This window comes from Dryobates pubescens, chromosome 2 (assembly GCF_014839835.1).
Source record: "Dryobates pubescens isolate bDryPub1 chromosome 2, bDryPub1.pri, whole genome shotgun sequence".
NCBI classification, from domain to species: domain Eukaryota; kingdom Metazoa; phylum Chordata; class Aves; order Piciformes; family Picidae; genus Dryobates; species Dryobates pubescens.
Window position 1 is genome coordinate 28,898,836 of NC_071613.1, and position 119,057 is coordinate 29,017,892.

Below are 119,057 nucleotides of genomic sequence, written 5' to 3' on the forward strand. Positions count from 1 at the left end.
AAAATAATGCCTACAAAAGGATAGGGTATGTGGAGAAAGCTGTTATATAAGCAGAGAATAGAGAGTTCTGATTAGGCTTCTACTCTGGGCTACAAAATAAATAATCACAGAAAATTAAGATACAGGTGCCTATACCAGGACTGAATATGGGTCATGGTTTTGAGCACAAGCCCTATGAGGAGAGGCTGAGGGAGTTGGGATTGTTTAGCCTGGAAAAGGGGAGGCTCAGGGGTGACCTCATTGCTCTGTACAGCTACCTGAAAGGTGGTTGTAGCCAGGAAGGGGTTGGTCTCTTCTCTCTAGCAACCAGCACCAGAACAAGAGGACACAGTCTCAAGCTGTACCAGGGGAAGTTTGGGCTTGAGGCGAGGAGAAAGTTCTTCATGGAGAGAGAGTCGTTCGTCATTGGAATGGGCTGCCCAGGCAGGTGGTGGAGTCACCATCCCTGGAGGTGTTCAAGAGGGGATTGGACGTGGCACTTGGTGCCATGGTCTAGTCATGAGGTCTGTGGAGACAGGTTGGACTCGATGATCTTTGAGGTCTCTTCCAACCTTGGTGATACTGTGATACTGTGATGGGTTTGTTTCCTGGGCATTCATTTCCTGATCATACAGACACTGCCCTGAGACTCACAGATGACAGCAATCAAGCTGTGTAAGACCACTGTATACAGCACATACTACTGTGAGGGAGTGTATTGGAAACTGGCCTAGTAATTTTTAATGTGTGCTGCTCATTGCTAAACTCAAGCATCACATTTTCAAGAAAAGTCTTTGTATTAAGAGCAGGCCTCAAACCAAAATGCTGGATATGGATACCTCCTGTATGTGCACCAGGTTTGATTCAGGATCACTTTGGAGCAATGGACCCTGTATGCCAATGGTCCACCCAGATCATGAGGGTGACACCAATAAGAGCCCTCTGTCAGGAGAAGGGCACTGTGGCCCAGCTTGTGTCCTGCTTTTGGCAGAATAAAATGCTGGAAATTTAAGGAAACCTTGCAGACTGTGCCATTCTCTCCAGAGAAATTTCATAGGCAGGACCATGTAATCTGTGACTGTTTGAAGAAAACTGTTGCATACCTTCTTAAATTAGAATAGAATAGAATAGAATAGAATAGAATTAACCAGGTTGGAAGAGACCTTCGAGATCATCGTGTCCAACCTATCATCCGACACCACCTAATCAACTAAACCATGCAACCAAGCATCCTGTCAAGCCTCGCCCTGAACACCCCCAGCGTCGGCGACCCCACCACCTCCTCAGGCAGCCCATTCCAATGGGCAATCACTCTCTCTGTGTAAAACTTCCTCCTAACCTCCAGCCTAAACCTCCCCTGACGCAGCCTGAGACTGTGTCCTCTTGTTCTGGTACTGGTTGCCTGGGAGAAGAGACCAACCTCTGCCTCACTACAACCCCCCCTCAGGTAGTTGTAGAGAGCAATAAGGTCACCCCTGAGTCTCCTCTTCTCCAGACTAAGCAACCCCAGCTCCCTCAATCTCTCCTCATAGGGCTTGTGTTCCAAACCCCTCACCAACTTTGTTGCTCTTCTCTGGACTCGTTCCAGCAAGTCAACATCCTTCCTAAACTGAGGGGCCCAGAACTGGACACAGTACTCAAGGTGCGGCCTAACCAGTGCAGTGTACAGGGGCACAATGACCTCCCTGCTCCTGCTGGCCACACTGTTCCTGATGCAGGCCAGGATGCCACTGGCCCTCCTGGCTGCCTGGGTGCACTGCAGGCTCATGTTCAGTCTACCATCAACCAGCACCCCCAGGTCTCTCTCAGCCTGACTGCTCTCCAGCCACTCTGACCCCAGCTTGTAACTCTGCATGGGGTTGCTGCGGCCAATGTGCAGAACCCGGCACTTGGATGTGTTAAATCTCATGCCGTTGGACTCTGCCCATCTGTCCAGCCTGTCGAGGTCCCTCTGCAGAGCCTCTCTACCCTCCAGCAGATCAACTCCTGCCCCCAGCTTGGTGTCATCAGCAAATTTACTGATGATGGACTCGATGCCCTCGTCCAGATCATCAATAAAGATGTTAAAGAGCATGGGGCCCAGCACTGATCCTTGAGGCACACCACTGGTGACTGGCTGCCAGCTGGATGTGGCACCATTCACCACCACTCTCTGGGCTCGGCCCTCCAGCCAGTTCCTAACCCAATGCAGTGTGCTCCCATCCAAGCCATGGGCTGACAGCTTAGCCAGGAGTTTGCTGTGGGGGACGGTGTCAAAAGCTTTGCTGAGGTCCAGGTAGACTACATCCACAGCCTGCCCTGCATCCACCAGACGGGTCACCTGATCATAGAAGGAGATCAGGTTGGTCAGGCAGGACCTGCCCTTCCTAAACCCATGCTGGCTGGGCCTGATCCCTTGGCCATCCTCCAAGTTCTGTGCGACTGCACTCAAGATGACCTGTTCCATAATCTTGCCTGGCACTGAGGTCAGGCTGACAGGTCTATAATTCCCTGGCTCATCCAACCGGCCATTCTTGTGGATGGGCACCACGTTGGCCAGCTTCCAGTCATCTGGGATGTCTCCAGTGAGCCAGGACTGCTGAAAAATGATGGAGAGCGGCTTGGCCAGCACATCTGCCAGCTCTCTCAGCACCCTGGGATGGATCCCATCTGGTCCCATGGACTTGTGGGGATCCAAATGGCTAAGCAGATCACCAACTACCCCATTCTGGAACAGAGGAAGACTATGCTGCTCCCTAACTCCTTCTGCCAGCTCTGCAGGCCAGCTGTCTGGAAGACATTCTGTCCTGCTAGAAAAAATTGAGGCAAAGAAGTTATTAAGTAACTCTGCCTTCTCCTCATCCTTTGTTACAACATTCCCCTCCGTGTCCACCAAGGAGTGGAGGTTGTCCCTGCCCTTCTTCTTGCTATTAATGTATTTACAGAAGGACTTTTTGTTGTCCTTCACAGCAGAGGCCAGTCTAAGCTCCAAATGTGCTTTTGCCTCCCTAATTTTCTTCCTACAAGACCTAGCAACATCCTTAAACTTTTCATGGGTTGCCTCCCCTTTCTTCCAAAGATGATACACCCTCTTTTTTTCCCTTAGTTCTTTTAGAAGCTCATCACCCATCCAGGCTGGCCGTCTGCCCCGGCAGCTCCTCTTCCGGCGCATTGGCACAGCCTGATCCTGTGCCTTCAAGAGTTCCTCCTTGAAGTAGTCCCAACTCTCCTGGACCCCTTTGTTTCTAAGGGCTGTCTCCCAAGGAACCTTCTGAGTTAGTTCCTTGAGCAACCTGAAGTCCGCCCTCCGGCAGTCCAGAGTGGAGGTCTTCTTGCTGCCCCTCTTAACTTGACCAAATACTGAAAATTCAACTATCTCATGGTCACTGGCCCCTAAACAGCCTCCGACCACCACATCACCCACCAGCCCTTCCCTGCTGGTGAAGAGGAGGTCTAGCATAGCCTTACCCCTGGTAGGCTCACTCAGCACCTGGGATAATTACTTACAAGCACTTGGACTGCAGTAACATTATTGCTTTTGTTTTGGTAAATATGAAGCAGACTATCAATCCTTGAAAGAGCAAATATGGAAAAGAAGACATAAGTTCATCCATAGACTAATTTGCTCTTCAGCCCTACTAAGATGGCATACTTCCCTGGAGTCTATTTTCCTCAGATTTTATTTTTACCAGCCTAGTCAAACATCCTAATTAATAGATCTCAGTAGGAAAAAAACCAAAACAGCACACAAAAAACCAAACAAACCAACAACAAAATGAAACTAAAAAACCCCGACACAATTAAAAAAATATAAAATCTAACGATGATGGTGTAATGTGAAATGTCTTCCAGCTCTACTGTGTTAAATATGTCTCCCTACAGCATGTGGGGAGCCCTGAGAGCTTGGCTCCTGCAGGGGCAGTGTTGGCATAGGTGTGGGAAGATAATCTGTACAAAACCTCATCTGTGTGAGTCTCCCACATCTGGGGGGGGGGGTGTTTCTGTGTCACATGAAAGGTACTCAAGCCACCTTCTGAGAAAATACTGCCTCAAATCTTGGTCATTGGAACTAGGTATTCCAAATCCCCTACTTAGCCCTATAAATATTTTATTTCCATCTTGTAAAAACATTTAGAACCTTTATCTTAAAGATCATAAAAGACAAAACAGTGGCATACCTCCCTCCTCTGAAATTCTGTTGATATAAATTGAAGTAAGGTACTGGTCTGAAAGTGATTTAAAGGGGCAGGGGTAGAAAGGCAGAAGTTTTGCAGTTGCATCCAAGAGAGTTTGAAGTTTAGAAACTTTTGCTTTCAGATCTTGCAGTGGAATGTAGGAAGAGTGAAACAGGGCTGTAACCACAAACCCACCTTATCAGCCAGAAGGCTGCACTTACTGAAATTTAAATCTGGAAGAAGATAATGGATTTCCTTTTTTTTTTCTTTTTTTGCAGGGGGGGGGAACAGGGCAGGGGAGCAGAAAGAGGCAAATGTTCCAGTAATAGTTTAACTCTTTTCAACAAATACGAGCCTAGTAATTTTCCCAATGTCACCTGCCAGCAAGTGCCATAAACACCTTCAAGAACAAATACATTTAAAGGAACAAAACCCAAGCTTTTTGCTGGAAGATAGCATCAGTAGCACTGAGACATCTGAGGACATTTGATGAGCAGTGCTGCTGCTGGATTCATAATCCTTTCCAGATTACTCTTTGAAGAAAGAAAGCTTAACCCCATTTGACCTACACTTACTCAGGTTGTCTCTTCCACTTCACCAGCTTGAGCCACATACAAAGGACCTTGTTTTTGCAATGGTTTTGATAGATTTTCAGGGACACAAATGTGCCTGACTGTGAGGTTTATGCCTCTGGAAATTGACTAGCAGTTCATTAACCCTGGCTGCAGCTGTTGAAGTCTGGTGTGCCAAAATAATAAAATGCAACCCTGATTTCCTTTCTTTTGGGTCAGGTCTTGACAGCAAGTGACATTCTCAGCTCTGAGAGCATCTGGGATCATTGGCTCCTGGAGAATTAGAATAGGATAGGATAGGATAGGATAGGATAGGATAGGATAGGATAGGATAGGATAGGATAGAATAAAGCAGGATGGAAAAGACCTTCGAGATCATCAAGTACAACCTATCATCCAACACTATCTAATCAACTAAACCATGGCACTAAGTGCCCCATCAAGTCTCTTCTTAAACACCTCCAGTGATGGTGATTCTACCACCTCCCTGGGCAGCACATTCCAATGGCAAATCACTCTTTCTGTGAAGAACTTCTTCCTAACATCCAGCCTAAACCTCCCCTGGTGCAGCTTGAGACTGTGTCCTCTTGTTCTGGTGCTAGTTGCCTGGGAGAAGAGACAAACCCCTACCTGGCTACAACCTCCCTTCAGGTAGTTGTGGACAGCAATAAGGTCTCCCCTGAGCCTCCTCTTCCCCAGGCTAAGCAACCCCAGCTCCCTCAGCCTCTCCTCATGGGGCTTGTACTCCACACCCCTCACCAACTTTGTTGCCCTTCTCTGGATACGTTCCAGCAACTCAACATCTTTCCTAAACTGAGGGGCCCAGAACTGGACACAGGACTCAAGGTGTGGCCTAACCAGTGCTGAGTACAGGGGCACAATGACTTCCCTGCTCCTGCTGGCCACACTGTTCCTGATGCAGGCCAGGATGCCATTGGCCTTCTTGGCCACCTGGGCACACTGCTGGCTCATGTTTAGCCTACTATCAACCAGTACCCCCGGGTCCCTTTCTGCCTGGCTGCTCTCTGACCATTCTGACCCCAGCCTGTAGCTCTGCATGGGGTTGTTGTGGCCAATGTGCAGAACCCGGCACTTGGATGTGTTAAATCTCACACCGTTAGACTGCCCATCTGTCCAGCCTGTTAAGGTCCCTCTGCAGAGCTCTTCTACCCTCCAACAGATGAACACCTGCCCACAGCTTGGTGTTATCTGCAAATCTAATAATGATGGACTCAATGCCCTCATCCAGATCATCAAAAAAGATATTGAACAGGACTGGGCCCAGCACTGATCCCTGGGGGACACCACTAGTGACTGGCTGCCAGCTGGATGTGGCACCATTCACCACCACTCTCTGGGCTCAGCCCTCCAGCCAGTTCCTAACCCAGTGCAGAGTGCTCCTGTCCAAGCCACGGGCTGCCAGCTTGGCCAGGAGTTTGCTGTGGGGCACGGTGTCTTACTGAAGTCCAGATAGACCACATCCATGGCCTTCCCCACATCCACCAGGCAGGTCACCAGATCATAGAAGGAGATCAAGTTGGTCAGGCAGGGCCTGCCCTTCTATGGCTCTCTGTCTCCTATGGAAAGTTTTTGCTCTTATGTGGCTGTTGCTTTGATTTTCTAGTGGTGTGTGTTTTTATACATGTCTGTAGAAACAAACACGGTTTATCCTACTGTCACACAGATCCCTTGCAATGTTTCGTGAACAACATCCAGTCAGTGTTACACTCAAGACAAGGAATGACTCATTTTTTACAGTTGTGATCTTCTGAGAACATTTTAAAGGCTACAGTGGAAATGGTTTAATTGAGAAGTATTTCCTGCATCACCATCAGTGTCTTTTTTTACCCTGGCTTTCCATTTCCTTTTCTTTTCCAATGGTTTGGGTGTTCTATATTTAGCCAGTTCACTGAAGTCTGTGCGGAGAACTGAACCAAGAACTTGTACAAAAGATGTTACCCTGCTTCATAGTAGAACCCCCTGCAATTTGACTGTCTTGTCATTCCCATTCATTCTTGCTGAATGTAACTGTGTAAGATTTTAGCAGTGCACAGTGCATTTTTAATTCACCGTGTGCCGCTCCCTCAAATGAGAATTAGATGACATCTGCTGCCAGGGTGACTCAGCATGCGAAGAACTGCAATTGCAACCCAGCAGCCTAAGCTAAATAACCTGACCTGTTTACTTCAAAAGCCAGTCAAATCTAAATGCCTAATATTAGATTAAGGTGTGGGTGGGTGGGGATTGGAATGAGCCTAGGAGGGGTGAGGGAAGGGACAGACTGTGGCCCTGAACTACATAGGCAAGCACTGGAACAGGGAGCAATGTGGCAGTGGTGCTTGGACCCCAAGCCTGCAGCCCTGAACAGGGTGTTTGCTGACTTGTAGCCTGTGCAAACCAAAATGTCAGACAAAGGTGTTACTGCAGTTGGAGGGGGAGACAGAGATTTGCAGGGGCAGACCAGAGGAGCCTGTATGAACCTGCCTTCTGCTGCAGGAAGGATAAGAGAAGGCAAAATGACGAGTTTCACAGGTGGCTCAGGCAGGATGGCCTGCAGGCAGTAGAAGCTCTCAGGAAGCAGTAGCTCACTTTATCTCCAGCAGTATTTTGGGAGGGAGAATAGAGGGCACTATCCTTGCACAAGCTTTGGCATATGAACAAAAGACATTAGGTATCCAGCAGTTAATCCACTAGAAAGGTGTATTCCCTGCCTTCGTAACAATGGATTTTCATTTCCAAGTGGACAAGATCTTTGAAGATCCCTATTAATAATCTAATGCTTCTTGGTCTGACTCATCAAGGGTAATTTTACTGCAGCACTTTTAAGTGTCCAGGCTTGTTTTCCATAGGAATGTAATGTTTCTAGAAGGTCATGTTTGGTGACTGAGCCTCCATAGATCTTTTGTGTATGTATGAAGATATTACAGATTTTCATATCTTTACTGGGATTTGTTGACTGTTTACAAGCCTACAAGGGGGCAACTGGACTTAGAGTTGCTTTCTTCATGTACATGAAAACATTATCATATACTTGCCATATTTTCCTTCAGAGTAGAGGAAGCTTTCCATGGATCTCTAAACTAAGCCCCTCCCTGCAAAAAGGTTTTCTTATTCAGAGATGAGGAAACTAAACCAAGAAATTATTCAATAGTTTTCCTGAGTCCCCACAATGATTTAGAACCTATTTCATGTCTGTGAAGACAGATTTTGTGGCTGAACTTAATGGCAGGAGTCATTGACATTTCCTGTAACCCAGAAGTAACATTACACTATGTATTTCCATGTGCCCATCTTTTTGTTTAAAGAGATCAGAATGAGTTCTCAGTTTACAGTGACTGTGTTGGTAGGAATTAATGGCTGAGATGAAATGCCCAGGAGCTCCTGGAGGAGTGAAAGCATAAACAGTTTGTAGATTCTGCTCTTCAGGCATAAGGCTATTTTCTGCTCTTGTAATGTGACTCTGGTTTCAGGGGTCTCTTCTTTTGGGAGCAATAGATCCTTGATTACTTTCTCCTGAGATAATTTGTGGCACTCTCTCTGAATTGTAGTGGCTTTGACTGTGCAGCATTGCAATGTGTGAGTGAAAAGATGCGGAGGCAGCTGGCATTCATTCCAGAAATACATGGGCACTGGTGTCTGCCAGGGCCACGCCTGGGAATGTCTCAGCTCTTCCACTGCACAGATGCAGAAACACAGACTGTTTCTTCCTTACAGCTGGTTGGTTCAATTTGGCAATCTCACCTAACTACCTTCTTGGAAAACAGTTTTGTGCTTTAAATGTCCTTTCTCCTCAAAGGTGTCTGAGCCTTTGTGCAGAATCAGTCAGGGAATGCTCTGGAAAAGGCAGACTGTTGGCCGTGATGTACGTGACAAAAAGCCACAAAAAGGGTTTTAATTTCAAAATGCCACATTGCATGCATTATGAAATGATATAAAAAGCTACAGCTGCTCTGCTAATAATTCTCTACATGCCTCAAAATGAAACACTTCATGAACTTGCTATCTTTCTAAGACATCTTTTATCATGATCTCCTAGCAGCCGCAAGCTAGTTACATTACCATAACAATAAATGAAATGTCCACCTTTCTGTCTCTTCCACACAGATATCCTTTATGAACACTAATGGCCTCTCTGAAGTCAACTAAGCAATCTGCATGCATAAAAATGTTTGCAGTGAAATGTCAAGGGTCAGTCCCAGCCTTCATTTTGTTTGATTATTTTTCATAGATATACACATTCAGTCATTTCCCAATCCATATCTGGAAAGCATCCACCCCTCTAGTTACACAGGAAGGTGTGAAGAAAAAAGCACATTGCAACACACAGGTGCTTCAAAGGCAGGGAACAATGCTATCGGCAGAGAAACCCATACACACAGCCTGCTGACCATAAGGAACTGGACGAAAAGACTAAAGCAGCTCAGAGGGAAAATATAACACAGAGAAGGCCAGCTGTGTCTTGAGGCACAGTTTCAGTTGTCAAGTCTACTGTAGTATAGAAAATACACCTTATTCCATTAGTCATGCTGAGGATGAAGTGAAGCTGAGCTGCCAGACAGTGCCTTTTGGTGCTGAGCGCACTCTCCAAACATGGCATGTAAGGAATGCACTAAGCAGCTCTACCTGAATGGTGCAGCCATTCAAATCATGCAGTGTGGGTACTCTGTCCTCTCATTGCCTGCTCCAGTACAGCTCTGATGTCTGAACCTGTGTCACCAGGAACTGAAAGGGATGTTAGCTGCCACCCAGCCCTTCCAAATAGTATATAAGGAAGACTGAAGACAAGTGTGCCAGAGCTCTAAGCTGCCCATCAGTTCATTGAAACCTGAGACCTTGAAAGAAGAGCAGAGTGAAAACGCAATCTGCCTTAATTCAGTAGTATACCACAAAAACACTGAACGTGAGCTGAGTTTTAAGTAATCAATACTTAATGTTGCAATGAGTGCTTCTTGGTTTCAGAAATACTGTCTTAAAGGTACAAAGCACTCAAAGGATCAAAAATAACCTTTACATATCCTGCTAAGATAAAGAAGGATATTTACACTGGGTTGATTCTGTTCTGTTGCTCTGAGGCTATGCACAGAAGACAGTTCTCTATTGTCTTACACTTTAAAATGTTGTCTTTTCCCTCATCAGAACAGAAGTAATTATAATTTGAAATGGACACCCCAATATAATTTTAAGGGCAGGGGGAAGTGAGTCAGCCCACAGATCCTTTTCTTCAAATGGCAAATTCCTGTATTTATCTCTGAAGCTATCAGACGTGGTCGATCCACTGGGAAATAAACTGTAGAGCAGCACTAAAAAGCCAGTCATTAGGCACATAAGAACTGATCACATTAACGCATAATTAGCACATAATTTTCTGAAGATCCCATATGGCTCCAGACATATCATTACTAACAGCAGCACATCGTATCATCCAACAAGAGCAGGTCAAGCCCTGACCATTTTCTAGCATTCATATTCTGATAATATGCTAGATTTGTAGTGCTGTATATTTGATAATATTGCTAGATTTGTGGTGCAATTTATAACTGAGATTAGTCTTCTCTTAAGTGTGAATGTTCTCTTTGATGATCTTGGTGGTGGTGATGTCTGCTATCTTGCTGCCGTGCCTGACAATAACATAACAAAGCTGAGTAGATCATCAGCTCAGCCTAACAACTGAGTAAGACTCTGGCATCTTACCAGCTCAAATAGTGGTGCACTGGCTGCAGGGCCCGGGAAAAAAATGCAAATATTTCTGCTGTGTAGACAGCTATACAAATAGCAGAGCAGATGAGGCAATCTCATCTGGGGAGACAAAGGATAAATGTGATGACCTCCTTCATTCAAGTTAAACAAGTAAAATCTTACCTTGGCTCATTGTCACCAGTTGCCCTCCTCTGTGAATGTGCACAAAGGGCAATGCACTATATCTGCCATTTGGCTGCATGACAAGAGCCTGGAGAGAATGTTCTGTGGTCAGGTCTCACTGTGCCCTGTCTATGTGCCTGCTGTGTGTGGTCAAGGTGCCTGGGGCAGGCTGAGCACACAAGGCAGCAAATGCCAATTCAAGCAGCCACATTTTCTTGCCATTCTGTCTCTCCTCCTCCACCAATATCTTTTGTGTTGCCATTCCATATGTTTGCTCTGTCTCCCTGTGGTGCTCTGCTTTTCTTGCACTCTCACTTTTTCTTGAGAGAGCGCAGAGGCTTATCAGGAAAAGTGGAAGCTGCCTCCAACATTTTGGTCATTCTCCCTTTTCAGCATAGAAGTCTTGGATGTTGGGGTGCAACAGGCGTTTCCTTGCCCATTTCCATCTGTGCTATCTGACACAATGAGCAGTCTCAGCTAAGATGTTTTTCACTGTGTCCCAACATGCCATGCATTGTGCAATGTACTTGGCTTTGCTTCCTACCACAGAAATTAACAAAATCCACACCATGCTTCTTGTCTGTCAGGAAGCTATACTCTGCATTAATAGCTCTTTCAGGAGACAGGCTATGTGACAGAGATGATTAATCCTAGCTACAGGTAATGCTTCCTGTCTTAAAATAGTTTTGGTAGATAAATAATAGATAATGAAATGCTATCCCACAATGGAGGTTTGGTCCAAGCCAGGAACTTTTGAGTTTTAACTCTGGCTTTTAGACACAATAGCTTTGTGGATAAAGGTAACTAGAAGTCTGTTTTGTTTGTTTTTACAGAGATGGTACACTTTCAGCTTTTTTTCATGCTCCTCAGGAGTTCCAGCTTTTCAGCATCTACAAACACAACCCTACTTCTCTGGCCACTTCTTTTGCTGTAAGCTAGTCATAGAGTTTTCCATGCAGATGTGTCAAAAAGATAAATTACTCAATGTCATAAAGATATCTGAAGATGCAGGTCATAGCTTGAGGCAGATTAGAGTCACACACAGTGCTCAGAGATTGCTCTAGGGAGCCTGCATTGTCATTGTGGTCCCCGCCAGTACTCAGTCTTTACCTGGAAAATGCACCCAGCAGACCTCATTTTTGAATCTGGGTCACACATACATTCACTGCTGCTCATGGGTAAGCTCTGGTCCAAAGCTTATTAAAATCAGCAATAGTCTTTCCTATTTAAGTGGGTTGGAGTCAGGGCTTTGCAGGGTGTAGGAACCCCAGCCTTCCCCACTTGTGTATAGCACAGTGGTGATCTAACACAGTGCTACCTTCTGAGAGCATGTTTACACAGTTGAGGAAGTCTTGGCTTCTGGAAGATAAAGGACTTTCTACCATGGGCACTGTTCAAATGGCATTTAAAATAACATTCAAACTCCTACAATCTCTCTGCAGTACTTGCCATTTAAATATTTTTTTCAAACCACACAGAAATAGAGCATGCATTGCAGTGATTTTCATCTATTCCCTTCTACCAGACAAACCAGGGAAGAAGGAGCTGTGAACACCAAACAGAAAATGCTGTGTTCAGGAATCTCATCCTTGCCAGAACATTTAAAAATAAGGAGTAGTGATAAGATAAATTATCTGAAAAGTCCCTTGAAAGAGCTTGAATTAGTTTCAGCAACTTTTTCTTTTTGACCACGTAAAATAAACGTGCTACATGCTAGAAATACTGAAGATAGCTGTGCAGATGCAGAAGCATCACTGAGCCTCCAGAAATACTGTGATCGCAATTTTAGCTTTAAACCAGCTACAGAGGACAGTATCCATGTCCCCATAGCTGTGCTATTGCTGCTGCTAGGCCCTGAGCTAGCTATGCAGTGCTGTAGTGACTTGCCTGTGATTTTGCTGGTAACAACACCACCTTAAAAGGGGCCAAAGATTAGGATTCTGTGTCTGTAAAGGCTGGCAGCCATGACAGAGCAGCGTATGATGTTCTGATTAATGTTTGGAGTAATAACCCATTAGTCTTCCATAATGGTGAGAGAATGGACTCTAACATATGGTGGTGATTGGCAAAGTAGTGCTGTGGCTACCCAAACTCATTTAATGCACCATGTGTACAAAGAAAGATGAAGCCAGGTTCACCCTGGATTCACCCTGTTTCATAAATATTTTTTCCTTGTGCAATGCAGACATACAGTTCTCAAGGATTGAAGGGAAGTAGTCCTTGATGCTTTTTCAATGCAAAGTGAGAACTGAGACCTAGTACCTTGCTGGGGTGAACACAGTGACCAAGGATGAGGAAAAGGCTGAGCATGTGCTGGAAGAGAGGCCAGGTGGGATCCACCCAAAGGTACTGAGGTTACTGGCAGAAGTGCTCATCAAGTCACATTCAATCATTTATCAGCAGTCCTGGCTAACCAGGGAGATCCCAGTTGACTGGATGTTAGAAAATGTGACACCCATCTAGAGAAGAGTCAGAAGAATGATCTGGGCAACTATAGACCTGTCAGTCTGACCTCAGTGCTGGGCAAGATTATGGATTAGATCATCTTGAGTGCCATCACACAGCACATACAGGATAAGGCAATCAGGCCCAGTCAGCATGGCTTTATGAAAGGCAAGTCCTGCTTGATAAACCTGATCTCCTATGACAAGGTGACCTGCTTAGTGGATGAGGGAAAGGCTGTAGATGTTGCCGACCTGGACTTCAGTAAAACATTCAATAATATCTCCCACAGCATCCTCTTGGAGAAACTAGCTGCTCATGGCTTGAATGGATAGATGCTTCATTGGATTTAAAAAAAAAAAGGATGGTTGGGCCCAAAGAATTGTGGTGAATGGAGTTAAATGCAATTGGTGCCCAGTCACAAGTGGAGTTCCCCAGGGTTCAGTATTGAGGACAGTTCTGTTTAATATCTTCAGCAATGATCTGTGTGAGGCAGAATGGATTGAGTGTACTCTGGATTGAGTGCACTCAAGTAAGTGCAGGTGTCACCAAGTCAGATGGGTTTGTTGATCTTCTCAAAAGGAGGCTCTATGAAACCTTAGTTAACTGTAACCTATGTCATTGGATCAGATATAGGCATTAGATACTCTGGCTTAAGATTTTAACTCTAGGAGTTGAAATTTAAGCTCCAAATGTCGTATTTAAACTCCTAAATATAAGTGACCTGATTTTCCAAGGTGTTAAGCATATGCAATGCCTGTTGATTTCAATGATAAATGTGGGTGCCTACCAACCATTTTGTAAAACCAGGCCATTTTATTTAGTCACTGACACATAAATTCCTAACTTTAAGCAGCCAAGTTTGAGACCTTTTCTAGCTTCATGCCATTCTGCTTCAGATTTAGCAGAAAATTACTTCCATTAAGAAATACCCTTGGCCTACTCTCTTTCAGCACTATTTTGCATTCATTTAAGGCTGATCTTGCAGAAACAAATAAAACCATATCAGTTTAAAATACCCCCCCCCTTTTTTTAATGCAGAATAAATAATTTTATAAATGTTTTTAAAAAGAGAATGACCTCATTTTTACACAGCAATTACTACTTAGAAGGGAATTTGTGCTGTAGAGCTGTTCTCTTTAGTACAGATGACACATTTCAGTGGGAAAAGCAAAGATAAATACACACACTGGGTTCCAGTCATATATGGACTATATCACAAACTAAATAACACTAGAAAACACTAGAAAATTTAAAATGAGCTCTGCTTCTCAACTCCAGTCTAGATTTATTATGTTCACCCCATGTGATGCTTGATCAGAAAGGAATAGGAATGCATGTAACAGGAGACAATGCACCAGGTCTGTGCACAGACTGAAAGTGCCAACTGTTCAAACACAAAACCCTACTGGAGGGACAACTAACACAAAGGAAAGCAAATATGGTTTAACCCATATAGCTTTACACTAGTTCAGCATTAGTTACAGTGACCAAAATACTTTCCTCTTAGGACATGCTTGTATACATTAGAGCTATAAATTCTGCAAAATTTCCTTTCTCTGACTGATACTCATATAATGGCATGGGCTTTTAGTGGTCTTAGCCTTAATCTTAGACTTTCAGAGTGAATTAGCAGCATGTGTTTCTTGTGTACATCTCCTTGCCATCTGTGGATTCTTTAGGTTCGAGGGAGGCAACAAATACATCAACACTCAGGGAGCCATTTGGATCTTGAAATTTTAAAGTGGGAAGTATTGATGGAAATAGTCTGAATCTTCACACTGGAGAGGTTGTTGCAAACAAAGATGTCTCAACTCAGCCTTAAGAGAAACAGAAAATTAATTAGACGTACCATGCAGAGAGCAAGGATTAGGTGGAGAGGGGATAGGTGAAGTTAAGGGAGATTTTTGAGACCTAAGGATGCGCAGAGCAAAAAATTGTCTCTTTGAAGTCTATTGAAGAAGGACATTTGTTTCCAAGAGATAAGTCTGAGCTTCAATACATCTTACTTACATGGTTCTGCATACAACACTCTGACCAGCAGTGAGTCAGGCTCTGCGTGCATTCTCTTCTGGAAGAGAAGCTATGCCTTGGGGCTCCTGCAAGTCCTCTGCGACGTACCGAAAGGTGGATCTGCACAGGAACAGTGAAATAAGCAGGGAGCTGGTGACAACAGTCCTGTTTTCTGCTGGTTAACATGATGCACTACCAGGTTACTAACAGGAAGTCTGGGACTACAGAGATGTGGTCTTGGCATGCTGATGATCTGCTTGCAATTTGAGACTTGTATTTAGTGGCAGGACTTCTATTTAGCTAGCTAAAATTGTTTACAATGGTGTAAGAATAGCTCAGAACAGACCACACTCCCATTTTTTTGACTTTCCAGACACAACCATAATGTTTTAAATATAGGTGTTGGGCTCATGCTTCTGTCTTTGAGTGTACACAACAAATCCATGACATAGTCATAGCTGGATCCTAAGTAAAGCCATAGAATAAACATAACCAAGCAAATGAAAACCAAAAAACATATGGGATGTTGCTGGGGCCGCTTTCTGGTTGGTTGTGAAACAAAACCCAAAGTGAGCACAACTCATGAACTATTTAAAGGAAGCACAGCTGCAGTCACCAACGCTCACCCAGCTTGGCCCAGATGCAGAGACCCTGCCCACCACCAATTTTCCCCTCTGGCAGAGGAGAGCTTCTCAGAAAGAAGCCACTACATTAAAAGCATTGCCACATCCTACTGCAGCCTCAGAGGGGCTGACACTTCCCACCAAGCCATTTCTCATCAGTCCTAGCAGAGGACTGGGCAATGCAGGATACCTGCATGCTGCAGCATATGTGCAGCCCAGCTTAGATAGCCATGACCCGTACCACTACCACAACACAACCTGCCCTGGGGGCAGACCTGCAGCTGCAGCCTGGGCTCCCTTTCTGGAAAGACTGGAGCACAGCTGGTCACCTTGAATGTTCTTCAACACTTTTGTAAATTAGCAGTAGTAAGTTCCTGGAAAGACCAGGCTTCCTTTGTACCATTTATTGATTGTATTGTAATACAGGTTTTTGCACAGGAACCTGTGCAAAAATTTTGTCCTGATGGAAGAAGATGGATGGGACTATTTGTCTGGAACTACTGAAGCAGCCCTGCAGGAACTGTCATTCTAGCTAGGTAGCTTAATTCCTGGGCATCTCCAGTTGACCACTTTAACCAGACCAACTGTCCACTATGTCCAGTGCTTTCTTATGCCATGTATTGACACACAGGTAATATGGGATCTACATCTTATGAAAGAGCTGACAGTACAAAAAGTGGAAAAATATGCAGTGCAGGAAATGGGAAAGGAAGGACAAGAATATCAAAGATAAAACCAGGCAGTAACACACACACATTGATTTTGTGCACTGTAAGCATTTCCAGATTGCTGTTTTGAGACATTTATATTCTTACTGGCTGTTCTGGTAGTGTTATTAACTTCACAGATGTCAGAATGGAGTACATATGGAAGAGATTTGTAAGGGCCATGCAGTGGCTTCATAGGGAGGTGGTGGAGTCACCATCCCTGGAGGTGTTCAAGAGGGGACTGGACATGGCACTTGGTGCCATGGTTTAGTCATGAGGTCTGTGGTGGCAGGTTGGACTTGGTGATCTTTGAGGTCTCTTCCAACCTTGGTGATTCTGTGATTCTGTGATATATTTGTACAGGGAGTTTATTTTAGGACACAAGGAGAAGACACCTTGTACTTGCTGGAGAAAAGGACAACTGGTCAGTAGAAGAGGAAGAAATGGTTAGATTTTTATGAGTTTTACAAGGTTTTGAAAGTTATGTGAAGAGCATCTAATGGGCAAATTAGTTAACATGAATGGACCTTTGGGAGCATCTGGAGGAAGCAGCAAGATTGCAGAATAACCTAGCATATGTAGAGCTCCAGGAAGAGAAGTGTCATTAAGGAGACCTCCAAATTAGTCTAGAAGAACTCACTGAGGTTGCTGAACATGAATTGTTTACACTTTCTAGATGCACAGGCTTGCAGTTGCTGGGAGACAGTGGGCTCTGTCCTTTGAAGCTGTTTTCACACTGTGATATCCAATTTGCTCCTGGTTGGTATATACAATAGATGTTGCAGGTTTTAAAAATCTGGTCTAAGCCTCATTGTCAGGTAAATAATCAGGAAAATCATGAGTTTTAAATCTAATATCATAAATAAATTTTCAAAATAACTGTATTTTTTGTTTTTCAGGCTGAAAATCTGTCAGTTTAGGGTATGTTTATGAGACTAGTAAAGTCCAGTCTGTGGCTCAGTTGGTGGCACATAAGACCCTTAATGGGAAGGTCATGAGTTCAAGCCTGCAGTGGGCACTAGTGGCCTCCCTACTCTAGTCATGGGGTCTGTGGTGACAGGTTGGACTTGATGATCTTTGAGGTCTCTTCCAACCTTAGTGATACTGAATACTGACTTCCAGTCACATTTATAGAAAGGCATTTAATAAGAAGGCAGCATCCACTTACAAGTAAGTCTGACTTACAGAAAAACAACCTACTCATGCTGATGTGTCAAAAGAATCCAGTAGGTCCTATCTTTCTTTACATGTACATATTGACACAGTACAAATGAAAAATGTTTCAGGGTTCTGACAGAAGACAAAGTACCTTTTACCTAGACAGTTTAATTTTGCAGAATTTCCCTCATAACCAGTATTGACCTGGGGAACTTGGTGCCTGTCAATTTCTTCCTCAGAAACCTTGTCCACACAGACTCAGAAGTAATCCTCTAATAAGCAATGTAAGTGTGGCAGAGTAAGATGAAGGGGGATTTATTTCCATCTTTCTTAACACCATATGTTCACCTAATCCCACTCTTCATTTAGTTAAAGGTAATCCCTGAGTCCTTCAGTACAAATTACATGCAAAGATAAATTATGTGTATGGGTGTACCTGTGTAAAACACTGCACATGTGTCTCATGGACTAAGAGAGAGAGAACACACTGATAGAGCTAAGGGAGCTGAGTTTTCCTGACCAGATGCTCCCAAATCATCTTCCTCCAAAGCACACATTAAGATTCAAGAAGGAATTTTTTTTTTCTTAAAGAATTATTAATGAAGCTTGCTTGGATTCCTGCCCATCAAATCTTTAATAAAAATCTTAGAACTTATTCTGAAGTGCCATATAATTTTTCCTACTTCATAAGTAAAATTATTCAAAAATTCATGACTGCTGTCTTTGAGAAGTCCAGAAACATCACACAGACCATGTTAAGCATGCTAAAATATTTATTTTCCACTTCTGATTCCAGAATGAGAGCTTTTAAATAAACTAAGGCTTCAAAATACAATGAGAAAAACTCTGAAACTTACTGTTCAAAAAATCTACTGTCTATTCATCTGCAGCTGTTCAAGAAAAGAATCTGAAATTTCCTACAACTATTTTCAGTCGCTCACTAAAGAGCAACTGGACCAATGAAAACTACCTCTTTAAAACAATGTAACACATTCAACCAACGTCACGTAAGTGGTCAAGACAGAAATTCCAGTGAATCCCAATGTGTGATTTACAAGGCGTACGTCAAACATTTCACGTAAGAACAAAAATGACAAGAAAAGAGTAGTTCTGCTCTGTACATATTTGGTACGGTTAAATAACACAGAACTTCTAGAGAAAGCTGTAGTTTCTACCCAGTCTTGCAACTTCATTGGTGTCCACCAGCTCCTGAAATAAAGACAAAAACCCTGCACTTGAGCGAGTCACTATCCAGAATAGGATCTGAGGACAAAACAGACCTGAAGACAGCTGGGAAAAAATAGGTAACAGCAACTGGAAAAACAAACAGTGCTAGTGCTGAGTATACCAGAGATGCGGGTATCTCTATCTCGGCAGCTCAAGAAACTGTACTGCGCTGCTGCAGTACATCCACACAAAGCTTCCCACTGAAATTATGGCCAGTGCATGACTGCCTTTGACTAAATTTAAACTATTTCAGTCTATAAATAAAGGAAGCTAAATGTAGTACAGTAGATTTTCACAGTACAACAGGAGAAGCTCCAAAATTCTATTTCAGACAACAATGTCACTGATAAATATTTTATTGAACATTCATAAAATCAATATACTTTAATAATTATTAAATCAGATTTAGCAGGTAATTATTCTGTAATGAGGATTAGCTGCATATAAGGTATTTGGTCTTGAAGGAAAGACACTTTCAACATTTACATTAAAATGCTCTTTTTCTAACTCAGTAAGCAAAAGATATCACTCCTGAAGTGAGTGATAGAAACTTTTCAGCACAAAATGAGAAATTCTGCAATGGAGGGAGTAAAAACAGAAGGTCAAAAGTAATCTGAAAGGTAAATGATTCTTTGTTGGGTTTTTTTATGCCTTACTCTGTAATGGTAGCATGGATAACATGAACTTCCAAGACCTTCTGAGAAATTATTCCAGTCTGACCCAGAGAAGTGCCTAATCCTGACACTTGGCATATCCTGGGACTCTCGTAGTTTAATATCAAGCAGAGTCATTATGCCTAAAATGTCATAAAGCCAAGCCATGTCAAAAAGGTTATTGCAAGAGAACTTTTTGTCAGGATTACAAGACAAATCTGAGCTGCAAAGCAGAAACAGCAAGCAGAACCAAAGCTCATTTCCCACCTTACTCTGCCATTCACCTCACTCTACCACTCACCTCCCTTATTATTTTGAACAAATTGTGGACATGTTCTTTTTATGTAAACTAATGGTTCTCATAATTGCAAAACTTCTGGTATACTTTTGTCATTTCACTGTGGTGTTCATGACCAAACCCTTGCCATTATGCAACAGCAAATGGGATGTTCTGATGCTTTTGAAGCAATGCATAGTTTGCTCCTATGCTGAAAATTCTAGTGTGGTTAGAACAAGTGTATGGAAAAGAAGCGCTATTTGTATTTTAAGTGAATTACATGTCAGAAACTTCTAGTTCTTATGAAGGAATAACCACAGAATTTTCAGAGGCATCACTCAAAGAAAGCAAAGATGCTCCAAGCTATATTTATTTGCAGAGTTGTTTGCAATGCTGTTGCCATAGCTTTGGTGTCTTTTTTTAGACCATCCTTACCATGTAGTGACTTCTCCACAAACTGACCATGACAGAATCAATGTCCCTGGCCATTTCTTTACATCACCCTCCTTTGCTGTTGTTGGCACTTCATTCATGTTCATGTTGCCTTTTTTTCCCCCGTTGCTAATGGGCCTTTTCCAATTCATCTTCACCACTGAGATTTTTTTTTTCTCTTGGTTTTAACCATACAGTCAGAGAGAAAAGTATTGGCTCCTCCTGTCTCCAAGATAATGATGAAATCCCTTGTTTTATGAGTGGCCATTGCAACTACCATGATTGAGACCCACAGCTACATTCTTTTCCCTTGTAATCATATTAAGTCAGATGGAGGAAAAAGAGAGGCATCTAGGGAGTATTAACAGATCTTGGAGCTGTGATAGATCTTAAGGTATGCAACTGCACTACAGAAAGCCACTCATTTATCTGTCTCTAAGTAAGACTCTCTAGAAACAGGCACATTTTACAGTATAAGATATTAGAATAGAATAGAATAGAATAGAATAGAATAGAATAGAATAGAATAGAATAGAATAGAATAGACCAGGTTGGAAGAGACCTTTGAGAAATACATACATTCTGATTGTCCTTTGAAGAAGGAAAACTAATTAAGACAATTGAACCATTCCCCATTAGTGGAAACGCCCCACAGTTAACCTGCCTGGAGCACTTTCAGTATCACCAAATCCCTTGGGTGGGATTTTCCAAAGTGCCAGCATTAGCTCAGCCCTGCTCCCATTAAAATCAATTACTGACTTCACCCTGGGAGGAGAGTCCAGAGAGTCACTGCAGTGCCCTGTATGTTGCAAGATCCTAATTTTGTGCGCACTGTTGCTTCCCTATTTTTATATGCATGGATGCACAGGTGCCAGGATTTTCCTCAGAGCAACTAAAAAGGAACCAGAAAGTCAGATGTGTGGAATAAAATGTAATGGATGGTAATATAAATCCTGGAGGAAAAGGAGACTTTACATAATATGAAACTTCATCAAGTGTCTAGCAAAGTGAGTTAAATGCAGGCTCTATGCCCCAATTCACACAGCAAAACTTTCCAGAACACATTTTCACTATTACTTCACACAGTATATTTCCTGTCTATGGAATACAGTTACCATAGACAGTCATCAAGGCAAAGACGTTAGCAGAATTAAGAAAAAGGGATTTAGGAAACTTTGTGAGCAAAGACCACATTTGCAGCTGCATGTGCTAGATTACAACAATGCAGGGGGAAAAAATGCTTCCAGCTTCAGCAGCATAAGCTGATTGTGTTGAGGGTCAAAAAGAAATGTTTTCTTGCCTTGTGTTAGCCCTAGATTATTGTGATGTTTGATAGGATGGTTTGAGTTTTCACTGAAAGGAGTGATAATGACCATGAATGCAACAGGCAGATTACTTGCTAGTCTGTATTATAGTAATGATGGAAATTCCATAAAAAGAGTATCAGTCAATGAGTCTGTCATGAAGAGCAATCTCCCAAGCAAGGGTTTGGTTTGGTACTGACAAGCAGAATTCAGACCTTTGCTATGAATGAGACTTACTGTCTTACTGTAGTTTGCTCTCTCTGTGCTTTAAATCATCACCTGAGAAATGGGAAGAGAGTCCATCTCTAGTTCTCAGAAGTGGAATGGAGAGTGCATAAACAAAAGAGTGGTTATATTTTTATTCATAATTGTTCTGTGCTTTGGATTCAGAGCTGTCAACTCATTGTAAATCAGGAGTATTGTAGCTGGAATTAGTCAAGCTGATGAAATGAGTTCAGAAAATGATGTTTACATTCTGATGTTTATGGTGCTCCTCCTCTGTTTGAACTTGTTCCCATATGCAAATAGCAGCAGCCCTTCCTAAGAACAGTAGCCCTGAGAAAGCTTAGCAGCCTTAACCTAGAACATGAGTGGCTTCTACCATAGAATATGTACCATGCCAGCAGGCTTGAAACACCAGAAGCTCCTGCCCAAGTCTGCATTCCTGATACGGGCTACTGTTGTCATTACACCTGTTGCCTCAAGGTCAGATCTTCTTCAAGATATTCTTGCATACACTGAACAGTAGGTAAAGTCTCAGAGAAGGCATTTTTAATGTATAGGTTGGGCAAGCTGAATTATTTATGTTAATGGCTATGGGTGCTATACCTGTTGATAAGAAATAGCGTAATACTTCATCATAACTCCCATTTGGAAATACCATTATAGCTAGCAGAGCAGTTGAGCAAGCTATTGATGCACAGGAAAAGCTTTTAATGATTTTGTACCTTGAAGAGTTTGGTTGGCTAAAATTTGATAAAGAAGCAGGTGGAAACAGTCAGCTCTTCTTGTGAGAGCTGCCAGGGGTCACAGTGCTCCAAGTTCCATGACAGGAGAGCACATGTGTATATAGATGTACCTATTTATGCACATATATATATATATATATATATATACAGAGAGAGAGAGAGAGAGAGAGAAAGAGAGAGAGAGAGAGAGTTTTGACTGATAAAGTCTGGATAAGACCCAGATGGTCTTCACCAAAAGGTGAAATTTCTACTGCACAAGTCACTGAGCTTTTTTAGGTCCAACAGAACAACTAAAATGGGAGTTGTTGGGGTTTTTGATTTTGACCTCTCACATATCCAAACCTTGCCTGGTGTGTCCTTGATGGAAATTCCCCCAGCTATGTAAAGATCCAAAAGCCTACATAACCTTTGTTTATTTATTTTTTTCATATTCAGAATTATTTAAATACAGAAAATAAAACTTTTGAAAGATTCAAAGTTGAGCTCAGCTTCCAACAGTGCTTACCTGATACTTAAAATTGAGATTGGTAGATAACATTTAGGGAGAAGGAAGGATCAATAATCATGAAATTATTGCCCTGACTGAAAAACATTTTATCCTTGTTTATTTCAAAGCAGATATAGATTTAATCTGACCTTTTAACCTACTCAGAAGGCATAACTATTTTTATTATTTCATTAGCTGTTAATTTTATTGACAGATGTATGACTAAATCCACTGTAGTACTTTGAAAACCTTACCTGACATCTAATGCAGGTATGTACTATTTCCCTGGCCTGGGGGATGATTCTACAGTAGTAACTGATGTATGTAATTAGATGGTGGTTCTGTAGGATTCACACAGATTCAATCTGGTCTTCAAGCTTAAAATGGTCTGGCTCTGATCTCTATCCAGCATTAAATTAACTATGTTGTCTGTTGTCTGCGTAGGCTGAGGGCAATTTAACAAGTTTGATACAAAGGAGTAACATTTCCACATGCCAAAAGCAGAGTTTGCATTGAACAGCTACAACCTCTTTTTCCTTTCTTAGTTGAGTGATGAGGCTTTGCACACTTCATGGCCATGCAGTTCCTGAGCTGCTGTGGAGCTGAACGTGGCTTGGTAGTGCTTCTGTGCTGGGTTAGATATTGCTGGAGCTGCCATGGAGTTACAGAATGAACCTGGCCATATTGTACCCAAGCTGCAACTTGTATTGTCCCCCCGATGCACTCACTGCGCTTCCTCTGTGAAGCTCTGATCTGATTCTAAGGGAGGTGTTGTCATTCTTATCCCTTCAGTTCATTAAGAAAGTATGGTGGGATTAATACAACCTGGAGACAGTCTAAACCTGCTGATAACATCAGATTCAGGCTGGATGTTAGAAAAAAGTTCTATACAGAAAGAGTGATTGCCCATTGGAATGGGCTGCCTGGGGAGGTGGTGGAGTCGCCATCACTGGAGGTTTTTAGGAGAAGACTTGACGGGGTACTTGGTGCTGTGGGTTAGTTGGGCGGTGTTGGATTGGTTGATGGGTTGGACGCGATGATCTTGAAGGTCTCTTCCAACCTGGTTTATTCTATGTATTCTATGTATTCTATGTATTCACAGTCACTGCCAGCTCACTCTCACTGCTGATATTCAGGAAGTGCAGAATAGCACTGAAAATTTAAGTCACTAACACATTTGTGAAGTAAAGTGAGCTCAGACAATTATTTATTAATTATGGAGCATTTACACAAACTATGAAGCAGTGTAGCAGTATTGGTCTATTATTCTGAATGGCGCGATTATCTGCAACTGCAGGTTACTGTACTCTCTTACTGATGAACACATGTAGTTTTTCATAAAAGACATCCAGAGATGCAGTTGAAACAGTCTGATATTTCTGCATCCATAACTGCTTTTCTGGCATATTGTTGTCAACCTTTTATTATATTGTCCAAAATCTGAAGATTACATGCTAAGGCTATTTATATCACAAGGATTTTTTGCACTATATGTTAGAATGTATGTGTGAACTTTGTCTTTCAAATTACTTAATTGTATGTGCATATGAAAATAATATTCCTGTGTACTTGCCTGTATTTTAAGTTTCCTCTTCATGTAGCTCTTGACCTAGCTTATAACCTTGTTGGTAAATTAGTATTTACAGAAGTAGAACAATTAACATAATTTTGCATAATTGCTCTCATTTATGGAAAATACTGTGCTTTAGTTGACTGCAGCTTTCTCCTTGTCACACACCGACAGATAAAACCCGCTGTAAAACATGCCAGCGTCCCGGCACGATATGACAGCAGTTCTAGCAAAGGGAAGCACCACCCTCCCAGCCGAAGGCAGCATGAGCATCACCTCTCCGTGCCCCGGCTTGGAGCCCCAGCATACACTCATCTGCCCCCGCAATAAACTATACTTGGGCCAACCTCCTCTCGCACACATTGTTTGCAGCCGCACCTATAGCATTTCATCCCATTTGATGAAGAATTTACAAAATGGTGATTTCGTCACTTAAGCTGCGGTAGGATGAGAAACAGGGATCACCTCCCAGCCAGGGGAGTTTCTGGCCAAGGGGGCTCGGGGCGGCCGCTGCCGCCTCTGCGAGACACGGAGAGTTTGGGTTGGATTTCCAGGATTTTGTAATCTGCTGCCAGCAGAAACTCTGAGTGACTGCTGCGGGACGGGTAACACGCCCCAGAGCCTGTCGTTGCCTTACGAGCCGCAGCGCGCGTTCCGTACCGCAAGCCGCCTGGGGTACGGCCAGCGCCCGCCGCCAGCGCGCCGGCCGCCGCCAGGTCGGGCCAGACCTGTTCCGCGGGGCTCGGCGACGCGACCTCCCCCGGCCCAGCGCCAGCGGCGCTGGTCAGAGCTCCTCCATTCCTGCTGCAGCCGCCCACCGGCCACTCTGCCACGGCTGCGGGCCCCTCGCCGCCACTCGGGCGCTGGCGGCGCCCCCGACAGGGCGGAGCGAGGTGCGGCCTGCGCACCGGAAGTGAGCGGCGGGGGGAGCCCGGAGCGGCGGCGGGCGCTTAGGGTGGTAGCGGCGTGGAGAGAGCGGTGTCTCCGCTGCCGGGCAGGGACGTGCTCTGGCGGCCGGGCGGTTCCGCGCTTGACGGAAGCAAAAAACGGGAAAGGAAGGGAGCGGCAACGGGAGCCGGTATCGGCGGCCACCATTAGCGGCGGGAGGAAGAGCAGCAGCCGAGGGGGTCTGCAGGCGGAGCCGAGCCCGGGTGGTGCCGCCGCCGGCAGCGAGCGGGAGCGTGCCTGCCGCCTCGCGCCTCTGTATTGTGGGGAGTCGCCGCTGCCCGCCAGCCCGCCGGGGGGCTCCCCCGGAGCCGGGGCGAGGTGAGTGCTTGAGCCGCCTTCTTGTCCTTTCTTTTTTTGGGGTGGGGGCTGTGGTGGGCGAGCCGGTGGGCGTCTGCCTAGCCACGGCGACCGAGGGGCGGGCAGGCGGGGAGCGGCGCTTCCTGCCGATTCCCTTCCGACCGGCGGTGGGGCGGGGGCCGCTGAGGGACTACTGTGGCCCCGCTGTGGCCGGAGACTGGGCAGGGAGGACCGGGGTGAAGGAGTGTGAGAGGGGTGAGGTTTTTACGGCCCCCGGCCCGGGTCCTACGGCTCGAACATAAGCGGGTGATTTTTTTCAAAGCGGGCTTTGCGGTGCGGGTGGCTGCCGGAGAGCTGTGTATGTGCGATCCGCCCGTGCGGGGCTGGGCAGGGAGCTGGGGATGCGCGAGGGATGTGGTCTGTGGCATCCAGACAATGTCAGCTTGGGTGAGCCTCCACCCTGTAGAGCTGCAGGCAGGCCAGTCCCCAGTGCCACCCGGGCAACCCAACGCGCTTAAATCCTTTCTCCTGGTGCAGAAAGGAAAGATCGATTGGGATTGTTCATTACAATGTTTTGTCTTGTACAAAACCCAAAAGACCCGAAATCTTTTAAGCTTTTTAGGCATGCAACTTACTGAGGGTGGGCTGATTTGTGAAGAGCTTTCCAAGTGGTGTCTGCACTGGTTTTCATTAAGATGGGGAGAGTGGTTTATTATTTTAATTTAATGGGGGTTTTTGTATGGGGAAAAATCATTGCTGGTGGGAGGGGAGGGAGGAGTGTCTGTATACATGAGTGTCACATGATCCGTGGGCAATTCATATAGGTACACTCATATCTGCTGCGTTAATGTGAGGTGTAGGTTTTATATCTCTTGGATTTTTTATCTCATGTGGCAGAAAATAGTCATATGTGTGTTTGGGCAACTGTCTTGGCATTTTAGAATTTTTACTAGTATTTCAAGACTTAATGTTTTTTACCTGGTTATAGATACTCAGAAGGGGATGAACAGCAGTATATGAAGTGCAATTCCTCTTTTATTGGACGGGCACAGGTACACTTGGTTTGGCATAAGTGTGCTCTTTCATATGGCCATTCATGTGATGGAGGAGTGGGAAGCTACTGCTTCATGAGGCTATAGAATCACATCCACTCCATTTTAAACAAATAGCCTCTTTTCACCTGTTTCCCCTCAATCCCCTGTTCTACAGGCAGGAACACATTCACTTGTAAAGCACGTCTGAGCAGAAAATGTAGATATTTATTGGGAAAAAAATGTCCAAACCATCAAATCTTCCAGTTTTGCTGTTTAATCAGATTTTCTCTGCAGATACCCTTTCTAGATGGGTGTGGTGCCTAGTCGAATACAGAACTATTTTTCTGTACCTGTGTTAGTATGTGTTTTTTCATGTCAGCAAGTGACACTCAAATTACATGACAGAAATCCACATTAGAAAGAGGTTTTGCTTTCATAGAACAAAGAGGGAAGGGACGCTAAGGAATTTATTTATTGCCCTCCTACAGATTAAATTTTCAGTTAGATATTTGCTTAAAATGGCTTGATTTTTAGGCTCTTACAACATGCACTGTTTTTCAAACTCAGCATGGAATGACAGAGAGAAAAGTATTTGCTAAAAGATAAGCCACAGTTCTGGAAGGCAGCATTGTTTGCCAGCTGTTAATCTTGCAGAAGATTGTTAAAAAAGAATGTAAAAAAGGACACTGACAAATTTTCTATAATCTTCAGTCTGTTTTCCCAGCATAATATCTAGAGACCACTGCTTTCATGTTTGAATGTAAAGTAGTTTTTTCCCAGGGGAGGAGTGTATTATGTAAACTGTTTTGAACTTCCTGTATATTGCAGCTGATTCCTTTCTTAATAAGGTAATGCATGGTACAGAGAACACCTGTTGGCTTATAAAGGAGTGTGTGAGACTGCTGTGCTAACTTTTGTGGGTAATGGTTCAATATGATTGATTTTTAAGAGGGTGTCTGATCTGAGTGCCAGAATATGTGGGTATTGCTTTATTTCTTCCTTCCCTTAAACCACTGACTTTTGGGTTTTAATTATATTTTTAGCTGTAAAGTTATTGTGGTGCTTCTTTATTTGAATTTTGCAAGAATATGGACATGTCTTCCTTGTCTCTTCCTTCGTCATCAGAATTTTTAGTGAAGTCATCTAGTTTTTCTAGACACAAATGGTTATTTCTTTGTGCTCTTAGTTGAACGTCTTTATGCTATATTAATATAATTTGCTACTGGTTGTACAACATACCTTCCTTCCTCAAATGTCTTTCAGCCACTGGAGGGGAAAGAAAGTAAATCTATCAAACTGGGACAGAGTTAAATCTGAGTGACTAAGCCAGTTAGGCAAATACTAAGAAGAATAGTGCTGAAAATCCCAGCCGTTAAGTAATTTAGATTGCATTCCTAAGAGTAGGAAAATCTAAATCTCTTGTGTTACAAATTAAGCCAAAGGTTACAAAATTATCTGTTATGTTAAACAGTAATTTTATTTCTGAGTTCTCAAGTAGGACTGAAATAATGTGCCTTCATGGCTTCCCATTAACATCTGTTCAGAATGAAGACCCTACTGAATAAACCTAGAAGTTGTTACAAGCATTTAACAAAGCCAGAAATGTCCAACTTGCATTTCAGCCTCCAAAAATAAACTAAACACTGGTGGGTGCTCATTCTGTGGTGTTTCATTGGAGTTGCTGAATCAGACAATCTCAGATAAAAAAGCCTTATAAAAAGGGGCAATCCAGCAGACTGCTGACTTCTCATGTTTGGTGTGTTTCAATGTTAATTCTGTTGAAGGAAATGTAACTTACAAAAGCAAAGTTGTCATGTTGAGTAAGTTATTTTCAGGATTCAAAAACTATTGTAATTGGCAGTCACAGATTTTGAGTGAGTACACACGTTGAGTGCTCTCCACTTTTAGGAATGTCTACAAGGTTAAGGAATGCCAGTGAAGAAACTTGCGCTGTAATTGCCTGCTATAACTGTTCTTCAGACTGGCAAGGGATTTAAGTTTCTTCTTGTTAGTCTGCAGGCCTAATCATCACATGAAAACTGTGCTCCTTGAAAGTGGCATATTATCTTCCAGAGATTAATACTAGAAATTAGTAATAACTATCCAATAAAGCATGTTGGTCCAAGTGAGAGAGACAAGTAAAATTCCGTGATGATTTAGGTTGCCAATAATCATCCTCATAGTTGAAAATATTGTAAAGACTAAGGAAACTATTTGCAGCATAGTTTTAATGCAACTTGATCCAGATACAATTAATTTTTAAAAAATGGATTAATGAAAAGCACTCAATGTCGTCTTCTGTGAGCTACCATTCTCTTTGTTAGGAATGGTATGGAGAAAGATGGCATGCAGAAGAATTTGAAACTGGACTGAGGTTAAATATTAGGAAGAATAGTTTTTGTGGTCTCATTTTTAGAATGAGTTAGTTGAATTCTGTAGAGGCATCTGGGAAAGAGGAATTCCAGAGCTGCTATAAATACAGTTTTAAAACTTTTTGTCATAGAACATACTTTTTACCTGTTGCTGAATTACTGGTCTCAGAAATTTATCAGATTAATTTAAAATTGAAAAGCCATTGAATCTTCATTGTCTCAGGTACCTTTAAGAGAGCAATGTGTAAGGTACAAGTTTTTATACAAAAATATAGCAAGTCTGGTGAGGCATTTGCTACACACAGAAGCAAAACTGTTATGATATGTTTACTTTTCTTGAGTAAATATTGTTCTCATCTTGTGTGAAAATTATTTTATCTTACTGGAAGGCTAATGCTATATTCTAATTGTGTTTGACATCTGAAATGGTCTTGTACAGTGTAATACCTAAATATTTAAAATAGCAAGTTGTGTTCATATACTAAAAGGGTGTTCTTTCGCTTAAGTTGTGTTAAGAGCAAAACCACCTTACTGTTTCCTACTGTTTATTATATCATAGTAGCTAATTTCTAGCATATTAGGATTAGAAAGAAACAGGAGTAAGAAGTGACATAATTCTCCTGTTTTGTGACTCTGATCAGTTTATTTCTTGTGTCAGTATTGCAGCACTTTCATCTAAAAGTCTTGGAAACATTGGGTAGAAAATGCAATCATTTCTCTGAAGTACCTGTATGAAGTGGAAAAATATGTTAAATAAAATGTAGATACAGAAAAGTACTGGAGGGAGACTCAATGACAACCTTTATCCTCTCTGGTAACTTTACCCTTCAGAAAGCTTTAAGTGCAGCTTGGGGACTGGCAGAAACTTCTCATGTGATACGAAGTTGAAGTCAACTGCCTGTGGCGGCACAGGGTCCTTTGGTACTGCCAGTGCTGTGATTATCTCATTTTGTCCTTCCCTTTCCCCAGAGACTCAGCAGCTTGCACTGTTTGTAGGACCTGTAGTATTCCTGATGTGTTTTTGTCCATAATAGTGGGTTAAAGTAAAACAAAAACATAGCTGTGCTGTGCTTAGATTTGAGATGTGCAATCCAATTACTTGTAATTGGGCTTTTTTTGTTTGTTTTTTTTTTTCAACTGTTGCCTTCATGGCTCTTCTTGTAGTTTGTTCCCTAAAGAAAAACTCATAGAGTATGGCCTGTTGCATTCCAGTGATACATGAAAAGGCCTCATCTTGATGAAAATTCTGTCATTTTTTGCCTTTCTCTGCTTTAAGAATAGCCATCTTTAGCACAGAGAGGTGGTTCATGCTCTGTGATCATAGTCTTAATATCTGAACTGATACTGGTAAAAGTGCTGCCCTGTACTAAAACTGTTGTTGGGTAAATAGTTTCTGCTTCTACTATCCTACCATTGTCTCTAAGTGACTTGTAGATAACTGCAGGTTCTTAGAGGAAGTACTAAAAACTGTTCAAGGATACTCTGTTCAAAATCTTACTTTATTGTCTGAATTCCCCTTAGTCATTGTAAAAGGAAAAATATCATCAGAAGTATCTAAAAGACCTAATTGCTAGTCTTACTGAAACTGTAATTTGTAAACTTGTACCATCTACTTGTAAAATTGTATTTTGAAGGCTAAGTCATTAAATAATGTTCAAAGTGCAAATAATAAATGTGTATCAAGCACTGATGATAAAATAATCCAATCTTAGTCTGATAGAATTTCTGAAGTTTAAATCCTTTCAATATATGTCAGAAAATTGTCTGCTGAGTTATGTGCAACATTAGAAGTCTAGTGAGTTGCTGCATACTATGAAAAATGTTACCTTTAGAACACAGAATTTAGAGTTTTCTGGTCTGGAATTTCATTGTTCTTGGAATTTACAGATAGTGCTAAGACAGTTTTGCCCCAACCCTGTTGTTTCAGTCCATGATGAAAACAATTACTGTTGTTTTAGTGACTCTGGACTTCTTTAAAATGGTTTAATTGATGACAGTGATGATGAATTATCTGTCTAAAATGCATATTCAATTGGTTTAATCAGTGAGAAATTACACTGAGATTGTTTGACAGATTTTCCTCTCTGTCAAAGGGTGTGTAGATTTGTAGTGGTAGTTGTATGTTTAACTTGTTGAAGTTGCTGAATACACTATTGTGATACACTATTTCTGAAAAGGCAGTTGTTCAGAAAGAAACAGCTTGTGTACACACTTGCTATCTTTTCTTCTCTTTCCGTCTCTTCGTGACAAGATGTCACTGATACACTCTGTTGTAGATGCAATAGAAGACTGTGTTAGCAAACCAAACCTGCACCACCTTTGGAGCAGTAAAGCTGCTGCATGCATTGATTCTAAACTTCTTCCAGTCATTAATATCTGTAGAGATGCATTTACTATGCATGGAATAGCCACAGGTCTGCAGTTCTTCCTGCTTTCACCTCTGACCAGTGCTGAACCACTCTCAAGAATTGTATTCCACTCTCTTCTTTTAGTAGGTCCCTTAGTGAAATGGTATGAATAAGAGCGAAAGTGAAGCAATTGAGTGGTTATTTTTGTTTGTTTCATTCTTTTTTGTTTGTTTCATTGTTGTTTGGTTGTTGTTGTTGTTTTTTTAATTGTGCTTCTCCTGTCTGAAATATCCTTAGGTCTTCTTTAGTTTTAGTGACCACTAAACTGTTGCCTGTTAAAAATACTCAAAAGAACATATTAATGTGATCTACTTTACATCATGATCCACAGCATGCCAAACTGGTGAAGTTGAAGGGGTGATGAGTTGGGGTAAAATATTCTACTTTTGGGTAGCTGTTGAGAGAGTAAGAGAAGCCACATCCTTGTGTACATCTTCCTAGACCATGATTATGTAGTTTTGCAAAATTAAAGGTTCTTTTATCTATAGGATCTAAATGCATTCTTAAGAATAAAGACAACTCCTTTTCAAACAGCTGTTTGTGTCATATGGGTATTAAAAGACATCTCTTCAGGGTTTCAGAATCTATTGTAGGAAATACTTTGTACCACGACTTTGTAAATTAATTTGCTTTCATAGCTACATGACAAATGGTATCTATACTTATTTAGGCAAGCTGATTTATAGAACTGGATGGATTCTAGCTCAGTGTTGAAATTTGTAAGTTTTCAGAATGTTTCCAAACATCTCATGAATGAAACTGATTTTTGCAGCTTAATGATGGCCTTCCAAAGGTGAAAATGGCATAGGAAGCTCATTAGTTTAGCATAAATACTGTCTCTGTATACTAATAGACTTAAAATTAATCCTGTGTGGTTTTCCTACTTTGTTTCTGATCTTATTGCTTGTTACTGCTCTTCTTCATGGTTTACAAGTATTGAATTAGGAAGAGAAGTACTAACAAACTTGAAACCATTTCATTACAGCTGAGAATTGCCTCATGTTTTGTCATATCATTGCTGACAGTACACAAAGATAAGTTAAGATCCAAAGTTCTTAAATTTGTGTTAATTCTGAAACTCAGTCTGCAAGGATAAGACACTGTATGTGAAATAAATGGCATACCTACTCTAGCTCCCTTCAGGATCAAGGACAATGTTCACTGCCCAAGTAAGTGCCTCACTATTGTTCTATGGGAGGTACATTACCAGTGGATAAAGCCTCACTCTTTACTATTGCATGGTTGGCTATTCCTAGGTGTTCTGCTGCTCATGTATGGTAGTTTTTTTATTTCATCCTGACTTCCTTAGTTCATGCCTGCATAGTGATGAGGCATCTTGCATAGGGCTTTTGATTCCATGCCAGCAGCCAAGCATTCCAAGCTTTCTTTATTTATCCTTAGTAATTTTACTTCCTGCTTTTCTTCTTGCTAGAAGAATCATTGTGATCTTGTTGCACCATCTAAAACGAGTTAATCATTGTTGGAATCTGTTTTAATATACTAATGCAAGTTTGGACTTCCCAGGTGCCTGTAATCGTTCTCCACAGGTGACTAAAGGCCTTTTACACACATGTGTTTTATAGTGCATTTGAAAAAAAAATGTTAAAAATTGCCATACTGAAAAAACTCAAGTTGTTCTGAGCCTTTAAAGACAAATGCCTTACAGACCTCCGTTCTCCAAGGAAGTTGTCACTTGTCTCATGAATGCATGACATGTAGTTCTGAGCAGCTTTGATAGAAATATGGATGATTGCATGCCATTTCCTGAAAAACATTCTCAAGTTTGCTGCATGTTATCAGTGACCAACATCTCTAGTAGTCTGGATTTTAGTTAACAGGTTATGTCTGGGGGCTTAAGAAAAGCACTTGTATCTATTAAACAGTGGCATTTTATTTAGGGAGGGAAGGGGGGAAACCCAGTAGTTTTCATTCACCAGTAACTTTGCAAGGTAGCAATATTTCCTAAAGCTTGTGAATTCCTTTGTCCACCTCTGAGCACATTGTACAGATCAGGAGAGCAATGCTGTGAAGCTGTGTAACAGAAGATCACTTTTTCTTCTGCCTCTAGTCAAGTATGTCTATCAATAAGTAACTTAATGATATCTTCTGATCAGTTCTATGAAACTGAAAGCATATTTGTCAGAGAGATGTGAGTACAACTGTAGATTCCAGCCCAGAGAGGAAGGAAAGGAATTACTTGTTTTGGATTAGAGACCTTAGAAATTCTAAGAAGCATAGCGAAACCGAGAACTGTCATTTTCAGCAATTAGATGGAAGCAGAAGCAGGGGCCCATAGAAAAGTGTGAATATTGTCTTCCCCTCTGGCAGGTGGCAGAATAGGAAATTGAAGCAGTAAGAAAATGAAAGAAATCTTTGGGATGAACCACATATTCATGTCACACTTCTTAAAGCAAAACACAGAGTATGAAGACTGCTCTATGTTAACTCCACTTGAACTCCACTTGATAGTGTAGCATGCAGCTTAACCTCTTGTGTTTGGTATTTAAGCCAGTGAAAATCAGAGACTTGTTAAAATAGAAAATAATCCCCCCCAAAAAACCCTCGCATTCAAGTGCTTTTGAGTAACTTAAATGAAATTTTCTGGGTTGATACTTTGTATTCCTGTTTAGCTTGAATCCGTGCAAAAACTTTAGAATCTCCTCAAAACCAGTGATTTAAAGGTGTGGGGGGGGAACCCCAATAAAAATAAAAATTAAAAAACCTTGGAATTAGTTATTACTTCTTTGTAATGAAAAAAAATCTTATTAATCTTTTATAAACTGGAATGTAATATTCCTGGAACAAGTAGCCTGCGTTGTGGGGTCAAAAGTCCACTGTAGAGCAAACAAAAGTGTTTTCAGACTGCGCTTTCAACTTGGGTCGTGTTTCGTTTCTGAAATGTGATGACTTGGATGTCTCTCTTTTGAAAAAGAGGTGTTGCTTAATCTTTGCTGAAGTGAGGATAGTTGGTATATTCAGAGATTTCATATCGAAAGTAAGCTTGGATAGACTGTTATACCCAAGAGTTTGGAGAATGATTTTATGAGTCATCTTTTTTCCTTCTAGGCCCAGTGCCTTCAAAAGTATATTAGTTCGTTCCCTTTAAACTTAAATATTTGTGCACCCTTTAAACTTAAAATATATATAGTGTAGGACAGGAACATTGTCACTTTGCACAGATTACTTTGATTTAATACATGAACTGTCTGCTATCATTGTCACAAAAAGTTTTAGTTGATACGCTGCTGCTTGTTTTCTGGCCTAGTGACTGATCTTGAGTGCAGGATCTAAAGCATATTATTGTATCATCTCTGACTTTAAATTGTTCTTCATATGTCTGGCAGTAATTCTTATGAAGTACATACTGTATTTTGAATGTGACAAGATTAATTGTTACGTCACTCTGTGCCTCATGTCTTTGTAGACTGTAAAGTAAAAGGTTCACTAGCATTTGAGAAGTAATAAATGAACCCGAAAACAGGAATAAAACCACTACTGTGTGTGGGAATTAAAGGTCCAGTAAAAGAAGCCTTTAGTTTACATGATATTTATTTTCTAATCTTTCTGAATTCTGCTGGAATCTGTAGTGTGATTAGTAACATTTCAATGGGAATTGGGGGGTGGCAGCAGTCTGGTCATGTGTTCATCAAGAATTCTCTATCAAGATACAAAACATGGTTTGGGGGGGTATATTTCCACAATAATAAATAGTGATGACATTCTTATCATTAGGTGTGCATGCAGTAGCTTGGTATTTAATGGAATATAGTTGATAACTGTATAGGTTTAATATATTTGTTGCCACTGTACTTGGTGTATTTTATAGATCTTGTTGAGAAAATGTGTTTGTAACTAACTCTGTTCTTTTTCTTTCCAAAGGTGAGCAAGGTAAGCACTGAAATAATATCCATGACTCTGCATTCTGTTAAAAATTGATCTGTGTCCTCTGTGTATTGCTGATCTCTTACAGTGTCTTGAGGAATAGGACATTATTTAAAAAGAGGAAGTTAGGTCTACCACAGGGGAAGCATTATATTATGGATTAAATGCTGTCCTTAGCATTTTTGAACCACGCTTTTTCTGCTCTCCTGTTACGTGTATTTTTCTTTTATGCACTCTTCCAATTTTCTGATTCTGGAAGTTGTATGTGTAACTCTCTTACCCTCTTTTTTTTGGGTATTGGTCTTCTGAAACGAAGCTTGATTTGAAACTGGAAAAGTAGAAAAATTATTTTTTCTGTTCTCAGTTCCATTCTGTACTTAGGGTTATGTTTGTGTACGTGCTTTTAAGTTCTGTTGCCTACAATTGTCCCACAGGAGATTGGGAATGTCCGTTGTGAGCTGGACAGCATATTGTTCTTGGTATTCTCCACCTCAAAGTGCACGTGGGAGAGAGGTTGGATAGTATAATTAGATGTTAGTCCTGTGCTTTGTATATATTCTTCTCAGTTGGGAGAAGTTCTTGAGATGATGCACAAGAATTGAAAAGGGGGCTGAGAACTTGCTTGTTGTGACTTGATTGTATTTTAAAAAACAGAAACTGTCAGGAATAATAGAGCTGGAAGGAGATGATATTAGAATAGCACAGAGGCTGTGAATGATTCCACAGATGTATTGCTCTTCTTTAACTGTTTTCTTCTGAGAGAATACTGGGACATCAGATGAAAAGTTGAGACCAGGAATAAACAGATGGCATCCTTTTTTTTTTTATTATTTTTTAACAGGTTCTTCTTCACAAATGGTGTCATGAGTGCATGCTCTGGCTTGTGCTTGATTGCACCAGTGCTTGCACAGAATGGATAGACACAGTGACAGAAATAGTGCTAAGAGCTAGACATGATTTCCTGGTAGTCATTCTCAGCAGTATTGCCATGGGACCACAGCCAATGACTTCCCTTAATAAGTATGAAGGTCCATGGGCAGCTCTGACAGAACGGCTGCAACTGATGTTACAGCACACTGGCACCTACTTGTTGAGTCATTCACTGCTGGTTGTACAGTAAATAATGACTTAATTTCTCTACTAAAATTTCCACGTGCACCTTGGTGACCAATCTTTCAAAGAGTGGTTTTTACACTAACTTTGCATTGATTACAGTTTTGTCAGGCTTTTGCTGCAGTTGTGTATCCAGGCCATGTCAGCATGTGAGTTTAAGACTTTAGAATGCTGTTGAAAAATAAAACGAAAGCAAATCAACATGACTTCCTTATTTATTATATGAGATATATATATATAGATATATATATATATCTCATCCTTCAAAGTGTGTTGCAGGATTTCTGTCAAATGCAAAAGATCACTTTCCACAGAATGCCAAATCCAGCTGCATGAGAACAGTTGCTTCAGTTTCATCAGCACGATTTTAAACCTACCTTCTGTATGAGTAGTTTATTCCAAAACCCCCCGATGCAACCTCAAACCCTAACTGTGTGTTCTGTGTGGAAATGCTGTAAAGACCGATTCATTGACTCAAATATTTGAGGATTCTTGGTAATGGATTATGTTGGTAATCCTACCCATCTACCTACCTCTTGTCTGCTGTTTTTTATAAGTGTGTAAAAAGTGTAAAGGTGTAAATAGAAAGGAGAAAAAATAACTTTCTGACCTTTCTTATGCAGTCACAGCTAGAACGGGATAGCAGTGAGTACTAGGAATCCATCCTTGATCCATATGACCAGCAATGTTTAGCACTGCGGCAGCAGTGATGTTTGGAAATCTTAACCAGCTTTCTTCCACTAATTTTTGGGCTTTTTTTTTTTCCCTCCAGAAGGTGAGCTTTTCTCATTCGTTTTTCTTTACTTGAAAAGGAGTAGGATTCTCAGGGTTGGCTTTTTGTTGTTTGGGGTTTTGCACTGTTTTAGATTTATTTTTTTTTTAAAGAAAAAACTTTTTGAGGCTTTCCTTCTAGTCTTTGACTTGTAAAATTAGGTTTAAATGGCATACTGGTTTTCGTATGTGTATAATGATGTCAAATCCCAAACACACTACTGTAAGAATAGTGTTTGTTGACTTTCTTCTTTCTGCCATCGCTTCCTCTTGGAAAAAGAAGACCTAATTTGTTGTAGATGAATCAGAAGATTTATAGAGAGAAACTTGGATTTCCTGACTTTGCATATACAAATTGCTTGGATTATCTGCTGCACACTGCAGAAGTTTAGTCTCAACCTTTTCCTTAGAATGGGAAGGAGAGGTCTTCTGGCTCCTTCCAGTACTTGATTATGAGAGGGAGTGGCGATGTGTTTATATTTATGTGGGAGCTTTGCATCAAAAAATCTGCTGTACCATAATTAAGTGATTGGAATTAGTCACTTCAGCAGTTTTAAAGGCTTTTGCAGGACTTCACAATGGAAAAAAGGATAATTTATGAAAATTAATTGTATTAATAATAAAAAGTGGTGGAATGAAAAAAACTTTTATTAATATTTCATCTCATTCTTATACAGCATGACCTAAGAATTGAACTTGTGATTGACTTCTGTGGGGGGTTTTTGCATAATAATGTCCAACAAGCATAGGCAATTTTTCTGAATTTTTCTTTTGTCCTTCATGAAATGTTTGGATTGTCTTTGATCTGATGTGAAGTCTGACCTCTTTTTTGTTGTTGTTTTTTTTTTGGTCCCACCCCAACCTGCAAAATTAATTTGACAATCAACTTCTTCATGTTCCAGTTTATACAAAAGCGTATAGAAATTAAATAGCCCAGAAATGCTTGGGGATTGTTAAACATGGATGTATAGCTCAGATGGTGGTGGATTAATTTTTTTTTTAATGAAATGGTTTGTTATCCTTTGACCTGTTTAAAAACTGTTGCTTTGAATTATGTCAAATCCTTTCAGCCACTGAGTGACAAGGATCATAATTCTCTTCTAATGCATCTATGTCCTATGAAAATTCAAATGTATCTTAGTGTGGACTGTATTGTGTCCTCTATTACCTTATCTTAAAGGCCCCAAGTTAACTTCCCTCCTTTGTACTTAGGACCAACTAGCTTGTCTTTTAGCAGGTTTCAGTGTGAAAAGCTTTTTTTCCTCATGAAACATTTTCAGCTGAAATTGTGTGGTACAAGCCCTGCTACATTACATTGCTAGAAGTCTTCCTGAAAAGTCTTGATGAAAGCATTCTTGGATGCAAAGATTAAAATCAAAAAGCACTGATTTGTGTGGTACAAGCCCTGCTACATTACATTGCTAGAAGTCTTCCTGAAAAGTCTTGATGAAAGTATTCTTGCATGCAAAGATTAAAATCAAAAAGCACTGATCATGTTCTGAAAATGTTTTAAAGAATTAGACTTCCTGTTTTAAAATTAGATTTCATTATCTTGGTTTTACTGATGTGCCATACTGGAGTTGCACCTTGCTGTAATTTTCCAGCCTTTAAGAATTTCCATATTAATTTCTGTGATCAGGTCTACTTTTCTTGGTGTAAAAGAGAGCAGATTAATGTCAGGATACCTTGACAAAAGATCTGCATTTCTAACTACATAAACATGCTGTCTACTCGTTCCTTTGCACCATTCAGAGTTAGTCAAGTGAACTAACTGCTGTGAGTTCAAGAGGAGATTGGACATGGCACTTGGTGCCATGGTCTAGTCATGGGGTTTGTGGTGTCGGGTTGGACTTGATGATCCTTGAGGTCTCTTCCAACCTTGGCGATACTGTGATATAAGTGAAAGATGAGATGCTCTCACCTGTCTGAATGCATTTTAACATGCTTCTTGTGAATAAAAAGAAAAAAAAAAAGCAGAGATGGTGATTTAATAGTAAGACCTGTAATACCTCACCTTTGAGATCAAATTGACAGCTGATTCTGAAGGGTGAAGACAGATGCAGTCCATCACCTGTATAGATTTCAGGACCTCCAAAGAGGAAGCACCGTTTCATTCCAGTGTTCCCCTCCTGCTGGTGGAAAGTTATGTGGAATTATTTGTGATTCTGTCTGGTGCAGCATTTCTTTACATTCTGGTCTTGGTCCTTGGCAAAACTTATTCATAAATAAGCATACATAAGGAATTTGATTATGTATTTTCATAATTATAAGCTGCCTTTACTGCAAAGATATGGTGGGGTGCAGGAAGAACATGCAGAAAGCTCCCAGTGGAATGACATTTGTAGCTCAGCAAAAATAAATATTTTTTTTGACTTGCAAACCTCTTCTGATTTGTTACATGCTGATCCTAACAGCTGTAGCTCCTAACAGCAAAACTTTATAAATCCTTCAGAAAGACAATAGGAAGACGTTGCCAGCAGCACTTGAGTGTTTAGAGGTCTGAAGGTATGCTGCATCTGCATTGACTTATTCATAATGCAGTAAACAAACACAACTTGGAAATTACTTTGCTTTTAAATACTGAGGTTCTAATGAAATAAGACTTACTGTGGCATACCTTTCACTCTAGTCTCTGCCACCTACTTTAAAAATAACTACTTTTGTTGTTTTGTGGCTGGTTTTAGCTACAACAAATTAATGCATATTAGTTCTTTTTTGCTCACGCTTGCCCTGAACAAGACATGAATGTGGTCCAAGTAATTACCATTTCAAGTGTCACAAATTACATTCTTTATACAGTGTGGTGAAGTCATTACAGCTGCTTTAGCAGTAGAACTAGTCATTCTGATACACATTTCACTTTTAGTGTTGTATTCTGCAGTCTATTAATCTCGCTCAATCCTTAGAGACGCCTTTATATCAAAGAAGATATTTTTGAGGAAACAAAAATAATTGTTCTTTTGGGTTTATTCAGAAAAACAAAACTTCACTTGTGAGGCTTGCCAAATTCTTACACAGCTGTTAAGATGATATAATGGGGATTTTGTTTGACCAAGTTTGTAAATATGAACTTCTTTCCTCCTGCATTTGTAATTAATCTAGCTGTATGCAGAATTTGTGATAAATCTCTTCCAACTGTCTGTTGATGGAGAATACCTACAAAATGCTTGCAAACTTCAACATGCAGTTTCTATTTGCTTGTGAAATGGGTGACCTAATTTTCTGTGAACTAGATATTACCTCCTCTAGTCCTGCCAAAAGAATGTATGTCTGGAATAAGAGTTTGTCCTCATTTTATATAGCATAACAATATTAATCTGTGAAAATTCTTGACCAGAAAAGAATTCTTCATCCTAGGAGAAATTCCCTGTGGTTAAGTCACAATAGAGCTTACTTAGTCAGACTTCAAAAATGGGCTCAGGAGGAACAGTAGGTTCTGTATGTTTTCTGTATTTCAGGTATTCCTGCATTTGTTGTGAGCCCTGTTTCCTGCTGTTTTCCAAATTATGCTGAAGGAAATGACAGCACTGGCAATCAGCCTTGTGGACATAGGGAGAAGTATTTTGAAGAAGAGCTTTGGGTGACTGCAGCAGTACTGTAAACCTAGGTTGTGTTTTGCCTTGGGAAGGTCATGGTGCTTTGAACATGATGTGAATTCAGTATGTGTTATACTATAAGCTTGTTTCTAGCCCTGTTTTTCTAATTTTTAATCTTAGAAATTGCATGCAATTGTCTTCATATGAGGACATGAGTTTTATGGTCTGTAGGAAAAAAAATGAGATAGTGTGTGTAAATAATGGATTGAAAGTGCTTCTGTAAAAGCAGTATTGTAGTATCAATATGTCGGTGGGATTTTTTTTGTTATTGTTGTTTGGTTGTTTTTCTTTCTTTAAACATGATTATTGGTAGTATCACTACTTTTGTAATAGAGAAAGAAGAAGGAATTAAAATATCTGAGTAACTGTAAGAAATATTTTGTGAGTTAGTTTTCTTTCCATTTTCCCATTGAATTCAAGAAAAAATGAGCCTTCATATCAAAAAGAGGCAGGAATGTTTGTTTCTTGGCAAACTATTGATTACTTGAAGTTTTCTAAAGTTTGAGGGTTTGAGTCTTGATATTTTTTTTTTTCAATATCCTCTTTAGAGCCAGAAACTGGGAAGAAAGGCAAACACCCTGCTCTCAAGGGCAACAAGCTTTTTGCAGTGTATTGGGAGAAACTGTAGCCACAGCTGAGAATATAGATGTCTGGTATCCTTGTTTGAGTACTGAGCTATGGAAACCTGTTGAAACAAAAAATTTCTGAGATGTTATTTCAGTTAGGGAAGCCTCGAGAGTGTGCTAGTGACATGTCTGTGCTGGACAAGGACAATGGGAAGTGGTCATTCATTCTTCTTTCACTAGGAAACAGAATACAGGATCCCTCTTCATCTTTCCATAAGGGAAAGATAATTTCAAACACTATAAACCAAAAATTGTCTGTAGTTGCTGTTAAGGTTCTATTAAAAAACTTCAGGGATCTACAGCAGACTATTCTTGTAAGTACTCTTCACACTGACTAAAGGTCTATCAGAAGACATTTTTAAAGTGTCATTCTAAAGGAATTTTGCAGTCTTGAGTTTGGCAGTGTTGTGGGAGAAAGAGCAGAAAATTTTTACTTTGCCCCAGTTACTCCAGACTTAGCTTGGCCATTAGACAGAATTTTGTACACCCTTAGTATTCCTTGCTTGGAATAACAAGTGATTTTAAAAATTTTTAAATTTTTTTAAAGTATGCCCAAGTATTCTCATGAAAGCATTTGAATTCAGGTGTTTCTTGAAATACTGTGGCATGTTATTAAGCATTCATGCTCATATATGTATTGAGTTTTGACATAAAAATAACAAACCCCCCAGAGATGTAGTTACTAGCCTGTGGAGTTTATAGAGCAGGTATTGGAAGGCTGTGAAGGAATTTAGGAGTAATAGTGCTCCATCATCCACCTGAGACTGGTCAGTGCACTTCTCTTTCTCATTGTTTGCAGGGGCTGAAGGCAGTCAGCTGTGTGCTGGTGGTGCCACACATATATATACACCATATACTAACTTTGAATCAAATGTATATTTGTGTATCATGACTTACTTAATTTTTATATGAATACTACAGAATATTTCTTGTACTGGCAGAAGAGGTAACCGAGATCAACGAGTTAATGTATGCTTCAGCTAGGAAAAAGTTCTATACAGAAAGAGTGATTGCCCATTGGAATGGGCTGCCTGGGGAGGTGGTGGAATCGCCATCACTGGAGGTTTGGAGGTTTTCAGGAGAAGACTTGATGGGGTGCTTGGTGCCATGGGTTAGTTGTTTGGGTGGTGTTGGATTGGTTGATGGGTTGGACGCGATGATCTTGAAGGTCTCTTCCAACCTGGTTTATTCTATGTATTCTAATGTAAAATTGAAGTGACTTCAATGGAATTGAATTATAGTTGTACTCCAATAAGATATTCATAGAGTTGTAGAATATCTCAAGTTGGAATGTACCTTTAAGGGTCAGTGAGTCTAATTCTCTGCTTCTTGCAGGATCACCTTAAATTAAATCGTGTGACTTCAGAGTATCATGGACATGTTCCATGAGCTCTATGGGCTTGGTGCTGTGACTGCTTCCCTGGGAAGCCTGTTCCAATGACTGACCACTCTCTCAGTGAAGAAATTATTTTCTTTATGTCCAATCTGAACTTCCCCTGATGCAGCTTCATGCCATTTCTTCATACCATTTCATGTAACAAAGAAGTGCTTCCCTCTAAAGAAAGAATTTCTTATTTATTCCTGGTGATTTTGGAAAACTGTGCTACAAATAGAGGCCTGTTAAAGTGTAAGCCTTTGTTTAAAATGTTACATTTTGGTGGAATTTGCGTTGCACTAAGTATTCATTTGTAGCTTTGTGTCTTCGGTTCTGTGATGGATTTTAACAGAGCTGTGCCTTTGCTCATGCTGAAGTGAATGGTTCAGTGTTATTCACTAGTCTGTAAGATATATTTTTTTAAAATTTATTTATAAGTAACACATGTCAGGAGAGTTTTCTTATTCTATAAATAATATAAAGTTGCACACACATATATATATAAATAAAAATACATATTTACAAGTACAGACATGATTTTATGTCTTGCCTTCAGACTGGTTCTGAGACCACCAGTTCCACAGATATATGAAATGTCCTGAGCTTGTGAAGTAAGCTTTTAGCTTCCAGAAATGTCTGATGAAGGTTTGTAAACATTAAATGAAAAAGTACAACGGGGAAAACACTGTTTCTGTACTGAGCCTCTAATTTGAAAGCTCTCTGTAATGGCACGGCCATACATTTCCATGTTTTGTGCATCAGTGCTACGAAGTTGGAGCTGAAAGCTTTCTGAATTCACAACTCTTAATGTGTTTATGGGTGGTAATACTCTACATTTATTTGTTTATCTTTGAAAATGCTTCCAATTTATATTTAAATGTAATCTTCTCTAGCAAATAGCATGTTCCTGAGAATAGGTCAAATTAAAGATTTGGTATTGGAAGTACCTTAACATTTTGATGCTTGGATTCTTCATCATAGGAAAGGAGGAGGAGGAAGTGTATGCTGCAGCCTCTCCTTTTCCTGTGTGACTGGAACTGTTGGGTAAGCACAGCCCAATGTGTGTGTGTGTAGGTGCATTTCCTCCTGAAGGGGCAAGCACAAATGATCTAATACCTTCAGCATATCACACAACCTGCTCTGGGCTTTGCTTTTCCTGGGCAATTTGAATGTGGGCTCCATGGATTATTTTGAAAGTTTATCTAACTTGAGAAATAGATAAGCTGAGTTCACCTGTGGCTTTTTACTAAGTAGCATGTTCCAAATATATCCAGTGTGATGGAGGAGAGACTATGGCTGATGGAAGGATGGTGATCAAAGGGTAGTTATTATCAAAAGAAATAATCCTGTGTTTTTCTGCTGAGGTCCTGTGGGAAGGTGCTGTGTTGTGAAGCTCATAAGCAATCCTCTGAAGTACCATTCTTAATTTATTGAAAGCTACAGAGACTCTTGATGTTCATGATTCAGTTATGAGAGTATGAGAGGAGGATATCTGTTGCCCAGACTGATTAATGCCTTGGAGTATCTCATTCTTGTTCCTATCTACTTGTGTTTCTTAGCATGGAAATGAGACTACAGTATTTTTCAGTCAGTGTGGCCCTTGCTAAGAAGCCCTAGTGTTTAAAAAGTCTCATTCAGTTTTTGTGCTTTAAAAAAAAAAGGCATGGAAAACAGGTACCCATGTTACTTTTATATGACTTTAAAACTGGCCATAAATTATATCACAGCCTAATTTAATAAATGTGACTTTGCTTTAAACTTCAAAATTATTTAGCTACCCTTTTGTGTCTTTTTTCTCGTAAACTGAACGTCTCCTGTGTTACTTTATTGATGCTGACCACAGCACCAGACGTAGATGAAAGACCAAAAAAAAGTGTAATACTGAGTGACAGAACTTCCAAGAATGTTTATAAGCAAAATGTAATGTGAATTATAATGTACAGTGTCTCTGTGTATGTATGGTAGCTGCACTCAGCTACCTGCTTAGGATTATCCTTCACTGAATAAAAAAACTCATTACTTTAGAAGGAGGTTTAGTGTTAATCAAGAAACTTTGTGCAGATAATCTTGAAATCTGTATTAGTGAGTGGCATTATGGAGTTTGTTGATTCCCTTGATTTTTGTTCTCTTCACAGTTGCAGTAGCAAAGCATGCTGCTGTCTTTAGTTTTCACATGCAAGGAAAGTTCCATTTTTCAAAAAGCTACCAAAAGCGGTGACAGCAGACTTTACAGTAGTTGTTTATGTGACTCTTGGTGCTGAGCTGTTTAGACAAGGCCTCTGCATCTTAAGATCTGAACAGTGTTTCTTAGGAATGCTGGGCTAATCCCATGAATTTAAATCCTTCTGTTTAAAGTCCTTCTTTAACAAGACCCAGCTGCCAGCCCTGTCTTCCGTCATTGTTCTGCTGTATAGAAGTTTCATGTTTGCTTCCTCAGTGGCATGATTTATGCTTCCTTTTAATACTTTATGCTATGAAAGCAGATTTCCATACTTTTTCAGGATTCTGTGTTAAATATTTATATTTGGTCTTAGTCTGTACGGTTACATTCCAGATAAAGTTCTTTTGGTATGCACCAGTTGGTGCTTTACTGGATTTTAGACAGCTCTAATCTTTGACATAAAACTCTTTTGCTGAGGCTACTTTCTTGCTTTAAGTGCTTTTTGTCCAGGAAGTAGAGTCCAGAACTGGTGTTTCCCCCCACTGCTTCCCTCCCTTACTCTCTACTGCCAAGATTTATTTAGAAACTGAAGTGATGTAATTTTTTAGTACGAATACATATTTTTAGAGCACATCTGTCCTGGTGTAGAGCCAGACAGATCCTATGTTGCCCCAAGAGGGACAAAAGAATGGCACTCGCACAAATGGAATGGAGAGTGACGGAAATTTTAAATGGAAAAACAATTGGTGTTTTACCCAAACTACGAAGCATAGTGGCAAAGAAATCCCAAAGTGTACAGAGTCCCTTACACCACACCTAAAGGACTCCCAACACTTCCCTTCTCTCCACCTAAGTGTCTGCCAAAAAAACCCCAGTGCTCTTTCTTCCCCTCCTATTGCTAGGCTAGTCTCAAGCTGACCAGGTCTGAGACTGTCCCCACCGCCCCAACTCCTTTTGGCATTAGGCCTATACAGGCCTAAGAGGCCTTGAGATACTCCCCCACCATTACCTGATAGGGAGCATCTCCCACAGGAGCAGAGAGGGAAGAAAGAGGAAGAGAATGACTTGGCAGATGAATTTATAGGATGCAGGATTTATGGGTACAAATACGCTGTTTCCTGTGTCCACCTTACTGGGTTGGACACTCAGAACGCCGGAGGTGTAACTTATGTGGCAGTAACAGGAGGCACCCAGCCTAAACTGTCACAACATCTTAAGTACACAAAATTAATACAATTTTTAAAAAATAATTTCAGTGGGTTCATGAGCTAGAGATTAAGATCAGTGCTCAGTAAACAATGCATAGATTCCTGTTAGGAGTCTGTAACAAATTTCATGGCTTTATACCTCAAATTGTTGATGCTGTTTTGAATTATTGTGTGGACCTCTTGATTTAAGATAATTAAACTGTACTTAAAGAGAAATGACATTGAATTGACAGGAAAATCAAAATCCCAAGTGAATAAACTATTGAAAAGAAAAAATGCAGTGAGAAGTATTGTCAGTTTTCACTGGTTTTTTTTAGGAGCTTTAGAGCAAATTTTTCAGTGACGTTCTGATAAAACAGCAAGCAACAATTAAGTTGTATTTTCAGCCTCAATCAGTGATGACCTTGCCTTTCTATATCTGCTCACAGACTTTATCTTCTTCAGTGATTTGTGCAGGCTTTGCTAGAGAAATAGTGGTGGTGGAATTGTTACAGGTTTTGGCACGCTGTTCAACCAGATGTCTTACACAAGTTGTTTTGTGGATTGAGATCACTTCTGGAGTGGCTTTTTTTTGTATTTTTTGAGAAGAAAGAGCAAGTGCTGGGAAGAGTTGTCACAAGGGTAGGACTTTCTTCAAGGGTTTTGGTTTTTTTTAATTTTATTTTCTTGCCTGTTGGGGTTGTCAGTATACAACTTGGATTCTCCCAGTATCAACAAGGAAAATGGTGAGTTGCACTTTCTGCAGCAGGCAGTTTTCTTTCTGTCTTGTTCATGCATGTGAGGTTTATGGATGACTGAAATTGTGCCTGTTCACCTGCAAGACCCAAGGGAGATGTTGATGAAGTACTCTTTTGAATCGATGGATCCACTGCAGATGTGAGATTCATAAATGTGGTTTTCCATCTACATCCATATCATGCAGGACTTGTCTGTACTTTCTACTTTTCACGCTGCATAATTGCTCCCAAATTTCATTGTGGCAAGGGCCTCTTCAGACTGCGTTCCTCACATCGCTATCTAGTGAGCAGTGCTGATTTACTGCCAGAATATCAGGAGGAGATCATTTCCTGTCACAGAAAATTGTCCCATTCCTACTAACTTTCAGCCTTTCTTTTGAGTCTTGACTGCTTGACAGACTCAGCTCTGTCCAGTGCTGTGCATCAGTCTTTCTCCTAGACTCATGAGGCTCTTCTCTTGTAGTGCTTCCAGCCTCCCATGGAGAAAACCTCTCCTTGGGTAGTATTTGTTTCTTTTCTGGTAATGTTATGATGCAGTACCATACAGTATTTTCCCCCCACCCCATCACAGTGGCTGTCCTCATCTGTCACCTCAGTGCGGTCACATCCTTTTATGCATAAGCTGGTGATGTAAAAGAGTGATGGGGATAGAAAGGGATTTTATGTCCCTGATTGAAATTTGCAGTGAAGTTGGAGGATGGATGTTGACTGCCGATTCAAATACTTATATTTCAAGCCACTTGTAAGATCAAATTTAAAGTTAATTGAGCTAGAGTAGCCTGTTGTTTAGATCTGTTTACCTTTCATTTAAGCCAGTGTTGTTATTCTTTGACTCAGCTTGTTAGGAGTTTGTTTAAAGTAAATCAGATGTCTTCTAAATGGAATTTTCTTTTACCTTTTTCAATAATGTTTCGTCCAAAAGACTGTTTTCCTGCTTCTCCTCTAAACACTTTTTTGAAGTGATGTTTCTTAAGCTTATGCTGTTTTCTCATGGTGAACTATAAACAACAAAATGTGATGACTCAAATATTAAGAATTAAACACCTATGTGCTTGGGGTGTATCAATCATTGATTTATGGGGTTTTAAATTTTAAAAAAATTACCTCTTTTTTTAATTATTTAAACTGGAGATGGTAGTTCCAGGTATAGTGAAATGCAGCTCTTCACACTGTAATCTTAATTCTTACCAGAAATCTCAAATCATCTTCTGTCCTGTTGCAGCTGAGGTTAGTGTAGAGAATATATACCCCAAAACAAAATTTTATATAAAACAAATTGTAAAGAATGTTTATGTATCATAGCTAAAGCACTCCTCTTCCATTTTTTGAGCTATGGTTTAAAGGCTGTCACTAGGCCCTTGTTGAAAGGGATTTGGCAACTTCTGAGTCTAGATAGTACCCCCATCATACAGATTGTAAGTGTCTGGTGTAATATCTTAAGTGAGCATAATGATTATTTTTAACCTTTGAGAAGGTCCACTAAGCAAAAAATAGTTAACTGTACTGAAGCATAGAGTAGCTCAGAGTCTTGTGAGGAAATACTTTCACTTCCATAATTTTTTGACCTATATCTAAATTATTCTCTTACACTTACTTTCTCCTGGATGTTTTGATCCTTTATATATAATGTCTTCAGTAAGTGCTGCTTATTGCTAAACCATGCCCTTTAGCACAACATCTGTGCATCTTTTGAACACCTGCAAGGATGGCAATTCAGCTGCCTCCCTGGGGAGCTAATTCCAATGTTTGAGAACCCTTTCAATGAAGAATCTTATTCTAATATCCAATCTAAACCCTCCCTGGTGCAACTTGAGGCCATTTCCTCTTGTTCTATCACTTATTATTAGGGAGAAGAGACCAGGTCCCACCTCACTACAACCTCTTTTCAGGTAGTTGTAGAGAAATTTATTTGGGTATTTCCTGGGATGTATGCATAAGGCCAAATATAATAATAAAACTCATTGCTAGTCTTAGTCTGCTTATTGAGAAGAATAACTACATAATCTTTTCTGGAATGCATGAGGCTGCAAGAGGCAAGCAAGCTCATAAAAATTATGTTGTGACTTCCTGTACTTTTCTGGATTGAAGAGATCTACTGGGCAGTGTTGAAGATTAGGTACCTGTTGAGGTATCAGTCTGAGAGCAGAGAGAATGTAGTCTCACCTTCTTCAGTTGCATTATTAAATTAGTGCTTAGTTTAGTGTTGGCAGTAAAAGGATTTCCTTTAAATCCAACTAACAAGAAGTGTTTTTCAGTGCCCATTAAGTTTAACTGCAAATGTATACAAAGCTATTATTTCATGCTGTGTGTCTTCTAATGTATTGTTTGAGACACAGCCTCCTATGGAGTTCCACATCCTTTCATGCAGTTTGAGTCACCTGGTGATCCTGAATCAAGAAATTTCCTGTTCCCTAGGTTTCCTTACCAATGGCACTGACATAGAATAGAATAGAACAGAATAGATTCAGAGTTAGTTCCTTGAGTAACCTGAAGTCCACCCCCTGGAAGTCCAGAGTGGAGGTTTTCTTGCTGCCCCTGAGAAATATAGTAATAGTAGAGTATAGTAATAGAAGTAGTATAGTATAGTAATAGAAGTACCCATTTATGCATTGCCTGCAAAGGCAATAGTAAATATAACCTGCATTTTGAACAGCAAGGATAGGAAGGGAACTGTATACTGCCAAAGAGGGAAGAAAGTTGATCTGCATCACAAAAAAGTGTTTTGCTTATATCTTGGTTGAATCCTTCTGAAGACTCTTGTGAGGTCCTCCTATAGGATGAAACAGCCTTGGTTTTGTTGTATGTTACTGTTTGAGATTGACTGATTTATTTTCCATCTGTTTCATCGAGTGTAATTCAGTCAACATTAGCAGCTGTAGAGGAAAGAGAGGGCTAGATGGGACACATCAGAGTTAGGTACTGTTTTATTTGAAAAATGTGGTAGAACTTTTGTATCATAGCTTGGACTGTTGCTAGTAGTATGTCTGAAGTGTCCTCATTGCAAAATAGAATCCTTTAACTGATTATGCAAAATTCCATGCATGTTTCTGTGCTTTTTAATCAGATTTTGTGTCCTGTTGGTACCTGCAGAATGTTGTTCAATGTTGCAGAATGTTGGAGGTACAGCTGTGGATGTGGGCAGTTTTCCTTGTTCCATCTTCCCAATCCATGAGCATTTTACTTTGTGTTCCTTGTCTTGGTCCTTAGCTATAAAATGGAAATCTTTCTACCTTCTTTCTTCTAGTATGTGTGGTGTAGTTTTGCTGCTAAATGCATACAAAGATATTAGAGACTTGCATTTTCACTTGACACTTTAAAGTCACTGGGAAGTTTCAGTAAAAGTTCAGATGTGTAAGTTCTTAATTTTCATTTCTAAAAGCGGAGCTTCAGACTGACTGATCGATACATGTGAGTCTACCAGGTCATTGAGATGTACACTGCTAGATCTCTCATCCACTTCCTTTGTGTACTCTAGAGACAAAAGGATTACCTGTGTTGTCCTTAGTGTTCTATCTTTTGCAGCAATGCATTAGGATAGTAACTGTAATTGAATTATTAAACTACAGGACTGAAAAGTTTCCTGCTATGTCTTCTCCCTATGCTGCTGCACATTTCCTCCCTTCTTCCCCACTTCACAACAAATAAGATATTTTGGGGTGTTAGGTTTTCTGAAATAGAATTGGGAAAGCAGAGCAAGGAACCCCGTGGTCTGAAGTAAAGAATTCTCATTCTCAGATGCTTGTGTAGTCTGTCTTGCTGCATACTCAAACTACTGGTTAGAGCAGGCCAAAATGTGTTCCGCCTCTATCAGATCAAATTGGCAAGGAATGTCTGAAGGCTTTCCTTTTTTTCTAATCTGTATGGGCCAAGAATTACCTTTTAGAGGCTTCTGAAATTTATTTTGTTTAGCAGTTTTTCAGTTATTTTAGAGGCTCTATCAGCTTCAACCTGGGGGTTGGTTTGATGACCTGTGACACATAGGAAGTGTAATCTTGAGGATTTATAGGCAGATTCTTCTGAAAGAAAAATGAAGGGCTGAAATAGCAGAACTTATTGCAAGTCTCCTGTGGTTCTTCAGTGGTTAAGAGAGAGCTGCTTTGTAATGGTAATTTACTCTATCAAAATTTGCCATTTATTTAAATATCTGTAAGACAGATGAACCCGATTGTGTTTTTCTGTCCTCTTCTAATACTGTCATGAGCATGTTCCAAGCATATATTGTCTGGGGTCAAGTGTAAATAACACCCTTAAAGCTTTGAATTTGTACATTCTCAAATCGTGTAACAAAGCTCAGCTTGACTATGAAACATCTTTCAATATCTTGCTGCCTTTTATCAGAGTTGTAGCTGCTGCAAAATACTTGTGTTTCATTTATAATACAAAATGCATCTTCTGTCTACTTTGTAATATTTTTAAATAGTCATTACGTAAACCAGATATTTCCAGGCATGTACTTGTTGAAACTACAACATTAAACTTAATTCTGCCTCTCTCTCTCCATCGGCTTGTTAATATTTGTTATTCTTTTTGTGGATGTTGTTCCAAAGCTAAACCTGAATGGGAAGAGTTGCTACAATAGTGCTTGTGTTATAATAACTGCATAATGAAGATTCTGGAAAATTTGAGCTAATGTGTGTGTTTAAGTACATCTCTGCCTACTGAAGGTAGACTAATATAGCTTTTCCTAGCTTTCATAATCTCATACTGTTTTCACAGCAAAAATTCTCTAGGCTTAGCTAGTAAGACTAAGATGTTGGATTCTGTGACTACTGAAATGTCACTGTTTAGAGAGCACCTACATTTTATCCTCTTGAAAAATATTTTAGCTAACTAATAAGCAGTTCATTAGAGCTACCTTCAGGTTGTCTTCATAAAGAATCTGCTGTGAAACATGATGTCATCTAGGGTGCTCTTTTTATGGGAATTGTAATGCCCACTTGGGTTCTCTGGCTGGAATCTTGGTTCAGGAAATGGGACACAATGATTGCTAAAACCCCTTATTTTCAAGGCAACATCTGTTTGGCTAGATGTGAGACAGGCACTGAAATACACTGGAGGGAATAAAGGTTTTACTGTGTGCCTTCTCAGCAGCAGAAATTTCAGATGAAGTTAGCTTCTTCATTAGACATTTTGGTAATTTTGCTATGCCTCCTCTTAAAAGAAGAAAGATCTTTTCAACATGTTTTGACATACAAGGGGTCACTCTGTGGAGACCAATTTAAACTTTTAGGCTGTAATTCTGGAAAGTTACAGTCAATGTAAATAGTAATAATACTACTCAGGCAACTAAAATGATAATGAGAAACCAACCCTGTGAAACACATGGTAAACTTCTACTTGATCTGCTTGGCTTTTTACCTCTTTCTTCAAGCCTTGAAACAAAGGAGTGGGTGGGTATTTTGTGGGTGAGTTTGTGGCACATCCAAAGTATTTCCCTTTGTTTGTTAGAAATCAGGATCTTGAAGTAAATATTCCAGTATCTTCAGCTTGTTTTAGGAAATTGTGTGTGCTTGTGGCAACTAAAGTTAGAGGGGGGAGTGTACAATTTGATCAAAGGGAGTCAGCAGCAGTGGATGTGAATATAGAGAATTAAATTCTTCTGTTTTTACATGCTGCTAGTCAAAAAGAGCTTTATTCCTTCATATTTGTGCTGTCTGTGAAGAGTACTCTGTCATATCCCTGCTTAGCACACTTTGCTGCATTCTAAAGGCTTGGTGCTGAATCTGTGGAAGAGCAGGGGAGCAACTGTGGTATGTTTGACTTTCCTGATTAGAATCTCTGGAGGTAGCTGCTGAACAGCCTGTTGTAATCTGAAAGGTGTAAAAGTGCTCTCATGAGCAGTGCTGAGTTTTAGAAACCTGTATTTACTGTATACAACACTAGTGTATTTGAGGGAATTCCAGGAACAGTAAGACATCTTGCTTTGATGTTACCATCTGATGTCTAATTAAGACCTTTTTCTTCTTCCAGTTGCTTTAAAAAAAATTATTTCATTAGCAGTTGCTAAAAGTTACGTAAGTTACGTTGTTTGCTGGTATTACTGTAAAGATTTATATTACAAACTTACAGATAACCTAAAGAGAAATATTTTTAAGAGCTTAGTGAGAAGGTTGTTGTCTGACTGGACTTACTTAGAGCTGGAGGCAAAGGCAAATTCTTGTACAGGCATGTGCCTAATTTTAGGAGTAGCTTTAGAAAACGTGCTGTATGTGTTTGACTGAATAACTGCTACTTTCAGCAGCTTTTAATTGTTCTTCTATAAAGACTCTAGCCTGTTTGCAATTCAAAACATGCATTTCAGACACAGAGATTTCTTTTCCGCAGTTTCAAAGATACATCCCAGATCAGTGGGTTAAGGGAGAGGATATTTTGAGCTCTGAAGCTTTGCAGCTCTTGACAAAATCTGAGGAAAAGACCTTGCAGTGAGGCTGCATGGTTTTCATACTTGCTGGATTTCTGCAGTCCAAACCAGCTGCATGAAATAACATAAAACACTTGAAAATTAAATAGGCTAAAACTACTTTTTAAACTTTTTTGTATCATATTCTGAAAATTAAGTAAAGTTAATTTTACAAATTAATGCTTGCTTCCTTGATAGTTGGGATGCAGCTGAGATTCACAGTACAGATGTGACAGGTAATGTATTGATATAAATAAAACATCCTTAATGAGTTGAGAAGGGAGGGGAAAAAAGGGCAGAAACCAGGTAGTAGACTTGAATCAAAGTTTGTTACATTCCTTAATAATTCTGTAACCCAGTACTGGAATACATTAGTAACTATGAATGCTTTATATACCTTAGTTAGATCTTCAATCTATTGGTATGTGAGCAGGTGCAGCTACTTCTTTCTTGGATCTTGCATTAAGACAGGTAGCTACTGCTAACCAGGACCTCAAGGGGTCACCCACAGTACTTCTGATTATGTGAATCTCTTCATGTGTGCAAGGCCTAGATTCAGTATTTTTCAATGTTAGAGTGTTATTACATAAACAGGTTTACTTGTTTTACTGGTAAAAAAGAGTGCACAGGCACTATTTGGTTTTTGGAATGTGGCAAGAGATGATACCTTTGAACAGTGCATAAATGCATCATTTTAACTGCATGATTTCCAAAATGTGTGAGCTTTTTGCTTATAAAAGGTGTCTTTGGTTTTACTGAAGTGGCCAAAGCCTTCTTGTTTATCTGACACCCTTTGTGTTTTCACTATGTTTTGTGACTACAATTCTGGAAAATTATTGCCTAAAGCATGGGTTTTAAAAAAAAAAAAAAAAAAAAAAAAGGCAAACCTCAAAGTTTGCTCAAAAAGTATATTGAAGGCAGACTTCACTTGACATAAGATTTTTATTTGGGATATTTTGAAACTGAACTTTTGGCTGAGAGAGTTATCTTAGCTGTTGAATTTGGGAGGTGTTGAAATGGCTGTGTGCCATTGAGATCTACTCAGTACCTGTGGTATTGGCAGCTAGAAGAAAAAAAAATGCTCTTTTTTTTCAGGTTTTCATTTAGATTAATATTAATGTAAACTGGGTTATAGAACATTGGAAAATGCACAAAATATTTCCCAAGACTTTTTAATCCCTCTTCAAATATCTTCTTCAGGAGCAGTTTCTCTTCAGAAACATGTAAATATTAAAGCAAATAATCCACACTGTTGTTGTCTTAGGGTGCTGCAGTATGAAATTCAAAGGGGAAATGTTAGTTTCAGTTATGCCATAAGACTTTATTTTCTGCTGAAAAACATGCTGGATTTGATCCCTGTTATGTGGATAGAGTATTAATATGAAAAAATTAATTTCTATGCCCAATACACCTTTCATTATTTACCAGAACATCATGAAAGTGTGTAGAAATGTGAATGTGAGCTCTGGCGGTCAGTTTTATGAAAGCATTTATTTTTTTTCCCATGTAAGTAACCTGTATTTTTTTTAAGCAATTAAGTGAACGAGTATTAAAAGTAATAACCTGCTAGAATATCAGTGCTTTATTTGTGTGCACACTTTGTTTATGTGCTCATATGGTATTCTGCTGTAGCATTCTGTCAAACAGAACTTCTTAAACAGAAATAGATCCTGGCATGATGACATTCAAGGTCAAGCTTGATGGGGCCCTGAGCAACCTGATCTAGTTGGAGACGTCCCTGCTCACTGCAGGGGGGTTGAACAAGATGACCTTCAATGGTCCCTTCCAACCTGATGCATTCTGTAATTCTGTGACATATGATCACAAATGGAGGAACTCTGATTTCCAAAGCTGTTCCAAACAGAGTGTGTCTTCTGAGCCAGAATGTGGTGTATAATATTTGCTTTTGGTTCTCAAGGCTGGATTTTAAGTCTCAGAAATCCAGTTACTTGCTCAGATGGTGTTTTGAACATTTTTGTATTGTCTGCTTAATCCTTAGAGTAGATTTGTAGCAAATTCTGTAACTGTTTTTAGGAAGAGAATCCTTAGTCCAGTTACAAGCATGAGCTTGTGCAAGCTTGTGCTCAAATAGTAAGAGAAAGGTTGGGGGTGAAAACATGGTTTGTTTTCATTTTGGAGTTTTATGCTGTCAGTTGCCTTTGAACACACTGAAGCAACTCTAGTTCAAAATGCTTATTACAGTGCTTCTGAAATTACAGTAAATAAACATTCTTGTTTCTGACCCTGTAAGCTCATTGGCATTTCCAGTTGGACTTGGAATTCTATTTTTGTTTCCCTGATAATCTTTCCATCATTAAGTCTGGTGTAGACAGATATTTCAGTACGATTCTTTCACAACTACTTTGTTTTTATTTCAGAGCAGAATGTTTTCATTCTAAGGAAATAGTTTTTATATAGTAGAATTTCATATAGTTTTTAACTCAATTGATTTAAGGTAGGAACTTCTATTTCAAACTGCAATTATGCAGAAAGGAGTCTCAAGTGAAAGACACTTTAAATACACTTTTGATTGTAATTTACTTCCACCAAGGCTGTTGCTTTCTTCTATTTCAAGTAGCGTTCATGGGCTTTTCATCTCTCCTCATATGGTTTAATATTATGCTATCTCTTGCTTGTCCTAGAATAATAAAGGTTACAATAGCTTGTTTAAGAATCAGCCTGCAAGAGTAAATGTTTCTTCCCCCCCCCTTATTACCTTAAACATTAAATAAGTAGATCATGATTAAATGTTAATGGTGCTCATTAACTTCTAATGAAAGCTTCAGTAATTTTTGGTAAAATAATACTAGAATATTGTGTTTCATGCACATAAAGGTGAACAAATGTAGTGAAATGTTTTGGAAACTAGATAACTGACAGTAATTACATGTCTTCCTGTTTAAATAGCATTGCAAAGAGATGAAGTTGACTGATGCAGTCGATAGTGGATAATGCAGTAGTACATAGAACGTGCTTAAGTGCAGGAAGATTTAGTTTCATCTGGAAGACAATACCATGTTGGTACCGTATCTTTTCTACATATCCCTGAGTGATGCTGCTCATTTTCATCAAATTCTATTCTGGTATCACAGTATAACTAAGGTTGGAAGAGACTTCGAGGATCATCGAGTCCAACCTGTCTCCACAGACCTCATGACTATACACTTGAACAGAACAGAAAGTGAAGGGTTGAGAAATAACTTGCATTGTAAAATTATTGTGGCACCTCATCTGGTATGAGCCTAAGGAGAAGCAACACCTATTTAAACTCTGCTATTGTACAAATACTTCAGGCATCTAAGTACCTTACTTAATGGTGTTACAACAGAACAATTATTCCTGTTCTATTTCTTTGATCAAATTTAGTTCTAAATAGCTCAATTAAATGTCAAAACAGAGAACAAAACACACACAACCTCTAACCCTGAAATTTACACCTTTTTTCTTTCTTGTTTTAAATAAAAGTGACATATCCTTAGAAAGGTGTGATAACTCCCAGTGAAGTTATGATTGCTCATGTATGGTGCATATTTGCTGTGATCAACAAGAAGAAAATGGTTGTAAAAAATAAAATTTGAAGCTTTGTAATCGGAGCTTAAGTCAAAAAGCTCAGATACTGTTATCTGAACATTTTGTCTCTGCCTTAATTTATTGAATTACTCCTTTTATTAAAGTCCTTTGGGATGTCTCCTTGCAGTAGTGGAGCTTGTGCTCAGAGAGATCCCTTTTACAGAGCTAGCAAGTTAATATTAGCTGTTTCTTAAGTGAGACACTATCCTCTGTGTGCTTCTTGCAAGCAAACACTGACAGGCTCATAGGAAATGCAGCTGACGTTAGGAAGCTTGGGTGGGGACTACAAGGAGCTGGCAAATACTGCAGGGTTTAGTTGCCAGACTCACTGACACAACAGTACTTTACTTGTAGAAGTTTTCTTTAGGCTGCTAATTCTGTCTGTGGAGTAACTGGAACTAAAGCTGAGTCTCTGATGCCAAGCTAAAATAGCTAAATCAAGCAACAGTTTATGAGAAATTGAGAATGCTGTTTTCATTCCACAGCTTAGAACCTCCTAAATATTTGTAAGAAGAGCAAGCTCCTCTCTTAATGAAAGGATGAGTTATGAACAGTGCCATAGAATGCACTACAAAACAAGTCCCATCTAACTGTAGAGTGGCAAAAATAGCTCAGATGGAAAAGCTAGCAGTGTAAAGTATCTGTAAATATCAAGTTCTGTCTGTTTTACATCACAATTTCCATTTGATTTACCAGTTCACAGTCATGTTTCCTAAAGCATACTTTTACGAGCTTCCCTTAGTCTTCAAATAAAAATTCTTGACTTCAGGTGTATCCAGGCGTTGAGAAATGCTATGCTATCAAATTGACTTCAACCAGTTTGACCACATAATCTTAAATATAATGTTTTGTCTTTCATTCACAATGTTTCTGGTCTATGTTAAAACCTAAGGAGTAGTAAAGCAAAGCTTTGAAGGAGCATGAAAGTGGAATGCAGCTTCTGTTTGTTTTGCGGAACTTCAGGCAGTGATGAGGTGCTACTGTTCTCCTGTTTTCATTTCTATGTGAGAAGACTTTCAGGTGACTTCAAGGAGAGGAATCTTACAGGGGTAGGTGCACCATACTTACGGAACAGAAAAACTGGTGCAGCGTTGGTGGAAGGAAACATTTCTGTTACATAAACATTTTGGCATTTTTTTTAACTTCAGCATCACTCTTAGATTTTAGGTAGAGCTTCCTTCACTGGAGTGCTAGAAGTACTTAACAGAACTCAAAACAAGTGTTGGAAGAAATGAGATTCAGATGGTAAATTTAGTCTGTTTAGTCTTTGCTTAGTGTAGTATGCCACACCAGGCTAACTTTAATACTGTTGCCCCTTTAATGTAAGCACCTACACTGTGGTCTCCCACAAAAGTAAAATCTCAGGAGGAGATTGAAATGGCTTTGCCTGGAGCAACTGGATGACAGTATCTTGCATCTGTGGGAGGCGTTGGCATCTCAGAATTGTAGATCACCTCTGAAGTCTCCTGTTCCTGATTATTTCATCAAGGGAAAGTGAAATATAAACAATATATAAATAGAAGGAACATATAATTTTAAATTGTGGAGGTTTTTTGCATGAACTGTTACATAAAGTCAAACCCAGATTAAACATGTTTTCTCTTGAGATCACCTTTATCATATTTTGTAACATTTCTTATCAGTACAGTTATGCAACATCATGATGTCTTTCAGACCAAGATTTGACTTTTCTTGGACCCTAACATTTAGAAAACTTGTTTTTAAATCTGATGTGAAAACTGATGCTTTCTGAAAGCTATGTAACAAAATTACTGCATAGCCCATGACTTGACCAAATCAAGCTGTAGAGCACACCATGATTTTCTTGTATGTAGCTCTTGGTGGCAATTTGTTGTCATTTATTTCTGGAGATTCTGTAGTATATCCCTAGGATTTACTCTTCTGCAATGCCTGATCACTCCCAAATTGCTGCCTATGTCTTTCTTTCCCCTAGCATGTACATTTTTTTTCTGAACCAGATCATTGGTTTTAAGTGTGGATGTACCCAGGGAGGCATGTGTGTCAGGAGGCTTGGAGGACTTGTTTGAGGAAGAGAATAGAGGCTTGTTTATGAGAAGATTAATTTCCTTTGTTGTGATAACAGATAACCTTTGGAGAAGGTTAAGACTTTATCTTGGTCACTCAAATTTGTTGAATGTAGGAGGGTCTGATAGCTGTAAGATTCCAGGGAGGAGTTTCTTTGTTGGGTAAAAATTGTGCAGTTATCACTGAAGTAATCTGGACAGTGTCCAAGGTTTAAACGGTTTCATGGGACATGTTGCTGGCATTCTTTGTGGCCTGTTTAGCATTTCTCTTTGAAGATATGTAGAGTCAGCTATTTGCAGTGCAGTGAGACTGTACTTCCTCTGTATTGAATGGTGCTGCTTAACTGTGGTCAGCTGAATTCCTTGGACAAGCATTGAATTTTTGTAATGTAAAGTCCAGAGACTATGCTAACAATAGCTGGCAATCAGTGCATGTATTAAATATTGTGGACTCTTCATCTTTTTCTGCATGGTTCTGACAAAAGTGAGCTGCAAGACCAGGTTGGTAATTATCTATTTGTGCTGGGATGAAGTTTCCCCCAGCATTAACTTTAGTCAGACTAACTCAGTTAGAAGCAAATGAAGCTGTATTTACAAGCAAAACCTACACTCTACAATGGAATGCAATGAGTATGTACAAAATATATATATGGATATTTAAAATTAGCAAATAACATGGAAACCCCCCTGGTCCAAAAGACCAGGAAAGCTGCTCCACTGCCCCCCAAACCTCCCCCACCCTCTCTGTACCAGAGAGAGAAAAGAGAGGAGCTGGGAGAAAGCAGTCTTAGTTCTTATCTCAAGGTCAGCCAGAAGCATTGTTATCTCCCAGGTGAAGCAGAACAGTCAAGATCGAAGGAGAAGAGAAAAGGAGTGGGAATGGAAGTGAAATGTAAAGAATTGTTATGATACAGCTTCTCTTATCTCAGACTTTCATCCAATAAATTTGTTTAGAACAATCTTTTGTTTTCCTTTTTACACCCCATAGTGATTTATTTATATTTTTCTGCTTTTCTGCTCGAAATCTGTTGCTAGTTTTTAAAGGCATAGCCTAAAACTCCATACTATTGTAGGTTTCACACTAAGTCTTTACTTGTGAGTGGGAATAGTAAACTGCATGTATGCAATTTTTATAAAGGTTATGGACAGAGATGTGCTATGACTTCATAACACCTTTCCAGAAATTTAGTAGCTGATTCCAGTTTTCTTAGGCACTTCAACAATCTGAGTCTCTCTTCTTTTTTTTGTTTTTCTTTTTTTTCCAGATGGAGCAATTATCAGATGAAGAACTTGACCATGGAGCAGAAGAAGATAGTGATAAGGAAGATCAGGATCTGGACAAGATGTTTGGGGCCTGGCTGGGGGAACTGGACAAACTTACACAGGTTAGGGAAATTTCAATCATCTTACAGGATAATTTTTCATAACTATTGCACGTTTCTTTTTGGTTGGATGCTAACTACTTAGCACTGCCATTTGCAGTCTCAGGCTGCGCCAGGGGAGGTTCAGGCTGGATGTTAGAAAAAAGTTCTATACAGAAAGAGTGATTGCACATTGGAATGGGCTGCCTGGGGAGGTGGTGGAGTCGCCATCGCTGGAGGTTTTTAGGAGAAGACTTGACAGGGTGCTTGGTGCCATGGGTTAGTTGCTTGGGCGGTGTTGGATTGGTTGATGGGTTGGACGCGATGATCTTGAAGGTCTCTTCCAACCTGGTTTATTCTATGTATTCTATGTATTCTAAGATAGACTGTAGCATGTGACCAGCTCACTACTCTTTAAAGTTTCTGAATTGGCTTGTTTAATCTCAAAAGTCATTAAATTATTTTTCTGATAGTATGACCTTTCCCAAAGGGTGTGATTCCTTCTGACAATTATGGAATTGGTATTTTGTCTCATGTATAGAGAGAAGCACTGATTTTAGCTGGCTAGAGGTGGCCTTCATCTCCAAACACATGGTTGGACACTTATTTGTTCAGAAATTGCCACATGTTGACATATTTAGCTGACCTAACACACCCTAGAGAACTCACTGTTATGCTAGAGTATGCTTTCTGCATTGAGGCAGTTGATAGGACATCTTCTTTTGGCACCTCCTCCTTTGTGGTGCTTTTCCTTCAGAAGCAGATCTTGTTTTGCATGGTATGCCAGACTCACGGGGTGACAAGCCATTTTTCTGTGACTGCCTGCTATGTTTTATTCAGCTGTGTGAGCTTGCTGAATTAATCTTCTCCCTCTTTGTCATTTAGACTTAGGCAAAGGTATGATACCTTAAGTTCCAGTAAGATGGAGAAGAGACAGCTTTTCTCATCTTTATCTTACCCAAAGACTGATGGAAAATTGAGTCTGAATTTTAAGTTCTGTCACATGATTAGCTCATCTCTGTTACCTTTTTGTTAAATCTCAACCTGCAAGATACTAATGTAGATAGTACACTTGTGTATGCAGGACAATAATGAATGCTGCCTTTGGAGGTCAATGGAAGATCATGTGAAATCTGTATATTGTAATGCTTGTTGGGATTTGTAAGTTTGTATGAGAGGTTTTTATGGCAAGTGGGAGCCACTTCGAAGGCGTGGGCTCTGCCCATTTCTTTCAGATTTGAGTGGCCTAGATGTCCAAGCAGACTTGGGGCTTATAGCTACACTGCAGATATACAGGCTTCATGGTAATGTCTCAATTTGTGTGCTAATCCATGCAGATTTCTTCAAACCTACTAGCAGTTAAGGGGAGGACCCACATTTTTTCTTGCTTTCACATTGCTGTACAACATGGTTTGCAACACAGGCTGACAGCTGCCCTTCTGTCTTTTTAGACTACTGAAAAATGACATTTCTCCCAAAAGTTTGAATGACCTCGTATGGTTTTGTATAAACAAGTTAATGCAGTTAGCCGTGTCACAGTTCATTTGTTTGGAAAATAATCATGTCTTGATGCAGCTGTCCCAAATAAAGTCCCAATAGAGACAGGGCATTAGAGCTAATGACCTCCAAACTGCATTCTCCTGTAGTTTCAGCATTTGTTGCTGTTTATCAGCTGGCCTCTAAGAACAGTAGGAGAAAAGGGGTTTTTTTTATCCTTGAGTTCCTTGAACTTTAACTTCTTTTTTAGATTTCCTAAATGTTTATTTTGAGGGGATTGCAAGTAAGATCCAGATTCCTTTCTACATGGAAGTGCTTTTTAAAAGCTTTGTAACTTTTAAGATGTCCATGAGATCATGTGAATTCACTTTGCCCTCTTTCACTGCTGGTCTGACAAAAGCCTTATAAAATCTAGTCACAAATTTTGCAGCAGGCGTGCGCAGCGTTTGGCGATGATGCAGAGTGCATTAATGTTTATCCTGCTCTATGTACATGTTAAATGAAGGAAATGTTAACCGTGCTTCTCATAATCATAAACTTGTGGAGCTGTTGCAGTTTTCAGCTGTTCCCCAAACGGCTAGTTTAGCATCATATATTGTGGGAAATAATGTGTGCTCTGATAATAGTGAGAGGATATCACACTTGTTTCTAAGAATGTGAAATAATAATAACAATTACCATTTTTCAAGTAAAACGCATTATAGGTGTTTTTAACCAGAATATGTTTGCTTTACTGAAAAAACATCCTACACAAACTGTCTGGAGTTTACTTTAACAGTGCAACATGTTTTTATTCTAAAACCCCCGTAATCTGTTTAACATCTTTCCTCCACTGAATATCTGAAGATAAATCTCCCTAGCATGGTGTCATGTATCTTCAGTCTAAAGTTTGAAAAAAGAATTAATTTTTTTTATATGCCAGGAGTTTTTTAAAATATTATCTTAGTGAAAATTAATTTTCATTCATCTTGAAGACTCACTTGTTCAGTCAATCTTCATTCTGGGTTTTGTTGAGGTTTTTTTGTTTGGTTTTTTTTTCAGAGTTTAGATACAGACAAGCCTGTGGCACCAGTGAAGAGATCACCTCTCCGTCAGGAAACCAATCTTGCCAACTTCTCATATCGCTTCTCCATGTACAATTTGAATGGTTTGTGGAATTATTTTCCCTCTCAAATATTTAGGAATATGATCCAGTTACAAATTAGAAGAAATAAGAGCATCGAAATACACTTGTAGCCTAAGGGAGAAATGTTTCCAGAAGACATTGCTTTCTGATGGCACAGAATTTTGAGTATTGTAAAGCAGTGTCTTGTACAGCATCTGGTATCTGAGAATTGTAGTCTAGAGTCTATACAGAAGCCTACATTCTGGGATCTGGTCTCATGAAAGAAAGAATTGATGTTTATCTGTTAAATGGGGGGAGAGAGTGCATCTTACTTCATGGGACAGGATGCAGGAATATAGCTACAGAATTCTTTCGCATTAAACAAAAATCATGTTTTTCCTTGTCTAAAAATTTCCCCTGGTTGTAATACAGTAACCTTAATTTAAAAGCTTATGTGTGTGTATAGTATTTTGTGAATTTTCTGAAAGCAGTGTCACATTTCTTTCATTGCTGTAGGAGAAAACACTTAGCAAAACACCTACACTTCTTTGAGAAGCTGAGGCATGTTATTGTACAAATGTATTTTTAGATTCTATTCACAGGACAGCATTTTAAACTTGCCATAGATTTGTTCTGTTGGCAAATGTATTTAACCTAAATAGTTTTGATATTTAGGTAATTGGTTTTAGACTGGTCAAGGGTGGCAGTGCAAATACATTTCTGCTTAGCAGGGATTTTGCAGTATGGATGGGAAAAGAAAATGCAGCTTCCTTTGTTCCCTTACTCGGTTGTGTTTGATACAGAGTGAGAAGTTGCACAGACAAATGAAGTAACTGCGCATACTGAAAACTCTTGTTTGTTGCAGAAGCCCTGAATCAGGGGGAGACTGTGGATCTAGATGCCCTCATGGCTGATCTCTGTTCCATAGAGCAGGAGCTCAGCAGCATTGGGTCTCATTCAGCAAACAATGCTGCAGTGAAACGCCTTGCCACAGAATCCAAAGCTCAGAAACCACCTGCTAGCAGACCACCTACTAAGCACAGCAGCATGAAAGGATTATCTCCCTCTTCTGGTAAGATGACTAAACCATCACATGCCAACATATCTTTGGATGACATCACTGCACAGTTAGAGAAGGCCTCGTTGAGCATGGATGAGGCAGCCCAACAGTCTGTTGCAGAAGACACCAAACCAGTAGTTACTGCTCAGCACAGGAGGACAGCATCTGCTGGCACAGTGAGTGATGCTGAGGTGCGCTCAATCAGTAACTCCTCCCGTTCCAGCATAACCTCTGCAGCTTCCAGCATGGACTCCTTGGATATCGATAAGGTGACGAGACCTCAGGAACTGGACTTAACATCACAAGGGCAACCAATCACTGAGGTAGAGTGTTACTAATTCAAAATTTTGGTGGTTTTTCTTCAAACTTTTTTTGTTGTTCCTTTCCTCCATTCTAACAGTCTTAGCTCAACATGTGCAGTACAGCAGAATTGATGGAAGATTAAGATTGCTTTTGCATGGGCTGCACATGCTATGGGTACTCTCTTCTCTGTTTTTGTTTCTGTCTGCAAGGAATCTTTTTTAAGACTATGTACTTCCTTTTTTTTTTAAGGGCTTTCCTGATTGCCTCCCAAGTCAGTCAAGGATTTTAATGTTTTCTAGTTAGTTGTTTTTATTCTAACTATAACTCATATTGCTTTTTCTTTAAACCTGAGGAGCACACAGCTGTTGAAAAAGGAAGGTACAGCTGATCAGACTACACAAAGAAACAACTGGGCTGGAATACAGTAGACAGATACTCAATTGGTGCCTTGACGTGGCTTCATCAGAGAGGAAACTTTTTAGTAAAAACAGAGACAGTTTGGGGAATGCTGCAAGTACTGGTGACTTGCATGAGGAAATGGGGAAAATGTTTCAGAGAATTTAGAGAACATAAACTAGAAGCCGTCTTGTGCCACTGTTCTCTGAAACAGAAGTTTGGCCTGTTCAAAAGTCAGTTGTACCAGTATGCATGTTCTCTTTATGGGAGAAATCTGGAACAAGCTGATTTTATTCTAATCAATAATTAACACTAATCTGTGTGAGCTGTGCTGAAAGCATGCATCTCCCCATCTGCAGCAGAAGTTCAGCTGATGTAAAGAGTGAATGGTGCAGGCTTGTCAGTAATAATCGACTCATCAAGGTCACACTGACATATAAATCTTTATTTTAAATAGTGAGAAATTAACAAGTGGCAATTTAGGTAAATTTTCTTCTTGTATAAAACGTTGGTGTTCATTTTATTTTTATTGCCGATTCATACTGAGTGAAGCAAAACAGTGGTAGGCAGAAATGTGTCCTTTTCTCTTTGGAAATTATAATGCAAACCTTTGCATTATTGCTGGGGGCCTAAGTGTTGAAGCTAGCCTATGATAATCGTTGTTTTTTGTCAGTCATTTTCTTTCTGTAGCATGGCAAGGCATATTTTCGGGTTTTTAGGTTCTCTTATTGTTAGTTGCATCATTTTATCCTTTTTTTTGTTTAAATGTAGAAGCTTAGGCAGTATTGCATTTCTGTCTCTCCCTAGGCTGAAAAGATGATTTAAATTAATCGCTTCTGTAACTCACGTAGCACAAGAAAAGCTTGAATTTTGCATTTCTTAAAATTTAAAAAGGTAGGATGCTTTCTGCAGTTGATTTTGCAGATCTCCCTCTAGGTATCAGCCTCTCTTCAGAAGTTATATGCTTGAGACATTAGTAGGATTACCTTTCTTATCTTCCACTTTTTTCAGTTCTTTGATGGCTTGAGCAATCAAAAGACCACCTGCTGCATTTTAATAACTTGATGAATCAATAGACAGAGGTCAAGAAGTTGCTTTGTCTTCACAGGAAGCTAATCTGTATTGCTGAAAGTGTTGCATTTGCTTTCTCAGTTGCTGAGCTCTTAGCTGCTGACTGCAAGGCTCAAAATCACCCCCAAAAGCTTTTATTCCAAACATGTGAGAGATGCCTTTGAATATCCAGTTATTGCTTGTCATAAGAATGTCACTATTGTTTTGCTGCCCAGATAAGTTGATAATAATGATTCCTTTGATGGAGGTAACCAGAAAGTGTTGGTAATTTGAGAGCCAAATCCTGCTCTTCTCTTGAAAGCGGAAAGCTCTACACTCAGTGACAATGCTGCTTTGTTTTGTCTTGTTCCGTTCTTTATTTCAATAGCCCAAGGAAGGTGTTAAACTCTTGAGAAATTTTTCCTCAGGTTTACAGGATTGGTGTTCAGCAGTTCAGTATTAAAACTGTTAGGTAATGGGATGGGATGTTTGACTGTGGAGCAACTTTTTTTTTCCTCATCAGTAGTGAATAGAAAATGGGAAAATAACATCTGCTTGGAGATTGTAAGGGATTTTTAGATGAAATTCACCTTATAAACGGGCTGGAGCCCACGGTGCTAACAAGAGTTTGTTTTCTGTTTGATTCATTTAGCTGCTGAAAGCTACTCTTCAGGGGTTTAGTAATATTCATGGCTATGTTGTGAACCAAAACACCTTTTCCTAATAAAGTTGAATTCTACCCTTCCACACAACTGACTCAGTGGTGGTGTTTCTAATAGGGGACATCCCTCTGATGGAGGAGCCTTTGATGAAGTGCCCATATAGGGGAAAAAACAACACAGTTTTGATTAAAAAAGCGGGAGAAGCAATTACTTCATGGCCGTAGCAAATCTGTTTTGAGATTAGTTATTCTTATGTAGTGCTTCAAGTTAGCCCCTCTTTTTTTGCCTGTCTTCTTTGAGACTGACTGTAGTTGAGCTGACCTTTAAAACTTTTCTTTGCTGCTATGGCTCTTATGAAAGAGTTTAATGACTTGGCAGCTCTGCCCTTTTGACCAGTCTTTTCTGCCCTCCCCAGGCAGTTTAGGTACTTAAAAAAAAACAGTCATCTTTCCTTCTGCAGCTTAATGTTATGCTCTTCCTCTTGTGCTTCCAATAAAAGTAAAACAGAAGACTGTTTTGATAGGAGGAAATGCTTGTCTGAAAAAGGAAGTTGTGTTGCAGTTATTAACTTCAGTATTCTATCTTTAAAAATAATTCTGTCTATTTAGGAGGTCTTTGACCTGGAAATGTAGGGAAATCCTGTGCAAGAAGTGCCCTGCACTGGCCCACTGGAGGTATGTGTAATGTAGTGTACTATTCTGACTGCTAATAGTGACAGTTGTTACAGAAAGAGGCTGCCATTCCGCAGCCCCTAAAAATGAGAGGATACAACTTCCCTTTTCTCTCATCATTTCTTCCCTCATGCTCTTATTGACACTGTCTCATCTCCTCCCTTCTCCCGGCTTTGGCACTTACCGGTACTTAATATTCCAAAAGTTACCACTTCATTCTGGGCCTCATTCTGTGTTACTTGGGTGAGTGGAATAGGCTCAAAGGGGTCTGATGTGTGCTGGTGAGCAGCAGGGGGACTGGAGCCAAGACCTAGAGGCTGCATGGGAGAGCAGGCATGCATTGGTGCTAAAGGAGTAATCAAATCTTCCCTGAGCAATTGGACAAGCACCTTAGTGATGTTGTCACTCTTTCTCCTAGCAGTCTGTGCTGCAGGAACTTCCGGGGGCTGAAGATATATTGGCACCATGACATGATAATTCTTGGGGGTCTTATTATCCAGGACCATCTTGTTTGTTCTTAGTCTGCCACTTTCTGGAGACTGACTGGAATTTCCTGGGTTGTTTAAATCATGGCTTAATTAGTTGTCATCATGATTTGTTTATTGTTCTCCTTTTCATAACAAGTCTTAGCACTGTCTCTTTGGATTCTCTGAATATTAATGTCATCAAAGACTTGAGATCTTGTCATGGTGATAGTATTATCAGTTATGTTCTTGTCTTCAGTCTTCTGTAAGCATTGCTGAACAAGAAAAGTTGCTTCCACCCCTGCCCCCCCATAATTTTTGCTAAATTGAACTTCCCAAGTCCCTGCTTGAACATTGTGCTTCCATAAATTGGTAGGCTACATTTTGTCTTCATGCTTTAGTTGTAATGAGTGGCATACACTTTAAATCTTGGTTTCTGCTTATGGAACACTTGAATGCAGACTCAGTGAGTGATGTAATAGCATGAATTAAAGGTAGGGGAAGTGATGACTATATGACTAACTTGTCCCCCTCCACCCACCCATATTATCTTTTTCCTTCTGCCTTTGGTCACTCTGCCACCAAGAGATTGCTTCTATTTCCAGTGAGCTGTGCTAAAGAAGTAGCAGTAGCGGGGAGAGAATAGAAAACTGTATTGATCATGCTGATGTAGCTAGTTATGTCTGATCGGTGAAAGGGTCCATTCATGGACAGTCATTGTTACTGTCGTGCATTGTACTGTCAGTACAAACTTTGCAGAGAAGTTTGAAGTCTGCCATCTGGTCTGGCACAGTTACAGTATCACCCCCACTCCCAGCACGATGGAGTTCTTTATGTCAGTAACCCACTTTGCACAGCTGAGAGATTCTGACTCTTGTATGAAGCTAATGCATAATTTAGCAGTTGGTGGTGACACATTATTTTTAAAATCTTTTGCTTAAATTCATCATAGTTTCAGACTTGATGTATAAGAGGTAAAAAATCGTGACAGGACTTAAAGGTTCACTTGGCAGAGAAGGCTGAAGTATATGATATAGTTTTGATCAAATTGACAAGCTGGAAATATGAGAAAATATGAATATTATTTATTAAATATAAAACAATCTTTTTCGGAACCAATTTGATTCAGGTTCGTTTGCTTGGTCGATGATAGGTTGATTACACACAATAGGATGGTCATAAACAGTGGAGTAACAGCCTAGAAAAATCAGAACTTGGAATACAGAGGAACAAACTGCAAAGCAAAGAGCAATACTGCCCCAGGTGGTAAGACTGACCACCCTGGGTTCCTAACGGGGCTGACCAATGGGTAAACAAGCTATGAGGTAACCAAGTAAATTAGCATAAGGTACGCACGAACCACTGAGTTGTTAACTACCAAAACTTTTGCTGAATGAAGCGATGTTCTGAGTTCATAGTTGTAGTCCAAAGGGTAGGAATAATCCAAGAGGTCGTATCCAAAATTAGAGGAAGTGAGAGGGAGAGCACACTGCTGTGGTAGAGATACAGGACTCAAACACTGTGCTGCCAGGACAAAAGAAGCTAATTGCCCTGAAGACAGGAGCAAGTAGATGCTTGTCAACGCCTTGAATCCCACTAATGAAAGGGGGGGGAGGGGGTGGAGAAAACGAGAGATAAGAGAGAGATGTGGGCTCTGAAATCTTCCCCTGTAAATTCCCTTTTTGAAAACTGAACGGCCCAATGGCACTTTAGCTATTCAAATCCTGCCAATCAGTTCAAAATGTATGGCGAGCAAAACTGCACACACCTTGTCTCATAGCCTCTGAAATGTGAGGATCGGAGTCCAGCTTTCACCCTCTCCAGGCAGCCTCAAAGGTGCCTGTCTATTGGCTCCTTGACCTCAAACCTGGACCCTGCAGATGGGGAGGTAGGAGAAAGTTAGTGGCCCGAACAGGTTTAGCTGGCTCATTAATCACAGAATCACCAAGGTTGGAAGAGACCTCAAAGATCATCAAGTCCAACCTGTCACCACAGACCTCATGACTAAACCATGTCCAGGGCAGTATAGAGTAAAAATTTTCATTGGTGGGAAGAGATCATTGCAGTATGACAGTTAGTAATGGTTGTAATATGTTCTCAGCACATATAGGCAAAGCTGTATTGGCTAGAGGCTCCTGTGCAATAAAATGGAATAAACTGGAAATGGGCATAAGGAAAAACAAAGTTTGTGTTCCATATCCTTGGCTTTCATATAGACGCTTTGTCACTAAAATTATAGTTGCCATGCAGTGTCATGATATGGAAACTTTTCAACTGTTAAAGGTTATTGTAGGTCATAAATATGTGTGATTACTAGATGTTCCACAGTATGAAAATGCAATTAACTGTTTCTATATGCAGTCAACCCATGACATATATAGCCTTTGGTAGGCTGTATGTTCTTAAAGTAAAGTAGGATTGCTGAACATCACATATTATTTACAAGTGATTTAAAGAACAGTTGTGGTCTGGTTTAGCTTTTGGAGGAACAGGGCATCATTGTCTCTTATGTTTTGGGAGTTTAAGGCTTGAGTAGTTTTCCTGATGTTACATGTTTTGTGTAGTTAGCAGATGCAAAGGATGATAGTCTTCAATTTGTGAACATAGTCACGGATTTGCAACAAACAAGGCATGGCAGACATTTGTTTTGTGTTTCTTCTAAAGGCTCTTCAAAAAATTATTTTCATTTTGTGGCAGTTCTGTTATGTCTTTGCACAAAGTATATTCTGGACTGTTTCCAGTTATCCTTTTCCTAAGCTGAAAGTAGTGAATGGAAAGACTAAATTTGAAACACAACTAGATAACCTTTTCCTCTTTTCCAATTGTTAGTTACAAGGTGGTTTTTAATACATCAGCAGTAAGCAAAAAAATTGCATATTTGTCATCTCAAAGCACTACTTTGGCTTCCAGTTTTGTTGGCATAAGAAGTGTGAGCCATCCCATCTTCAAATGTTCTGGAACTACATGTAAAATGATTCATCACTTGCCAGATTTTTGGAGGTTTTCAAAACATCCTCTGAGATAAACGTATCAGTTTACGAAATATAAACAATACTTATGTATTTTTGTAATCCAGTGTGCTTAGCTAGTCATGGAGTTTATGCATGACAGTAAAACTGTTTTTTGTCATATGATGCACAAGAACTCAAAGATTATTAACACACTCTTCCCAATGCCTGCAAAACTGGCAATTAAACTTTATTTCACATTATACTTGTGGAACCAGCAAAGCAAATGATGGGAAGGGATGATTTTTTGTTGGTTTGGCTTGGCTTTTTTTTCTTTTCCCTTTAAGAATTTTGAATTGGAATTCAAGGGAGATGTTCAAAAATTTAAATTACTACACATGCATGGAATGGTGGGTTTCCAAAGTTGGGGTATACAGATTTAAAATAAGTGAAAGGGAAGTGAGAACCTAAACATCTGTTCTTATACTGGTACATCTATCAAGTGTATCAAGATTGCCTGTCAACTCACACTCGTCAATAAGCTTCCCTTCTTGGAAGGAAAAGGAAAATGGACAAACAATACATGTCTTGTTGGACACAGCTGACTAGCAAACCTGGTATCAGCTGAAAAATTACACTTCTAGTATATTTTTTTTTTTACAGTAAGTGTGAACACTAAAGGCATTGTCTATGCCTAAATACTGTTCTTTCTGCGATGATGTAGTTTTTTGTGGATGGGCTACTAAATGATTCAAATACTGATGTCCCAAATGCATTTATCTGCAGTTAAAACTGCTTCTTCAGAAACTTTTCTGGTAGCCCCTTGCATGTGGCAGTAGTGATATGACTGTCTCTAGCAGTCATACTATATCTGTTAGAATTTGCCTGCAGTGTTCTTGGCTTTTATTCCTTTGTGTTCTTTTGGAGATACCAAACACTTGATGGTTTCTGTTCTCCAGCTGTTCTGACTTTTTAAGATGAAGGCACACAGCTCAACATTCATCAGCCTTCACTTTCTAGTTGTAGTACACTCTTGCCTATTACAAAGAAAGAATGTGAGCTAGTGGCAGTGGTAGTTGGTTGAGTCAGTAAGCTCCTAAAATGGTTAAACTTCTGTTTGTATGTCCATGTGCTCTTTGGTCAGTAATGCTAGCAGTACAACAGTTGCTGTTGCTGATGGAAGTTGTCTGTAGTCCAGTGACCTTTTTTATCCTTTTAGCTTCCCCTTCTGTCTCTTTAAGTGAATTAATCAGGGAAGTCTCTTATCACAGATTTTATCAGTTGTAGAAAATAGTTTGAACTGGGTGCTTCTAAGTAACCACATTTTAAAATAGATCTGGCTCTTCCATGCCTATTCCACAGCATTAAAGAAGAATACTTATGTTTAAGGTAGGATTTATCTTGGGGAAAAAAATTATTATCCTTGATACAGAAGCTAAGAAAATGGTTGCTCAGAGGTTGGAATGCTTACTAGATTCATCTGCAATAGACAAAATATCATAGATCAATGACCAAGTAAATCTAGGCAACATACCTCTTGGAAAAAGCAGTCTTGGACCAAGCCACTATACCTGAGCTGAGAAATGACAATTTTTGTCTTACGATGCTACTGAATGTCAAAACCCCTGCAGGGAGTTGTATATTTCGGTTGCAGTTTCCAGTGAAGAGATCACTCTTAAAAATTGTGATTGGCTGTTTTAAAAGCTCAATCAATCAATTTCTTGGTAGATATACCAGTCCACTTAAAACCAAGACCAATTCCTTCACTTTTTCTGCAATGTCTAATTAGATTATGGAAGAGAAATACTACATCTGTAGGAAATGAGCAGCAGATTACTTGTTTGCTCTTACTTCAGGTTGCCAAAAATCAAATTTGGAACAGATGACAAAAATTAAAAACACAAGAGCCAGTTGCGGAACATTAAACTCCTAAGAGGAGAAAAGAATTTAGGCTGTTTTCCTTAGATGCACACAGTTCTAACTTAGAGAATGAAAACTGGGATTTGTCAGGCTTCTAAAGGAGTTTGAACTCAAAAGAAGAGACTTCATGTTCTGAAGAAACATCTGAGAACTGGGCTTTTAGCTGTGTCAGTTTTGGATGTGCTGTTTAATGTTTAGTCTTTTATAGTATAATAAAAGTTGCCTTCAAACATAAAGAAACATAAAGACTTTTAGTTAACCAAGTTTACAGCCTTAAGTACAGTTCCTGTGTTGGACATTTACTAGCTTCGTGTTTGTAAAAGTTACTCAAGATTTAAAACAATGGTTTGCTTTCTGAAACTTACTTTATTGGATGGGGTTTTGTTTGTTTGTTTTTTCCATAGGATTTGTCTGCTTTTAACCAAAAGAGTAGATTTGTGACTCTTAACTCATGAGCTATATATACCTGTTCTCTTCTAGTGATTAGTCTTTGGATGATTTGATGCCTACAGTATTTTTGGTTTAGGGCTGATTCATAGTTCAGAAATCAACAGATATAAGCAAATGATACTTAATACAATTACTACTGTAACTGTGTTAAAGTTAATTCCTTAGGTTTCTTAGCTCCTTTGATGTCTAGTTTTCTGTGCTGGAGGTAGAGCCTTTCACAAGGATGAAGTGTCCAACATTCATTATCTAATGTAGTTGCACATTAGTTAGTTTTAAAGTTTGTGGCATTGTTTTTTTCCTTCCTTTTTTCAGTCTTCCACTTAAATGCAGCTCTTTTGGATAGGTCAGGCAACCATTTTCCTTTTTTTTTTTTCCCCCCCCCCCCCCCCCTGTTATGTGGTTATTTTTCTTCTTTGGGAAAATTCCACAGCTTGAAACCACTTCTGTGCAGACAAACTTTATTTGGGATTTCTTGTTTGGCTCATGCTAATTTAGGTCCATGCTACTGCTGCATTGAGCAGCCTTGCCTCATCTTGTAATGTCACTAGTGTTTGTGCAGCTGCCTAGTGATTTGGATCAGCTTGTGTTCTCCCTGAAAAATCATCCTTAAGAATTAGTCATTCCTTTCGTCCTCTGGTGAAAATCACTGCTGTCCACACAAGAAATTGGAGTGCACATGGCTGAGGGAAGGTCAGGGCTTCCTCTTCCTTGTGATGGTTTTAAGAAACTTAAAGCCAGTATTGAAACTAAGCTTATTCACTAGCTTTTTGTAATCCTTTCTGTCCCAAGGAACCCAACTGACAGGGAAACATTACAACCTCACCTGGGAAGTGCATGGACTAGCAAATGCTGCACCTTAAGCACATGGTGCAGCAGGTTTTTAATTTGCAGTGTCCACAGACATTTAAAACACTGCAGCAATTTCAGTGGGCTTACACTGTAGTTGTTGGAACTGGGATGAAGTTGCATGCATCTGTAGTAGTTAAGAAATACTTACTGTAAATTAATTTCTTTGAGGTTGTTTTTTGTCCTGGTTGTTTGGGGTTGGATTTTGGGGCTTTTTGTTTGTCATTTTGTGTTTTTTAAATTGCGGAGTCGACAACTTACAGTTAAGAAATTGCGGTTGCCTGCAGTGAAAAAGAGTTGCACAAGTTCTGGGAGGAGGGTTGACCACTCTGGAGCACAGAGCTGATCTAGTGCTCTAGAGTCTCACTTTACATGTCTGGCTCCAATGTGCTCCGCAGCAGCCAGGCATTGCAATGTAAAGAAGGCTGCTGTACTCTGCCGTCGTGGACCCAAGCATTTTCAGATTGGCTAGTCTTTTGTTCAGTATTAGTAATGTTCAGCCAACTTGAAGGGTTGGGCAGTGCTGTGAGACAATACAGACTTGAGCTTTTTTAATTGTCATGTCCCAGAATTCAGAGAGACTTAATGGACTCTAATTTTAATTCTAAAGGCTTATGCTCAGGCGACTTTGGGTAACTTCACATGGAACAATGCAAAGCAAGTATTTGTTGATGCCCTTGTCAATGATTAGTTTAATGATCGGATGTGCAGAGGTCTTTAAAAACACATTTTAAATGAGATAAATCTTCCTTTCCTGTGTTGGAAATGATTCTTCTAATGTAAATGACTAGTAATCATCCTATGACAGTTAACTCACCATGGAAAATTTCTGACTTAATAGTTTTACCTTGACAAAATTTTTATAAGCAACTGAAAACATGTCTTGTACATGGAACTATCAGGCAGCTCCATTATCTATTGCTGCCACTTCAGTTTCTAAATGGCTGTTATCCTTTTCTAAGGTTTTGATAAGAATAAACTGTAACTGCTTTCACATCTGTCAAACCTCAACTGTGTAACTCTGTCACCAAAACTTAACGTTCCTGAAACAAATAGCTTGTATATCTTTGACGGGAACGGAGCAGGCTTTGAATGACACTGTGCTTTTTAGTAGCATTATATTCATTTATTTTTACATGAATTACACTATGAGAGATGCTCAGAGATCTAAAATAGTATGTCCAACTGGAAATAAGAAATCTCTACTAAATGGATGTTCTTCTTGTATTTACTTATTAATTGTCACCAGAGCATGTTATGTCTTTTACTACTATGAAAGAACTGACATGGGAAGTGAATAAGCTTGTGTAAAGAGACAGTATGATGGTTTTCTGTTTGTAGTGTTTACAGATTTTAGCTCTCAGTTTTTAGCTTAGTGAGCAAGTGGCTGTGCAAAGAGAATGTTACTGGTGTTTATTTTCTTATTTGTCTCAACAGATGTAGAAAAAATGTGTTGTGTGTGCCTGCAGATGTTTTGCTGCACTGCTTTTATCTGAGATTGACTGTTTCCCCTCTTACTATGGTCAAAAACATACTCATGTTCTGTCTCCTTCTCCTTTCCCATAGAAGACAGCCTGACTCTCCTCTTGTCTTCAAGTAATTGATGCATAAGAAATTTGGATGAGGGACACTGCAACTTCTTAATCTGATTTTGTTGCCTTTTTGTCATCACCACTTATTTCTTGCCTCTTCTGAGCAATCATAAAACTTTTATTTCTCCTCCCTCCCCTTTACTCTTCCTCTTTTGCACCCTTTCCTCTTCATTGTCCTACATTTTTACTGTTTCTGTGGGGAATTCCATCAATCAGAATTGACTCCTGTAAGTTACTATGACATGTTTGTATGTTTCTGCTTATGTCAATAGTTGTGTCAATTTGCCTGCACACAAAAATCGCATTAGTGACCTGAGTTTAAGTCATAGTATCCCAACAGTGCAGTGAGATAACCATGTGTATCATGACAATCAAGCTTTTTAGTCTTCAAGTTGATTGTTGCCTATTTCCTAGTTATTTGGTGAGCAAAGCTACTTAAAATATGTATAATATTTTTTGGAAGCATTGTTGTTTTCAGCAATCATAGAATCATATAGGTTGGAAAAGATCTTTAAGATCATCCAATCCAACTATTAATCTAACACCCCAAGTCCACCACTAAAGCACTATGTGCCGCATCTACCTGTCTTATAAATCCCTTCAAGGATGGTCACTCAACCACCTCCCTGGGCAGCCCATTCCATTGCTTGACAACCTTTTTCATAAAGAAATTGTTCCTAATATCCAGTCTAAAGCTCCCCAGTGCAATTTGAGGCTGTTTGCTCTTACCCTGTTGTCTGTTATTGGAAGAACAGAACAACTCCCAGCTCACTACAACCTCCTTTCAAGTAGTTGTAAAGAAGGCTCATGTCTCCCCTCAGCCTTTTTTTCCTCCAGACTTGGTAACTCCCATTGCAGAGGAAACCAGAAAACAGATTTTAAAAATCAGATGTTCATCATTTTATACTGTGTGCTCTTACACCTTCCATATGAATACATAATCCCAAAGAGTATGCAAAGAGAAAACATCGGTTCTACTTTACTCTCTTTGGCCCCTTTGGTGACAAGATTGCAAAAATTATGTTCAAATTGCAATTTGTGAAATTGTTCAAATGAGTTTTAGTTCTGGAGTTCTCTTTTGAAAATAGTGGATTCTAATTCTTTAAAACTGGAGTCTTAAGAATTCAGCGTACTGGTGTAGTTGAAATGAAGCCTATAGTAGTGTGGTAGGTTGAGAGAGGGCCTAGCTCTCTCGCCCTCACAGAGTGAGAAACCCCAGCTAACTCAGTCGGAGAAAAGCAGACTCTATTTACAAGCATATATGGAAAGCAGGTTATATATAACACAATATATACAGGTATTTACAATATATACACAGAAATATACAGCAAAGAGAAATAACACAACAAAAATCCCTCCCTGAGGAGGGATTCCCTCCCTGTAACCCCCTCTCTCCCCCCCTACCTCCCTTTTTCCCCAAAAAGGGGTTAGAGAGAAAGAAAGGCAAGTTATTAAGGAAAATAATCGTTATAAAGCTTTCAAAAGCCCATGCAGGATTAGTTTTTGCTTATCTCAAGGCCAACTCCAGGTAGTTCGCAGAGAAGCAGGCAGGGAGAACAGGCTGAAACCCAAACTCCCAAACCAAACTCCCAAAAAATTCCAACTGCTCTACAATTTAAAGTTGCATTTTGTGCATCCACCAATAAAATTCGTTTAGAATATCAGAATGTTTTTGTTCTAGTACCGAAAACATTTAGCCAGTGTCCCAGTACTGTCCCTTTTCTTAGAGGCACAGCCTCAAACGATCACAAGTAGTTACCATTTCAACTAAATATTGCCAGTGTGCAGCCCTCTATTGCACACTCACAGTATCACAGTATCACAGTAACTAAGGTTGGAAGAGACCCCAAGGATCATCAAGTCCAACCTGTTCCAACAGACCTCACAACTAGATCATAGCACCAAGCGCCACGTCCAATCTCCCCTTGAACACCTCCAGGGACGGCGACTCCACCACCTCCCTGGGCAGCCCATTCCAATGACGAACGACTCGCTCAGTGAAGAACTTTTTCCTCACCTCGAGTCTAAACCTCCCCTGACACAACTTGAGACTGTGTCCCCTTGTTCTGGTGCTGGTTGCCTGGGAGAAGAGACCAACCCCCACCTGGCTACAACCACCCTTCAGGTGGACACTCAGTGTCCTTCAGTTTGTTTCTTAGAGAGGGAAGCTTTTTATAAAAGGATTTGTAAATTGAGTGCAGTGGTGCACGAGTGCCACCAGCTGGTGTGATTAGGTGCATGTGTTAATGTTAAATTGTTAGAAAGTTTTGAAGGAAATATGGCAAGTGATTTACGTACACAAGTCCTCAGTGTCTGGTCTTTGTCTTTTTTTTTTGCTTCAGTGCTGTGAGGCAAGTGACTCTGCTGTACATACCTCTATAACATTTAAGATTTTTTTTTTCTATTTACGTATTACAACAATAAGGTAAAATGCCCTAGAAGACTGACAGGTTTTTTTCCTTCTTACGCTTCCTACTCAGTTTTTGCTAATTATTTGTAAAGTGATAGTGTAAAGAACATCTTTGACACCTTCCATACTTCATTGTACAGTTTTTCAATCCTGCATTTAGGTATTCTGAGCCCTTAGTCTTAATATTATATGAACTGCATACAGATCTTGTCTCTTAGCAACAAGACTGAATTTTTCTGAAGTTGTCTCACTTCTGTACTAAGTGATAATCAGATCACCAAATCACAGAATGGTAGGGGTTGGAAGCCAGCTTTGAAGATCGTCTTGTCCAATCCCTCTTGCTAGAGCAGGATCACCTAAAATAATGCCCAGGAACACATCCAGGTGGGTTTTGAATGCCTATAGAGTTGGAAGCTCCACAGCCACACTGGGCAGCCTCTTCCACTGCTCTGCCACCCTCAAAGTGAAGAATTTTTTCCTATGTTTGTGTGGAACCTCCTGTGTTCCAGGTTGTGTCCACCGCCCTTGTGCTGTCACTGGAGACCACTGAGAAGAGCTTAGCTCCGTCCTCCTGACAGCTACCCTTTTAGACATTTATGAGCATTAATGAGTTTTTCCCCTCAATCAGTTACCCAGGCTAACCAGACACAGCTCTCTTAGCCTTTCCTCATAAGGTAGATGTTCCAGTTCCCTAGTCGTCTTAGTGGCTCTCTGATGGACTCTTTCCAGCAGCACAGCCTACTGGTGTGTCAGCCGCCCCTCCCAGTTTTGTGTTGTCAGCAAACTTGCTGAGAGTACACTCTGTCCCTTTGTTCAGTCCATTGATGCAGATACTGAGCAGGAGTGGACCCAGTTCTGATCGCCATTGTTACTGATGTGTAACAAGAAAATGGATCAATGTTCAATATGATTCTGATTGTCAAGGTTTTATAAAAACGTGCAGGTAGAGTTGAAGAAATGGGGCAATGTATTTAGCTTGGTACTTGTGAACTGGAGGCCTGCTACAGCTGCAATTTGCACCTCACAGTTTGCATCCTCTAGAACCTAGCTAGAGAGCTGAGGTTATCACCTCTTCTGAAAAGATCTTCTTAAAATCCACTCATCAATTACTGTCTACCAAAAATAGTTCTAATGTGCTCAGTAATTCAGTGTTAGTTTAAAAAATGAGTCCAGGTGTCAGTTGTTGTTTTGGGGGCTTTGTTTGTTGTTCGGTTGGTTTTGTGTGTGTGTTTGCTTATTGCAGGAAGTTTTTTTACAGTTATGTTCTATTTAAGAGGAGTGTTTTCTGAAAACACTGAAACATAATATTCAACAGCTGGCCCATGAAGTTCTGGTATTTGGGTCTGAAGATAATGGATGTTACATTCCTGTCTTCAAAGAAAGGACATAGGAAATCTTTGAAGTCTAAAACATAATTTGAAACAAGACTTCATTCTATGTTTCTATAAACATTAAGGCTAGTTGGTTTTGCTGAATGAACTGCACATGAAAACTGTTTTAATTATTTTGTCCTCACAGCATCTAGAACTTTTAAATGTCAATGTCAGATCTAGTTTTCTGTGTTTTATTATCCATACCAGCTCAAATTCATTTTGGAGGCATTAGTAGGCTTATGTATATGCTGGTTGGTTTTTTTGGTTAGCTTTGATATTTTTATCATCAGACCTCATTTTTTAACGTAACAGTGTTTCTGTGCTTCATAGTTTTGTGTACAGCTCTTTTGTCATCCCTTGAGAAGGGTATGTGTTTTATTTTGTAGAATATTAATCTCCCGGATATCTTTCCTAGTATTTTGAGGATTTTTTTATTGAAAAGAATTATTATTAACATTTATAGGTTTTGCATGACTTGGAATATTTGCTCCTGGGAGCTACAGTAGAAAGGAGTCATCATTGCAACATCTGCTTATATGTCTTGTATAAAATGAGTGGAAACCATATTTTTCTCTTTCCAGGTCTTTTGAAGTACACTGATCTTGTGAAACTAAGTTCAAAGTCTGTAGCTTAATATCGTGAGGAAGCACTTTTATGTAGTCTAAAAATAGTCCTCAAAAGAAGCAATTTTGACATGAAAAGTAGTTGCAAGCATATTTAATACTTGATGGTGCGTTTCATATTTGCTTTTTTCCGGGAAGGAAGAATATCTTCTGATGGTTATAAAGAAACAAAGGTTAGTGAGGTCCAGTCACCAGCATACCTAGTGTTATGTCCTCTTAACATATTTTTCACGTAAACAATTTTTGTGGAAAGTGCAAATTGCATGATTTGATGATGTGACAAGGAGGAAAATTTCTCTTGGTGGTAGTGGCAGCGTTAGGTTCACTGGGAATCATAAGTCGAGTCTGTCTCTCATTCATCCTTCAAAATCTCAGAGTGTGTTGGTTTCAAAATTCTTTACAAAACAGTTTCATTGATCCTCTTTTAGTAGAAAATTTCAACATCTGCCTATGCCTTTGAAGTGAATTTTTCCTAAGTATAATGGAAATAACTTTGGGAAGTTTTTTTCATTTGCACTGTGTTTCCATTAGCTCTTTATTTTAAAAAAAATGATGATTCTATATATGTGTGTGTCTCTCTGTGTGTGTATATATATGTGTAAGGTCTGGCTATAACTGATGGCTGGAGTTTAGCAGGAAAGCTATCTTATGCATATAAAAATACAACTTTAAAACATCTAGTAGAAGTAAAAATCAGCTTTGAACTCTGCATATGTAATATACTACTTAGGCTTGCAGCCTTAGTTAAGTGCTGGCCTAGAAATATACAATCTTTCAAAGAATCTGGTAAATGAGTTAGGCATCAAGTCTTTGACTCAACCCAACTCATGTTCAATAAGCTTTCCTGACTGTTTTAGTGAGTGCAGCAATAATCTTCCAACACTGTTACAACCTAGCTCTTGTATGACTTCATTCTTAGTATAAAGAACTGGATGTTTTTATCTTTGAAGCTTTGGTCAAATTCAGATGTTGTAATATAGATGCTACATTCAGATGCTTTCATGATGTTTTAAAGTACTTGTACCTTCTGAAGATGTTTTAATAGTCTGATTGCATGACAAGCTCTAAAAGAATGATAGTGAAAATGGTCATTATAAGAAACGTGTGTGCTGTGTGCTCTCAAAGCAGTCAGCTTACTGCAAGAGGACAACATCTGTTCATCTCAGAGTTTGATCATTGAGCTGAAGTCTTTCCTTTGAAACAGACAAATGTTTTAAACCACTGGTTTGTGAGAGAGTAATATGCTGTTCTAAAATTAAACTTTTTTTTTCTTTCTTTCTCCAGTGTTTTTTGCAGGTCAAATATGTTTAAAATGTGCAGATAGCTGTTGTCTAGCCAAGCTGTAATTCCTAGCACTTGGGTTTTCCTGTTGCTTTGCTACTTCTGCTAATTTTAACTTGTGGGTATCTGCAGTACTGCAGAATGTTATGCAGTAGGAAGGAGCCATGCACAAAAGGTGTCTAGCGAACAACTGTTCTGTTGCTTTCCTGTTTCTAGAGGTATCTCTGCAGCTGAAATTCACAGAGAGAGTTGCCATCACACCATTTTTTCCCCCACGTTTTCTTGACCAGCAGCTGTTCCTATGAAATACCATCATTCTTGATTTCCAGAATAATTTTCCTGTGGTTGGTTGTTTTCATATTTTGCTGTGGAGCTGGAAAGCAGTATTACCATAGTCCCTAGTGGTTACTGTTTTGTAAGAAATTTATGGCATTCCCATTTCTGGATAGCATAAAAGTTCCTTAGTGGAGAAAAGTTCCACTGTATATAAATGCAACATGGCAACAACCAAAATGATAGATGATAAGAATAATGTTAAATTATCTACCTTGAGTTTCTTTATAGAAGTATTCTCCAGCAAATAGTATTTCCATTAAGGAGTGATTTGGTATTCCCCACTTTGTCCTGATACTACTGTTGACTGGTAGACTAAGGAGAGAAGATAGCTAAACCCTAAGGAAGAGGCTGCAAATGTGCATTGTAATGTTCTTTCTACTGCAGTGCTCCATTCACCAAGAAAAGTGAATCCATGTTAAGTAGAATTAATTTCAGAGTAAAAATGTGTCTAGCAGAATCATAAAAATAAGATCAGTCTGCCTTCAAGTTAATCAAAGCTGCATTATTTGCCAGCAGCGTTGGCATTACCTCGGGCTTGCTCAGACTAAGTGAATTGTTCTTTAAATGACAGCCATTCTTCTGTCACTGAACTTCCTGGAAATCCTGTGTGTGTAGAAAATGCAGAATGTATTAGTTCATCCATCCCAAATGATGTGATTATATGTGTCAGGAAATCTAATCTGAGAATTCCATACAACTGTAAACTATGCACAAAACCTATACCAGATCCTGCATCACAGAGCTCTCATCAGTGCGTGGCTCAGGTGTGAAAAAGTTGCTTCTAGGCAGCACGGCTATGCTTCTGAATCACAGGATGTAGACACAGTAATTAATTGGCAAGCAGAAAAATCTTTGGTCTGTAGCATGCAACCTTTGTATATATTAGTGGCTAAGCACCAGGTGGAGCTCAGACTAGAGCCTAGGTTTTACTTCAGATACTATTTAGAATCTTCTTTGAGCTGTAACTTTTAAAGCCTGCTAGAGATGTTTAATTAGTCATCCCAGGATGTGGCAGTCACATTAGGTAAACTCACCCTGCAGGAACTGTGTACACCAAACTATTTGATATTATCTTACATGAAGCTCTAGACATGGCCTCTTCATTTTTTTCAGGAGACTGTACCTTATTGCATCTCTGAAGAAGAGGTGGGGATTCTGAGCTGCTAATGATTAAACAAGAGCATAGTAGGCTGCTTAGTTGTCATGCCATGTTCTGTATAGTGTTGGACCAGTTGACACAAATAAGGCTGAGCGATGCAGCCACATGGAACAAAATCTGCAGTTCAGTGGTGGTTCACAAGAGATACCCTTAATGATCTTGTCAAGTTCCACAGAATTAGCCTGATTTCCTTAGTGTTGTGGCCATGTGGTTCTGCAAATTCCTATGGGCTGATGATTTCATTGTTCATCTCTAGCAGATACTGGAGAAGGGAATCACTGTATTAACTGTCATTAACTGATTTTTGCCTTTTGAGAAGTCCTTCTCTATGGTTGCTACTGATTTGCTTCCCCTTTTTAAACAGATAAAAATATATGTTCAGATAATTTATTTTCTGAGACAAATGCAACAATTGGTTTCCAAATTATTGGATTATATGATTTTGGATTGTACAAAATAAGAGAGACTTCAGTCCTTGGTTGGTGGTTTTATTTTTGTTTTGTTTGTTTCTTTTAAAAAGTATACAAGTCACATCTGGATTATGATTACAGTAATATCTTTTTCTTTAACTATGTAAGCAGCAGCCAGCATAGAAAGCATGAAAACAGTTCCTTGTCTTCAGGATGTCCAGTTTATAGTGGCTTTATGTTTGTGTAATGGAAGTAGAATGCTGAGTTTTACAAGACTGGACAGGATTTTGAAAAGCATTGCAAGTGCATGTTTCCTCACTTTTATAGTTTTAAATGTCTTTAAAAATAAATTCTCTTGCAGAAAGAAACCAGTAGCAGGTAAGTAAACCTTTTTCTTAATTCTGTACTGTAACATTTTGTACAGGGGAGGATTGAAATAGTGTTCTCTGTTAGCAAAACTGCTTTTGTGCCACTGTGGTAGGCTTGTAGTATTTGGGAACACTCACGTTTTTATGGGAGGGAAATAATGTAATGATGCAGGGGTTTTTTTTCCTTAACTCTGTCTTCTGAAATCAAGACACTATAAAATTACTATACTGACTTCTTTTGACTTATGTTCTTTCTCTTTCTTTCTGCACAAGCACTCCTATTTGGACAGGGAAACCTCCCTTCTTCTGAGAAACATTGCAGGAAAGCCTTCTCATTTGCTGACCAAGGTGATGCTTCTTCTTTCCACCTGTATGTGACTATTTCTATGTAGAAAGAATGCTTTTGGTGTGTGCTATGCTCCTCCCACCCCTGCCCTTTCCTGGAACTTGTGCATTTACTTACATGATTTTTCTTGATTGTCCAAGGTGTTGTGCTCTTAAAGGCTTAATGTTATTGTTTGTTTTTGCAGATTTATCAAAGTGTTCAAGTTCTGGGCAAATACTTAATAGCCATGTCAGCAGGTAAAATGCCTTAGCTGAAAAGGAAATTTACTGACCTAGAAGTTCTTTTTTCTGTTGTTCCTATCCACTATCTGAAAAAAACAAAACCTCAGCTGTGTAAAAGATTTAGGAGTATTCAGTACTGTTAAAGGCAGTAGTATCCTTAAAATAAGCCAATTTCTGTATGAGTTCATTTTTCATAAACTGATAGTAACTAATGGGAGGGGCTTTTTTAAGAAGTTTTGAGTACTGTCTTGATACAATGTGGGGAGAACATGCTTGTAAGACAGTGGTCTAATGAGCCAGGTATGTACAAATCCTGGTTATAAACGTATTTTCTGTAGAGGATAAAGGTCAGTAATACACTAAGAGAGCACAAATTGCCATTCAGTCTAAGGATAACATTTTCTATACATATTTCCTTTTGAAGCTATAGTTTCAAGGGAGAAGGGATGGGAAAGCTGTAAATCTCTCATGAAAACACAAGTGGAGTGAAGAACATACAGCTTCACATTGCTGAGAAAACTGGATGTTCAGTAGCTGGGGTGTCAGATGAGTCTGATGCAGCTCCTTTCTGCAAACTGCTCCCTGGGTGATTTTTTTTTTCTTCTGAGACAGACACTCCAGAGGAGAAACCTCAGGCAGGTCCAGAGTGACAAATGTACTGTGGTGACTTCAAAACAATAAGGTTAATGTTTGCTGGCCTGTCCTTTCCAGTAAAAGCTTAGAACTAGTTTACTGCTTTTTCTTTTGCAAGATGCTCAGCCTGCATCTTGATGATACATTTTCAGGCTGTCTTCTAGAGGATTATAAACAGATAAAACCAAGTAACATTCTGCTTGTGATAATTTTGCTTAAATTCTAAGCTCATACCTCTTTCCTTTCTTTCCCTATCAGTTCCTTGTCCCTGCACCCCCCACAAAGCAGACAGACACCAAACCAGCAAACCTTGGTTGATTGAAAATAGATTAGCAACAGCTGTGACACAAAGGGAAACCAAGATTTTCTCTCTTTCATCTCCATGTGTTTTCATATCCCCCCTTCTGATTATTTAGATATGGGTTGAGTATTGGTTAGCATATGGAACTTCAGTTAAAAATTGCATAAAATATTATGCATTAATGATCTTAAATGGCTTTTCAACCTAAATGATTCTATAATTCTGTTAATCCATTGCATCATATGGCCATGGACAAGCTCATAGCAGTGATTCTATTAGACTTCCAAGTTTCATGTTTAGATTTGTAAGTCTTTGTCTTGGTTTATTAGAGTTTGTAGCCCTTTGAGTCATGTGCTTTAGGTGAGCTTGCTGATGTTTTGAGGGTAGCCTTTGTTGTTAGTTCAGCTTAGAACAGTCTCAGTACAGCTGTCCCTTCTATGCTGGACTGCTGAGCACAGAGTTCTGATGTGGATGCTTACTGGCTCTCTTCTAGCCTGCTGCAGAAGGAAATGTCTTCAGTAAAATAATGAAATGGAAGACCACTTTACTGCTTAAATCTCTTCAGCTTGCTGTAACATTATATAAGCTCCAGTACTACAGAAGGAGTCCCAAGAAATGGGGCTTTCCTTCCAATGGTAGCAAGATACTAGAGCAGTAAACTCTAAGACCATGTTGAAGCTCTATGCTGGTGTCTCCAGTGTATCAGCTATTTCTTATTGTCTTACTGACTGTTGTATTCTTTCCCTTCTTTGATCTGTTTACCTTTTGTATTGACACTAGAGCCACTTTGTGGAAATGACAGCACCATTTCTGTCTTCTGGTAATATAACTAATTGTGAAAATCCTACTCATGGAGTGCCTTTTGCATTACAGCCATGCACAAACACAGTTCCTCTCTCAGCACAGGGCGCATCTCAGCACAGAGAATTATCTGTTCATTGTCGTGGTCTCTCCATATGTTGTTGTTCACACAGCATTCAAACACATTTCTTGAAAATGGGAAGAAGTAAAAGCATCAGAGAAGTTACTGATTATCAAAAATAAAGCAGTATATCTTTAATGTCAAGTCTGGAAATTTGTTCCCTATAGGGCTGGAATGAAATCCATCAAATGAATACTAAAAACAAAGCTTTTAACTGTGAAATACAGAGCACGTGCAAATAAATTTAAGAGAGTGTTCAGGGCTCAAATATGTCCCAATTTAGGACATGGAAACAGGATATGGAAATGTAGCATGGTGGATTTTGAAGTTACCATTTCTTCTACCTTTCTGATGCACATGAAGCTGAAACTGTGCTAGATGATGGTGATTTTAATGGTGTAATGTTTCACATATGTATATTGACATCTGGAGAAAAGGAATCATGTTATGCCTCCTCTTCCCAAATACCTAGTGCTTCATTCTTATTGATCTGAGTGTCGATTCCCCTGTTTTCGATATTTTTGGTTACTCCACACTAATCCCTTCAGTTGTCAAGTTTGCTTCATGTGTTTTAGGTCAGTCTGATTCATGTGTGCTCATTCGTGAATGGAGTATCTGTTTGAAATTTTTAAAATACAGTTTAGAAATACAGCAGTTGATTCCTAACCTGAAAAGGCTGTAAGCCGAATTGGAAAACTCCTGCTCCTACAGACAGTTTCTGGGGAACTTTCGATGGCGGTAACTGGAAACCACAACCGTTATGCAGGTGGTTAGCAGCAAGGTTACACTGTTAAACAGCCTGTGTTCTTGAATGTTTCTACTTTGTTCTGCATGTCACTTGAGCTTTTTGTCCAGCTAAAACTCTTTACCAGTTAGTCTTAGTGCCTCGTTTTATGTTGCAGTCTTTTTTTCCACACTCAGACTTCCTTACCGTGGTTTCTAAGGTCTATTCTCCCTCCTGGGTTGGTTGCTTGTGGTTCTGTTTGTTTGATGTTTTTGTTTTGGGGGAGGTTATTTGGTGTTTTGGTGTTTTTTTCCTCTCCTCTTTCTTGCTTTGTTCTGGTCCCAGACCTACTACCTGTTCTCCTATAACTATTTGCCTTAATCTCAATGAAAAGCCTGACCTCAAACCGTAAGACAGGCCCTGTTCAGAGGAAAACAGGAGTTAACTTCGTTCAGCTGTGGTTTTGAGGGATAAAGAGCCATTTAAATACCCTCAATACCCTCAATAAATACCCTGGTTTGGGGTTTGTATGTTTGTTTGTTTTCTTGATTGTTACAGCTTTGCCAAATCTACTCTGAGCAGTATTTAAGGGGGACAGCAGAATCTGTGTCCCTGGTGAATAAGATTCTATTGTGCCATACCCTGAAGCATACCTTCAAAACAGAATGAAGTTAAGGTGGAGGCCATTTTGTGTATCCCAGACATCAATACTGGGTTCAATACTTTTCAACATCTTCATTAATGATCTGGATGGTGGGGCAGATGTAAAACCTAATTTCTGGCTCAGATTAAGTTCCCTACATGTAGCCACCACCAAAAACTGCTCCTTAGCACTGATCCCTTTGCTCCAGCTTGCCTTTGTCTGCCCAATTTGAGCACCACTCTAGTGCACTCTCTCTTTAGGCAACCCTGATCCTATAGACAAACTCTTGATGTATGGGATGGATAAGTGTGAGGTTGACTGAAAAGTGACTGACTTGTTTGGCCCAGAGGTACATGATCAGTGGCAGCAAGTCTAGTTAGAGGATAGTAACTAGTATTGTACCCAGAGGTCCAGTCACTTTTAACATCTTTATTACTGATCTTGATGAACTGGGAGGAGTGGCTGTGATGCCAGTGGGTTGTGCTGCTGTTCAGAGGGACCTCAACAGGATGAGGAAATGGATTGACAGGAACCTCATGAAGTTCAGCAGGGAAAAGTGTGAAGTTCTGCACCTGCAGAGGAACAAGTCTATGCATGGGTCCATGCTGGGGACCACCCAGCCAGAGAGCAACTTGGCAGAAAAGGACCTAGAGGTCCTGGTGAACACCAAGTTGACCATGAACCATCAATGTGCCCTTGCAGCAAAGAAGGCTAACGGTATCTTGAGCTGTATTAGGGAGAATGTTGCCAGCAGGTGGGTGCAGAAGACCCTTACTCTCTACTCAGCACTGGTAAGGCAATAATTGGAGTAGTGTGCTCAGTTCTGGGCTCCCCAGCACAGTAGAGACACAGAGCTACTGAGAAGTTCAGCAAAGCACCATGATGATGATGGAGAGACTGTAGCATCCATAGAATCCAGGGACACAGAGAGCTGGATCTGTTCAGCATGGCAAAGAAAAGGCTTGAGGGGCACTTACTGAGGTATAAACAATGCATTCAGTAGCTCTGCCTTCTTTGCATCCTCTGTCACTAGTGCACCCACCTCATTCAGCGGTGGGCCTACATTGCCTCCAGTGTTAGTTTTGCCTTCAGTGTATTTAAAGAAGCCCTTTCTGTTGTCCTTGACATTTCTTGCAAGGTTTAATTCCAAGGAGGCCTTAGTTATCCTAGTTGCTTCCCTGTGTTGTCTGATAACAGTAGCCTTCCTCCCAAGTGGCCAGCCCCTCCTTCCATGATCTGTAGACTTTCTTCCACTTGAGTTTGCTCTGAAGTTCTCTGTTTAACCGTGCGGATCTGCTGGCTCCCTTTCTTGATTTCCTGCCTGTTGGGATGCTCTGATCTTGAGCTTGGTGCTTAAATGTTAACCAACTATTTTGGGCCCCTTTGCCTTCTGTTCCTGTTCCATGGGATTTCCCCTAGCAATTGCTTGAAAAGGCCAAAGTTGGGCCTGCTGAAGCTCAGGGTTGTGAATCCTGCACAAGATCCTGAATTCCACCATTATGGTTGCTGCAGCCAAGGCTGCCCTTAACCTTCGCCACTTCAACCAGACCCTCCTTGTTAGAAAGTATGAGATCCAGCAGCGCACCTCTCCTAGTTGACTTGTCCACCATTTGCATCAAGAAGTTACCATCAATGCATGTCTGTCTGCTGTGTCCATTTTCAGCCAGATCAGCTTTCTGACTGAAGTGTCTGCTCTAACTGAGAAGTGATGCTGTGCAAGGTGTACCAGCCATAGCAGGGAGTTACAGAGGTAGATGCCACTTGTGAAAGCACAGCCTAGGCAACAGTCCTGCCATTGATGTGCAGGTTTATGGCAACCTACCTCGCACCGCTATTACTAGGATTTTCTAGCAAAGGGGAAATAAATACCTAAGTCAAATGTGATGAGGCTGTGTGCTCTGGCCTTGCTAGTTTGTAGTGCTGAACAGTTTACAGTTGCAGTCAGATACTTTTGCCACCTGTCACCTTTCTTGGTGTGGGATAAAAAATGTTGCACTTAGTACAAGCTGATACTCTGTGCTATTGATCAGTTGTCCTGGTTCCATGTATGGAAGAGGAGGGAGCCTGTGTTTATGCCCGAGTGCAGTTTTGGGATGGCTTTGATGGGAAGGATATGTGGGTGACTGTTTACTTGGGCCATTAGGAGATAAATAGAAAAAAATAGTGAGTTTTGAAGAATTACATGCTTAATAAATTCATCAAAATAGACATTTCTTCTTCTGGCTTCAGTGGAACATCATTCTTCTTACCAGCATGATGCAGCAGTGGCATTAGTCCTGACTATAAAGCAAGCCTTGAATAATTTACAGTCCTTGACTACTATCTGCTTCCTAATTACTACTGTTACTAGAGTTAAAAATTAGAAAATATAATTAGAAAATACAAAAAATTGCTAGAATTAGAAATTTCTAAGTCTTGATTCCATCTGTGCAGTTTCCATGAGTAGATTCAGACCTCTTATAATACATTGTTGCAGAATGAAACCAGTTTGTATTTTTTAAATCATGGTTCTTTTGGTTTGTTTCGTTACATTTAAGCTGACTTTGTTAAACTCTAGTCTAAAGTAAAAGAAATTCTAATTTCTGGACCCACCTAAAACTTGAGTGGGAAATGAAAATTGACTGGTAGGCAATAATAATGAATCCTTGAAGTCTTTATTTTAAAAAGCATTTTAGGGAATGGTGTATTTTAAACTTTGAGATAATAAAGATATTCGAGCTGTGTTAGCTCAAGTATATGAGAGGCCCTCGGCTGATGCCTTGTTACCTGCTGTCTTGCTGCTGCCCATCTCTGTGTGCTACAGTTGTGAAGTGCTGCTGCCAGGGTTTGCTGTAGAGAGTTGCATTGCACAGGTGTACAGTGAAATGGGGCAGAAAATTGTGTGTCTTACTTTAGTGAAGAGCAAACCCAAATGTGCTGTCAACCTTTGTACAGCAATAAAGGTTTATGGCTGGGTTAATAAGCGGCTTTTTGAAACTATAAATTACAGTTTCTTCATCTGTAGAATAAAATCTTCTGTTCTTGCTGATTTCATAATGTGCAGATGCATATAATCACTTTTAGAAACTTGTAAGTATTTGAAGCCTTGATTTTTAGTAATAATTTATTTCTGAAAATGGAACAGTTATTGCTGAGGAAGAGTATTTTAGAGTTCTGAAATATGTAAATGGTTCTAGGCATCATGGCACTGTTTGTTTTTAATACAATGCTAATGTGGTTTAACCTAAGTTATATGACACTGTCTTTATAGCACATAAAAAGTCATAGTTCCCTGTAGATTAATAAAACCTAGGTAACCTTCCTAGGTAATTGAGTTCCAAGAGAACGTTTCAAGCACACTTTATTTCTGCTCATGTCAACTTACTGGTTCATTTTATTGGAAAGAATTGTGTACTCACAAGGCAGCCTATTGTCTTGTCTAGCTGATGATTTTTCCAGTGCGTGGTATGGTCACAGGTGTGAGGGAGCAAAACCTCTGGAGCACAATAAATGGCACAGGGAATGGCCTTCAGCAGTTGATAGGAATATCAGCAATTCACTGAGAAGTGGAAAACTGGAGTTCTGTGTATTTCAGGGTAGCTGAATCTTTTACAAGAAGGGCAGCCATCTAAACACATAGTAAAGAAGCCATGAATTACATCATACAGAAAAGCAATTCATAACAAAATGTATGTGGCATGCTGAGTGCTGTTGTGGTGCACTGTGCTACTTCTGACCAGAGAAGAATCTCAATTTTTCTTTTCTAAGCAGATTTAATATTTTGTAGGGGGAGGTATATGCTTATTTAGTATGTGTGTTGTTCTAGAGTTTTAAGATCATCATTATACTTTCAGATATTAGCTGCAATGAACATGCACAATTTAAGATTTCTCAAATGTAAAACCTGCCTATGGCATCTTGAAAAAGAATAGTTACTTGGTTATCTGCTTATTTGAAATCCACTTTCAGCAGAAATACCAGTATCCAGAAATTAAAAATTAGTGTTGCTAGTCTTACTGTATAAAGACTTCTTTAGCATCAACAGATTGAAATGATCTGAATTTTTAATGCATCTCCAGTTGTAACAAAAATAGATTATTTAAAAGAACATCAAAGGAAAGAATCCTTGCTTGCTTTGTGTCTTAAAATACTTTAAGCAAGAAATGCAGCCTGCATTTAGTAAAGATAAAGGGAATGTTCAAGCTGCTTACTTATTGCAAAGGGATTTAATAGTTTAAAATCTTCCAACCGACACATTCAGCGTGGAATCCTATTTACAGGATTTGTTTTCCAGACTTTGTGTACTGTTAAATTCTGATATTTCTTGGTGTGCTGTTTGTGTTGATCAACCAAAAATCTGTGGGGTGTACTCAGCTATACACTCTTGTTGAATATGTGCTGTCCATACTTACGACTGGAACTGCCTGATATGCTAAAATGTTTTCTAGCAATGAACAAAGCTACTTACAATGTGGAAGAGTAAAGAAATGCCAAATGTATGTTTACAAAATGCATACATCCTGTATGTTCTATTGGAGATGATGGCAGTTTTATTTTTAAGTGAGATGTACAGTAACCCTTTGTCTTTAAAATTAATAATCTTCATCATCACTAAGAAATAGTTGAGGATTTATAGGTGGTAGGTAAGTCAGCATTTCATTTCATGCTTAAAAGCATGGCAGCCTGAAAATTCACTAAAACCAGTCTGAAGTTTGTGTTAACTGGAATTCTGTGTGTTGTGTGCCCTAGGAGGAGCAGGCTGCTAAACTCAAGGCTGAGAAGATTAGGGTTGCATTAGAGAAGATTAAAGAGGCACAAGTGAAGAAGGTAAGTTCTTTAGATTGCTTTATAAGATCTTTATTTTATACTTCTTCACCTGCAAAATGAATGCAAAATCATTCTCATTTGTGCCTATTGTCCTTAAGTTATCCTGGATAGGAAGACATTGATGTTCTGATCTTGAGTGGTGTGGCAATTTACGTCCTCATCTAAACTGGGCCTAAACAACAACATCCTAGCATATAGAAAGAACTACATGATGTTTTTCTTAAGGAATAGCTGTTTTTGCAGCTATAGGACACGGAGAAGACTTTGCCAACTTCAACTCAGACCTGAAATGAACGTCCAAACTCTTGAGATTGTCTTTGTGTATTAAGCAGTCAAAAATTTCAAATTTGGGTCTGTTTTCTTTACTGACCCATTCCCATTATGCATAGCACAATTTTGTAGTAATAAATGGATTTCTAGCATTGCAGACTATAGACAGGGGTTATCAAGTGGAGGTGGTCTACTGACACCACTTGATGCATTATCAAAGAGTATATTCTTCTGTTAAATGTGGAGTTTTTCAGTGGCTTAAAATTCCTTTTACTTTTAGCATTTACATAGCATATCATATCCTGGCTGGAAGATGGGAATTAAGAAGCCAACCAGTGTACAACAACTAGTACATGGTAACATCTCCAGCTGAACAGGGTGTAAAAAAGAAAGCGTAATGATTGTCAAGAAGAATCTGTTGTCTTAATTCTTTATGATTGGTTAAAAAAGGAGGGTGCTTCCCCCCACCCTCCCGACAGTGACCTCCTTAAAGTGCCTAAAAAAGTCATTCTGTTTTAAAAGCAGATTTCTTTTGTTACTTAATACTAAATACTGCCCAGGAAAAGATGGTTTAGTAGAGGTCTATCGTTTGCATAAGCAGTGTCTTTAGGAAATGGGAAGGAAGGGGGAAAGAAAGCTTGAATTATAAATCTGAAAAATTCTGATTCTGTATAAGGTTGTGCAGAACTCTCTATGTTTATTCTGTCTATACATGTGAGAAAAATTGTCACAAAGACCCTTTGTTAAATGAACAGAACACTTTAGCAGGAGTGGTTTGGGTTTTGGTTTTTTCTTTCCCCTCTTTAACACATAACTAAAGCGTGTTGCCATTGTATTTGGAGTGCCTTTATATTTACTCTCTAATACTAAAGCAGACCAGTATCTTGTTAAGAGTCAGTGATACAGGTGTCTGAGAGGGAGTGTTTTGATTGTACTTAATATTTCACACTATTTTAACAAAATCTCAGAAAAATAAACAAGATCTTTAAAACTTTTTAGCCTGGAGAGGAGGAGGCTCAGGGGAGACCTTATTGCTCTCTACAGCTACCTGAAGGGAGGTTGTGGACAGGCAGAGGTCAGTCTCTTCTCCCAGGCAACCAGCACCAGAACAAGAGGACACAGTCTCAAGCTGCACCGGGGGAGGTTTAGGCTGGAGATTAGGAAGAAATTCTACACAGAGGGAGTGATTGCCCATTGGAATGGGCTCCCTGGGGAGGTGGTGGAGTCACCATCATTGGAGGTGTTTAGGAGGAGACTTGATAGGGTACTTGGTTGCATGGTTCGTTGATTAGATGGGTTGGATAATAGGTTGGACATGATGATCTTGAAGGTCTCTTCCAACCTGGTCTGGTCTATTCTATTCTATTCTAAAACTATAGTTCTATTTGAAATGTGGGAAATTAATCCTACTTCTTGTTTCCTTAATTTTCTCCTTAATAGTTGGTGATCAGAGTCCATATGTCTGATGACAGCTCAAAAACAATGATGGTGGATGAGAGACAGACAGTGAGACAAGTATTAGACAATCTGATGGACAAATCGCATTGTGGATACAGTTTGGACTGGTCATTGGTGGAAACCATCTCTGAATTGCAAATGGGTGAGTAATAATTATAAATGTTTGTAACCCTTGCCTACTGATACAATTGTCTGTAGCTGTCCTCTGAATTATGACTGCAGAGAAGTTTCTCTCAGGAAATGTGACAAAGTGAGATCTATTTTCTGTCTTATTATTGCTGCAGAGAGGATCTTTGAAGATCATGAAAATTTAGTTGAAAATCTTCTGAACTGGACAAGAGACAGTCAGAACAAACTAATGTTTGTGGAGCGCATAGAGAAGTACGCGCTGTTCAAGAATCCCCAGGTGAGGCTGAGAGTCACCTGTGTGCATCCACCTCTGTGTGCCTGGTGCAATTTCTTACTTTGGTAGCATTCATTTCCATACTTTTGTTTTGATACTTGTGTATGTATTAAAATGCCAGGCAACTTTACATTTTGGGACTGTGTACATCCACATTGTGGTTGGCCAGAAATCGAGTCCCTAGCAGGAAACCATGAGATAAAGCAATCTGTTTGCTAATGTGTTTGTGGGTAATTTTAATGGAGATGAAGGCAAGCAGTTGCATGGCATTTACACCAACACCTAGTGCAGTTCAAATATGTAAATTATGCAAGAAAGGTGCTGTCAGGTATTGCTAACAGCTGTGCCTCTCCACTCTGCATTCTGACGGAGCTGACAAGAAGGGAAAGAGAAAAACTAAGAGAATAGCTACTCCATAGTCAAATGGCAAGGGAAGAGAACATGTGTCCTCCCCCTGTGTAAGCTGGGACCTTTCTCTATTCACTTGTGTCTCTGCTTCCCCAACTATGAAAACAAAGGCCCCTTTTGTCTCTCAAATAGCTTCTAAGGCCTCATACCTACAGATTTGGTATCTGGGAGCATTTCAGTGGAGTAAAAGAAACAGAAAAGGAGAAGGTTGCTCTTTGAAGAATTTGAATTGAAGAGAACGGGATTTGATACCACTTAACCTCTCTCCTAAGTCTTACCTAATTGTACTGTCTTTTGGGGTCATCGATTTTTATAGCTGTGTGGCCTCTCTTAGGTAATTTCTTGGATTTAAAGTGAGTATCAGTTTAGCTTGCTTACCCTTTGGGACATCATCAGTGCCCTTGATGTATTATTGTTGAAAAACAGGTCTTACTCAAGTGTTTTGCAATGAAGTAGCAAAACTTGCAATTCTTTTTAAAAGCATGTAGTTGATAACATTTACTGTTAGTACACGTGGCAGGCACTGTTAACAAGAATGAGGTACCAGCATAAACTAGATACTTCTCCTTCCTTTAGAACATTGAACTGGGTACACTTTGTGAATGTTGGGGTTTTTCCAGTATAAGATCTAGAGGAAGAGGAAGATTTCACTGTCCCAGTCCTTTCCAAGCTGAAGACAACTGCAGAACTCCTTATTAAAATAAGATACAGTACCTATGCATAATTAAATTCCTTTTAAGAAGTCTCCTTGTCTGTGTTCAACAATTCTTTATGAAAATTCCTTTATTCAGCAAAACTGCCAGGTCAAGGCAGAAAGGAGTATGTTCCTCTTGTGTGCACTGCTTTTAACACATAAAAGGAAGGCATTAAGCAACAAATTCAAAGGTACTGGGGGTTTTCATGTTTTTGTCATAAGATTTTTCAGTACATAGTGTTTTTATTTCTGGATGCAACGTATCAGGCAGCTCTTTGTTTTGTGGAAAGAAAGACAGGAAAATTTTGTTAAGAGCCTGGAAAACATTGTTGAGAGCCTGTTACTTAAGAGTATGGACAGATGTTTCTGGAAAAGATGGTTATGACTTAGTTCCATGTATTATTTAGTAGTTTGACAAGATAGTTTGGACTACAGAGTTTTGTTCAGTTAATGGTGTCTTTCTTACTGCTACAGGAAGGTAAATGTTATTTGATTTCAAAATGCCCTTAGAAATGTTAAGCTTTCTTTTGTTACAGAACTATCTTCTAGGGAAGAAAGAAACCTCTGAAATGGCAGACAGAAATAAAGAGGTGCTTCTGGAGGTAAGACTGACAAAACAAAAAGGGCATAGAGGTCGTGTCAGAGCTTGAAGCTAAACTCCAGAAAGTTGTGGTGATTTGAATTGATGGATGGAGTTGGATGTAGTTTGGGAGTGGAATGTGTTACGTCTGAGGCAAATGACTAATTTAATGTTACCAGATGCTTCAGATATGATCAGTTAATAAAACCATGTCATTTTGTTTAATACCTAAAATACTATACATAGTGATCATCAGTATGAGGTGGCTATGGCTAAATACAGTTGACATGTGAAGAACTGTCGCCTGGTTTTTTGACCTGTGGGGATAAGAGATTTTGTTTGGTTTTTTTACTAGCGCTTTCCAAATTGTTACTCTCTACCAAATCCTACAGCACTGGTTTAGTGACTGCTTTATGTAAATATTTCAAATTTTGCTAGTAAGCAGAGTAGTTAAAAATTGTTTCAACTACATTTCAAAATAAACAACCAAATATTTTACAAAATGAGTGATGGAAAGGAAAGTCAGTTAGTATTGAACACATGAAATAGTTCACAGAACTAAGGACAATGGGGGGAAAACTGTGTACAGTTGTTTTCTGTGTACAATAAACAGCTTGCATAAGCTGAGAACTGAACAGTTTTGTGATGCTTTTTGTAAAGACAAACCCATGCTGAAGTGTCATAGTCTCTACTTCATTTCCAGAATAATGGTTATGATTTCAGTAGTTACACAAAATAAATATTTGGGGTGTTTAATTTTGGATTATACTTAATGCAGTTTAGCTTTGACGTAGCATACACACACTCAATATATTATTAATACAGGTTTTAGAAAGCAATCATGTGAATACTGTGGATCAAAAAGAAGCTTGAAGCCATGACATGCAGAGGGTTGTAATTCTGTCTAAATCGTCCTATCTTGTAGGATTACTCCTAAATCTGCATATTAATCTGGAGCCGATTTTAAAGCATTTATTTTCCTCTGTTAGCCTTTTTATAAATAGAACACTAACAAAGGTTGATGTGTAGGCAGTTAGTAGCAAAAAAGTACACGTGGAATGAATTACAGCTGTATCATTAGATTGTCTGTTTACTTAGGCTTATAAGGCTATGTCTGTAAGGTGGCTGTGTTGCTTTTAGGCCAGTAAAGCCATTGGGGGATCTATTACTGGTGAGCAGTGGTTAGAAAATCCTTACAGTTGCAGCTAATACTGTGTTTGTCTGAATTACCTTACAGCTTCTACAATAAATCTAACTCATATCATTGCATGAAAAAAAAAAAAGAGCTTGTCCCTGTTTTGTATGCATTCCACAGATAAGGAGTTTTAGAGTTGGAGTTGTTCAAAACAAGCCTCTGCATGCTGGATGTTCTGTCTCTTTCTCTCTTATCAAACCACTGTATCTATCGGCAGGAATGTTTCTGTGGAAGTTCTGTAACTGTGCCAGAGATTGAGGGGGTTTTGTGGCTGAAAGAGGATGGTAAGAAGTCTTGGAAGAAACGTTACTTTCTTCTTCGAGCTTCTGGAATCTACTATGTCCCTAAAGGGAAGGCAAAGGTATGGTGTGTTAAAGAATTTCCCTGAATTGTTTGTTGCAGGTAAATCACTCTTACTGCACAAGAGTCTGCCTTCAATTTTGGCTTAGCTGTGCCTTGCCTAGTGCCATGTCCCTTAATTCAAAGGGCAGCTTTATAATGCAAACATTGTGTAATTTACTGTGGTAGCACTTGTTGTGAAAGGTATAACCTCAGATTTAAAATGTAAGAAGACAAGAGTATGCTTTTTGAGTGAGCATGGGCCTGGGTGTTCAGAAACACTTGAGGAAAAGCAATTGATGGAGTTAAGAGGCTGACTTTTCCTAAACAGAATTTAGGTAAGGACCAGATTGCACTACAAATGCCAATCATAAAGTATCAGACCAACTCCACGAGCAGTTTGCATAATTTCATCAATTACATAAAAACCATTCTTTTCAGACCAGTTTGCACTTCCATTTTTTGCCAGTGGTCAATACAATACCATGTCTTCAGTGCCTTTTACTGATCTTCTGTATCAGTTAAGAAAAGTAAATAGAAAACTGCCACAAAAGCATTATAGTTTTAAGGCTGAGCTCTGAGTTCAAACTGTCCATGAATCAGTCAGTCTTCACAGCCTCAACTGATCCCCAGTACAGGAAGTCCACTTTCCACACAGCTGGCAATGAAGAGGAAATTGTCAGTGGATTAGCTCCCTTTAGAGCTGAATACATCTCAAATGTTCTTTCCACAGATTTTTGCTTCATTACAACAATCTATATACAAAGTAGCTTGTTGAAGCTTGTGCCCTACAATCACAGCCAAACGTCATTAGAATTTTGCTCTCAGTCCTGCTGGAATTTGGACACCTTGATTATTACCAAGATGAAATGTAACCAGCAGCTGTTAAAAAGTTCACAGTCAGCCAATACTATTTATTTTCTCCTGGTACTGACTCTGAATAAACATTAGTACTCGGATGTAAAATCTTAACGAAAGGCAAAATGCAGACAGAAAGCCAAACTGAATTTGGGAATGGAGATCCTGGTTTAAAATGAATGTATTTATCTCCTCCTTGTATTGGTAGTTTTCAAATCATACTGAAACTAATATTTTATGTTAAGTAGACCTTGTGTTAATATTAGACCTTAACACTGGACTGATTGTCAGTGCATGTGGGTTTTTTATGAAGCTGTTCTGTAAATGATGACTTTTCCTTTTGCAATTGCCAGGTCTCGCGGGATCTCGTGTGTTTCCTACAGCTAGATCATGTCAGTGTTTACTATGGGCAGGACTATCGGAACAAATACAAGGCCCCCACAGACTACTGCTTAGTGCTGAAGGTAACTTGTTAATTACAGTATCACAGTACAGTAGAGATTGGAAGGGACCTCCAGAGATCATTGGGTCCAACCCCTCTGCCAAAGCAGGATCACTTATGGTAGTCTGCCCAGGAATGCATCCAGATGGGTTTTGAATGTGTCCAGAGAAGGAGACTCCATAATTTCTCTGGGCAACCTGTTCCAGTGCTCTGTCACCCTCACTGTAAAGATGTTTCTCCTCATGTTGAGGTGAAATCTTCTATGTTCATGCTTGAACCCGTTGTTTCTTGTCTTATTATTGTGTACCACTGAAAAGAGCTTAGCCACCTCCACTTGAGACCCACCCCTCAGATAATTACATACACTGATCAGATCCCCTCTCAGTCTTCTCAGGACTAAACAGCCCCAGATCTCTCAGTCTCCCTTCATAGGGCAGGTGCTCAAGTCACCTAATCATCCTCATGGCTCTCCGTTGGATTCTCTCCAGCAGGTCCCTGTCTCTCTTGAACTGGGGAGCCCAAAACTGGACACAGTATTCCAGGTGTGGTCTCACCAGGGCAGAGTAGAGGGGGAGAAGAACCTCCCTAGACCTGGTGGACACACTTTTCTTGATGCACCCCATGATACCATTGGTTCTTTTGGCCACAAGGGCACATTGTTGTCCCATGGAGAACTTGCTGTCTACTAGAACTCCAAGGTCTCCATGGTTTTCTAAGTTTTCCTACTGAAAGGAGCCTGAAACATTTCCACACTAATACTAGTCCCTTATAATAACTACACTTCCTTGTAAGAGCCAGTTAACACAGTATTAATCTTGGGAGAGATTATAATTTAGAATACAATTCCCATATTAATATAACAATTGGGAACAGCTTCAGGGTGAATCTCTAAATTATCTTCATTCTGCATATGAGAAATCTAAATTACCTTAAGAAACAGTAGCAATGTGAAAGCTATCTTTAACTACATCTTCTGTGGAGGCGTAGTAAGCATCCTTTGGCAGAGCTACAGTAGAAGAAAGAGAAAATTCTTTGAGACTATTGCAGAGAGAAGAAATAGCTATGTATCACTTTCTTCCCCATCAAGCTGACAGTTTTCCTTCACCTGCCAGAAGATCCATGTGGAACTGAGAGGAGAGGGGAATGATGGGGAAGCTCACAGAGAGCAGTAGAGGAATGGCTTTAGTGTATTCATGTAGCACTCCAGGTTTCCCTAACCAGTGGCTTTTCTTTATAGGCTGCAGGAAAGGAAAAAAAAAAGGAAAAAAGTTTTTAAGGAAAACTTAAAAACTTTGAGAATGCTGCAGCAGTTGGCTATATCTTGTACACTCTTATACTTTATATAAGTCATGAGTTGTTTTCCATTTCCTTGAGTTCTTGTTTAGAAAGTGAAAAGTTAGTGAATAGTTGTTGCCTGTTCTCCCTGCTCCTTGTGACTTTGTAAACATTTTCATATTGCCCTGAATTCCAGACTGATGAGTCCAAATCTATTTAATTAATTGGTCAATCATACACTGAAACATGGCACCAAACTCTTTCTTTCTTCTTTGGTGACTCCATACTGTAGAACAGTTCAAATTCAGGAAGATAATAGCCCTTGAAACACTAACTTTAGGGAGTTGCCATCTTCTCAGAGTGTGAGCAGAAACTTTTGTTTTGGTTTTTTTTGGCCAAACCTGAGGGAAAGGGGATGCTGTAAAGGAAGAAGCTTGTGTGTATAAAGGTCATGTAGAAAAAACAGGGACAAAAAACCCCTGTGAGATTAATAATCTGAGTATTTCAAGTTATTTTAAATTGCATCAACTCATCTCCCTGTCTCTCTTTCCTCCCACGCTGTGTCAGAACGGTGTTAGTTCCTGCTGATACAGCTAGCTACAAAGCTATTTTGAAACAGGTTTTCACAGTATCTTCGCAGCAAGTAAATTGCCCTCATGGATTTGAAAACGGTGCAAGGAACAAGAGGTGGTTACTGTTGCAATTAGTTTTCCTTTTGACCTCTTACCTTCCCTGGTCTGTAGCTTGTGTGATGTTTCACACAACACTATATTAATGTGCCTGGAGAAGTGTGTGGCTGCCTGTACACTGTGTGAAAAAAAGGATTCTATTTTCCAATAGACAGGGCAAGTGCATTTGGGCTCACTGAGGTGCAGACACTGAATATCAAACAGGGGACAGGATTTTAAGGGAGAAAGTGGAACCTGAAAATGTTTTCTGTTTTTAGAGGTCATTAGCACAGGTAACTGAAGACAGATAAAAGCAAAAATGTCTGTGTTTGTAGGCATTTATAAGCTCCTTGAAGTAAATTGATTTCTTCTGCTTACGTGTCACGTTCTGTCCACATCATTTGGACAAGTTAATAGTGAGGTTTTTTTCAGACTTTTTGACCACAGAGTAAACTAAATTAAGTCTTAAGTAATTTGGTTTTTTAGAGCATTGATATTCTAAGCATAAGCATTGATATTCTAAGCATAGAGAGACGGATGTTGGTCTCTTCTCCCAGGCAGCCAGTACCAGAACAAGAGGACACAGTCTCAGGCTGCACCAGGGGAGGTTCAGGCTAGATGTTAGGAAAAAGTTCTATACAGAAAGAGTGATTGCCCATTGGAATGGGCTGCCTGGGGAGGTGGTAGAGTCACCATCACTGGAGGTTTTCAGAAGGAGACTTGATGGGGTGCTTGGTGCCGTGGGTTAGTTGTTTGGGTGGTGTTTGATTGGTTGATGGGTTGGACGCGGTGATCTTGAAGGTCTCTTCCAACCTGGTTTATTCTATGTATTCTATGTATTCTAAGTGAGGACACGAAAGTGTTAAACTCAAATTTGAATGTATCTGAATTGTCATTTTATTTAAGTAAATTAATGGGGTGCAGTTAGTTTGGTAAGAGACAGAGTGAAGGTACATTTCCAGCGTGGAACTTGTGAATAAGAAAATTGCTATATTAATCAGGATTGAGTTCTGCATTCCTGTTACATTGATGACCTATCTTAGTATCAGCTTATAGAAGCCATACAGCAGGTTTTTTAATGGAAGCTAACTTTTGTGCCACAAAAATAACTGAAGCTGAATATGCTTTTGGAGAGGTGAATGGTAAATACAAACCAAGTTCAGAATGGATTTGTCCTTACATGTTTGCCTCTTGTTTATTGTGAACCTTGCTGTGCAAGACAAGTGCTATGCTATTGTTGAATATAACATTTATACATGTGTTTATGATATTTGCTTCTTGGTTCTAAGTGTTTGATTTCTGTATTAGCCTTTTTTTTTAACAACTTCAGCAGAAAACTTGTTAGTGAAGTAACTGTGCTTCTATAGACTCTTGTTTGTTATACGACATGTAGGGGAAAGAAGCTGGCACTGGAAAATGAAAACAATTACCTACTGTCATAATGAAGTTAGTTACATATAGTCTGGTTGTGGAGATAAACATGTCCAGGGTAATTTTGAAAGAATTCATTTTTGGAACCCAGTAGGAGAAAATATTATGAAAAAAGATGAAAAGTTCTTTGATATAAGTTTCAGACAGTCTTCAGTAAAATCTAAATACCCACAGTCATCTAGCAAAACCGTGTCGCTGAACTGTGAACTAACAGAGGAAGATAGCAAGAACTTGAATATTCTGACTTAGCTTGACAGCTGAGAAAGACTGACAACCTCTACAGCATGGGCAGTTCCCTGAATAATCCATCCAGAAATATTTCTAGTGTCTGACTTCTGAAAACTGCATTTCTTTCTTGAGTGCTGAATTGAGAAATACAGTGTCTTTTTTTCTGTATGTGCTTGTGGGGCAGCAAGTATTTTAGGTAATAGCTCTCTTATCAGTGGGATGGGGACCATGAAACACTCTACAAACTGAAAATTAATTGTGCTTAACAGCGTGGCATTTGTGGAGTGTCTCACTCAAGCCGTACAAAAGCAGAGACCAATGTGTTTGTTTTTGTGTGAAAGGAAGGTGAAATCTCAGTTGTACTAACTCACCACCAGAGGAAGACATTGAGGAGTCTCTTCTGTTCATGAAACCCTGTTACATGCTGACACTGTTCTGACACTTAGTTTGACAGTGTAAAAATTTCTAAAGAGCCTTACAGATACAGAACACTAATGATAGGTGGAAGGTACAGCACTAAAATACTGAAAGATTCACCCTTTCTTAGTGTTTCAGACCTTAAATCAGTGCACACTGCACACATTGCCAGTCTGTGTGTGAAGCAATCCCCACTGCCACTTCCTGAAATACACTCAAACATTTTTAAGGAGGCTCAAATCCACACTGCTGAAAAGCTTCCAGCATTTTTTGTCTGTACAGACCTCCACAGATAAATGGCTTTCCTTGCATTTTGAGCCATGAAGATACTGATGAGGATTAACAATTTTTCTGCAGCATCCTCAGATCCAGAAGAAATCCCAGTATATCAAGTATCTTTGCTGTGATGATGTAAGAACTCTACACCAATGGATCAATGGCATTCGCATTGCTAAGGTAACCTCCCTAGGCAATCTTGTGCTGTTGTCATGAGTTGCCATTACCTGTTGGAAACCCTTTGCAGTTACTTGGCAAAATACATGTTACATCTAACTTGTTGCTTAGCTATTCTGAACATAAGCTGTACAGTCTTCATACATATTTCACTCCCTAGCATACTGTTAGGCTTTGTTGTGATAGTTCAGCAACTGAACCCTTTCTTCTTGTTTCTGCTGCACCTCTGTCAAGTGACAAGGTTCTAACTGACATTCTGGCAAGATTTTAGCCAGTTCCCTTACAGACTGTTAAAAAGAAGACTTATGGGGAAAAAAGAGAAACCAGAATTGTTTCTAAGATCCCCAGGTTGGCTTCACTTATTTGTTGCCCCATTTCTTGATTGATGATCTCTCTTCTAGCCAAAACAAACTGGTTTTCTTTCAGCAGTTCACCAATTGAAAAAAAACCCTTACCTGAGCTCTTTCACAGAGAGCCTGTTTTTACTGTCTGGAGTTAAAAAATGTCAAATAGAGAAGCCAGAGGTGGATCTTAACAGACCATATAGAGTTGTTAAATTTGCTTGTCATTTTGCTCAGTATGGGAAGCAACTGTACATGAACTATCAGGAAGCACTGAAGAGAACAGAATCAGCATATGACTGGACTTCCTTGTCTAGCTCCAGTATCAAGTCAGGATCCAGCTCATCTAGTTTGCCAGGTAATAATATGATCTGTCTCATAATACCTCATAATTAATTACCTTTTTTACCATCCACTATCTGGAGACCTCAGGAGAGACTATTGTTGGAAATGGTCTGTCTCTCCAAAGTCTTTTATGATATTTAATCTAAAACATAGACTATATATGTAACATATGTATGCAAAACCAGATAAAAACCTACCTCACTACACTACTTGCTGCAGTGTGTATTTGGAATATGTTGTGCTTTCTTTTATTCTGTTTGAAGAAAGAAATCAAATGCATGTTTTAATGATGCATATAGCCTGTGTACGTAGCTCTTAAACTGCTCCTGTTGACTGAAATTGGAAAGTATGAAACAGTCTCTGGCTAAAGGCAAGATCCAAACAATCTCTTTAGAGACAAACTTAGAAAATACTACTCCTGTTTCTGTGTCAAACTCTGTGTGCTTGCAGTGCTATGTTCCTGTTAATCTCTCAGCTGGAGTGGGACTGGCTTTTCATAGCACATAACAATTGAAACCCTGATGAGTGGTTTATATGGTCACATTTCACCCTTCAGAGCTGACTGACACTTTGCCTGGCAAGTTTCATTACTGGAAACAGGCTGTCGTGTGGCAGTGTTTTGTCCATCGCAGGTACAGGTCAGGAGGTAATGCTACTGAACTGGAAAGGTTCTGAAAGTAGCCTGTGAGGATGATCTGAGCAAATTCAGACTCACTGGGAAGGGACAATGTTTGTTCAGCTGTGTGGCACAGCTTGCCAGGTGTAGCAGTAAATTCTCAGTTACTGACAGCTTCTCTATCCAAGCTGGGTGTTTTTCTGATGGGGTTTCTTTTGTAGTGAGCTGCACCATAGCCCACCAGCCATGCACGTTCTGCCAGAACTGTAGACCAGCATGTGCTTAGATGCCTTTTTGTCTCCAAAACAGCTTGGGGACTACACAGAAAGCAGGTGCCAGGCTGGATAAATCAGTTTGGCAGTGGCTTCTGCTGTCTTTTAAAGATACCCTGTGCACCTAGAACATCATCTGTCCTTGGTAGGTGCAGGATGCACACAATTCCTTCTCTTCCCTTGAGGATGGGAGCAGATAGAATCAGGCTACTGCCTCAAATAGTGCAGTTTCCCTGTCCTCAGCCTATATCCAGCATCTAAGGTTGTGCTGGGAAGGAGTGCTAGAGAGAGCAGGCTGCATGCGTTGCATGAAATGGGGCTTCACCCAAAGTGCAGGAGCTGCTGGGTGTTTCCAAACCCATACAACTACAGTGTGTTTTTACGTTGAAGCTATCTGACAGGCTGTCATCTTTCTGGAGCCTCTGATTTGGTTAATACCAGGGATCAACTGCACAGCAGCAGCAGCCAGGATGTGAGCTAGAGCTTCTGCAGTAGTTAGGGGGAGCAATGTCCTGTGGTGGGATGAAATGTTTATCCCATGTTTATAAAATGTAATGTGACCAATTAATGCCACATAGAGTCACATTACAAGCACACAGAGTTCACTCGTATGCTCAGAAGCATTGTGCTAACTGTTTCTTGCCTTTCTTCCAAACAGAATCTCAATCAAATCATTCTAATCAGTCTGACAGTGGAGTTTCTGACACCCAGCCAGCTGGACACGTCCGTTCCCAAAGTATTGTCAGCTCCATGTTCTCCGAGGCCTGGAAACGAGGCACTCAACTGGAGGAATCCAGCAAGGTAACAAGAAGACTTTAGTTTGAGAACCAACACCCAACAAAATGTGAGAGAGACACCTGTCTCCAGTGAGATTTTTTCTCTTTTGTATTGTCAGTGACATCTACTGCTATATAACTGTTTTTTCAGGAATCACTTTTTCAGGGAATTCATCCCTGGAACCTTCTGGTTTTGTTTTATTTGTGTGCACAGAAGCCTTCCCTTCTTTGATGGTATTATACAGCCTTTCCCATAGAATCCTATTAACTGATGTTGAATAAAGACAAAATAAAGATCAGATGTTAACAAGTTTAATTAAATTCTTTCAGTAAGATCTCCTCCAGTTGACCAACCATATCTTTCCATCTGAAAGGTGCAAATAACCCAGACCTGAAGGCAGATACAGTTAGGAAGTACTTAATTGTTTTCTGTTATATTTGGTGGAAATGGAAACAGTAACTATAAACATGGTTAAAGCAGTACTAAAATTGAGGGCAGTTGTGAATTCAGGCAGATTTAGTGTCTTCTGTTGCTAGTGGAGAGTTACAAAAGATTTTAACCCATTGAAGCCTGGAGCTCGGGTCTGTTGTTGTTTGGTCTTCTGTCCTTTCTGTGGTGTTTGACTGGTGTGGTTCCTGGAGAATACTTCCAATCACAGCAGAGTTGGCTCTGGCAATTGCTCACTTAAATAAACCTCAGGAATTTTTACGTTATTTGGTTAAAACAATGTAAAAAAATAAACCACTCAGACTAATCCCTGGTAAGGGCCATCCATGTTTCAAAAGGTGTATTTCTGTTCCTCTTGTGGTGAATGGATTGCCATAAAACTCCACAGAATCCCAATGAAATGAACCCTGTAGAAGAATAACTTGAAGCCACGTTAAACAATGCTGACTAAATTGGTGACAGATTTCCTTTCAGGGAGACTACAGCATGTGCCGTACTCGTTGGGCCCAAGGAAGATATTAAACTGTGTGGCAAAAAGGAAACAGCAGCATTGAAAAAGTATATAATTTCCATGAGAAGTAGTAGCAGTTGCAGAGATACTGAGACATGCTGGTTTAGGCAGATTGATCTCCATACAGTTATTTGAGAGGTAGTTATTTCACAGTGCTTTGGTGACAGAGCTGGTTTAAGAAGTTCATATGGGCAGGTTGCTGCTAGTGGCAGAATTAATGAAGGCTTGTTGAGCATGCCCTTCTGCAGGGCAGCATGCTTTGGCTCAGCAGGGAGATGACAAGTAGTACTTGGCCAGTGACTAACTGCTCAACAAGTTCTGCCTGCTTTCCCCTCATTTAGCAAGTGCCAGTAACCTCGCAGCAATTTCTTGAAGTTAAAAACAAATATTGAGATTTCTAGCAGTTTGTCATAATTGACTGAAATTTACTTACCAATCCAAAAGCAGCTGCCACAGGAGAGGAGGTAGCAAGCAGTCCAATTGCAGAAGCTTGTTTTCGTAGTAAAACCAGCTAAACAAAAAAGCATAGATGTTTAAAAAAATAGATACTCTGTTTAATAGCATTTCTGAGCGTTTCAGATGGTCATGAAGCTGCACGTGCCAATAGGAACCGATAGCCAGCAATAAGGAATTTTTCAAGATATACAGAAAGACATCACATAGTTACAAGAACAAGCAAGGACAGTGATCTGTTTCAGGGTACTTCGTGAAGCAAAATATCACCGAACACATTTCTAGATGTGGTAATTTAATTCCATCCTCTGGAGGTGGGAGAGGCTCCCCCCGACATGCTCCCTAGCCTGCGAGTTTACTTTGCTCACTCTGAAAATGACTGGTGGTGAGAGAGACCATGAAAATTCTTCTCTGTTTCAAATACATCTAAGATCAAAAACCCCACGGTTCCCAAAATGCAGCTATTCCTATGTAGAAAGATTGCTGTTTGTCTAAAGAGTACTTTATTGTTGTGTTCACATTCTTCACAGCTGGGCAAGGGAGAGCTCATGATGCCTTATCTTGTTTGGTTTTGACCACGCTATTTCAAATGGGATGCTACAAACAGGCATCAAGCTGCGTGCTCGCTGTCTGTACTTTAAGTGACAAATTGAAGAGTTCTCCAAGGTCTTGCCATTCAGGGTCAGCTGTTTGGTTACACCTTGGTCTCCCTATCTGTTTTATGCCGCTTTTATTTTTCCTGTTGCCTTTTGCTATCTTAGGTGTCAAAAGTGAAGTTCAGCACAGCTAAGGTCAGCACACCCGCGGTGCCTTATACAGGGCACAATTAAGGTCAGGTGGTGCTCCTTAAAAATCCATTAACTTGAGTGATGGAGAGAATGGTAATTTACAGACTAACACCTGCAAGAGATCAAAATCTCTCCTGTTTTGTTATGTGGACACCTCGTTCTAGCTCCAGAACTGTTATACACTTGTCTTCCAGACCTAATGTGGCAGGTAGAAGCACACCCCATGTCTGTTGTAAATCACTGTTTGTTGTTTCTAATTCTTTTGGTGGTGTTCTGCACATAGAGGAACTCTGTGCACCTGTGTTTACAACAGAGCAATATGCAGACCTGCTCACACAGTGCAAATGAGCATAACTGGGCTAACCTGTGGTGAAGTATCTACTAATGAAGGATAGGTGCCCAGTGTGGCCAGTTGCCACCTTGGTGTCTCATTTCTAATGCATGTTTCTATGCTGTGCATTGTGACATTCTCGATTTGGCTTGTAGCCAAACCACTTTGTATTAGGAAGATGTTTATAAACTTAGTAATGCAATTATCTTTTTAACAGGAATGTAGGCTTACAGTTTGAGAGAAACAATTTAACTTGAGCAAAACCCAATAAGTAGATTAAAACATTGCCTGCTGCTTTCCCTTGACTACTTCCCAGATTTTCCTTGTCTTTCCTTTCTTTTTTTCCTGCCTAGTGTAATAGTTGCATGTGTAGCTTTTCCCTCCCAAACTAACTTTCTCTGGCAGATCTCTAAATATTTCCTTCTGGGAACATTTTCCTAGGAAACTCAGTTCTTGCTCTTTTTCCTCATTTTCTTTCCTTGCCAGACTTGGATATCAGAACATGTGGAATAGAAGGCTCTCAGCAGTATTCCTTCTTAGAGCTTGCTCTTCATGTGTTTTAGAGCAGTTCAGAGTTTCTGTATTTTGTAATGCCAGAGAGTAAGGCCTACCCAACACTCTGGGAGGCTGTGTATGGTTTCACTCTAGTCCTACTGAGCTGAGGATGTCTGCAGAGTCCTGTTCTGCATGATAGCTTCTGTCATGGCCTATGTTGCACTGGGGAGTGCTCTGGGTGACTAGTGCCCAGAGGAGGACCGGTGATTCTCACTGCATAACCCTGCCTGCCCCACAAAAGGGGCAAGGCTGGTGGTGTATTTTCTCCCTGATATTCAGCGTGGCTCCACTGATTCTTCCCAGCTCCTTTCCCTGTCTAGCCACTCAGGCTGCATAGTTGAGGCTTGTCACTGTATGGAATTGTCCCTCGCTGCATTGTTTTGCTAATACTTCCTGCATGCCGTAATCTGCCACTTATTTTTCAGTGACAGGCACATTTAGACCTTGACTTTATAATCTCTTTGTCTCTCTCTCTCTCTCCCTCCCTCCCTGTCTTTTTCTTTTTCTCCCTTTCCACTGTCACTAAAACTCTCTTCCCAGCAGGCCCGAACGGAGCCTGCAGGTCGGCCCTTCATGTCTGTAGCACCTCCCATATCCCCACAGACAAAAGTGGCAACCCCCTACACAGCATCGCAGCCGTCCCCCCCGCTTCCCCCCCCGCCGCCCCCTCCCCCACCACCCCCACCGCCCCCTCCCCCACCTCCACCCCCCCTCCCAAGCCAGGCCGCCCCATCTGCAGGCTCACCTGCCACCATGTTCGTCAAGTACAGCACCATCACGCGGCTGCAGAACGCTGCCCAGCACGGCAGCCCTTTTTCCAAAGCTCCTGCTGTACAGCAGGCCCCTGCACCCCCCCCGCCCTTGGGAAAGCCTCAGATACTGGTGCCCCCCAACGGGGTCATGCCCCCTCCCCCACCTCCCCCACCTCCCCCCACACCAGGCTCAGCCATGGCGCAACTGAAGCCAGCACCTTGTGCGCCTTCTGTGCCACAGTTCACACCTCCACCACCCCCCCCCAAAATCCATCAGGTTCAACCAAATGTAAGCCAGACCACTGCCACCTCATTGCCACCACCCCCACCTCCGGTGCCTGCACCACCACCGCCCCAGGCACCTCCAAAGCCTGTCATGGCAGCTCTTCCCTCACAGCCTAGTGGGAAGGCAGCATCACCAGGGGTCACACATGTCACGCCCCCTGTGCCAGCTCCCTTGCCTCTTGCAATAAAGAAACAACCAAGTGTCACCTCTCCCCAGGTGTCTCCACTGCCCCCAGCCCCTCCTGGCCCCACTCCCCCACCAACGTTCCCAAAACAGCAGAGTTTCTCTGTGAAGCCACCTCCATCACCTCAATCTCCAGTGCCATCAGTGGTGAAACAGATAGTTAACCAGTTCCCACCACCTCCCACTCCACCTGCCACTGAGCCCCAGCCTCTGAAACCCCTTCCACTGAGTGTGGCACCCCAGTCACCTCCAGCAGTAAAAGCAAAGCCCAAATGGCAGCCCACATCTGCTCCTTCACCAGATTTCCCACCTCCTCCACCAGAGAGCAGCTTAGTGTTTCCTCCTCCACCTCCTTCTCCAGCTTCCTCTGCAGGTTCTCCCCCAGCTGACAAATCAGGGTCTCCAGTCAAAAAGACCGGCAAGACATCGAGCCCCGGAGGGAAGAAACCACCTCCAACACCTCAGCGAAACTCCAGCATCAAGTCCACCAGCTCCACTGAGTACCATGAGTCCAAGCAACCTTCAGTGGACCGCCTTGTCAGCAAATTTGCACACCCACCAGAGCCATCAGGGTCTCCTTCCAAGGAGTCATCACCTCCTCCAGCTCCTCCAAAGCCAGGAAAGCTCAACCTTTCTGGGGTGAGCCTGCCTATTGTCCTTCCACAAGGAGGGATTCCAGCGAAGGCTCCTGCTCCAGGTGTGTCTGGGAAGGAACCTGTGGTTGAATTCCCTTCACCACCATCTGATTCAGACTTTCCACCACCACCACCTGACATAGATCTTCCTCCCCCGCCGGTTGAGATCCCGTCTGTGTTTTCAGGCAGTACCTCCCCAAAAGTTGCTGTTGTCAATCCCCAGCCTCAAGTGTGGTCAAAACCATCTGTGAAAAAAGCCCCACCGCCCACACGTCCCAAGCGTAACGACAGCACTCGACTGACACAGGTGGAGGTCGCAGAGCCAGCAGGGTCAGCTGGCCCTCAAGTGCCCACTTCACCCAAGTCCAGCCTTAGCGTTCAGCCGGGATTCCTGGCAGACCTCAACCGGACGCTGCAACGGAAATCCATCACCCGGCATGGCTCCCTCTCCTCCGCACGGATGTCCAGAACAGAGCCCACAGCCACCATGGACGACATGGCCCTGCCTCCACCTCCACCAGAGCTGCTGGCTGACCAGCAGAAGACAAGCAGCTTTGGGGGCAGTCATATATCTGGCTATGCAACATTACGGAGGGGGCCGCCCCCCACGCCTCCCAAGAGGGACCAAAACACTAAGCTGTCACGAGACTGGTAGTCGGTCCCTAGGGACTGGTGCTCTCTGTAACGTGTGAGCTGCTCCAGGATGGGCCAACCTGTGATCTTGTGCACTTGGAGAGAAGGTGGGGCATGTGGGTGATAGCCCCATCAAAAGGAGTGATCGCAAATCATAGCTAAGGCTAAATATAAAGACATTCCCCTTTCATGGCTAGGCCAAACATATTGGGGGCCTTGAAGGTGTTGATATTTTATTGGGAAAGGTGGGTAGAGAGGCGTTATCTGTTCAGTTTCTTTTACCCTTCACATGGATTGGACCAAACCCCCATTTTCTTACATTTTCTGCATTTAGGGGAGGGGGGGAGATAATTTTTTGTAGTGTCTGTCCACGTGAGCCATGTTTGTGCATGTAGTACAAGTGTAGGTATATAATATATTGTGATATATTTTGTCGCAATTAAGAGATAACCAGAATGTTTTTGTAGAGCTGTATTTATTGTTTCAGTTGCTGTATTATCTGGAATTGGACTCTGTAACTAGTCAAATCTTAACACAAAGATGAAGATGTAGGGGGCACTTTAAAGAAAGGAAGAAGAAAAACCAAACCAAACCAAACCACTCCCACAAACCTCTTGGCAGTTTGTAGTGGGTAACTGGTGCAGAGCTGAGATGTTCTGCTAGTAACTGTGCATTGTTCCATTGGTTGAAAGGGTGGAATGCAAGATACCAAAACATTCTGGTCATAATACTACTGAAGATGACTATGGTCTGAGGAAGAAAATAGATTTTATATATAGTGGGCTGAAGTGAAATATATTTATACTATAAAGAGCCTCCCCCTCCCTTCCAAATAGTTTTAAAATATGCATTGCTACAAATTATTTCAGAGTTATTTGTACATGCAGTAAGTAGGATAAATATGTATTATTCCAATCCATTATGCATTCTAACTTTAGAGTAGGCTCAGTTATTTGTTTCTGTGGCTCAAGATAATATATTTGTGTTAAGTCCTTCTGAAAGCTACCAGGACACCTGCAACTGATGCCAACCCACGAGGCTGACCCACACCAGTGCATCACTTGTATGTGATTCTGTCCCTGACTCAAAAGGTAGGTTTCTGTAGACAGTGCCGTGTTCTCGTACAAGCATAGGCAGTATACAGTCTCACCTTATCTGTGCCTGATAAGATGCATTATCTTGACAAAAACAAGTGTCTGGAAATACTTAAAGCATCATTTGTAAGTGTTCAAGAGGGGATTGGACGTGGTACTCGGTGCCATGGTTTAGTCATGAGGTCTGTGGTGACAGGTTGAACTTGATGATCTTTGAGGTCTCTTCCAACCTTGGTGAGTCTGTGAAGCTTTCTGTCTTGGAAAAAGATAAGGCAGTGGTAATTTCAGGCCAAGCACAGTAAGAATTCTCTCTTTTCGTTGACCTGCCAGAGACTGCGACCAGTGCATAAACTTGTTAATTACAAAGCTGCACCTTTAATTTTCACCTATTTTTTAGTGTTTACCTGTTAATTACAAAATCTAGCAGTCAGAAGATTGGGGGAGGGGGAATCAAGCTTGAGAGAAAAAAAAATTTTGCTAATAATGTAATGTACCTATATGAGTAGAAAATAGAGTTTAGTATTGGCTGGGTGTTTTGTTGCCACCAAGTGACAGTCTATCCCCAGATCAAGTACTGGAGTCCTTTCTCTTGTACCTCAGTAGCATGACTGTAGAGACCCACGTGTGCATTTGGGTGCTGTGCTAGGGTAGCACGGTTGGCCTAAGTAGTCTTGTCGCACATGTTCATTGCAAGGTACTGCCACACCACCTTGGGCAAGTAACCAAAACAGATGGACTATACCTACCCCAACTTCCCTCACTGCTGTGGGGATACTGTCAGGGCTCAGATGGCAAATGGTTTGCCCATTTGTTTACCTGTTCTCCGAGAGCAAATTTAAAATGCCTTCCTTCCTCCAAAAGAAGGAAAGAAAGGAAGCAGCTCAAGCTGACAGTGTCATCAAGCATGTAAGAAAAAAAAAAAGACGTAAACTAGTCTCAAGTAATTGAGGATGATAGATGTAAGCACTGTGGTAACAAACAAGTGTCCCTCACTCCTTTTTCTTCTTTTTTTCATGAAGTTTTTAAAAAGCAAAACAACACCCAAATAGTAAATCTTTGTGAATAATGTGTGAACAGGACAAAAGCTTTCCCAATGAGAGGGGGGAAACGACACATCTATAACTACAGCGTTTTAAACAAGTGGATGATGCAAAGAAGAGCAATGGTGCTGTCTCTGCTGACCTGCTTCAGAGGATGTTTTAAAAATCTGCTTCAGCACCTCTGGAAGTTGTTTTACTATTTCAGACTAGTTTTTTTGAGCAATAAGAGTATATACCATTGTGTGCATTTTTAAAGCACTGCTATGGAAAGGCACTTTTTTTGTATCTTTCTAATTGTTCACAGAGTTTTGTTTCTACTATTGTGCTTATAAAGTGTCCTTAAAAGCATTTGCATTGTTGATTTTAAGCATGCTCAGTGTAGCTTGTCAAGCTATACTGCAGTTCATGGGTGCTTTAACTTCCAACATCGGTCCTCCTGCTGCTCTATACTGTACAGGTCCTAGGGCTCATTCTCACTAGTGGAGCAAAAGGTGCACAGATACAGCGGTGTCTCCTCAGCCATTATCGGTGATAGCTAACTGGACACATTCTGCTCCCTGGTAAGGCACATCTGGGCTGATGCAGTGTGCTCCCAGATGAGAGCCGTCAGGGAGTTCTACTTTTCTTTTCCTCCAGGACAGCTCCACTAGTGTCAGTTCCAGCCCTTTTGTTCATTCAGTGCGGGTACGTCTGGGCTTTAGGCTTAGCAATGTTTTGAGTGCAATTTCTTCAGAGGCATTTGAGTTTTGTTCTCATTTTCCTATGCCTGAGTAAATTTCCTCAGTACCACTCCCTGGACAACAAATCCACGCTTGCCCCTGTGGGCTGCTGCACAGCTTGCTGGGAGTCAGAAGTTTAACTCTTAGGTTTGCAGAGAAAAGAACAAACATCAGCAAAGGTGGCACCCTGTATTCCTCTCGTTACAACTTGCTGCCTAAGCCAGTAGTGATACAGGGATAGGGTGGGTGGCTGCCGCTCACTTCCTCTCAGCTAAACATTGGAATTTGGTTAGTGTGCTTCAGACAACCTGGTTGCCTTTTCAGCTTATGAGGGCCCCTCAGTGTAACTTGCTTTTCCAGTGTATTTACTATGTTACGGCAGTATTTATGCCTTATTTGCAAGTAAGTTATTTATCCCTATGTGCACTGGTCTTGTGCCATTGTATTTATTTACATCAGAAAACAAAGGGGCCAGATCTCAGATGTAGCAAGAAGCTTCCTGCTACAAACACAGTCTGTAATCTTTTTGGCACTATTAAAATGAGCATGTGAAAGCTGAGCTGTCATACTCTGGATATACAGGTAGCAGATGCTTTGATCCAAAAAATACTCTTAAGTACAGCTGTAGCTGTGTGACATACTGAAGCATACAGCTTTTAATAGTTGTTAAGGTGGGTGTCAGGCAAAGCCTCTCTGTTTCAGGGGCAGCTGAAAGCCGACAGCTGCATTTGTTAATCTGCTTCAGATTTGGTCTTCATTTCCTTTCTGCCATGCAGTAGCATCCACCTCTGTGAGCAGCAGGATTCCCCTCATTCAGCCAGCTTTGTCTGTGACTGCAACACAGGTGTGGAAAGCAGGGAGTTAGACTTCTCAGACACTGCAGTTTTGGTCTTGGAGAGCTGCTGTGGAAGAGAGAACTAGGCTCTTGGATCAGCACTAATCTTAAAGGAGAAATTATTTTTCCAAAAACCAACAGAAACCACAGGTCCTAAACAAACCATAGCTAAATGGCCGAGGTTGTGTTTAGTCGTTCAAAAGTTGTGGTTGAGGAAGTCAGGCACAAGTCTGACAATAAAGTACCCTGTTACTTTCTGTGGAAGAGGAAAGCTCCTGCTTTGCCCCATGCAGTGGTTTCCTCTTGTGGCAAACCACCACTGCCTTGCTCTGACTTGGTGCGTGACCTTAAAGCCAAAGAGCTCCTCTCCTAAACTTACTCTGCAGTTTTCTGCAGGGCAGCAGTGACTGATGGACACATCAGGGAAACAAAGTGATGGTACCCAAATCACTTTGGTTTCAGGCTGATGGGAGAGGGAGCGGTTCTCTCAACAAGTGCATTTTAAGATTTATTGTTCTGGACTTGCACTTTTTAAAGGTTTTCTAATTTCTTCTTTCTATGCCCACAGGCAACCAGATACAACTCAGATCAGCTCAGAGGTGAAATGTAGCCAGTTTTCCTCTGAGTTAAAATTATTTTTTCCATAGTTAAAGGAACCAAAAGTGCCATTTCAACAGCAGCAGGGCAAAAGAGAAGGTTTTTGCTTATCACAGAAAACTGCATAGAACGAGGTTGTTCCAGTTCAGTGGTACTGTTGCAGGCAAATTTGTTTCTTACTCAAAATAAGATCAGAAGTGGGTCTTACTATGAGCATTACTTAAATACAAAGTGATGTTAAAATCAGTTGCACGCCAGGAAAGCAATATAAACGCCTCACAGAAGACGCTAAGGATGCAACCAGAAAATGTGTGTTTCGGTTTTCTTTTCTTGTTACATTACAGATTTGTTCAAACAGTGCTCCTCAGGTGGAGCTGAGTGGAGTCACATCTTTTTTGGGGCGCTCTTTTCCCAATGTCCATTTGTGGCTTCTGGTCTTTAGCTTTGCATTTGGGGCACAACTGGGCCAAACTCCAACCCCTAGGCTTTAACACTACAGGAGATAGGTTCTCTTGGACATTTTTGTAATGTGCTGGTGGGGTTTAAGATTTTATTTGGTATTTGAAGTTTCTCTGAAGCTGATTAATTTTTCTTTCTGAATTCTTTTTCTGCTTCAATTAAACACCCATTAAGACAGACAAAACCAGCAGGGTTTGGCACTCACTATTCCGGTGATCCAGTGAGTCACAGGCATTGTCTAGTTTTGAAAAGTTTAAGACACTAACCTGCAAGGGAGGTGACAGCTCATGCTTATCCCTGACAATTGAAAGTAATTGCCACTAAGGTGGGGAAAACAGCCACTTGGGCTGATGGCCATTTGGTGCTCTGAGGCACTCAACACAGCAAGGGCTCAGTGAGCCCTCCGTCAATCAGAAATGGTATCTTTGGTGAGGAAAGCTAGAGAAGTTGGAAGAACAGGAGGAGCAGGAACTAGTGCTGTATGTACATTCTCCTGTGACAGGGATTTAGTGAGTGAAATGACTTAGACTTTGAATAACAGATTTAGGAACACAAATGCTCTTTTTTAAAATGCTTAAGGGTGGCTTGCCTTTTTTAGGAGGTATAGGAATTTAACCAACTGTTCCCTACAGTGGAAAATAGTTTCCCTCCACCTTTCCTGAGATGCCAAAGATGCATTCAGAGCTAAATTCCAGGTATGCAGATGTGCTTGCACCAGCCTGTTTTGAGGCCAAGCTGCCAGGAGCTGAAGTGCTGCTGCTCTTCAGCAGCTGTTTGTTGAGAGAACAGGGCCACCACTGTTCGTGTCGTGCATCTCTTGCCTTTAACCAACACTCATCTGTGAGGGGTGGGGGCAAAGGCCACTAGCAAAATGAACCTGTGCCCAAGGCTGCTGGTGGTGCAACACTATAAAGCTTGTACTTCTGAAAGGAAAATTAGATGCTTTTTCACAAGGCTTAATCGCAGAGCTCCGTTCTTCTAGTGGATTGTGGTGGACCAGACATTAACTAGAGGAGCAGTTTGGTTTATGGCTTACACTAATTGTTAGCAGCCACCAGTGATATTCTGTGTAATACGGGGGATGCAAATGTAAGAACAGTGTCATTGCGATGATGATTTGTCTGTGCAGCAAACTTGTGCTGAGTGCTGTAAATACATTCATGTTTACCGCTTTAAAAAGAAAATTGCACATTTTATCTTTCAATGGGATTGCTTCCCCTCTTCTACCCTTTCCAAAAAGAAAAATTAAAGCTCTTTTAGACTGATAGTTTCAGGTTGGGGGGAGCTTTGCCATGTTATAAATATATATAAATAAATGTATAAATATACTTTTTTAAGCATGAGAGAGGACAAAATAAATACTACATTACAGAGTACCTGATATAGAGCATTATACAATGGAATATGCACAATTCAATAAAGATGTAGTTAAATTTAATCTGTTTTAATCTTCTGTCTTGCCATTTCCCTTTTTCATCAATTCAGAAGTTACATTGTCTTCTCAGGGCATCAGTGGTTGCCCCCTGCAGGGATCAGGTATCTGATGACTTGTAAGTTAGCCTTAAAATGCCCTCAATAAAACTGGTTTTTACTGTTCCTTCGAACAGCTCTTTCCCGTGGGTCAGAGCTGGCTGTACCAGTAACGTGGTACACACCAAATGCTGGTCTAAAGGTGACCAACTGGGACTGCTCCATTTTTTGATCTGCCTCCTCCCGTAGGTGTGCAGAGTCCTGTACCGCTCTGCTTGCACAACGACAGCCGAATGATGGCAAGTGTTTCTGTGGCACCTGCTCTGGGCTCCACTGTAGGGAATTCAGCTCTGTGCCACTCCTGGTGTATGCACGCAGCCTGGCCCTGCGTCAGTCACATTTTATAGTAGAAACTCAAGGGCATTACATTAGTGGTTATGACAGGAAAGGAATAATACAGAGGTGGAGGGATGCCAGTGATTATACCTTTGCTGTGGGAAGTGCAGTGCTCAGAGCTCCTCCAGGATGTGGCTCCTGCAGGCACAAGCAACTGTCCTGTCACCAATGTGTTGAAAAGTCTGTAAGCAAAGACAAGGAATGTGACGCAGCAGTGGCACAGAACACAGGGGGTGTGCTTTGTTTTTATTCAGGGCTCGTAACAAGAGGGTTTAGTACACAGCAACAGTTAATTCCAAGTACAATTAAAAAAATTTAAAAATTGGGTTTTGCACTCACTGGAAGGTGGTCTAAATGGCACACAAAATAAAATATTACTGGTGGCATACAGCTCCCCAGAGTCTTGCGGGCTCAGTCATTTCGAGTGGGCTCTGCACTCATCCACTGCATCAGCAGTGCCTAAAGCAAAAGCACAGCGTGCTTGTCTGACTGCAAACCAAAGGTGGGGGTGGGCAGGGGTATCTGCTTTCAGGAAAAAAGTGCATGGACAAAATCCATGTTAGACACTGACATTTCCAGAGAATTCATAGAAACTACTTGTCCATGCAAGTTGCAAAAGACACTTTTTCAAATGTGAAAAGAAGCACTTGTTCTTTACAAAAAAATCTCAGGCATGTCAGCACTTTACCAAGGCGCTGTAATGTAAATGAGTTTGTACACAGCTCTTCCGTTCGTCAGCAATGGCAGGATTCCTCTGAGGTTGTAAGAGAAACAGGAACAAATGCACTGCACCACAGCGGTGTTCGGCAGGGTCTAGGCTTACCTCGGGACAATAGGCTGCTGCTCACTTTACTATTTTGTAATAAGCAAAGGTGCTAATAAAATTTTTGTGAGTGCCAAAGGAAGAACACCTCCTGCGTGGGCAGGAGATTGCACAAAATACACGAGTGGGTTTTTTGAGTGAAATCAGCAGAACGCCGTGGTCTCCAATTTATTCTTTGTAACAGCAGTTGGCAAACCTTGGCTGCATTAAGTTTTCAGCAACCCTTCCCATGGCCATACGGTGGGGTATTACTATTCTTGCAGTTTCAAAATCAGAAGTAGATCAGTAGGACTGTTTACTACACACCTACTTCAGCTACAGGAGAGGTGGGGGGAACCCAACCAAACACAACAAAACAACCAACCTACTACAAGCCGTTCCCTTTGTGCACTGTTCTGACCTTTGTGTAGTAATACCACTTTACCCAGAAATTGTGGCTGTGCCCCATACCGAGACATCTCAAAAGGCGGGAACGCTGAACCTTATCTGTAAGCACAGTAAGCTCATTGAAGTGGTGGCCCATAAACTACAGCTCATCATCTGCCTGCTCCTGCTCAGTTTACAACACCATCTTCTCTAGAGGTTAGGGTTGTAAATACTTGCCTTAGTGAACGCAACAACACTGTACCTTCCTTTCTGCTACTGTTACCAAGACAGGAACTGAAGTCTCTGCATGGGGTTTGTCCAGAGCTGCAATGCTCAGTCAGTGACTCTATGTTCTTAATGCAAAT

The 119,057-nt window shown here is 40.3% G+C and overlaps 1 protein-coding gene across 4 annotated transcripts; it reads left to right on the forward strand.

Annotated features, from left to right (window-relative positions):
- Positions 1 to 25,372: 25,372 nt before the first annotated feature.
- On the forward strand, positions 25,373 to 112,416 carry RAPH1 (Ras association (RalGDS/AF-6) and pleckstrin homology domains 1). Of its 4 annotated transcripts, none has more exons than XM_054173616.1 (15): positions 25,373 to 25,691; positions 60,234 to 60,353; positions 62,868 to 62,973; positions 63,797 to 64,314; positions 83,527 to 83,601; positions 91,772 to 91,849; positions 93,560 to 93,719; positions 93,862 to 93,983; positions 95,619 to 95,684; positions 97,075 to 97,218; positions 98,408 to 98,518; positions 102,873 to 102,971; positions 103,547 to 103,667; positions 105,201 to 105,343; positions 108,945 to 112,416. In XM_054173616.1, exons 2-15 carry the CDS (start codon positions 60,234 to 60,236, stop codon positions 110,913 to 110,915), a joined length of 3,834 nt encoding a protein of 1,277 aa, XP_054029591.1. In that variant the 5' UTR covers positions 25,373 to 25,691; the 3' UTR covers positions 110,916 to 112,416. The 4 variants fall into 4 exon arrangements, with proteins under 4 accessions (XP_054029591.1, XP_054029604.1, XP_054029613.1 ...); XM_054173622.1 differs by having other exon boundaries at positions 25,374 to 25,691; positions 108,948 to 112,416; XM_054173629.1 differs by lacking the exon at positions 83,527 to 83,601.
- The last annotated feature ends 6,641 nt before the right edge of the window (positions 112,417 to 119,057 follow it).

Coding starts and splice junctions, on each gene's coding strand:
- RAPH1 (XM_054173616.1), top strand. CDS start 60,234: ATGGAGCAATTATCAGATGAAGAACTTGACCATGGAGCAGAAGAAGAT. Junction 93,720..93,861: donor CATCTCTGAATTGCAAATGG/GTGAGTAATAAT, acceptor TTATTGCTGCAG/AGAGGATCTTTGAAGATCAT. Junction 102,972..103,546: donor ATGGCATTCGCATTGCTAAG/GTAACCTCCCTA, acceptor CATTTTGCTCAG/TATGGGAAGCAACTGTACAT.